This window comes from Daucus carota, chromosome 5, assembly GCF_001625215.2.
Source record: "Daucus carota subsp. sativus chromosome 5, DH1 v3.0, whole genome shotgun sequence".
NCBI classification, from domain to species: domain Eukaryota; kingdom Viridiplantae; phylum Streptophyta; class Magnoliopsida; order Apiales; family Apiaceae; genus Daucus; species Daucus carota.
The window spans coordinates 27657104-27801282 of NC_030385.2; the positions used below are offsets into that span (position 1 = coordinate 27657104).

General features: G+C 34.3%; 12 protein-coding genes and 1 pseudogene across 14 annotated transcripts; 6 read left to right on the top strand and 7 right to left on the bottom strand.

Annotated features, from left to right (window-relative positions):
- Positions 1-22220: 22220 nt before the first annotated feature.
- On the top strand, positions 22221-25652 carry LOC108219677 (mitogen-activated protein kinase homolog NTF3). Its single transcript, XM_017393173.2, has 3 exons — positions 22221-22472; positions 23059-23485; positions 24679-25652. The coding sequence occupies exons 2-3, from the start codon at positions 23063-23065 to the stop codon at positions 25369-25371; spliced, it is 1116 nt and encodes a 371-aa protein (XP_017248662.1). The 5' UTR covers positions 22221-22472; positions 23059-23062; the 3' UTR covers positions 25372-25652.
- A 10611-nt stretch (positions 25653-36263) lies between these two features.
- On the top strand, positions 36264-37444 carry LOC108219965 (bZIP transcription factor 44). Its single transcript, XM_017393575.2, has one exon. The coding sequence runs from the start codon at positions 36811-36813 to the stop codon at positions 37294-37296; it is 486 nt and encodes a 161-aa protein (XP_017249064.1). The 5' UTR covers positions 36264-36810; the 3' UTR covers positions 37297-37444.
- Positions 37445-48926: 11482 nt separating this feature from the next.
- Positions 48927-51233, bottom strand: LOC108222048 (peroxidase 9). Its single transcript, XM_017395936.2, has 4 exons — positions 50144-51233; positions 49870-50061; positions 49634-49799; positions 48927-49544 (listed from the first exon to the last, which is right to left on the bottom strand). The coding sequence occupies exons 1-4, from the start codon at positions 50411-50413 to the stop codon at positions 49132-49134; spliced, it is 1041 nt and encodes a 346-aa protein (XP_017251425.1). The 5' UTR covers positions 50414-51233; the 3' UTR covers positions 48927-49131.
- Positions 51234-52171: 938 nt separating this feature from the next.
- On the bottom strand, positions 52172-58689 carry LOC108223745 (uncharacterized). Its single transcript, XM_017398146.2, has 13 exons — positions 58254-58689; positions 57634-57776; positions 57298-57414; positions 56454-56568; positions 56241-56378; positions 55831-55926; positions 55634-55747; positions 54950-55018; positions 54750-54820; positions 54580-54673; positions 53607-53735; positions 53152-53241; positions 52172-52616 (listed from the first exon to the last, which is right to left on the bottom strand). The coding sequence occupies exons 1-13, from the start codon at positions 58575-58577 to the stop codon at positions 52524-52526; spliced, it is 1593 nt and encodes a 530-aa protein (XP_017253635.1). The 5' UTR covers positions 58578-58689; the 3' UTR covers positions 52172-52523.
- A 1631-nt stretch (positions 58690-60320) lies between these two features.
- On the bottom strand, positions 60321-63576 carry LOC108223746 (cytokinin dehydrogenase 5). The gene is made up of 5 exons (XM_017398147.1): positions 62898-63576; positions 62702-62829; positions 62319-62597; positions 61470-61732; positions 60321-60725 (listed from the first exon to the last, which is right to left on the bottom strand). Exons 1-5 carry the CDS (start codon positions 63469-63471, stop codon positions 60401-60403), a joined length of 1569 nt encoding a protein of 522 aa, XP_017253636.1. The 5' UTR covers positions 63472-63576; the 3' UTR covers positions 60321-60400.
- Positions 63577-66217: 2641 nt separating this feature from the next.
- Positions 66218-69415, bottom strand: LOC108222313 (thioredoxin H1). Its single transcript, XM_017396231.2, has 3 exons — positions 69254-69415; positions 66677-66799; positions 66218-66547 (listed from the first exon to the last, which is right to left on the bottom strand). Exons 1-3 carry the CDS (start codon positions 69335-69337, stop codon positions 66389-66391), a joined length of 366 nt encoding a protein of 121 aa, XP_017251720.1. The 5' UTR covers positions 69338-69415; the 3' UTR covers positions 66218-66388.
- Positions 69416-71148: 1733 nt separating this feature from the next.
- Positions 71149-75960, bottom strand: LOC108223106 (low-temperature-induced cysteine proteinase). The gene is made up of 5 exons (XM_017397190.2): positions 75402-75960; positions 73466-73701; positions 73110-73250; positions 72563-72994; positions 71149-71413 (listed from the first exon to the last, which is right to left on the bottom strand). Exons 1-5 carry the CDS (start codon positions 75829-75831, stop codon positions 71315-71317), a joined length of 1338 nt encoding a protein of 445 aa, XP_017252679.1. The 5' UTR covers positions 75832-75960; the 3' UTR covers positions 71149-71314.
- A 913-nt stretch (positions 75961-76873) lies between these two features.
- LOC108223105 (probable GTP-binding protein OBGC2) lies at positions 76874-85301 on the top strand. 3 transcript variants are annotated; one of them, XM_017397188.2, is made up of 10 exons: positions 76874-77117; positions 78407-78882; positions 79217-79308; positions 79554-79637; positions 81639-81716; positions 82062-82262; positions 82328-82435; positions 83687-83761; positions 83922-84134; positions 85048-85301. In XM_017397188.2, the coding sequence occupies exons 1-10, from the start codon at positions 77008-77010 to the stop codon at positions 85057-85059; spliced, it is 1449 nt and encodes a 482-aa protein (XP_017252677.1). In that variant the 5' UTR covers positions 76874-77007; the 3' UTR covers positions 85060-85301. The 3 variants fall into 3 exon arrangements, with proteins under 3 accessions (XP_017252677.1, XP_017252676.1, XP_017252675.1); XM_017397187.2 differs by having other exon boundaries at positions 78410-78882; positions 83922-84145; XM_017397186.2 differs by having other exon boundaries at positions 76875-77117; positions 83922-84145.
- Positions 85302-86119: 818 nt separating this feature from the next.
- Positions 86120-88237, bottom strand: LOC108220607 (protein WALLS ARE THIN 1-like). The gene is made up of 6 exons (XM_017394414.2): positions 87849-88237; positions 87700-87762; positions 87503-87619; positions 86972-87383; positions 86659-86810; positions 86120-86433 (listed from the first exon to the last, which is right to left on the bottom strand). The coding sequence occupies exons 1-6, from the start codon at positions 88091-88093 to the stop codon at positions 86250-86252; spliced, it is 1173 nt and encodes a 390-aa protein (XP_017249903.1). The 5' UTR covers positions 88094-88237; the 3' UTR covers positions 86120-86249.
- Positions 88238-101587: 13350 nt separating this feature from the next.
- Positions 101588-106858, top strand: LOC108221476 (DEAD-box ATP-dependent RNA helicase 24-like; annotated as a pseudogene).
- A 2330-nt stretch (positions 106859-109188) lies between these two features.
- On the top strand, positions 109189-111722 carry LOC108219867 (cysteine proteinase 15A). Its single transcript, XM_017393418.2, has 4 exons — positions 109189-109774; positions 109872-109991; positions 110618-110855; positions 111047-111722. The coding sequence occupies exons 1-4, from the start codon at positions 109316-109318 to the stop codon at positions 111325-111327; spliced, it is 1098 nt and encodes a 365-aa protein (XP_017248907.1). The 5' UTR covers positions 109189-109315; the 3' UTR covers positions 111328-111722.
- Positions 111723-112216: 494 nt separating this feature from the next.
- Positions 112217-113038, top strand: LOC108221475 (uncharacterized). Its single transcript, XM_017395350.1, has one exon. It carries the CDS (start codon positions 112217-112219, stop codon positions 113036-113038), a length of 822 nt encoding a protein of 273 aa, XP_017250839.1.
- Positions 113039-118063: 5025 nt separating this feature from the next.
- Positions 118064-119828, bottom strand: LOC108222126 (protein SHI RELATED SEQUENCE 1). The gene is made up of 2 exons (XM_017396031.2): positions 118758-119828; positions 118064-118618 (listed from the first exon to the last, which is right to left on the bottom strand). The coding sequence occupies exons 1-2, from the start codon at positions 119401-119403 to the stop codon at positions 118266-118268; spliced, it is 999 nt and encodes a 332-aa protein (XP_017251520.1). The 5' UTR covers positions 119404-119828; the 3' UTR covers positions 118064-118265.
- Between the last annotated feature and the right edge of the window lie 24351 nt (positions 119829-144179).

Sequence of the window (144179 nt, forward strand, 5' to 3'; positions counted from 1 at the left end):
GTTAGAGAAGCTTACAATGTTTTAAGTTCACCTAATATTACTTCCTGTTATGCAGAAACCTAGAGATTGGGGATTACAAGGGTTATGTTAGCTTTGTTTTCGGTTGCTGTTGTGTCCTCCTAATGTTAATGTTTTTTTACTTGTTTAATGCAGTGCCCAATGAGACAGAAATTGTGCAAAAGATTCTTCACTTGGCCGGAAAGGCTTTTAAGGATTTTAAGGAAAAGCTCGAAGCTCACGAGGAACAATATAGAAAAATTCAGGTTACCAACAACCTCCAACTTAATGAGAAGGTGCAAGAGGTGGATGAAAAAAACTATGAATTATAGATCCTAGGGGTTAAACTCGAGGTCAAAGAAAATGAGGTAAACTGCTAAGGGCGATGAGACGGATAGGCTCAGGAAAGGAGTAATAGCAGCCGAGGCAAAATGGTACAGGGAGGGAAAAAATGAAATTATCATGACAGCAAAATAAGTTGGTTTCATCAACAAGATGTACCTGCCTTTCTCTTACAATCCAACTGAAAATACTCAATGATTATTATATTACTTGTAACAAGTTCTCACTTCCATTTGTATTCGGATGCAATACACCATCAACCTTAATTATTTATATAAGATTTTATATGTATTTGTAAGCTTCCGGAGATGATAAGACACAAAATCTACTACTTGAACAAGCTACAAATACAAGAGGTGGTTCAAAGTAGCAGAGAGTAGCACCGATAACACAGGGTCTATATTAATATACAGGATTTGATTCCTCTTCGACGATCATATCGTGTCCAAAGCACCCTTGGTATATTAAATTGTATATAATATAGCATTGATATATAGTGATCAGGCATTAATATGTATGGAAAAAAAATTGAAAGTAACCATCATTGTCAATGGAACAGGCCATACGCGTCTAGCCTATAATACATGTGGAGATGGAGCAAAAGAAACATCATTAGTCTTACTGATGTTGTCAAATATTAAATTTGAATTGTTGCTTGGTCAGGCTAGTATTTCGATGATGTCAAAATAGATAAAGCAGACGGAGTCTTTTCTAGCTAAGGCTGCTTTCCCTGAAAATGCTAATTAAACTCCTTCCCCTAATATCAAAATAGATAAAAATGTCATTCAACAGAAGCAAAATTTGTTGGTGACGCTGCAAGAAAGGCCTCCAAGAAAAGGAAAGTCATTCTTCATCCCTGTCAAAGTTGTCCGAGCTTGTCGGAAGAGCAGAAGCATCAAAATTTGCTGAAGGCACGCGTAAAGTCATTGAGGAGGTTTCTCATTGTATTTACAAGATCATGTCCAATACATTGGGCGGTGTACAACAGATGGTAAGTGTTTTGCCTACACGTTAGGTCACACAACTTGTACTAGATCAGGAGCTGGCCAAGCTTGACACTGCAACTTTTCCGGACCCATGCCAGGTGCTATTGAGGACTCATTACATACGTGCAGATAGATGAGTAATTGAGGACTTATTACAGACGTGCAATTTTTCAGACCCCGGCCACGAGGATGACAAGGTCATTGTAGAGGTACATTACTTATTTGTCCATTGTGCTATTTATTTGCTCGAGAATTTATTCTGAATGATTGTTTAGTTAATTTGTTAAATAAGTATCATGTATGTTTAGGTTTTGCTCCGTAGTTATTCTATTTTTATAATCTTTAATGACTTATTCTCTAAACTTTATTTTGTAATCTCGTGTTGATATAACAACCTAGTCAGCCAGCGGGAAACCCAAAAGAAACTGCTGTGGAGGAGACAAGTGAGATTGAAGGAGTTTGACCCCGATACCCATTTATTCCCCTTACAAGTTTAGAAAAGTGAGGCCCATATACTGTGTTGGTTGTTAGAATTGACATTTTGCTACTGCACTTGATATTTTAGATCAGTGATGATGTCAAAAATTAACTTTTATATTTTTGGTTGATGGATTTTGATAAAAGTGGTCGTAACTCTCTATATTTTGGTAATGACTTGAATATTTTTTTTATTCAGCTAAAGGTAATGGTTATTTGGCTTAATATTTACATTTGTGTCTTTATATGTGGATATTAGTTAATTTGTACTTTGATTTAAAGCAATTGTTATTAGGTTTATACATGTTGGCTAGAAATCTGCATAGATTGTACTTTTTTAAATATGGTATAATAAATTCAATCATGAAATAAAATAGGTAAAATAATTTTGACCATTTATTTTCAACCAATTAAATTCGACCGAAAAAATTCGATATAATATTATGAGCGGGAAAATATAAATTTTCGGAATCATAGGCATTCAAATTGTTTTGGCAGAATTAAAATAAAGCCTCTTGGCTTCGCCAAGGAACCCCATCTCTCAAAAAATTCAAAAACCTTCTTTCTCAGTTGATCGATCTTTGATTCTATACATGCAAATCCATTTATATGATATGAGTTCTAATCCTCTCCCGTTATCATGATGGCATCCTCCGTTACAACGACGGTCATACTCACGTCCTCTCCGTCGATCACTACATCTCTTTCTCAGGTTGTTGATTCGATTTTAAAGACTTAATTCTTTGGATTCGGTAAGTTTATTCACTCAATATCATATGTAATCAAGATATTCCTGTCTCTTTGAATAGGTACGTTTTTTCTCGAATATCTTGTTGTTGTGATATATATATATAGGCTCATGATCAAATAGAAATCACTCTTAAAATAAAAACTAGAAACCAATACAAGTTAGTGACATTCTTAGTACAATTTAGTGATATTCTTTTTAGGATTTAGTGATCTGTGTTGCAGGAATTAGTGAAAACTTGCAGAAACTGCCCAAAAACTCCAGATTTGTTCGAGATCTCCAGATCTGTTGATGTTTTTGATTCAGATGGTGGTGACGGTGGTGGAGATGGTGGAGGTGAAGGTGGAGATGGACGAAGGATGATTGTACCGGAGGTCTGGGCGGCTTGAAGTAGGGGGTCGGAGCGTTGCCGGAATAGTGGCGGCTCCGCTGCGTTTTGAAGTTAAGCCGAGGTGGAGAAAGAAGTATGAACGGGGTTGAAGGAGGTTGAAGCAGCGACCAAGATGGGTCTGGTGAAGATGGAGGTCGAGATTGTGTTGTTAGAGAAATAATGGAGGTGGAGATGGAGGTGGTGGTTATGGAGGGGGCGGGCTACATAAAGGTGGTGGTGGTGGTTATGGAGGTGGTGGCAGTGGCGAATGTGGAGGTGGGGTTGGTGAAGATGGAAGTGGAGATGGGGTTATTTAAGAATTTAGTGGTATTTGTTTTAGGATTTAGTGATATTCTAGCTTGGTTTTTAGTTTGTAGAATAAGGAGGTCTCTATGGAGTAAGACTATATATATATATATATATATATATATATATATATATATATATATATATATATATATATATATATATATATATATAGTGGGTAACTAGTTACGTAACTGGTAACTAAGTAACTTCTAATCTTAACCATTAGATATTACATGCAGATGAGTTATGTTGGTACGCCAAGCAGAGGAGCCGTGCCACAGTTACCACGTCTAACCTAATTACTCCGGTCACTGGAGTAATCCATATCATAATCTATTTAATTTTATCAGATTCGGATCAGATCGGATCAGGAGTCAGATATTTTACAAGTCAATCCATATCCGGTTCATTCGAATCATGGATAATCGGATCGGATCTCCGATCCACTAAAATTTACGGAATATATTTATTCACCGTGGACAATGTTTTAACCTTCCATAAAGAAAAAAAGTGATATTTTCTAGCTATATTATTAATTAATAAGTTTTAACATAACAAGCACAAAAAAGAACTAATAAAGCAGTAAAGTAAAGTCTGCAATTTTATGTTATTAAAAAAATGTAACTGAAAATTTTTTTTGGTTGTTCCTATAAAACCTTTACCATATAATGTATCAAGTGAATAGAAAAATAATAAATAAGTTGCTTAATATTTTTGGAGGAAGCAAATTATGATCTGCTCCTCTATTCAATAAGGATTAAAATCAATAAATATGTCCTAAATACAGAACTAGGTGATTGAGGAGGTGTTAAGTGAAAGAGTTTCACTTATGTTTTATACTCACTCTACAGTGTCTCTCATAACTGGAAAAGTGTTACAGAAAAAGTGTAATAAAGTGCTAAAAAAGAATACAACAAAAAAACTTAAATTATATAATAAATAAATTACAGATTTTGTGCAAAAATATAAAATCAACATATAAAAACACAAAATCGATAGATCACACAATAATACATAACATTAAAATTAAGTTTTATATAATTTTCTTATTTAACACTACATTTTTTTGTTCAATCGTATATATTTTAATTTGAAAAAAACTGTACATATGTTTTTTATTTTGTAACTTTTGCATTTTCATTTTTTTTTCTTTGACTTGTTTATATTTGTATATCCTATAATTATCGCTACAACATCTGGATATCCCTTATTTTTTATATTTTTAAATATAATTTGTTTTTAATATTTTTATTGCTCAGTATATTATGAAAATATCTTTTTTATGTTCTATTTTTCTTGTTCTTTATTTCTTAATATTTATAATTTTCTTCTTTAATTTATATTATATTCTTTTAGTGATGGTACATTCTTTTCTAAATATTTGTATGTTTTGTATTTTCTTATATTATATTTAATGATATTAACAATAAATACATAACACAACTATAAAATATACAGAATACAAATAATTTAAATAAATTACAGAACCTGTATATAAATAAAATATAGAACACATGAAACAAATTACTGAACAAGTATATAAATAAAATACAGAACATGTATATAAACAAAATACAGAACATGTGAGACAAATTACAGAATATGTATATAAATAAAATACAGAACACATGACATAATTTATAGAACAAGTATATAAATGAAATACAGAACACATGAAACTTTTTGAATATTGAAATAGATAATATAAAATAACAAAAAACTAAATATAAAATATAAATTACAAAACATGAGAAGAAAATTTACAAAACATGTACACAAAAAAATTACATAATAGGCAACACAAATTACAGAACTAAGTAAATGTATTAAAATTTTGTATTCAGATATTAAAATTTCAACATTATTTATTAGGTATTTTATTAAATTATTAGTTTTCCAACTTTTGAAAATAAATTAATTTATCGTTATATTCTTCTTACTAGAAGAAATGATATCAGTTTTATGATTGAATATTCAAACAGAAGAATACTTAAAATTCTTTATAATCTAGTAATTATAAAAAAAAATAGATAAGGATTTTAAAAAATTAATACATATTTAAATTTTTTGTTTTCACATCTATCTAACCTAATGATAATAAAAAATAATTTGATCTAGAGGAGGAAATAAAAAAGCCATTGACGGGGGTAATAATTTTATTTAGAAAATAAAATGCTATAATTAAAAGTTTGAGTAGCAGTTACATTCCACATTCCTGCTTTCACGCTTGCATGTTTTGTTTCTCTATGTCTACACATACAAAAAGTAACCGCGCTTTTAAAATCCAACGCTCCACACCGAGTTACTCAGTTACTCACATAAATTAGTTCCTCAATGAACTATACCCTATATTATATAGAAAAACTCAGTTACTCACATAAATTAGTTCCTCAATGAACTATACCCTATATATATATATACAAAAGTTTTATGGAGACTGATTTTTGTGGAGGCTTTAGAGACTTAATAACAACCATCCATTTCTTATCCATCGAAGGGCTGCAGATATTTGTCCTCCACATTCGTTTTCTCTCCCTATCCTGACCTGCACTTCTAAATCAGTGAAGAACAAGCAGAACTTCTAAATCCTGCATAACGTATAATAATAATTCCATAATATTGGTGTTCAATCACCGAAATCCTAACAAATAAAAATAATAATTGCATACAAAACAAAGATGTAGTTGGACATTGCTAAAATTAGAACTAAACTCATTGTCATTGTCCTGCAACGAATTGAAGATATATCACAAATATGCGAGACAAATTATTAATATTACATTACTAGAAATGATGGACAAAAATAGTGTAAATTATAAAAATAGTTTTGAATTAAATCTAAAACAAGAAATGCAGGACAAAAATATTAATAATACATTACTAGAAATGCAGGACAAGAATAGTGTAAATTATTCTTACAAACTTACAAACTTTATGTGTTCAACACATATATAATTTGAGTTCAACATATTTTTAACATGTTTTGTTGAACATCGATTAAAATTTTGTTGGATAAGTACATAAACTAATTTTTCTACGTAAGAACTAAGTTAAACGTATTATATAACTAATATATATGTTTCTAGACCCTACCCAAACCCCAGAGTTATAGTTTAAGCATCTTTATGGATATATTCAACATAATGATAATTAGTGTTCTACACCCGATGTTAAACCCTAGTTACAAATGTGTTGAATGCACGATTAATATATGCGTTATTTTTAAAAAATTGTGATGTTTTTTAAAGAAATTTTAACATGAATACTTTTGATTGCTAAGGATTAACATGATGGGAGAATATGAATGTATGTGATGTTTTATTTGATCATATCCCTATATATATATATGAATGTATGTCATGGCACCTGAGTTTGGTGGTGCCACAAAAATCAATTCTTACCGTATTATGCTAGAAAATATGATAAATTTTGAATTAAGTATTTATTTAATAAAGTTAATAATGTTAAAAAATTAAAAATTATCTACGTAAATGATATCAAATATTTTTCGTGAAAAGCATGTATAATTTCTTATAAACATATATAAAAAACCGAGATTTTATTACTAGATTTAAAAGTATTTGGATGACTCGTTATCTCCCGACCACCATTCACATAGAATAGTATTACATTTGTACTTTAGAGGGTAAATACGTCTTTTCAAACACCCTAAATTTTGCATATATAACCAACTTGTTGTTCATGGTGCCCAACCCCTAAATTGCCTAGTTTCAGTCTAGCAGCCGTCTGTCTCAATCTCAAAGTCTATATAATCACGATCTTGAATCGCCCGTGTCTCTCACCTCAATATTATGTATATATGGTCTAATTTAATTTCTACTTGTATCTGATTCAAATTGTAAGTATATCTCATCTATGTCAAATTCTACGTATATCAGGTCTCAATCTGAGTGTGTCAATCTCAATATCTAGTTACATATCTCCAAGTAATTTTTCACTTTATATTCATGTTATTTTCGTTTTTCATTATAATCTATCGTATTTTTATTGTTTCATTTGTTTCAATACTGGTTAAGTTTGGTTCCGGACTATTCAGTAGTTCCCCAAATCGACTATCAAATCTGTAAGTATGAGCTAAATCTTAATCAATTTCTAATATCCAACATTTCTCAAAATAAAATTTTAAATTTAATTCTTTAAGATTGGCCCATATCATTTTCCACCCATTTCTTATTTTTTTTTTGAAATCAAGGTAGAAGTTTAGAATTCTTCGCATCGAACATTGAATATTGGTTGCTATCTTTATTTATTAGTTCATGATTTGTATTATTATTATTATTATTATTATTATTATTATTATTATTATTATTATTATTATTATTATTATTATTATTATTATTATTTCCCTTCTTTTTAATAAAAAAGAAAATGAAATTATTTTGAAAGCGAATCTCGAACATGAATATTTCCTTATTTGTTCAGGAACCACGATCGAACCACTTTTCGATTTGAAAACCGAATAGTGGGGTTCGTTGTCGGTTTTGATGATTCTTGGTCAAAACTCCCTTATTCGGTGCCGAAAATGTCTAGGAGGGGAGTCCCTCGTTAGTTTTTATAGATAGCGCCAAAACCATCTCTGTTTGGTGCATATAAGCTGAACATGAGATGTTTTTCTCTAGTCATGTTTTCTATCGGGTATTTTTCTGAATTCTGTTCAGCTCAAAGCTCGAATAAGGTGTTCGTTCTTGTATTCGTCTTTCCTAAAGGATGCAATACATGAATTTGTGTGGTTTTGGACCTGAACAAGAATCTTATTTTTTTAATATGAACTTATTTTTACATTCGTCGACTGGTAATTATTTTTATAATCATCATTGACGACGAACTCGAAAAGGGATCTATTTTACAGAATTCGTGGAGTGTTTTCTAGATCCTTTGAGGGGATAATATTAACATCCTGCCCCTAAATTCTTCAATTATTTCAAAGCCAATCTAATCACTGGTAAAAGCAAAAATACACTTTCATTTTTGCCTCTATAAAAGGTGTAAAGAGGTCTCATTTCCTCTCTTCTTACTTCTTTCATTCTTCAAGCGTTCTATGTTCCTCTGTTCTCAAATCTTTTGATGGTTTTTATGGAAACCTTCTTTTTATCTCTCTCCCTCAAGATGGCTGACTCCAATTCTTCCAGTGAGATTAATATTCCTATTTACGACAATGGAAAGTAAATGAAAGTGGTCAAGGATCCTCGCCTTACTCTGGCAAAGAAATTCATTGTCCATGTGAGTGTAGTAAACATTCACAACATTTTTGATGAGTTTGGCAATGCATTCCTACACATGCTTTGTTGTGAAGCGACCAACATCCCTTCCAAGTATAACCAGTAGCTAGCAGATCTCCAAGCCAACTTGTTTAAGATTAGTTGCAGCGATAGCCAACGAAGGGGCCTGCAATCCCAAGTCACGGTTTCTTTACATCCATAAGGAACCCTCTATACAGGCTTCAGGTTTCAACCTCCTTGTTCATTTATCATCTTCTGGCGGAGGCTAGAGTTTTCCCCACCCAGCTCATGCCCAACAGTAGTTGGAGGTTCATATTTTGCTACCTTTTTCAATATAGCGAAAACCACTTAGCTCCTATTATTGTCGTGTTTCATTATCTGTTCAAATTGTTGAACATCTCTAACCATAATTGTGGGTATATATCACCCACCGTAGTTTGGAAATCTCTTGCTTTCACCCCGAGTACCTCTCTAGACTATTCTTAAATAGAAGAAATAGTGGTATTGGGTCGAGGTCGAGGGGGGTGATTGGAATTAATTTTTAGAGCCAACTTTCTTCACGCTATCAATAAAAATACCCAATGTATCAACCTAGCAGTGGATGAGAAAAATGCAATTAAAGTTCATACAAGGGACTGTGGCCATTTTTGTGCAGGCCTATCTCAGAACTTTTTTTCAAAGGCTTATTTTAAGCCTTTTGGGGCCTGTAGGCATGACTTCTTATTTCTTCCATCATTCTTCCTTTTTCTTATTTTATGTTTTAAATGTTTCTTATTGTTTTTCTTAGCCATGGTAGCTCTGGGCAAGATATTTGCTCAAAAGGAGGCTGGTGCAGTAAAGGGTGCTATGGCGATAAAGCCAAGGAGGGTAGAACATCCTCCAAACCTTTAGTGGTTGAGAATGAGAAAGGAGTTCCCTTCTTTTTGAAAAAAAAATGTCTACACAATTTGATAAGACGCCCTTTGATCCAAGAAGGGGTCCAAATGGTCCAAGTTTGCCACCTCTCCAAGAGATCACCGAGGAATTATCAAAACTTCTGATGATTCTCATATTGAGTTCTAGGGAACTCACGCCATTGCATAAATATGTGTCCTTGTTTTTTAACTCGGTTACTTTCTTCATTTCTTACCTTTGACTTGTTCAATTTTCCTCTCTTTTGTTTCTTTCAAGCAAATGTCTCTCTATAGTAGCTTTGCATAATCTTAGTTATTGGAGAATGCCAAATAGAAGAGGAGCTGCAAAAATCTCAACATGCATGGATGTTGAGTTTCGGGAGATTTGCTCGGGATAGCTCATTGCCATCATGTTGCCATATCTTCTTCTTCTTTTGCTCAGAGGGTGGTAACATATTTTATTCAAGTTACTTCTAGCCTTCTGGAAAATAAGGTGGAAGCTGCTCGGCCATGAATTCCACAAAGGTAACCTTAAAAAGTTTCAAGTCACGATTTTCTTCCTCCTCTTAAGATCCATCTCTTGGGAAAAAATGATAAGTACTTGTAAAGTGCATTATAGATATCTTAATTGTAATTGATACAACCTAACAAGGCTTTCCTCTAACTCTGATTTCCTGGATTCGTATTCCTTTTAAGCCAAATGACATGCTCATAGCTTGCCAATTAATTTATCAAGTTTTCCTTGGACATACCATTAGGTTGATTCAAGGTAAAAGATCTCCAAAATATTCTTCGATGTTCTCTTCTTTTTATAGTCTCCACACCTTTTTGTATGTAGTGTCTACTAAATGTTGAAGTTCATGCAAGCCCATCGATCAAACTATAACGCAATATATTTTAAAAGGCAACAACATTTCAATAATTATATATTTATGATTTCAACGATCTATAGGGCGAGTAATTCTTCTACATATGTGTGGATGCCGATTATATTTGAAATATTGATAAATGTATGCATTTATAGGTGATCTCTAAAACTATATATGTTTTACAAGTAGAACATTATAAAATATGTTATTTTATAGGTGACATGTTATTCTGTTTGCACACTAACTATGTTGTTTCTGATGTCCAACAAATTAGTTGTCTCCGTATAATATTTTATAATATGTATGTGTGTATATATATGTGTGTGTGTATGTGTGTGTGTCTATATATATATATATATATATATATATATATATATATATATATATATATATATATATATATTAACTCCAGTCACTCCATTTATACCAAGGGTGCTTTGGTTACCACAAGATATGATCCAAAAGAGGAGTCAATTCCAATATATAAATATAGACCTACATATGTTACTACTGGTACTCTCCATTACTCTAAATCACCTCTTGTATCTGCACCTTGTTGAGGTGATAGCTTTTTTTGTCTTATCGTCTCCAGAAGCTTACGAATACATATAAATTCTTATATTAATAAATTAATAAAGTTCATGGTGTATGCCCAATGGAACCAAAATAAAAAATAATTAGAGAAAACTAAATGACTACATGCATGCAGAACTAAAGACTATAGTAATCTAAAAATATGGATGTCATTGTCACTAGAAATCTGCAATTCTCCCACATAATATATTGCATCAAAATACAAATGGCACTAAGAACTTGCTAGAAGTAATAAAAAATCACTAAGTATTTTCGGTAGGATTGTAAGCGGAAGAAAGGAGCAACTTGTGGTTGAAACCAACTTGTTTTGCCTTCGTGATAATTTTATGCATGTCCTGTACCATTTTACCTCAGCACCTATTGCTCGTTCCCTAAGCCTATCCATCTCATCATCTTTAGAAAGTAACTCTTTTTCTTTGACCTCGGGCTGATCCCCTAGGATCTCCAATTCATAGTTCTTTTCTTCCACCTCTTGCACCTTCTCATTATGCTGGTGGTTGGTGGTCTCTTGAATTTTCCTATATTGTTCATCTTGAGCTTTGAGCTTTTCCCTAAACTGCTTAAAAGCCTTTTCATCCAAGTGAAGATTCTTTTGCACAATTTCTGCCTCATTGGGCACTACATTAAACAAGTAAAAACAACATAACATTAAAATGGCGAAATAGTAATAGGCAGCAAAGCTAAAATAACCACTATAATCCCAAATATATAGTTTACTACCCATCAACCATGTAATATTAAGTGAACTTAAAAAAATTGTTAGCTTCTACCATACCTTCAATATGAATTTAGTTTGAGAATCCATATTCACAAAATTTGATGTGGTCAAGCAACGTTATAATGGCTCCCACCATCTTCAGCCTGAGCATCTTTTCTTGTTTGCTGGTGACTGGATTGACCTCCAGCATGATAACTCTATCCTATATCATTTTTTTTTTTTGGTTTTCACAGCACTTCTGTAAGGACTATTTTCAAAGCATTTGTGAAATTCTCTAGACATCATTTCAGGTACAGAGGAGGCAAGACTTCAAACCTCCACCAACTCTTGCCAAGTGCAGTTTCAGTCTGGTGATAATGTTTACCACCTTCAAACTACACTTGGAAAGAGTTGGTGGAAGGGTTATGTCTTGCCCCTCTGTACCTGAAATGGTGTTCGGAGAATTTTGCAAATGCTTTGAAAACAGTCCTTACAGAAGTGCTTTGAAATCCAAAAAGAATCATATGATATAGGATGAAGTTATCATGGTGGAGGTCAATCCAGTCACCAGCAAACAAAGACAGGTGCTCAGGATGAAGATGGTGGGAGCCATTACAACGTTGCATGACGACATCAAAATATTATGGATATGGATAAAAAGCTAAAATATATATTGGAGGTATGTTAGAGAAGCTTACAATGTTTTAAGTTCACCTAATATTACTTCATGTTAGGCAGGAACCTAGAGATTGGGGATTACAAGGGTTATGTTAGCTTTGTTTTCGGTTGCTGTTGCGTCCTCCTAATGTTAATGTTTTTTTTTACTTGTTCAGTGCCCAATGAGACAGAAATTGTGCAAAAGATTCTTCACTTGGCCGGAAAGGCTTTTAAGGATTTTAAGGAAAAGCTCGAAGCTCACGAGGAACAATATAGAAAAATTCAGGTTACCACCAACCTCCAACTTAATGAGAAGGTGCAAGAGGTGGATGAAAAAAACTATGAATTATAGATCCTAGGGGTTAAACTCGAGGTCAAAGAAAATGAGGTAAACTGCTAAGGGCGATGAGACGGATAGGCTCAGGAAAGGAGTAATAGCAGCCGAGGCAAAATGGTACAGGCAGGGAAAAAATGAAATTATCATGACAGCAAAATAAGTTGGTTTCATCAACAAGATGTACCTGCCTTTCTCTTACAATCCAACTGAAAATACTCAATGATTATTATATTACTTGTAACAAGTTCTCACTTCCATTTGTATTCGGATGCAATACACCATCAACCTTAATTATTTATATAAGAATTTATATGTATTTGTAAGCTTCCGGAGATGATAAGACACAAAATCTACTACTTGAACAAGCTACAAATACAAGAGGTGATTCAAAGTAGCAGAGAGTAGTTCAAAGTAGCAGAGAGTAGCACCGGTAACACAGGGTCTATATTAATATACAGGATTTGATTCCTCTTCGACGATCATATCGTGTCCAAAGCACCCTTGGTATATTAAATTATATATAATATAGCATTGATATATAGTGATCAGGCATTAATATGTATGGAAAAAAATAGAAAGTAACCATCATTGTCAATGGAACAGGCCATACGCGTCTAGCCTATAATACATGTGGAGATGGAGCAAAAGAAACATCATTAGTCTTACTGATGTTGTCAAATATTAAATTTGAATTGTTGCTTGGTCAGGCTAGTATTTTGATGATGTCAAATATTAAGTTTGATGCCTATATGCTACATTGCAAGAGAAAATCAGCAGACGGAGTCTTTTCTAGCTAAGGCTGCTTTCCCTGAAAATGCTAATTAAACTCCTTCCCCTAATATCAAAATAGATAAAAATGCCATTCAACAGAAGCAAGATTTGTTGGTGACGCTGCAAGAAAGGCCTCCAAGAAAAGGAAAGTCATTCTTCATCCCTGTCAAAGTTGTCTGAGCTTGTCGGAAGAGCAGAAGCATCAAAATTTGCTGAAGGCACGCGTAAAGTCGTTGAGGAGGTTTCTCATTGTATTTACACGATCATGTCCAATACATTGGGCGGTGTACAACAGATGGTAAGTGTTTTGCCTACACGTGAGGTCACACAACTTGTACTAGATCGGGAGCTGGCCAAGCTTGACACTGCAACTTTTCCGGACCCATGCCATGAGCTATTGAGGACTCATTACATACGTGCAGATAGATGAGTTATTGAGGACTTATTACAGACGTGCAATTTTTCAGACCCCGGCCAGGAGGATGACAAGGTCATTGTAGAGGTACATTACTTATTTGTCCATTGTGCTATTTATTTGCTCGAGAATTTATTCTGAATGATTGTTTAGTTAATTTGTTAAATAAGTATCATGTATGTTTAGGTTTTGCTCCGTAGTTATTCTATTTTTATAATCTTTAATGACTTATTCTCTAAACTTTATTTTGTAATCTCATGTTGATATAACAGCCTAGTCAGCCAGCGGGAAAGCCAAAAGAAACTGCTGTGGAGGAGACAAGTGAGATTGAAGGAGTTTGACCCCATACCCATTTATTCCCCTTACAAGTTTAGAAAAGTGAGGCCCATATACTGTGTTGGTTGTTAGAATTGACATTTTGCTAGTGCCCTTGATATTTTAGATGAGTGATGATGTCAAAAATTAACTTTTATATTTTTGGTTGATGGATTTTGATAAAAGTGGTCGTAACTCTCTATATTTTGGTAATGACTTGAATATTTTTTTTATTTAGCTAAAGGTAATGGTTATTTGGCTTAATATTTACATTTGTGTCTTTATATGTGGATATTAGTTAATTTGTACTTTGATTTAAAGCAATTGTTATTAGGTTTATACATGTTGGCTAGAAATCTGCATAGATTGTACTTTTTTAAATATGGTATAATAAATTCAATCATGAAATAAAATAGGTAAAATAATTTTGACCATTTATTTTCAACCAATTAAATTCGACCGAAAAAATTCGATATAATATTATGAGCGGGAAAATATAAATTTTCGGAATCATAGGCATTCAAATTGTTTTGGCAGAATTAAAATAAAGCCTCTTGGCTTCGCCAAGGAACCCCATCTCTCAAAAAATTCAAAAACCTTCTTTCTCAGTTGATCGATCTTTGATTCTATACATGCAAATGCATTTATATGATATGAGTTCTAATCCTCTCCCGTTATCATGATGGCATCCTCCGTTACAACGACGGTCATACTCACGTCCTCTCCGTCGATCACTACATCTCTTTCTCAGGTTGTTGATTCGATTTTAAAGACTTAATACTTTGGATTCGGTAAGTTTATTCACTCAATATCATATGTAATCAAGATATTCCTGTCTCTTTGAATAGGTACGTTTTTTCTCGAATATCTTGTTGTTGTGATCAAAGATAATTATTGTCCAATTTGTTTGTTTTGTATATTTTACGATAGCATATCTACTTCATAGATATCTTTTTATATTTTTGCTCTTCTGATTTTAAGGTTGTGTAAAATATTTAGGTGATCGAAATCTTGGATTTGTATCTGATTTGTTAATTTTGTTTGGATTACTGTGTAGATCAGGTCGAGTTTGTAACCCTTTTCCGAATTTTTCTGACAAGCTTTTGTCTTTGCCGTAATTTTGTTATGGTTGGCCGTAATATTATTTTGAAATCAGATCCATTGTAGAGTTCGATAAGTGTTCTTGGTGTTCTTGATTGTGTGGGTTGTTAAGTGTGTGCTTGATCTTCTATATTAATAGTTTTAATTTTGTAACATGGTTTTAGGTGCATGTAACATTTTATTTTATTTATGTCATTGTTTTTATATAATACATGTATTTTTAAATCGGAAAAGAATCTAATTTGGTATGTTTAGCATTAGATTGTGCTAATTTATCATTTAATTTGATGTTTCATATTGCATGTGCTAATATTATGGCTAATTTGTGATATTTCAAATTTCTTACAGGTTAAATACTCTTTATGAATATTTATTATCTTTTATGAGAGTCATCATTGATGACTTTATTGTGCCTTTAATGGCTTTTAGTACCTTTTTGGTTGTCATTTTATGGCTTGTGTTACCATTGTGATGGTCATTATATATGATATATATATATATATATATATATATATATATATATATATATATATAGAGAGAGAGAGAGAGAGAGTGAGTGGAGATCTATGGGGTACTAGATTGTGTGAGAAATTGGAGTCCCTGAGATCTACCATTAGATTTTAAAAGATCCTGTGGCTGAGATTAAATGATTTAAAATGCTGCATCATCAGTTTTAATTAATTTTAAACGCTAATTCAAAACCATATCCCACATGATCCGCTCAAAACTGCTCCCATTATCATCAGCGCTTGAATTTCGCAGAGATCAAACCGAGGTGCGGGACTCGACGGACTTAATTCAACAACTCAGTTCTTCGCTGTAGGACGATTTTAGGTGACGAAATCATCAGTTCAGGTAGGCAACATCAATTAACCAGATGGGATAAGGGTTGTGCAAGATGCTGGAAATATATTTCGAGATGAGTTCAGGTATGGCCACACTTTTTCGATTAGGTTCTGCTTTTGAATTGCATATCGCATAAGTGAGTCATCGGTGACCGGAATTTGTGTCCCTCAGTTGTTGTGTTTGATGGGTTATCCTTCAATTATTTTTTCGTGTTATGGGTCGTCATCTCGTCTAATTAAGTCTTTCAAAATCACTCATCTCTATAATTGTTGTGCACTTGATATTAAGTTATGGGACATCGCAAGCATTTAAGAATGAGTAGTGGTATTGGGGAGAATATGCAGGACATGGTGTTGTAAATTGGGTATTGTTTTCTTTGAGTAAACATATTCTATTTGCATTGAGTGGCTGTGTTCTGCATGTGATTCGCCGGTAGTTTGTAAATATGTAGATTTAGTAATGTGGGTTTTGGTTTGGGTGTTATGCCGGACGTGGTGTTGTCCTGCAATTGCTCGGTTTTAACAATGACTAATCGCTTGTTATTTGTGGGGGTTGTTTTAGAAATAGTAATTCGTGTGTTTTTATACTCGGCATGTTGCAACTAAATGACTTCTTTCTTGGATCATGACTATTACATTGTTTATAATCCAAAAGCATCATGTGGTTTATTTTAGCAGTTTGTGTTTTATATCCTGAAGCTGTGTCCTATGTGATACTGCAATTGGTTTGTAGTTTTCGGAATGAAAATTGCCTCTCTTATTGTGTCCTACATCTTGGTACGAGGTTATGATTCTGGGTTCTTCACTGAGTTTCTAGTTTAGTGCCATTATTGTGTCGAGTCTGGGTTGAGTTTTTTAACTTTTTCTTTCAGTTCGATTGCTTTGAGTTTGCTCGCGATTGCCATAGTAGTTGGGTTTATATGTGTTCATGTTCCGAGTCATTGTCCTTGCTTCCCTGAGTTTATACAGCTGAGTTCTATTTACGGGTTTTCATTCTACTTTGTCGAGTTCTGCGCTGTGATACTATTGTTCTTACTTTTTTGTTGTTGGGTTCTGCGCTGTGATACTATTTTGATGGCGTAGACTTTTTTTTCGAACAAAGTTTCCTATTAATCATGCGTCCTGCAAGTATGTGGGTTACTTTTGTGCCTTCTTATTTATTATTCTTTCTTTTTTGTTGTTGGGTTCTGCGTTGTGATCCTGGTGATGCTGCATTTGATTTTTTCCAAGGTCGGAAGATTGCAAATGATAAGTTGTACTGCAAATGTGTATTATGTTAATTTGTCCTGCAACTTTGTATTTTGTTGAGTTCGGCACTGTGATACTATTTTGATGCTGCAGACAAGTTTTTTTTAAAACAAACTTTCCTATCAAGCATGACCTTCAAGTATGTGATCATTTTTGTCGGAAGTTGCGAACTAATTGATAATGGACCTGGCATTTATCTTTGTGAAGGTAGCTTGCAAATGTTAGGGTGTCCTGCAAATTTTTATTAGGAGAGTATCTATATATTTTGGTTGATTAGTTATGAACTTTTAGACTAATTATAGCCTGAAGTATGTGTACTAAGCGCTACTGCAAGTCTGTGTTTTTGTTGGAAACGACGATTACAACTACAAGTATGTGTATTTTTGGGAACGACGATTGCGAGACGTTTTGTTGTTGAGTTATGCACTCTGTTAATAGGAACTGCCGCAACATCCCGTTCGTAACTTTTGGCCTGCAAGTGAATTTCATTTGAAGTTTTGATTAAGTTAAAAAAAAATGTCTCGCACTTGGTTCCTTGATGACCTGTGGATTTTATGTAATTGGGTCATCTTTGGTATCTACAAAGTTTGTTGTGTAGTTCTGCACAATGATTACGCATTTTGTTTCTATTTTGTTTAGTATCTTGTGTCCCCCAAGATTGTAACAGACTAGTTCTTGTTATTTTTAAATGAACTTTGGTGTTTTTTATGTGTCTTGCAAAGTGTGTAAATAGCTTTTCTGCCTCATGTGCTAGTTTGTAATATGATAGTATTTTTTTAAACGGAGTGTATAACAAGCTTTTCTGCCTCTCGTGCTTAGGTCGACGGAGAAGCAGTAGACTAATCAATAGCCCGTGGGTGTACAATTGGACAAAGAAGAAACCAGAATACATAAGCATTGATGATGACGACCATAGTTGCAGGGCTCCCGGAATTGTGTCAGGTGGTACTTTGCTAAGGAAAAAAGTAAGTGGACTGTTAGTGGACTGCAACTAATAGTCCGTTAGGTGTCCTTAGATCTCTGTGCAAGATGGTCGGAGAACAAAAGAAGATGGGCAGGGCCAAACAAGATGGTGCAGTTTAGAACTAAAAAGTTGTGTCAATAGTTATGTGATCAATCATGTTATTGGTTCCACGACACTGGTTTGATTTAGTTTCTTTGACTGTATTGATTGGTTTTATTTATTGTAAAACTTATTTAGTGGTGACAAATCGAATTGCCGCCATGGGTTTTTTGGTTCCACTTTACAGTTTTTTATGAACAACTAGTTGGTTGAGGTGTTAGGATTTTCAGGAGTTGTAGCTTAAATGGCTTAAATTTAATATATATTCATTTTGTAGCTGATTTCTGTGATGCAGATTGCTGAACGTGTTTTATGTCTCGCCAACTTAATATTTTAGAATAAGAAATGCAAGACTAAGCCGCAAACTCGATGTATTTTATGACAAAAGAATTTAGTTATTATGTTCCTCAGCATAAAAGCATAGATAAAACTAGCATATATTGTCTACTACAATCTGGGAAGGACAACAGAAGAAGAAAACTAAGAAAAAAACAATGCAGGCACTAAAAAGCTATGGCAAGAAGACATTACTTCTTAGAAGGATGCATGAGAAAAAAGGTCACATAATCAATCACCATTATTCAATTTTGAAAAGGAAGCATTAGAGAAAAGGTCACAGCATAATAATATCTTGAAAAGTGCAAAAATCTAAAACTTTTACAAGTGCAAAATCAACTGACTATTATCGTTTCTACTAACTATGTTCATTCGACTTCTTCAAAGTGGGGCACGTCCTAGCATTATGTCCCTCCGTTTTGTTACAAATGCTGCACGTGGGTTGTCCCTTAGATTGAATTGAAATCTTGAGGGGAGGAGCATTGGAATATACAGCTGCGAATTCATTATCATTCTCTACTTCATAGTCCTCAGAAATTTGGGTACCTTCCTCAACAAGATCACTATAAGAATGTTCACATTCTGAACTCTCAATATGAGGTACATCTTGTACACCTTCACAGACGACAAAAAACAAAATTAAATCGAACTGCTAAAAAATTGAGCAAATACATTACATCAAACACGAAGAACAAAAGTAACAAACAAATGCAATGTTTCTGATAACAAACATAAACACACGCGCAAAGCCAAAATACTAAACATATAAAAACGGTTCTGCACTCCAAAATCATTCAGATAATTCTATCCTATACACCCATTGAACTAAAACATGAGTTCATATTATTTGTTCAGAAAAGCATGTCTCGCGCAAAACAGATATATGAACGATATGCATCCCGTACTACATACACCTCTGCTTTCCACAAACTCTTACAAAAACAATGTTTACAGCTCGGCACTATCCTTATTATACAACACAAAACACATACATTTTTAACTCGTACTGCAATTGCTAGTACTGCACAAACCAAACACCTAAAAATACATACTACGGAATATGCTTGAAAACAGTGAATTCAGATGTAGGACTTACTTGCAACACCATTCAAATTAGACATCGCCATTCAGATCAGATAATGAACTGGAACAAGAATTTTTAATATGGACGATGAGAAAAGATGATCATGCAGAACAAACCCAACAACTGTACTCCTAGAAAATTGATTTAGTTGTAACTGCCGGTTTGATTGAGGCTTGATCACGTACAGATGTGGAGGCTGAAAGTAAACGCGCGTGATAGAGGAAAAACCTATTAAACTTTATTTTTAATAAAAAAACTGGTATAATAACAGCCATTGGATGCAGTTTAGATGGAGGGTCCAGATTGGGACTCCAAGGACTCCAATCAACATGGGATCCCAAATAACTTTCCTATATATATATATATATATATATATATATATATATATATATATATATATGTTTTAATGTTTTAATGTCTATTATGTTATTACTCGATTAAATATTTGAATTTTATGAGTCTAACCAAAGGATTTTCCTTTGGTTAGATTTCTTTTGTTAGTTTTAATTTTATTTTTTTATTATTTTATTTGTACTCTATTAAATATGTACGCTCTTTTCTTTTTTGTTTTCATTAGATTTATTATTTTTTTACATTAATTAAATTTATATATATATATATATATAACATATATGATTTTCTTGTATATTGATTTATGTTTTGTTTGTTTCTTTTTTCAGGATACTTTGGAGCGAGCTTTCCTTGTGGGTATTCTTTTCTAATTCATTTAAGCTTTATTGTCTAAACGTCCGGAGTTATGCTCGCATGACTTTCGGTTAGATGATAAACTTTCTTGAAAGAAAGAAATCCCGGATGCAGTTTATTGTATTTCGATACAATTCATTTACGAATATGTAGACCTGACAAAAAAAAAAATTGTTTTGGCTACAGCTGAAACTTTCGGCCATAATTTATGACAATTAAATTCGGCTTTGACCGAAAAAAGTAGTCAAACATAGTCAGTCGAAAAAGTGTCGTCGAAGTTAAATAAGTTTGACTGGATAAAGCGGTTAAAATTATCTTTTTTAGATAATGAATATTCAAAAATAGTTTTTTAACCAGTTTTCGGCGGTCGAAAATAGTCATTTTTCCTATAGTGGGTTATACTGCTCTTTAGACGGTTGAAAACATAATATTAACATATAAAATGACTTGAATTTTATTTTTTTACTTATTATTTAAAAATCTCTAGCATATATATATTTATTTTTGTATGAAGTGTCTACTAAAAAGCAAGAGTATAATAGTTGTCATTGAAAAGGTATGTCTATAGAGCACAACTAGAGTCTAATAAAGGATTGTTTGATATTTTTAAGAAATAATCCTGATCTCGTAATTGGAGATCCTGGTATGAGAGTGCAAACTAGAAGTGCTACACAAAATGAATGTCTCTTTCACAGCTTCCTATCTAGAAAGAATCAAAAAAAGTTAAAAATGCACTTAAAGATTCTGACCGGGTAACAACAATGCAAGAAGAACTAAATGAGTTTGAAAAAAATGAAATTTGGAATCTAGGCCTATACCAAAGATCAGATCAATTTTAGGCACAAAATGAGTTCATGAATCTGTTTCTAAGAGAAAGAGGAGCAAGAGACAAGCAAAATCTCAAAATCAGAAACCAGACAACAAGAAAATCAAAATTAAAGAACCTATAGGTCAAGAATCAAGATACATGTACTTCAATTCTGATACTCAGAATTACTAATGAGTTGCTAGTTACTAATAAACATACGAATCATAATAATACTCCTGATCCTAATATTGATCTCCCGATTGCTCTTGGTATATTCATTTCTGATGCATATGTGAAAAGGCTAAAGTTGATGAAGAAGAAAGAGAGTTTTTGAAGATTGTTGAAGAAAATCAAAGTGTTTATTCTAGAATGGAGTTATAAGATCAAATTTCAAGATATGGGATAATCCTCCTGATGAAATTTATGAACTTCCTATGAGTCATGATCCTGATGAAGCAGCAAAAAAGAAAAAAAATCATTATTTACGTTAATTTTCGTTGTGAGACTTCTATAAAATATATAATTTTATAATATATTTTTATAAAAAATAATGAATAAAAAATTGACATTTAAATTTTTATTAAAATAATTAAAAAAATTTATAAAACTATATTTAGTCTTAAAATACGTGCAAACAGTAAATAATCTTAAAATACGTGCAAACAGTAAATAACTCTCAGTGGTTAAGAGTTTATCCTCCGTCGTCCCAGGTCTTGGGTTCGACCCTTGCTCACCCCGAGAGTTTCGTAGAATAGATACTCATTTGTAAGGCTATAAGCCATATTTGTCAAAATAAAAAAATAAAAAAAAAAAAAAGGGTGGAATTCTCACGAGTGAGTCGGAACCTCTCCTATGTGAATGTAAGTTAGATACAGTTAAAGAGGTAATAATGAGAAGATAACGAATCCACAGCTTTGCTTTGTCTGTCCGTCAGAGATCCACCTTCTCCTCTTTTTCTGTTTTCTTTAGTTTAACCCCTCTTCCTTTTTAAAGATAAAAATATAATAATAATTATACATAAATTCCAAAAGTAAAATATAGAGTAATAATTAAAATCATCATAAGTGAAGTACATATCAATTCAGACCCAATACATGTCGGGCTGATCTGATGCCTTGAAAACTTTCCATTCAGACATTGCATACTCATTAATCACATACTCAACACTCAATTATACACACACACAGTCATGTATGCATATGATATCTTTTGTGATCTTTAATATCAACAAACAACCAGCTGCAGGCAAATTGGCTAAGAATTTGGTATGGGATTTGACTTTTCATTCTTTATCCTTGTTTTTTTCTAATTGAATTTTTATCTGTGAATTTATGTTTTCACTGCTATTTAATTATATGTCTGTGCTAATATATTGTTCTTGAAGTTCATATGTTATGCAATCCATTTAAGTGGTCACATAGGTGAATTATGTTGTGGGGATTTTTTTTTTGGAATTTAATTTTCTTATGTAAATGTTGCTGCTCTAATTTTTTATTTTTATTTTTGGGCACATTAAAATCAGTTAATTTTAAGGTTCAGTTGTTCAAATGATAATGGGGGGATGTGATAACCAGATATTTTGCACTTTCAACACAACGTTCAGTAAATTATCTTAGAAATAAGAACACAAAGTGCAAAAAACTAGCAACATAGACTAAAGCACAAAACTTTTTGGTTATTTGGTTCCATTTTGAACTTACTTCTAGTTTAAGCTGAGTCCCGTGTATAAATCTTGTTTATTGATCACAATTCTATTCCTAACTATGGAGATAAGATTTATGCCTTAGTTCAGAAAAGGTTTTGTCTTTTTAATAAATCAAAATTGTCTTATGTGTTTACTGTGATATCCAGAGAAATGGCAACTCCGGTGGAGCCTCCGAATGGGATCAGAGTCCAAGGAAAGCATTACTTTATGATGTGGCAAGCTTTGTTTGAAATTGACACTAAATATGTTCCTGTCAAGCCTATTGGTAGAGGAGCTTACGGCATCGTATGCTCTTCGATTAACAGAGAAAGTAATGAGAAGGTAGCAATAAAGAAGATTCATAATGCCTTTGATAACCGTGTTGATGCTTTAAGGACACTGCGTGAAATAAAGCTCCTGCGCCATCTGAGACATGAAAATGTAATAGCTTTAAAAGATGTTATGATGCCTACCCAAAGGAGAACTTTTAAGGACGTTTACTTGGTTTATGAGCTTATGGATACGGACTTGCATCAGATTATCAAGTCGTCTCAAGCACTTTCAAATGATCATTGCCAATATTTTCTATATCAGGTATTTCAACCATACAGTTCAATTGTTTGGTGAATTATAAAACATCAGTCATGTTCATGTGATTTGTCCTTAAATTCAATTTTAGTGATCTAAGTGACAGAAAAATTGAGGGTTGATATTTCAATTTTGTGGTGCTACAAGCTGCAGCATCAACCAGTGACCAGTGTTTTCGTACTATATTGGAAACATGATATGTAGCACTTTGTTTAAATATTTATCCCCTAGATCGACCCCTGCTTTCATAAGAGTTATGCTGTTATTAAAAACATGAATGAAACTGGTTTATTCCTTCTTTATCTAGGGTTTGTTGTATGAACCTCTAGTAGGCTTCAAATTTTTCCTAGCCAACTGAATCCTAAAAGGAAAGATAACAAAATAATAAATCTGTTGTAATCCCTCAATGTTTGCATCACCATGATGTGAGTTGTGTCATATGTTAGGCATTGATAGTCAAAATGCAATGGTTTGTAAGTGTCTCATCTTAGTGAGTCGTGCCATATGAAATGGTTTGCTATAAATCTATAATTCAGGTATTGCCAAGGGGAGTAGGGAACATTTCTTTACCATATGTGCAAGCTCTTCTCTTAAATCTACCAGGCTTTAAGAGGATTTAGATGTACATGCTTGAGGCGTGAAACATTTTAAATATTTACAAAATTGCTCCAAGGCCTCAACTATCTGCACTCAGCTAAACCTTAGTACAACTTGTGTTCTTTGTTGTTATGTTCTGACAATCTACCTGTCGGGTTCCTATAAATGAAACTATATCTTTCGTGTTATAAAATAAAAAAACAAATGAAAATGAAGCTATTGACTATGAGTCTATGACACTTACTCTTTTAACTCGAATATTATTTGTTAACCCCTAATAGGCTCCAATTATTTTTTAATCCAGTTGATTTTTAGAAGAAATGCTGCATTATATCATATCTTTAGAAACCCCAGAATGTTTGCAGGACCACATTCTTGTAAGTTGTGTAGTATGTGATACTTTCATGGTCAAAACGCAATGGTTGGCGGTGCAGATATATGTCCACTATAATGCATTTATTGTCAAGTCAAGTAAAGATTGGTTTCTCTCATATATGTGCATATCTGTCTCTTCTTCGGTTGCTGAGACTTCATAGCATTCAGGAGTATTTGTATTGTACATGCTTTAGAGTTGAGACTAACTAACTTAAACTTCTATGCAGTTGCTCCGAGGTCTCAAGTATCTGCATTCAGCTAATATTCTTCATCGTGACCTTAAGCCTGGCAACCTACTTATAAATGCAAATTGTGACCTAAAAATCTGTGACTTTGGTCTCGCCCGTACTAGTAGTGGAAAGGGTCAATTTATGACAGAGTATGTTGTTACGCGCTGGTATAGGGCACCAGAGCTACTCCTTTGCTGCGATAACTATGGGACATCCATCGACGTGTGGTCTGTTGGGTGCATATTTGCAGAGCTTCTCGGGCGCAAACCCCTATTTCCTGGTACAGAGTGTCTTAACCAACTCAAACTGATAATCAACATTCTTGGCAGCCAGAGTGAAAACGATATTGAATTCATTGACAATCGAAAGGCTAGAAATTTCATAAAGTCACTTCCATATTCCCTTGGAACCCCATTTCCCGACCTGTATCCCCATGCCCATCCATTAGCAATTGATCTACTCCAGAAGATGCTTGTTTTCGACCCTGCAAAGAGAATTAGTGTAACTGATGCACTACAACACCCTTACATGTCTTCTTTGTATGATCCTAACTGTAATCCTCCAGCCCAAGTTCCGATTGATCTTGACATAGACGAGGATTTAAGAGAAGATATGATAAGGGAGATGATGTGGTTTGAAATGCTTCACTACCATCCTGAAGCTGTTGCATCCAGTATGGGAGTAAATTGATAACCTTATAATTTGTCTTTTTGCAGAGCTCTTTCTTAAGGTTTGTGGACATTAGATTTCCCTTTGATATGATTTTGTCACTTTTTCCCATCCTAATAATCACTAGAATAATGCAGTAGCAGTTTGTGCTGTGACGCATAGGATTGCTAAAACATTGTTTCCATGAGCTTCAACTTTCCATGACAAATGCTCTTTAAATTGTGTATATATATTTCATGTTGTAATTTTGAACAATTTTGCCCCTGCAACTTATCTATGAATTTGCAGAACAGGTTGGATGATATTATACTTCCCCAGGTTATACAATTTTTGAAAACAATGAAATTTAATGATACAGTATCAAATTGATGAGATGAATAGTAATGGATTAATGGAAGTACAAAATGAACTGTCATATAAAACTTTGTGAATTTGCAGTCTGCAGGTTGACACTTAGAAACCACCTGTTTCTGTAGAGTCATCCTTGCGAGCTCCAGATCATGAAAGAGAATTCATTACTCGGCTTTGAGAAATATTGCCCAGCCTATATGTTCTGCGTCCTATGTCAGGGACCTATTAACCAACATACAGCTTTCTGCCTGGATCAGGATTATAACAAAATATTAGTACGTCCTCGTTCAGCACTTGAGAAGCGTTCTGGCCACTGGATGAGAAATGGGTGTTGGTCAAGGAGTCCCTGGCATATGTATGCCAGGGACCAGGACCCATATGTTCAATAATAGACTCTTCCACTGAAGGTTCTTGAATATCACGAGCGAGGTATCCGGCATTGCTAGACCCCTTGGTTCATCTGAGTACCATGTCTTCTTAGTTCCCCATCTGTTTATATTTCAATCCTCGCTTTGAGTATCATCAGCTTTCTCTTCCAGTAGTACAAAAGAACTCATAAATTGAGTATTGATAGTTGCTAAAAACTCATAAATTGTGTAGCATAGTTGTGGCAGATAGTAAGTGTTGTCAAGCACTCCTTCCGGTCTTCTTTTATAGGGGTGATTTCAAACTTGAATGTTGATTTGGCCACTGAATGAAGAGACGAATATTTAGTGACTTCTAAATTTTATTATAATTTTGAATTTTGAATTTTTTATAATTTTAAAAGTGAAATTGTTAGACCGCACAAACCGCACTGCACCGCACCGCACCGCATTTATGCGGTGTGGTTTACGTGGTTTTTGATTTACGCGGTGCGGTTGTGGTTTGAGTTTTTAACCAAACCGCATATGCGGGTTGGTCTGCGGTTTTAGGTAAAAACCGCACCACCCGCACCGCGAACACCCCTATTCTTTTATATGGCTTTTTGAAGAAAAAAATTGTCCCAATATACAAACTTTTTCAAGACAACTTTTTTCTGTCTACTAAACTGAGAAGGTACCCAGAAAAATTAAATAGTCTCACGCAAGGCATGCCAGTTCTGTGTAAATATAAATGCTTTTAAAATCGGAGAAATATGACAAACGAAATCGTATTGAGAGTTTTTCCAATGAGCATATAATAGCGCAACACCTTGGAGCATCTCCAACCGGGGGTGTTATAGCAACTCCAATGCACCCATTCCTTACCTATATTTGATATACATGGACAAGATTTGAGGGTTGAGAACAAAAAGAGCTCCTCCAACGCAACTCGATATCCCCTATTAATTTTAGGTGAGAGAAAGTTCAATCCCTTATTTGAGGGATGAAAAAGCAACCCCCTATATGCTCCATGTCATCACCAGCTCATATCTCCTCTTATTTTTCTGTTATTTATTAGTGCAATCTTTCTCTCTCCTTGAGTTGTATATATAGATTTCAAATATAAGGAATCAAATAGGGAATGGAGTAAAATAGCTTTTTGATCCCCAATATTTTAGGTAACCATTAATATATAATATTTTAGGGGTTGAAAATAGGGAATTGCATTGGGCTTGCTCTTAACTAAAGTTACTTTAAATGACAAATCATCAAAAATGCTACTCCCTCCGTCCCCTTTTACTTGTCCCTTTTGAAAAAATAACGCATCTTAAGAAAATGTTAGTTGGATATCTTGTTTTCATACATATCCCTAATAAATGCAAGGAATTAGATAGAGTTGTGTATATATATATGCTAGTGAAACATTGGAAGTTGTTACTTTTTGAAAAAACATACAAAAAGTTGCTTTGAAAAGAAAAGTGGACAAGTAATTTGGGACAAATTTTTTTTTCAAAGTGGACATGTAAAAAGGGACGGAGGGAGTATTATTTTATTTTCTCTCTCTTTTGTCAACTTTTATATAAAAATTTGCTCTAATGATTAGCACCCAAAGTTGTCATATGTTTGTACAAGTACAAGTATAACAAGATGGAAAACTATATGTCTTTCGAATTATATATACATTTTTTTTCTATTTTAGAAGGGTGTCAAAAGTTAGCAATTTTGATTGGCACTCCTTCCACTCTAATAGAGAGCCAACAAGAATGTCAGACCACATCATGCCACATGATACTTTAGCACTCTTTTTGCAGCCTATTGGAGTTGCTCTTAGAGAAGTTGCTAATTTTATTCGAGCCGGGCAAAAATTGTTGTCGCCGATGAAAGATTCAAAGCTGATTAATATTCTTATAGCACGAAGCTAATTAATCAGAAGAAAGTTTTTAGAAGGCCTTAACATCGAGTTATCCGGTCGGAGAGCATACACCACACAATTTATAAAGACAAAAAAATTGGCTGTAACAAGTTAAAGCACGGGATGTGTTCCAGTGGATTGAGCAATACCTCTGTCCTACCTAATTATATGCGTGCGTACAATGAAAAGTTTGATGATTGGGTCATGTTGGGTTTAGTTTTAGGTCATGTTGGGTGTAGAGGAGCTGCATGTTGTAGAGCTTTCACTCGGCCATGTTGGCCATTGGAGTTTATTTCTTTCGGTTTGCACTCATCTTCTTTTCTTCATAATCTGGTACGGGTCGTATACATATCGGCAGGCGGGTGGGGACCTTGTGGTTGTGCTGATTTGGGTCACAGGTTACGTTTGTTTTTTGGTGCAAAACTCTGATTTTTGGTCAACATATTTATGTTCAACTCGTTATTATCTGAGTTAGGTCCCATTAAAATTGTTATTATAGATAATAGTAATTTTTAGTTGAAAAATTGTTTGATAAATTTAAAAATATCTTGTTTTTAGAAAAAACATGTCCCCCTTACTGTAAATGTTGTTTTTCAATTTTTACAGAAAACTGTTGTAGATTTCATTATCAACATTCGTCAAAAGTTATTTTTTTTAATATTATAACTCTATATATGTAAATATTAAAAAGAAATTAACAAAATTCTAATCACCCCATTTTTTCTAACAACACTTTGCACAACATTTATTAACTGCAAACAGAATCTTAATGTACAATTTTATTTTTCGTTTAGTTAATGGGTCTTTGGTCAGCTTAATATTCTTTCATAATAAATTTTAAATCCGACTCTACTCGAACAAAGTTTTCCAGAAATTAGAATTTAATGATTCAGATAAATTTATTAAGTTTTTCTAAGCGAAAGTAGATCCTCTAAACGAGCTTTGAACTATCTACATCTCTGGGGTGCCCCTCAGCGGAAGGTCTTGCCTCTTGATCTCTTGTCCCGTGCACATGTACGCAGTACTAGGACGGTTGCCATTTATTGTCTGTGGGAGTGTATCATAGTTTTGTCAAGGACCATTTGGCCCCAAACCTGGGTGTGGGCTGGACATATCTAATGCAATACTTTTGATCGTACACGTGTATTCCCGCGAGATAAAATACAAAAGTGGTAGCAGAAATAGGTAGGAATCGGAATGTATTAATCAGTAATTACCATATCAAACTATCATATGAGTCAAGAATTTTTCAGAATTTTTTTAATAAAATATAGATAGTAAATCAGAGTGTAATCAATAAATTGATATAGTATTTATTAAAAATTAATCGAGAGCTAGTTAAATATTTTCTAATAAATGGAGTATTTCTAAAAAAAACGGCATAAAAATAGTAAATATATGTTCCAGGTGTTACTGGCTAACTCGTGAGATATTTTAATTTGGTAACCAGCTGGAATGGTACTGTTTTTGTCTCCAGCCTCCCTTCTCAACCTCACATCACATGCTGCTGCTCCATCGCTCTTCCTATTCTCTTTCCCACCACCAACTCAATTTCCATACTACTTTCATTTCTATTGATTCAATTTTTGCGGGACGATAATATAAAATTGAGTAAATTTCAAAGGTGTGGCTAGATTTTACACTGATTTTCAAAAATAGCAATAACATGGCTGGAGTTTCACTCCGCGTTTTGAAATTGTGACTCCCGTTAGCGCCGTTAGGATTACGCCGTTAACTTAATTAAAAATGTTATTTCGAAGGGGTAGAAACGTAATAGCAGATAAAAACGCGCTCAGAAGGGTATTAACATTAAGGCGCGCTCAAAACTCCTAATTTCTCAACCGTTATTGTGAGCGAAAGAAAGGAGGCGAGAACCCTAATTTCCAAATCAGTAAACGTAGATCTGAAGTGCTTGTGGCTTTGCGATGGACTGGTATATGCGTACGAGGAGTGAGATGCACCAATACGGAGACGCGGAATGCCCTGATTATTCAGGTAATTAGTTTGATGCCCTAATCTAACTGTGTTGTGTCGATTTGTTGCTTTAAATTGATGTGACAGTAGAATAATGGTAGTGTAGTCCCAAGCTTGTTAGTTTGCCCTAGATCTATATGTTGATTGCTGTTGGTTTATTTGTTTATGTTGATTGCTTTTGAATGGACCCATATGTCTCCATCTTTAAAGCTTTAAATTTTGTTTTTTGATTGTGCCCTAGTTACAAATTGTAGTGGAGGACCCCCATTTAACATTGTTTATCCTTTACTTGTCTACTGCAGAGTCCCCCCCTCTTATTTTACCATAAAAATGTATCATGGGGGACATTTTGAGAATTACAAAAACAAGTTTTTGAGTTATAAAGTTGATTACTTCGATTTCTGCAATGTTGATCTCATGTCTGTTTTTGAAGTAAGGGCAATGGTTAGTATAGCTATTGGTCGTAAATCAGCTGCTTTTGATTTGTACTTTAAATCTCCAAAAGAGAGCATGGAACTGGTTGGTAAGTTAGAAACTGATGCTGAGACAAGGATGATGACTGAATTGATTAGTGAACAAGTTCAATATGTTGAGGTGTCTGTTGTTCTTATTGAACCCTTTTTAGTGGAAGGTTTGCCAATTTCACAACCAGTAGAGAATCTAGATGTTATAGATGTAGATGAAGTTGTGGATGAAAGTGAAACTGATAGCAGTGCTGGTGTAGAAGATGATAGTAGTCAGAATGAAGTAGTGCAACCTCAGGTGAAGAAGTTGAAAGTGAAGAAGCCTGGCAGGAAACCACCTCCAAAGAAGAAGTGTGCTAAGAGGCCAGTGTTTGACTGCACTGTTTAGGGTGAAAATGCTGAGGATGAGGGTGGAAATGAGGGTAGAAGTGAGGGTGGAAATGAGGCTGGCAATGTTCAGGATGAGGCTGGAAATGCTGCAAATGAGGGTGTAGAAGAGGCTGGAAATGCTCATGATGAGGGTACAAATGAGGGTGGGAAACAAAGTGGAGAAGAGGCTGGAAATGCATAGGCTGAGACTGCAAATGAAGGTGCATTTGGTGAGGGTGCCACTGGTGGGACTGAGGTTGGAAATGAGGGTGCTTTTGGTGAGGATTGGGGTGCAGGTGATGAGGATTTTCATGATGATGAGGAGTATGATCTAGAGCCTCCAGTTGGTGGTTATGAGGAGATGTATGAGCCTGGTTTCAATGACATGGATGAGGAGTCAGATGAAGAGGATGATGATTGGTTTCCAGATAGCTCCAATGATGGAAATTCAGACCATGATGAAGAGTTTGATGTTTCTGGTGAAGAGGAAGGTGATGATCAGACAGAGTCTGGCAATGATGACATAGATTTAAATGATGAGTTCCTTGAAAGTGAGGATGAGAAGATGGCTGTGAGTAGTGAAGATGAGGAAGATGGTTCATTTGATGAGTTCAATGAGGATGTTGACATGGCTAGCCCTAGATTCAAATGTGGAATGATTTTCAGTAGTGGTGAGGTCTTGAAAAGGGCAGTGAAAACTCATGCTATAATTGAGAGGAGGCCAGTGATTAGACATCCTAACATGGGGTCCAAGATTCAGTTCATGTGCACCCCTCCATGCAATTGGAAAATCTATGCAAACAAGTGTCAGAGGAGCCATTGCTATCAGATAAGGACATATAGGGGGAGACACACTTGTCAGGCAACATTCCAGCAAAAACAAGTCAATGCTGAGTGGATTGCTTGGAGATATATGGATGACATCAGGCTTAACCCTAAATGAGAAGGGGAGGCTTTTCAAAAAAAGGTGGTTAATGATCTAGGGTGCCAAGAAAACAAATCTATGTGCTACAGAGCCAAAAACATAGCTTTGAAGGCTATAAATAAAACTCATGAGGACTCATATGCACAGATTTGGGACTATGGCAATGAATTGAAAAGAGTGATGCCAGAAAGTACAGTGGCAATTGAGCTTGAAGACATTGAAGCTGGCCAGGAAAGGGGGAGATTTAAGAGGATATACATTGCTCTAGGGCCATTTAAGAGGGGATATAAGGCAGGTTGCAGGCCAGTAATTGGTTTGGATGGCTGTCATCTCAAGGGGCCTTTTGGAGGGCAGCTCCTGACTGTAGGTGGCATGGATCCAGAAGATGGGATGTACCCCATAGCTTGGAGTGTGGTTGATGCAGAAAACACTAACAACTGGTGTTGGTTTTTGAAGTTACTGAAGGTGGATCTAGATATCAACAATGATTTTGCTTGGACATTTATAAGTGACAAACAAAAGGTATGTTTTTTTTCACCTTCAATTATTAATGAGGTAGTTAGGTAGTTAGGTAGTTTTTTATGTATATTGTACTAATGAATTCATTACCTATTGTAGGGCCTAATCAATGCACTTGAGGAATTGTTTCCAAATACAGAACACAGATTCTGTGTTATGCATTTGTATAACAATATGCATAAAGAGCACAAAAGCCTTGGTTTAAGGTCTACTCTGTGGAGTGCTGCAAGATCAACCAGTGCTTTTCATTTTGAAAGAAATATGGAAAAGATGAAAAAGATAATATTTTCTGCTATCTCATGAATTATTGTAACTAGTTGATTTATTTGTTGATTTATTGAAACCAGTTGAGCATTAAATGTTGGGAGTGGCTAAATGACAAACCTAAGGAGCAGTGGAGTAGGTCAGGATTCAAAACCACATGCAAGTCTGACATCTTTGTTAATAACCACTGTGAGGTTTTTAACTCTTCAATTAGAAAGGTGAGGCACCTACCAATCGTAGCAATGCTAAGGTGCATACATTTGGCTGTGATGAAAAGAATTCAGAGGAGAATGACTGAGGGTCAGTCCTGGGATCAATAATTTTGTCCAAATCCAATGAAAAGACTGGAAGAGTAAGTCATGTTCATTATATGTGTATATTTTCACTATTAAATTGCCTTGTAACTAATATTTTTTGGCACAGGGCAAACAAAAAATCAGTGGCCTGCCATGTTACTTGGTCAAGAGGGCCTAGATATCTTGTTCAAACTTCTGCAGGGGGATTTGAGTTGGTAGTTGATATTGTGCAGAGAACTTGTGCCTGCAAAATGTGGCAACTCACCGGAATTCCATGCTTTCATGCTATGGCATGTTTGAATTCTCATGGTTTTAATCCCCAGGACTATGTGCACAGATGTTATTCAGTGAACATGTTTAGAAAGGTAATGCTTTCTGCCTTGTAATCTTGTCATTTTTCTTGTACCATGTTTTCATTTTTTCTTGTAATTTTAGGTGTACTCTCACTATGTGGAGCCAATTAATGGCAAAGAGGAATGGGAGAAAACTACCTACAGTAGTCCATTACCTCCACTAGTAAAACCCACTACTGGTAGGCCAAAGACAAGAAGGAATAAGAAGAATGACATAGGCCCACCTCCAGATGCAACATCTTTGAAAATAAAGAGGACTTCTTTGCAATGCGGTGCCTGCAAAGCATGGGGACATAATAAGAGGACATGCCCTGGAAAGGTAAGTTTTAGAGTTTGTTTACAATTAATATTTTTGTGTTTATCATGTTTACCAAGCATTGCATTTTTATTTTAGAAGCAAGAGGCTACATCTGAGAGGCCAAGTGAAGGTCCAAATGAGGGTCCAACTGAAGGGGAGGCTCAGAATGCCACTGGGGATGCAACTGAGGGAGGGGATGCTTTTGTTGACCAGCAAGAGGGTGGTGAGAATTTTAATGCTGCAGAGTTTGTTCCTGGGGAATCACAGCCCACTGCTGAGATGAATGCCAGCCAGGGAGGTGTTTTCACTGCTCAAGCAACAGCCACAAATCCAGGTGAGGGGTCCAGTGGTGTCAATCTCAAAACATGGCAGAAGAAGAAAAAGACTATCACCACAAGGGCAGAGATTATGAGAGCAAGGAGTACTAGAGAAAGAAAATTGAACAAGAAATATTATGAGTGAAGTTACCTACTGATGGCTACAAACTACTTTTGGTTGTGAACTATTTATGTCAACTTCTTTTGCTTGCTTGGTATTTATGGTGCCAAATTCATAGCTTGTATTTTGGTTGGCTAGTACTGTGTTTATTTTGGTTGGCTAGTATTTTGTATGCCAAAAAATTGTGGCAAGTCTTTTGTGGCAAAATCTGTTGCCAAGTCTTTTGTATGCCAAATATTGTGCCAAAGATTATTGTAAGCAATATTAAGTACTTTCTCTATTTTGCAATGTCAAGTGTTTTCTATGCTATATGTGTTTTGTATGCTATATGTTACTATCAGTTTAAAATCTAATGTCTACATGTATCAGAAACTGCAAACACAGGCTGCCAATTTTGTCCAAAACCAACCATTTTTCATTACATAATTCATTACATTCTAACAACATTTTCAATGCTTCCCAACTGCACAGCCACACCTACCACCATTTACTGCTTGTCACTACCACTTAAAACATACACAACAAACCAAAATAAACACACTACAACTACACGAAACCTCCATTTTCGAGCTTCTCTCTTCTGCACTTCAACAATTTGCCGCTCATAGTTGGATTCCATTCCTCTCATATTCCTCAAAAGGTCTGGAATTACTATTTGTGCTCGACTGCAAAGGGGTCCGTCAACCCATTGGAAAAACCTGCAACCACTGCTACCATCCACACAGTTCTTGAATCTCCGCCCAGCATTGGCGTCGGTCCACGCAACTCTATCAGCTGCCAATTTCCCACAATAGCAAAAACTCATGGCTTACACAAGAAAGAGGAGGAGATCATTCAGGATTAGGCCTTGCTTTTGTTAACCTACACAACTCTTCAAGGGTTAAAATGAAATACAGCCGTTGTATATACACACAGATTATATACACACACAGATTTGACCGTTGCAAATTAAAAAAATCTTGAAATACCCTCCCTCCGTTAGCTCCGTTAGGGTAGACTTAACGGGAGCCACAATTTCAAAACGCGGAGTGAAACTCCGGCCACGTTATTGCTATTTTTGAAGTTCGGCCACAATTTTGAAAATCAGTGTAAAGTTCAGCCACACCTTTGAAATTTACTCAATAAAATTGGAAATACAATTCAATTTTATTTTTAATATCATATATTATACTCTCTCCCTGTGCAGATTCTTTACAATATTTTTTGACACGTGTTTGAAGATTACTATAAAATATAGTTCCATGATATTATTTGAAAAAAATTCTCCCTAATAAAATTTTTACATTTAAATTTTTGTTAAAAAATATTATGAAACTATAGAGTTACGTATAAACAGTGAATGTAAAGAGAATTTGATCGGACAGAGAGAGTACTAACTTTTATGTTGTATTTGGTTGGGATGAATGAAAATGGAAAAAATGGAATGAGATTCAAATTATTATTTAGTTGACTGTATAATAATTTCATTCTTTCCCCGTTCCATTTCTGTCACCCTTAACTAGAGCTCAAACCCTTAAGTTTGTGAAGGAATGCTCCAATCCTTCTCATACATATTTTCTACCCAAATTTTAGGATAATGTTATTTCCAGAGCAAGATTTTTGTTTCCAGAGCAACTTCAATTCTCTCTTCTCCTTGCATCCACATAAATCATACAACTTCAGTACAAATTAAAAAACTACTCTGGATATAACATTTCCCAAATTTTATCATACGAAATTTGTTATCACTCATTTTCTTCAAAGTCCTCCCTCCCATGTTTTTTTTTATTTTTACTCATTTCATTCCATTCCATTCACCCCAAGCAAACATAATATAAAATTCAATTATACAATTGTAACATGCACCTAAGTGAAACGCAACACGACGTACTAATATTTAATTTGTGGAAAAGATAAATAAAAGTTAAGTTGAGCCATATAGACCGACCTTCCATCTAAAATTTCTACCTTTTTAAAAATAGACTCTCGAGTAGAGTCGAATTGATAAAATAAATTTTACAAAAATATAAATTATAAAAGATGAAAACATATGGTTGGGTTTATTTGTTCCCAGTCCTGAGTTTGTTTTATATCGTTTGTATAAAAAATCAAGAAATACATAAAATAAGTTAAGAATATTAATATTTGTTTCATATTTTCTACTTTTTTTCCAAACATTTTAATCACTTATAAGTTTTAACTTGCTTATGTCTACTGCATTTTTTTATTTTAAGTAAAAACACTTATTTTAAACTCATTCAAACGGCCACTGAACCCATCTCATTTAAAAAATTATTGAGAAAAGATACTCAATTAGATTATAAACTAGATTATAAGTTATATTTGTTGCGCAAAAAAAAAAATCTATTGGAGCAATAATTTCATATTACGCATTAATTTCATTCTTTATATTACCTCCCCCGTTCCTCTCACTTTCTAGCCCACCTTTTCTCTTCTATAAATCACATCCCTTCCCCTATCTCCAAAACCTCCTTCATTTTCTCTTCTTTCCTGCGACACCCACAGAGAAACACATACCTAGATTACTAATTTCAATCCCGTTAATCCTCCTTTCTTTCCTTAAGATCCCCCCTCATTTCTCTAATCCATCTGCTCAGTTGATCAAGATTTACAAATATTCACAAGTCCTTGTATTTTGCTTCAAACATATGTATATTTATGCTGCAAATCTTGATGTTTAGCAGTCATGAATGCAGTCATCAGTGAAATACTTCTCTCGGGGTTTACCATAAATTCTTTACTCAGGCGTAGATCCCATCTTGTTCAATCTTTCTCCGTCTCTTTCCTCTACTGGTTCTATGTTTATGATATCTCTTCCTCTTAAGCTTCAAATCTAGTCTTCTATCTTATCATAACTTCAAATCTCACATAGTTATTATTATTTTATTATTATTACTGGTCCTTTTTTATTTTATCGCAACAATACTTTTGAGCCCTCCTCAGGTTAATTAGCATGGCTTCTTCTGGTGGGAATTCATCAGGTTCGAATCAAAAGCTTCAAAACTCAGGGTCCGAAGGGGACCTGATGGACCAGAGAAAACGCAAGCGAATGCAGTCGAATCGCGAATCAGCGAGACGATCCAGGCAGCGCAAACAGAACCATCTCGATGAACTGATGGCCCAGGTAGCCCAGCTCCGAAAAGAGAACAGTCAGATCACCACAACCACCAACATGACCACCCAACAATACGCCAAAGTTGAAGCTGAGAATTCTGTCCTGAGGGCTCAGATGGATGAGCTGAGCCAGAGACTCCAGTCCCTGAACGAGATTCTTGATTACATCAATTCTACAGCAGCAGCCAGTACTTCAGCAGGCTTTGATGGGGCGTTTGAGATGGACCATGTTTTTGGAGCTGATCAGAGTAGTTACATGAATCATAATTCCTGGAATATGATGTACCCTAACCAACCAATCATGGCTGATATGTTTATGTACTAATTATAGTAGTATGTAATGTAAGAAAAATAATGGATGCTATCATGGTAACTTGTAATAAGACATTCAACAACTTGAGTTTGTTGAATGTCACTTTTCTCTTGTATTGATTGATCATGTATGAAATATTATAATAATGTTGTGTTGGTTATTTATGTCTTTGTAAGCTCTAATAATTGAGGTCATGTTCTCTGTATGTGAGTCTTAGAATAATATCTTTTTATGTTTAAGGATTCTTTAATCAGTCAAAAAAAAGTGGCATGGTGGGCTAGTTGGTTTCCTGGTTTACATTGGTGTGGTGGGCGTGGAAGTCTAAATCATCAAAAACAAAATAAAATTTTTAACTAATTTTTCTACGGAAGTCAGTTCCGACCCGATTCCGTACCGGTCCGGGGAATATGCAAGTTGGTTTTCTGGGTGAGGTTTATATGGTGGTGGGGGGTCAGGAACAGAGGATGAGTGCAGGCAAAAATGGTGGTATATGCAAGTTGGGCTCTCAGCTATCAGATTTCTAAAAATTACAGTAATTTGTACTATGCTTTAAAAAAGTTGCTGTACTGGTTTCTAGTGCTTGTGTCGTTCATGTTAAATGTTCACCTATAATATCTGATCTCCTCCTGATTGACCAAGCTAACAAAATCAATTTACTTCGTATATAGTATAGTAGTATACCACCAAAGAGGGACAGAATATATTATATATATGGCATATGGCATTGGACTCACCGACTCTGCATGTGAACAACAGCTAATGACCCATGTTATATTAGCATCTCTAGTACAATTTCACACAAAGTACATCTTTATTGTCGCTCCGAATATTATGTTCAGTTCATGTTATTTAATTTCTTGCTTATATTAGAAAAGGGGTGTTTACATCTTCTATTGGTTCTACTAAAAGACTGATTATTCACTGGTGACCAACATGTTATTTTCTATATGTTCTTTTGACAGGGATGATATGACCAAGAGTAGGGGTGTACACGGTTCGGGTTGGGCGGGTTAAAGAAATTTAACGAGCCAACCCGATTAAATCGGGTTTTCAAATTCTCAACCCAAACCATAAAAATTAAATTCATAAACCAAACCAATTTGTATTACTTCGGTTCGGATTGGTTCGGATCGGTTATATAAAATAATTTCTTTTCCATAATCTAGCAAAACCAAGTTTCGACACATCAAAAGATGAAATTTTAACTGAATGTATTACAACAAGCAGGTGAAATACCCGGTATATACAAAATGAGTTAAGCATTATAACATCTTAAAAAACCTGCACTACTGACCAAAACACTTAAAGCTCGATACCAAGTTAACCTCGATACTAAAAACTTCAGAATTACAACAATAAATTAAAAAATTAAGTTGAACGGAAACAATTAGCAAAACACAACAAATCAACAATTAGCAAAGCACAACAAATCAACAATTAGTTATATGGACTAGGCTAACATATTATGGGTTATTAAGGTGGGATGAATGATTTTTATATGTAATTTAATATTTTTTAATCGGGTTGGGTTGGATCGGTTAAAAAAAACCGAAACCCGTGTCCAACCCAATTAAACCGGGTTACTCATTTTTTAATCCAATTATCAATCGGGTCAAAAAAGTTCGGATTGGTTCGGGTGAAATATGGTCGGTTTGGGTTGGTTCGGTCGGTTTCACCGACCCATATACACCCCTAACCAAGAGGGTGTTTGGCTTTAAGCTAAAAAAATCTGTTAATAAATCAGAAGCTAGCTTAAAGTTAGAATTAAATCAGAAACTGATTTAAAGTAAGAAGTTAGTTTGAGGTATTTTTTTCGGTGGCTAAATTTTTTTGAACTTTTTATTTCATAAAAATTACTCCTAAATTATAAATTACTCATAAATCATTTTTCTTTTTAGTATTATATTTTTAGTAACTCATAAGTCATTTATAAGTCAAAATTGCCCAAACATACATTTTAAACTGTCAGCTTATCAGATAAGTCATGTTAAATCATAAGACATGTTAAGTCAGAAGTCATAAGCTCAGCATATATTTAACAAAATATAAGTGTTATGTCTTACCACTCACGCAGGAGCATGATTTTTATGAATGTGCACCAATATTCAATTGGTCAATATTATACCTATTTGAATGCGAGGCATAGTGATATTGAATATTTTAAAAAGTGTTAGAGGGATGTTGAGCCGTCATCGATTCGGTGCAGTTAAGGGGTAAAATTATAACCAAAATCACAACTCCTCGATTTTTAAAATGAAAACCTCAACTGCAACTAGATTATTGGTTCGGTTTTATTTTAAAATCCTCGATTTCGATTTTTACAGGTTCTTTTTTATTAAACACCCGCATGAATAATAAGTAAATAATATCAAAAGAAATTAGCCCAATTCTAAGATACTAAAAATCTTCATCGTAAGTCAAAAATTAAGCATAAGAGCAATTAATGGGACCGTTTGGGTGAGTTTAAAATAAGTGCTTATTGCTTAAAATAAAAAAGTAAAGTAAAAGTTAGAAGCAAGTTAAGGCTTATAAGTGATAAAAGTGTTTGGGAAATAAGTAGAAACCGTGAGACAAAAGGTAGTATTCGTAGTTTTTTTTAAGTATTTCTTGATTTTTTACACAAACGGTACAAATAAATACTTCTAACTTATAATTCAGAAACCGAGCTTATGAGCCCATCCCAAACACCCACAATTTCTTCCGTGAACATGAAAAGAAAATGAGATCAATGATAATCAGATATAAGTTTTACCTTGGCCAAAAGGTTCAAACATATATCAGTTAGGAGCCGTTTGAATAAAATTAAAAAAATATGCTTTTTATTTAAAGTAAGGAAATAGACTGAGCACGATTGAATAGCCCAGTGGTGGGTTTATCCTCTGTTGATCCGGGACACCCGGGTTCGACTCTGGCTCACCCTGAGATTTATTAGAACAGATACTAAGTTGTAAGGCATATAAGCCTGCATTGTCAAAAAAAAAGAAGTAAGGAAATAGACTAAATGATTAAACTATTTAGGAAAGAAATATGAAAGTCTTAAAAGCCTGCATTGTCAAAAAAAAAAAGTAAGGAAATAGACTAAAAATAAGAAATGAATTAGGATTTATAAATGATTAAACTATTTAGGAAAGAAATATGAAAGTCTTAAAACAAAATTTAGCATTCTGAAGAAGTTATTAATGTTGAAGAATGTAGATGAAATTATTTTTTTATGTTAATATTGGATTAGTTCGGTTCGGCTTTCCCTTGTTCGGTTAATATTGATATGAAGAAAATATCAATTGATATTTTCTACTTAATTCTTTTTCGAATATGAAAAATTAAACCTCTCCAGAATAATATTGCAATATTGCGCAAGTAAAATCATTTCTACATACAAGCTTAGAGGGATATGGATCGCTTAAAAGAATTTACACGATTGAAATCGAGTATCGATTATAGATATGGTCGGATTCAGCTCAAATTCAGAACTACTCGTTCAATATTTGTTTAATTCGTTCTGCTCCAAATTCGAATTAAACTGATTTTAGTTTATTCATATTTCATTTGAGAAATTGACAAAAGAAAAAAGAAAAAATTGGTCAAGTTCGAATATTATATGATTCTGTTCAATTTGAATAAATATCAAATTACTCAATTTCGTATATTTCAATTCAAAATTGTGTATGATAATTAAAGAATTAAGAATACTTGAATAATCGTTTACTATAACTAAAGTACAATCATTTATAAATAGTTTTTACTCTATCCTCCTATTACTTAGATGGGAGATATAGTATAGGCACACGTTTCATTGCTATGTGCAGTATAATTTTATGATTTATTTTAAAAAAAATTCTAAAATAAAAATTTATTATTTAATATTTAGAGGAGAAAAGAAAAGTTTTAAAAAATAAGTTATGAAATTATACATTATATATCACTTAAAATACATGTCAAGTAGTAAAAAAAATCGTAAAGAAATAAGATTAGCATATAAAATAGATTAATACAAATATTTTTCATATTATGTGTATTGTATTAATAATAAACAAAATTACGATTCGAAACTAATTTTTTTTGGTGTGCGTATATATATATATATATATATGAGTGTTTTCAAATTAATTGAAGTACTTTAAATATGAGTGGAAAAATCAGACCCGGTCAAATAATTGGACAGGAAAACGACCCGTAAAATACAAATTTGGGTTAAAAATTTTGAGATTTAGGTTGATTTTAGGTTGGCCAAATTACCAAAAAATGGATCATTTTAGGGTTAAATTTGGGTCGCTCAAAATTGACCGAAAATTATGTATATATAAGATAAAATGTTACCCCTTCTATATGAAAGTATAAATCGTTTGATTTTTTAACACACTTTTAAGTTCTTTGATTTACTCTGATTCATTTTCTCTGTCCTGGCCGGAAATATAGACGGATTCATACTCCCTCCGTATCAAAATACATGTCCATTTTAGAAAAAAAAAATTGTTTCAAAATACTTGTCCACTTCAACTTTCAATGTAAATTTATATTTCCAAAATCAACTGTTCTTCACATATTTCAAATTTATATTTCCTAGATCAATCATACACCACATATTAGGTTCAATTAATGACTTAATACACTTCTTTTTTCTCAAAATCCACTTTTTTTAAACTATGTGATTTTTTGAAAGTGGACATGTAATTTGAAACGAAGGGAGTAGCAGTATTTGGTTCTCTCCTTTTTTCCTGTCAAAAATCGAAGTCTTAAAAATCTGACCGTTCGCCGGTTTAAGTCTTGAAAATCCAAAGGGAACTCATTAATTAGTATTCTAGGTCAAAATCAAATCAAATAATTGGAGAGGTGCAGTCAATTTCATGAATAAATGTATGTGTGCATATATCGCTGTCATAATGTCATGGTTGCAAATGTTTTTCCGTTCTCTACGACAAGAATGCATAAAAAAGGACAAAGTAAACTCAGATTGTTAACGTGGGATTACACGGCAATTCGCAATAATTAAGGTTTTGCTTTAGCTGGTAGGAAATGCAATGTAAAACTAAAAGGCAACGTAAAGTGAAATTTATGATGTAAACTATAAACTCCCAGTTTTTAATAATCAGGGTTATGCTGTTTAATTAGTCGGTGTTATGATATGAGTGGATGACTTTTGATTTTTCCCAAAACTCTTGGCCTTTTGTTTACCCTCCATAATATGTATGACTTTTAACTTTTCATATGACTTGTAACTTACATTTGATGGCCTATATATATAAAGCCATTTGTATGAGTTTGTTATATACTTGAGATGAACAATGTTTCCTCCATCTTTCTCTCTTGTCTTGCTCTCTCAATTTCGTTTCTACATATATTATTATATAACACGTTATCAGCACGAATCGCTTTCACTTTGTTCTTATGTTGCACGTCTCATTTTTTCTCTTCATTCGGATTTTGGTGTAAATTATTATCAAGAGGATCATGGTTGAAAATATCTATAGTTAATCGACGAGACTCATTTCGCTACAAAGATGAAGTCATTCTTTCAATGTAAGAGGACTCACTTTTTGGAGTAACGATTCTTAAACTTAAAAGAATCATAAGATCATTAAACTGTAAGATTTTAAGGTACGGCTCCCTTGACCATTCTTTCTAATTTATAGTTTTATCGAAATGTATATATTTGAGTTAAGCTAGTTTTGCATTTCTCCAAAATTCATACTAAACTTGTTTTACAAATGAATCAAATTTTCTTAGAAATTTCATAATAGTCTCTTAATTTTCCACGACCTTAATTGTCTAGTATGCTTGTGAATTCATCCATATGCATATATTGATGATATGACCTTAGGAGATAAGTACTCTATAGTTATTTATGCCTAGCTTGGTTGATTATATTAATGCTTAATCTTAACATGATTGCGTGTCTATTTATTGATTGATGTGATATTAAAATGTTCTTTTTATATATGATGAACATCTCTCATCTCTCATGTGCATATATTATATTCCCAGTGATCATATTTTATATGCTTTTAATTAGTTACGTTGGATGATCATAGAGTTCTATTAAGTTACCCCCAATTATATGTGAACTTTACATAAATCATGGTGATTGAATCTTGTACTCTTGAAGATATATATGCTTAGTTATTAATGTGCAGAATGTGATGATTCTTAACTTGTGATCTCTTAAATTATTTTATATATGACAAATAGGATATAAGGAAAATTTAGATTATGCATTAGTGATCAATTTAATTTAATAATGAATAAAAAAAAATTATGAGTTATTAGTGACTCTCTAATCTAAAAATTGTAAGTGGTTAGTAGATAATAAGTCATTGTATGTGACCTTTTAATCCAAAGTCCGTCTCCCTCAAGTCATTAGTTACTTTAATATGAGTTTGTATTATATTAAACTCAATTATTATAATAAGATGCAAACGGATTAGTGGAATAACCAATATTTGTATGAGTGAGACAAAAGATTTCAATACCTCTTATTTGAGATAAATCATGTGTGACCTTGTATCTAATTATTGTCAATGAATTCACGATTAATATATGCTACCAAAGTCCTTGCATACTTTTGGTCTGAGTAAAATGTTTTAGATACGTACTTTGGGATTTACGTAAATTATTTCTAACTCTTTTGGATTTGATAATTATCTGAATTTTAGTAAACTGTTTTGGACCTTTTTAAAATTGGATGAAATATTTCGGATTTATGTTCTCGACTTTCTTGGAATATGACTATTTGTCTATAATTCATCATCAAATCTATGAGGTCATCTAAAATTTTGAGATGGTCAAAATACATGTATTATGATTTGGAGGTGATAACTAGTGCATGCACATAAATTTCTTTTATATTAAGTTGTCTTGCTCACATGTTTGAATATATTATGTATTGTGCATGCTTCTAATAACTAATATTTTGAAATCTCTCTATGATATTTTTTTTGTAAATGATAGAATTTCAATACCACTACGTGACTTTAAACTTGTAGTTTATTTACAATTAGTATTTGTGAATGAGATTCTTATCTACTTGAGCTAAATGATGAAGATATTATCGTCAACACCTATTTGACGTAATTTTTAATGGATTGCTTGTAAATAATTGTAACCAGAAGTTGCACATAACAACCAGAAGTTGTCTCTATATAAAAAAAATTTCCTTTATTTTCCATCACACATTTCTGATATATTTAATTTCTGAAGGATGAAGGATGTCAATAGTAAAATTTGATATAGTTAAACACTTGATTACATTCCAGAAGAATGATATATTCAAATTATGAGTTTATCCGAAATGATAAAATATCCCTGAAGGATGGATCAATATAATGAACAATATGATGTTTAGGTTTAATTGAATAAATATATATAACAGTATCCCGAAGATACAATGTTATGAAATTGGGTTGTTAAAATCATGAGCTGATATTGTGACTAGTTGTATTTTATTAAAATTGAATTATGGATATAAAGATTATGTATTGCGACAAATGACACCCATCCATTCCTTAGAATAAATAAGACAATATTAGAAAATCAAAGACCATGTCTGTAGCAATGGTATGATATTACAAATAGTTTTTGATCGTATTCTTACCTTGTGTATTAAAAAAATATTTCCCCTGAATGAGATAAAGATGTCCGATATCAATACCAAATTCTAATATGAGTCATTCAAAGGGGGAGTATTATATAGAATGTCTCATTATATATTCTTCTAAATATAAGGCTCCCGAAGAGCATGTATAAGGCTCCTGAAGAGCATGTATAAGGCTCCTGAAGAGCATGTATAATGCACCTGAAGAGCATGTATAAACCTCTTGAAGAGCATGTATATTTTATCATAAATATTTTACTCTAGAAGAGTATGTATATTATTGATGTAACTATATACTCTCCCAAACAATTGAAGTATATTTTATATAAAATTACTAATATTGATTTTGAAGTAAACCAGAAGTTTACTGATAACTTTATAGTCGGGCATGACCAATTAAGCCATCAATTAATGAAGATGCAAACAGTAATTGAAATTTATATATGAACTTTTGTTGAAGAACCTGCAGATTCTTCTCAGTGATACATATGTTATTTACTTGTGAGGCATAATTAATCACCAGTAAAGTAATAATTGTGATTTTTTAAAAATCTTTCACTATAGTATAATGAGATATTTTATGAAAAATATGATTAATTGATTATATATCAAGTTATTATAACCTCGCCACATTAAGTATGCGAGATTCATTATTTAGAGTATGTGCTTATATAATGCTGGTGAATCTCAAAGTGAGTATTATCTTATCCATGAATATTGTTGAGTATTTTGTATCATTTATTTATTGATTTGCATCATATACAAATTTTCATAATTTCTCCACCAGATAGTAAGATCGATTCCACAATTGAATATATGTTACATATAAGTGCATTTATTTATGACTTGATTTAAATCAGGGGGAGAAAATAAATAGCTGGTGAATATTTTAAGAATGAATTATCATTGCCTCATCTTGATCCTCAAAATGACAAATATGAACCAGAAGTTCATAAGATGATTCATTCATATATCTGATGACTAGAAATAGTGACTATGTCACAAACACCGGCTACATATGCTCCATTGATATTAATATTATAGAAGGACAACCTCAAGATACGACTATGTCTAAAGAACGCCTGAAGCGTGATAGGCAAGTGTGTTCCATATCTTATAAAAAATGATAATAAATATTTGAAAAGGAGCAACGATTGATGATGGCTGGATTGAGAAATCAATAACTCTTGAAATATCTCCAGATGAGATTATAGACATGGCAAGTTAGAGAACAAGTAAAAGTGTCCAGGATTAAGACTAGATTGAAAAGTCAATAACTTTTGAAAGATCTCCGGAAGAAGATGTGACAAATCAGAGAAATATAAAAGTAGTGAAAATATCGACATCTTGATATATTATGTCATGTCCAGAATAAAATGGAACCACAAATCGTATCGACGTCGATATTATTTATAGAGCTTGAGGTTATGAGTAATAATGAGGATCATGAAGCAGAACCCGTTAGAAAATATTGACAAATTTGGCCAAAGAATAAAGGACATAATTGAGGCAATTATAAAGAAATTTATTTGGACTGGTAGTCCTTCCACACCTGAAGTTATGAAAGTAGTGCGCCCTATGAATTATTATCTCTTAAATAGAGAAATTTTTGAAACTGCAGTTCACACACCTAAAGGTGTCAAGTCAGTGGGATATGAATGATTATTTGTGTGAAACAAAATGAAGTTTCAGAATTTATAAATGTAAAACTCAGATTATCGTACAATGACCTTGTATTGGTTATGAAGAGAAATGTATCTTGTGGTGGATATGATTATTTGATTGCTAAATAATCTTAGAATATGTGTATGATTTAATCTAAGTTCTATATATGACCCACTTGACAGTGATTATCCCAGAAGGATCTTAACTGCCAGAAGCAGTATAACAAATTCTCGAGAACATCACTCTCCTCAAATTAAAAGGGGATTTTTGGACCAGTAGTCCGATATAAAATTATTTCCCAAAGTAAATGTTATCATTATATATCGAATTATAGGTGACAACTCATAAAGTCTCTGGCCAGAGCAGATGGATACTAGAATGTGTTTCTAGTTGACATTAAAATGAGTTGCACCTCATAACCAAAATACGTATATGTTGTCTTTTGTGATGAAACTTTTGGTGAATATATTGAAATGAGAATTGTATTCTTCTAAATGGATGATATATTGTTATACGAAAATCCTGGAAGGATTATAAATACATGATAGTACACTGACCTTTATGAATAGTTGATATGAAGAAAGTTTCGGTTCTGAAGTACCGTACTTGACTAAAGTAAAACATGTTTTATTAATTATACATGTCTTAAATTAAGCATATTCTATTTAAACATGTGTGAATTCTCATGTTACATAAGTATAATTTTATTCGATCTGCACTAACATATCTCATAAGGATTTTTAGTTAATATTGCAGGAGCAAAGTGCTTATTTCGATTTTGATAACGAGGGATCTGCAAATTGAATATTTATATAGAGTACATTGGAGATTTTCTTTTGTTGTGAAATAAATTATTGCAGGCAGTATCATGTGCAAGGAAGGGTACATTAAAGATTTGTTCATATGGCACTTCTCACCACTACTTTCAAGAAATCAGTACACAAGATCGGGATGCGCATACTTCAAAACATTTGCTAATTTTATAATCATATCTTGATGAGGGGGAGACATAAATATTGTACAACTCATGTACTCTTTTTCCTTCACTAGGGTTTTTCCCATTGGTTATTTCCTAGTAAGGTTTTAACGAGGCATGATGTTGATACAAGTCATCCAAGGGGGAGTGTTATGATATGAGTGGATGACTTTTGATTTTTCCCAAAACTCTTGGCCTTTTGTTTACCCTCCATAATATGTATGACTTTTAACTTTTCATATGACTTGTAACTTACATTTGATGGCCTATATATATAAAGCCATTTGTATGAGTTTGTTATATACTTGAGATGAACAATGTTTCCTCCATCTTTCTCTCTTGTCTTGCTCTCTCAATTTCGTTTCTACATATATTATTATATAACAGTCGGTTGTTAGTGGGATTAATTAAAAGAAATATGTGTGATTAGTTACGATTAGTATATCAGATGATAATATGCATTGTGTCGAAGCACGATTTGCCGCGAGAACAACATTTACAAATTTCTTTTATCATACAATAGAATATTTGTATTTATAGTGCTGGAGTTTTGCGCGTTAATTTCTGCTTAGTAACGAAATACTCAAAAGCTTCGCTTATCAGATTATATCTCCTATGGTATAGGATGTCAATTTTGTTACCTAATTAATATGTTATTTCTTATATATTATTATAAATTAAATAAGTTACATGATTATAATAAAATAATAATGAATAATATTGGAGAATGCATCTATCCGATTCGACAACCCTTCATCCAATCCTTATTGAAAAGTGAGAACGAAAAATGGAAAAATCTTATGATACTGAAATTTCTCGCCCGTCCTCCTTTTCATTCTCTATCTTGCTCCCCCAATTCTCATGTAAACTATATAAGAAAAAATTATGCATAAATATCGCATAAATTATTAAAAGTAATATAATTTTATATGTACTTTTATTCTCTTTTTGATTTTTATTCTTACATATTATAATATGATTTATTAATGATAATTTTATGTTTATTTTTTAATTATATCATAATTAAATATTGATCATATTCGAGAAATTAATTAATTTTAAATTTTTTTTAATATATTAAAATTAATTTTTTTTTATGTAATATATGATTGAAAAGAAAATATGATTTAATATATATTGCATTTAATATAATAACGAGACATTTATCATTGATCAAATTGGGGGACTTTAATATAAAATTATTTTTGAGCATAGTTGGATAGCTGAAGTGGTTAAGAGTTTATGCTCTGTCGTCCCGGTGGCTATAGCCTATAAGTCATAGATGTAAAAAAAATATTTGTTTAAAATTTATATTTATGTTTATATAATAAAATTATAAAATAATATTGAAATAATCCATACTTAAATTTATATGTTAAAAAAATTGTTTTTATTTTAAAAATAACCACTCCATAGCAGCACAATAAAAACTAGTTTTTCATAGCAAATGAGTGTTACTCCATAATCGACTCAAGTTTTTCTTTTGATCAAATCGATAATCGACTCAAGTTGACACAAGGACACACAATGTTGATTGCAGCAACTTAGACAGGATACATGAAAATAATACCTAATACACCCAAGTAACAACTAGTCCACAGTTCTAAACTGAAACACATCAATTAATTCTGCGACAATTCTTCCTAACTTCACCATTAACACCAGTAAGAGGACTCACATTTCCCATTTTAACCATAGACTTGGCAAACTGATGAAAGAAAAGGACCTCATCCATAGCATAACTCTTCACCAATTCCATTGTCTTGCGGATATTTCCGGTTAGAAGAACTTGATCAGATGTTAAAAGTCCTTTTCCCCACAAAATGAGCTTAAAGTATGTGTTATCAAATCTAACGGGTGACGCCAGGTCCAATGGAGATATGTTGTTGTCACCTCCACTTTTTGGACAAACAGTTTTCAGCCCATTGTAGTATGTTCTTTCTAGTGTTGCATCAGGCTGGTTATTTCCATTTTGGTTGTATAGCCTTTGCTTAAATGTCGCGCAACGTGCCTTTCCAATGGTGTGTCCTCCTGCCACAACATGTGCAATGTTAAGCCATAGTCATGTACAAGTCGAAGGCTGAAGCTGTGTAATCATGTAAATGAGTATATGAACTAACCAGAGAGTGCAACGAGGTCTACTTCACTAAGGCCTTGTCGTTTGAAGGATGTGATGAGGCTCTGGATGGTTGAATTTGGAGCAGGAATGTTGGTGTTTGCGCCACTTAGGCTTGCAGTCCTCGAGTCTTTCCTTCCTAATGGCAGTTCCCAACTTGGTCCACCACTCTGTAAAACGCAATTTGTTAGCTTTCTTTCACAAAAATCTAGTTGCATATGCATTGAACAAGTTGCTTACTAGTACGGTGGAACCACGAGCAGAGAGAGCAAGAATGTCTGCACATGAAACAGTTTGAGGACATGCTTTCTCTAGTTTAGCCTTAATTTCATCAATCACTTTAAATCCTCGGAGGGAATTCTTGTTTGGTCCTGCATTCTTTTCACTGACTATTGCGGAACTATCATCCAACAATACGGATGCATCACAACCCTGCAAAACTTGAAAACTAGTTACAAATTCCAGGACATCAACTTCACAAGCAATAACGTTAAGAGTGTAAAATTATACGTACCTGAACAAAACAGTCGTGGAAGTGAAGCCTAAGAAGAGATGCAGCCATCCGAGGATCATCAGCAATGGCCTTTTTCAGGACAGACATGACAATGTCGTTAGCTTGAGGGCATGTAAACCCGTAATACTCTGGAAAAAGACCAGAAAACGTCCCTCCCCCATGATGACCACCCCAACCAAACCCGAAACCTGGGAAAGCCATGCACAGAGTGGAAGAAAGCAGAGCCATAACTAGAAAGCTACAAAATACTTTAAGTGAAGCCATTCTCATAAGTGATCAAGACTACTGGATAAATATTCAGTGAATGATGAGTTGATGACTATGAAATCTACACTGCAAGACTTATATAGACACCAGCAAGGGATGAAATCAATTAACCACTCCCCTAGTGAACCAAATCCTCCGAAAGAATATATTTTCTTATTACGGTCTAGATAAGACCATGTCAATACTATTACAAGACATGTTTGTCGCAAGTATTCCATTTCAGGAAGGGAGACAGGTAAAGAGAGGGTACCATAAGAGGTTTTGGTTTCAGTTTCAACTGCTCCAAGAACATATATGTTCAGGACCCATGTTACAACTGAGTAATAATTGATCTAGTATGATAAGGTCAATGTGGGAGTCACTATCCACCCTAGCCAAGCGGCAGTACCCAACTTCTAGCCTTCCAGGAAATTTTCTAACAGAGGCACAACTGCCCTTCAACAGAATACGCAACACACATGTTATCTATAGCAGAATTGAAAATGTAGTTCAAGAACTTTTGATACAATGATCAGAGGGCTTCTAGAACACTCAAGAGTAACTGTCTTCTAGAACAGTGAGATATCCAATAATTTCGTGTCACTCGAGTCCCGAAATAATAAAGGAATATGTTCTTACCATATTTCATATCTTATTTCAAATATCCGCTCAAAGCGAAAATAGAAATATATTCTACGTAGAGTTTTATGTGTTTCAGAGATGCATTATCCGAATACACAGCACATTGATGTATAGGAAAATAGGTGCATTATGCAAATACACAGGCCGCATTTTGTATGCTGATTTGATATTTTTGACCACTATTTAGAATTTATCCTTTCAAGTCTCGGACACTCAAATATGAGATCTTTGTAGTTCTGTCAATTAAGGCCTCATTTGATAACACCTTAACCAAACCATTTTAACTGGACGAGTAAAATTGTGTGGTTCAGATTATTTGTTTACTGCATCCCGTGGCTGGACGAAACCAAAAACCTTCTGGACGACTGGATCTTAAAATTGTAGCTTAACCGTTGAGAATACGGACCAGGTGAAATTCCTCTCTTTAGCCTACAGAACGTTGTTTTTCTTATGCATTAAAAATATTGTCATATTATAAAATTTGATATTATATATTTATATTAAAATTTTAAAATTATAATATAATAATAATTATCTATAATAATTCTACAATTAGATGTAGAGCAATATATTGATTTTATATTTTTATTATGATTATTAATATTTTCATTAAGTTTTATTTTAACGGTCCAATGTCACTATAATTAATAGAATATTAGAATATTTATATTTTGAATGCATAAGTTGTAAAAGCATATTATTATTCAATAATGAAAAGAAAATTTACATATATTTTATATGTATTTAAAACAAGATTTGTTTTCAGAAAAGTAGAAGTTTAAAACAAGGTTTAATGACCGTTTCACTTTCGTTCACAAAGTTATGCCACCCAGATTTGTGTCTTCCAGAGAATATAATCCAAATTTATCAAATGACCCCTAATGACCGTTTCACTTTCGTTCAGAAATTCATGCCATTCAGATTTGTTGTCGTCCAGAGAATATCATCCAGATTTATCAAATGACCCCTAAGAGCAGACTACTTTAACATCAGTTTTACAGGGTAAAGTAAAACCGTTTTTCTACCTTGTCTATAATATGATGGAACTAGTCAATGAAGAACAGACAGCAGATAGACGCGTATTTCTTCAACTTTAATACCTTCTTTTTGTGATGAAGTGAAGAGTAATATTGCAAGGTAGGATTTAAAACACTGTCAATATTATTAGCACACATTCAAGTAAGTTACATTGGTATAACACCTAAACCACTGAAACAAAGAAAAGGTTAAAAAACTGTATAACACTTGTAATTACAAATTTCAGAGAAACCTAACTTCCTTGTACTCTTCAAATGTTTGTATTGACTAGTTTAATTGTTACATGATTTTCTATCAATTACATTTGCATGTTATGGACTTTTGAAATTTACATTTAGCCTAGCATATTAGCATCTTCTCTGACGTGACCATACAGAGAGGATGCCATATAAATTTGTTTGTATAAGTAAGGAGATTTCTTCAATGAGGGGATCATCAACAAAGAAATTTGAAACTATTGTACACACATTTGCCTCAATGGGGTTAGAAGCCTTGCAAACCGCAGGGGAACATGTGCCCTGACCAACGTCCCCCTCTCTGTATATTCCTGTAATCGTAAACACATTTATGATCAGCATAATGTAGTATAACAGTAAATTGTTTGGCATTAAAGCAGGTGAAAAATTGTTTGGCAAATCTAAAAGCAGCTTTTCCGAACAGCAACTTTTAGCGCAAAAGTTGCTTTTAAGAAAAGCAGGTCCCTCATGCTTTTGGAAGAGCTGTTTTTCAGCTTTTGCGGGAAGATGTCATAAATTTCAATATCATACCTCACAACCAGCCGGAAGGAGAAAAAAGTAAAACTGACTGCCGTCAACTGTGTAAGGAATCAATGTGGGCACTACAGATTGTATGGATGCAGTTCTACTCTTATTGTTTTGGGCTAAGTTTCACAGGGACTTAACACATATTTTCCGAGTACATGGCATAAAAATTAACCTTATTTAAAACTTTATTTTAGCGCACCTAAATACTTAAATAGCTCAACGAAATCACACAGAAAAGAGTAAAAGGCGTTTACAAACAATCAGATATAAATGTCAATCATATTATTCACCATTAATGAAACGGAACGGAATACTTACAGCTTTCTCAACCATTCCAACCTGATGTATGGTATTAAGGAGTTCACCTTTGTCAAATGGAATCAAAGCTTCGACCCATACCATAGAATCCTATTAAAAACATTTATATAAATTTTAAGCATTTGTTTTAACACGGGAAGAAATAAATTGGCAGGATCCTGGCATCACAGTCATTCAAAAATAAGAAATCAAAAATTATACTCCCTCTGTCCCGTTTTAACTGATGTTTGACTTTCTAGCACGTATATTGAGATGTAAAAAAACAATATCTACACTTAATAAAATAATTCAATTCTTATATCAAATAAAAGTTTAGGTTCTAAACTTTTATTCGATATAAATTTTATAAAAAATTATTATGTTTAGATGTGACTTTTTTAACATCTTAAAATACGTGTAAAAAAGTCAAAAGCAGTTAAAATGGGACGGAGGGAGTATATATCAGTACTGAGCACCTTCAACTTGTCATGTACAGCGTTGCAAAATTCATCCATTCCTTCACCAGTTAATGCAGATATGCATATTGTATCTTCCTTCTTTTTAGCTTCTAACTTGATCCGTTGAGGATCACTAGCTTTGTCAACCTGTCAAACATTGTAACCGTCAAACCATGATTAGCTAGAATCAGCAGTACAACACAGACTCACTGAATATATGTTCCATCACAGAATGGGCAAAAAACAGGAAAAGTGATGTACACTCTCCCTGTACCACTTCAATCCATAATAGTACGACCTATATCCTTGCTAGTCACACACTTCTTAACTCAGACTTTTTTATGATACACCTTTTCTTGGATTGGTTATGATAAAAAGGAATATAAATAATATGAGGATAAACTTGAAAAAGTAACAAGATTCACAATTGCATAGAGAGAACTAAATTAGCAACGTCAGTGCTCGGTAATAAAATGATTCTGAGATCGAGTTGATACCTGGCCATGATTAATCACTGGCAGGGGACAACATAAATGACCAAGGTTGACAATAATCACTACAATTATCAAGTTGAAGGAAACAGGAGGAAGATAAAAAGGCTCAATGCCATCTGTAATTATTCATTCAATAAATATATACAATTCACACTTCGTGTATGAGTAAAATGCATGCAGGGAAACAAAAAAAGAAAATGAAACATACTTCATTGACATGATATGAAACACGTGGATATCAGTTACTTTTCTACAATTATATCACTAATAATCATACTTGCGACTCTGATATGAGAGTAAAAAGGTATAATTCATCACCTATGATCTATGACAACTGAAGTATTACACTTCCATATTTCCTAGTTGACCATTATTTTTGCTTGATAACTTATAAGATATCAATTAAGAGATCCATCATTTTCTCCATCAAAATAACTTTCTTTTAAATAAAAGACTTGCAAGAAATTTACAATTTATTGAGTTGGGTTTTTGTATACCTTGTTCCAGACAATTAATTTCGGAATCGATGCCGTATCTAATTCTGAAAGAACCTTATCCACTGCATCTATCTGTTGCTCCGCCAGAGGATGGCTGGACTTCATAACAGCGGATAATGAGAAAATCATTCAGGAAAATAATAGATCAAATATGATTTTTTTGACTGTACCTAATATCCACGACATGCACCATCAGTGATGACTCTGCAATTTCCTCTAATGTTGCTCGGAATGCAGCAACCTATAAGCATGTGAAGGATCAGATGTGATAATTGAAATATTAAGGGATGTGATTCTTCAGCAATTGAGCAAAAATAAACATTCAAAAACAGAGTATTGACATTAAAGTTTAAAGTGCTAGTATGCTTACAAGTGTAGTTGGCAATTTTTGGATGAATCCAACAGTATCTGTAAGAAGAAATTCTTTCCCATTCTTCATCTGGACAATTAAACAATAAATTACTCGTGTTGCCAACAATAATGATAATAAAGTTACAACTGCAAATCAAACCATGTCCAAGTAGATGTAGTAAATTAAAATGCAAGCTTTATTAAACACACTTACTCAATTGTCGGGATTTTCAAATAATAGTGAATAAACATGAAGACCTTTCGAGCATTGAACTACAGATGAAACTTCATGTGCATGAATATTGTATTCTTTTTGTTTTGTGCCCTTACCTAATGAAAATCTTACATTTAATGCTTACTGGAGACTTGAGGGCGAAAAGAAAAATGCGCTTAAATTAGAAGTAAGAAGATCGTGCATTACACGCTTACTCCAAATTTGGGTAAGGTAAAAAAAAATTCACGTGTTCCAATACAAACACTCATATTCAAGTCATATTATAAAATTATAATATAATATTAGGTACTACTATATTCACCCTTCAAGTTATAGAAAAGTGGAACAGTTGACATTTGTTTTTTACTTGACAAGATACGGTGTAACATATGAAAGTACACTTTCACCAGAAAAATACTCCACCAAATGTTCACATATTTTCACACAGACCAAGAGAATATGCCTATGTGTTTCTTCCATAATACTAACCTGTACTCTTCGTGTAGTCGGATCAAGTGTAGCAAACAGCCGATCCTCCGCGAGAACATTAGCCCCTGTTAGTTGATTTAAAAGTGTACTTTTTCCTGCATTTGTGTAGCCAACCTAAAGATACAAACGAATAAAACAATTCGCAATTTTTCAGCCATCATTTCAATACTGAAAGCACTGAAATACAATTTCCTTACCAAAGATACAACCGGCACAGGTACGGAAACTCGTCTGTTCCGGTACTGCTTTCGATGTTTCCTGACAGATTCTAGCTCTTTCTTAAGGGTACCAATCTATGAACACAATATGATACCAATTGTCTAGTCAATTTCCATATATAAATATATCTTATGGATGATAAATGCTTGGCAGAAAAATAATTACAGAAGCATAAAAAAAGCACATGGTAACGAGTGCATAGATCAGAACAATAGTCTAGATATGGGGTGAGAGTGCAATCTTATACTGAACTTCCCTCGTCCATGCGTTACAAGACAATCTCAGGAGTAACACGAAGTATAATAAACTGGTATGTAAAGTCTCAATTTGGCACAATGTCTATACTAGGGATTTAGATGCTTGATGCATTGTGAAGATGTTTGCTTACTTGAGTACGTAGAATACGCTTGTCCACTTCAATCTGTTTCTCACCCATACCTTTCACCTGTCCACCAGCTTGACGCTCAAGATGCGTCCACATTTTTGTTAGTCGTGGTAATTGGTATTCCATTTGTGCCAATGATACCTGAAGAGATGATAATATTTTTAGGAGAGCCATGCCAAAGGTTAATGAACTTATTTTAAGATCTGATAAAATTGCCTGTAAAGCCGCTTCACGTGTTGCTGCTCGCTGGTCAAAGATATCTAGGATGAGAGCAGTGCGATCACAAACTCTAACATATCCACCAAAGGCCTTTTCCAAATTACGCAACTGTCTGCAGGTGGAATACTCAAATCAGAAATATACTGTGCTTTCATATGATATTGCATTTTCATTACTAGGAGCAGATAGTTTCCTCAGATCGATGACATTTAAAATCAGAAAAGATTCATGCAGGTACCTATAAAATTTAACCAGTACAGAATGGTCTTTAAAAGCATTGGTGCGTTGCAGGTCTGACTAAATGCACTTAGACTGGTAACATGTATAAGCGAGTACTAAACAGTTAAAATTCTCTTGCAAGACAAAAGATGCCAAAGATTCTTCTACAAGCACAGATAGTTACTATATTACCCAAGGAGCAGGAAGAAAAGGGTAACATTTGTATGCACCGGAGAAAAACAATCACTAGAAAAAGCACTGGCATAAAAGGATTATAAAAAATCAGCAAACCTGTTTTGTAAACCTTAGTGGCCGTGACATGGTACAAGTTGCAAAGACAAGAAGCTGGACTAAAGAACACATTGTAATTTAAATGCCTTCAGGTTTTCAATATCCATGATCAACATATATTCTCTGTAATAGTTTTTACATGTTATATTACTAAATTTTATATGAACTGAAGCATTTGGCATTAAGAATCCGGAATGTAAAGATCAAATAAGTTTTACTAGTGATGAATCATGAGATAACTTGTAATAGACAAAAAGTAGCACTAGAGTACTCCGTTTTTAAATGAGGGAAAATAATAAATGAAGCTAGTATCGTGGGAGTCAAAACCGACCCTGGTGAAAGCTCGTCATCAAATATTACAGTCTCAACATCTAGTGCTTGAATTGCAGTCTTGATTTCTGCAACCTTGCCTGATCCAATGTACGTCCTCGAGTTTGGAGTAGAGAGTCTGATAATATGACAAGTAAACAAATTAAGTGAGATGGTTCACCACATTGAAATTACTGGATGAACAGTTTAATAACCAAAATGTGTAAATACAACAGAGATAGTTTAAAGCCTTTAGATTCGGAATCCACATACGACCACTGTAACTAATAAGATATTTATAAAGATCATCCTGAAATGAATTGGGGATCGCTTAATTTGGGATGGAGGAAGCACTAACTTTTGATAGGTGGAATCAACAACCAATAGTCCAGCAGTGTCAGCCAGCTGCGCCAGTTCCTTTAGTGATTCCTCTATACCAAATGCATCGTCCTTGTCACCTTTTTGTGTGACACCAACAAGGTAAGCCTTCTCTTCAAAAACCTGGAGTTTCCATAGCAATGATATAACCTCTACATTAGCAATAGAGGATCCGTGAAGCAGCAGCCTCACAAGTACAATTTTAGGTTGTGATGGTTGAAAGGTTTCATGACACGTTTCTGTAAGGAGCACTTTTTAAGTAACAGCCTTGATAGCTAATGTCCCTAAACATCAGCATGACTTGAACTATATTTGTTAAGTAAATAGTCATAATTCTCATTCCTCCAATCCATCCATACAAATTAGTCCATAAGTGCTTCATTGTCACTTCTACTCATTTTCCAACAATCCTCATCACTAAAAGTTCGCACTCTCAATCTTTGTTAACAATTCTACATTCCGAACACTCTAACCGAAACATTACATTATCACAATATTAATTCATTATTATCCAAAAAGCACCTCAAGACTACAAGCTACCATACAAATTGAATAAAATTCAGCAAAATTAACCAAACATAACAAAAAAAAACAACCAACCTCTCTTCCATTACGCAGCTTAAACCTCGTATCATCATCGTCGTCATCTTTCTTCTTCGAAACTCTCTTCCTCGGAGTGCTCTGTACTTTCTCCTCTTCCGCAACTTGTTCCACCTGTGTAACTAAGGTATCATCCACGACGACTTCAGGGGATAGAATTCCAGCTGCAGCTCCATCCTGTACAGCTCTGATAACGCATCTGTGAGCGGCGTGTTTGCGAAAGGGGAAACTTATGTTAGGGTTTGTATAATTATCAGAATTACAAAGTGACGATGATGAAGATGAAGGAATTAGAATCGATGAATTAAAGAAGCAGGATGTCATTATATATCCAGTGCTTTCTGATCTTTTCTCATTTAATTTCTCACCGTTAAGCCAAGTTTAGCCTACATGTATTTATATGTATATCTTCTTTTCTTGTACGGACCTAGCTATCCACTCCGAAATTAACTAAACTATGAATTATACTCTACATAAAGTGTGTGTTCATAAAAGATTATACTTACGAGCACGATCGGATAGCCCAGTGATTAAGGGTTTATCCTCTGTCGTCCCAGGTCAGGTCATGGGTTCGACTCTGGCTCACCCCGAGAATATCTTCGAACAATACTCACTTTGTAAGGCTATAAGCCATATTAGTCACAAAAAAAAAAAAAGATTATCCTTACTAACCAAAAAAAAAAAAAATTATCCTTTATTTATACAAAACTAATTTTCTTCTTATATATATTGTTTAGATATTTATTTTTCAATATTCTTACCAGGAATAAGATCTTATATTAAGCTCAGTATTGAGCAGCATCGTGATCTTGTATTAGACTTGATCATTATTTCAAAAAAAAAAAAAAAAAGACTTGATCATTATTTATATTATATGATTTCGGTTAATGTTAATGAGTGAAAAGAAATGTAATGAAATTTGAAATATATTATCGTTGAAAGTTTTAGATATATCATCTTTATAACTGATTATCACTAGCTTTCTTATCAAAATTTTCATCGTCCTGCTTCTACAATTTTTCTTTTTATTCTTAATCTTTCCTTTCCATCGTTCTTATCAAAATTTTCATTTCCTCACTGTCATAACACAAGACCAGTGATCAGTATACTAGTTAGCACGCATACTGAAACACAACTTTTAGAAATAGGCAGCAACCCAGTAATCTGCAACGTTTCGGAAATTCTGAACTCTCAGTGCTGTAGTACCAACACTAAGACAAGAGATCCACATTATTTAGGTTAACAAAATGATGAACTTCAACTTTACCAAGGCGACCGCAAGACATATATGTTGATGGTACGATATTGTCCACTTTGGGCCTAGCCCGCACAGCTTGTTTTTCGGCACCTCTCAAAAAACCTCTTACTATTGGAGTTGTTATGGCTGGCTTATATTTTAGCTTTATTTTCCTTCCACAACCGATGTGGGACAACTCCCAACAACAATATATAGTCATCAAAATTTGGAATTACTAAATTACTGAAATTTCCACAAAACTTGTTAACATGGCTAGGGCCTAGCTAGGGCCACTGTTGGATAATCCATCACACTCTTGGTCTGTTGTTTCCACCATTAAGCTTACACTGGACTCTACATAAAAGACCAGTGCTCCATAGTTCACAAAATATTTGTCGTATACATGAAGCTGACAGCCTGAAGTAATTTCTGATATACACAAGGTCGTCGTACATGATACATGTATAGATGTGACGATAAAGCTCCAAGCATGATACAATGGATGGCAGGTGCAGTACCAATAGTAATGGTATAAAAATACAATTAAATTAGCGAATCTGGAATAAACGCATCTTACTCTTTGCATATTCATTTGAGAAGGATAAAGAGTCATTTCAGAACTTATTAGGCTATTACTCACTCCCTTCTGTTATCAAACTTATACCACGACTACTATTACTATTCACCTAAAGTAAGAACTTATTTACAGAGCGTAATGGAATAGCCCAAGTGGTAGGTTCTTGTTTCAAGTGAAAATGAATACTGCTTGTTAGGATACTTAGAGTACTTTTTTATATCTTTAGATATAAGCCAATTTAAATTCTGCCAGAGAAGACAAAACTATATATTCTGATCAACTAATTATAAATTGATGGTCTGTATGTGGACTTTGTATAATTAATTGAAATGTTCATTCATTATAAGAAAAGTTAGGGTAAAATATGCCTTGTCCTGTGGCCAAGATGTGCTTGGGATCAAACTCCATTTTGCGTCGGTAGAACGTGGACCACTTGTCTCCAAAATGTTCAATCCATTCTTTCTGTGTTGTATAGTGAGGTAAGTACTGTTTAATTTTGATTCCATTATCATCGCAGAATTTCAAGATTTGACGGTTCTGATTGTTTAGGTACTCTAACGTTTGAGAGGAGTCCCCATTATCAAGTGCAGATCTGAGAAAAGCAACAAGGTAAAACACTTCATCGTCGGGTGTCACTGCTGAAGTCCTTTTCTCCCACCTGTACACAGAAAGTAAATGTAAGAAAGTTACGTATAATTTCTGAAACATGTGAAGAATATTTCAGTCTTGTGAGGTTCTGCATACCATATTCAGCACCCTGTCCATTTTCTGCATGAACTTTTCTTGCACTTAATAGTCTGTAGTACTATATTTTCCTACTGGAATTAATCACATTACGACATAGTTAACGGTTAACCATCGTTCCTTATAATTAATTATAGGTCCCATCCCCCTTTGATTGCTAGACAGATCTTTCTGCATATGTTGTTTTCACTCAACTTTATATACTAAGAGTCTAAGACCACCACAAATGCATCATATCAATTGCCATCTTGTCTTCCTACCTTCACCAATAATCACCTAGGCTTGCATAATATTTTGAGAGTGTGCATGCAAAAAAAACACGTCGACCTTATGATAAAATCGAACTCTAAAATCCCACTCTGATAATTGACTACGACTGCATTAGCTTTATGATTTGTATAGTTCTAAATAGAGTGCTCATCTCTGTGCTGGTATATAGATCGATCAGTTTTTCAGAAGGCGAATAAAGTTGATGGATCCTATTCTTTAGGACTATTTGTACATTTGAGATATGGAGAATCAGATATACTCTTACTATTAGACTATCTGGAATTCCTAGACCTCGGAAAAGATAGATTTTCTTGGTCACGGTTCTGCAAATACTTCTAGAATTTCAATATAAAAATCAATTAGATGTTTTCTCAATACGAGGACTTACTTGTTTCGGTTAATTGGGTAGATAAGGATGGGTCCTTGAGAGTGGTTACCCAGAATGCCCTTGAACACCCCTTTATCAAACTCTTCAACCCTGGATTTGGGAACAAACAGGTTTAGCCATGGGTGAGGGACCTCCCACAAACCCTGGGACCGTAGTTTCAGTTCCCCTTTATGAACCCTGTCCAAGAAATCCACGTACGGGAGGTCTGTTGTAGAGGTTGTTGCTGGTATATAATGCAATCTCTTGAGCAATGCTTCTATTTCCTGCACAACACCCAAATTACTAATGGAGAAACACTTTATTTTAAATATTGACACTTATCCCTAATATTCTTTTCTGTTTCTATAAACTTCTAATCAGAAAAAAAAAACATCGTAAATAGCAGGCAGTACTACAAAAAAAAGAGATACAAAAGGCCAAACTGAAAACAGTCTATCTCTGCTCGATCAGTTATGTCAGAGACAACGTTGTTCTAATGACATGGCAGGCTTATGGCCACATTAGCTCATATCACATGGCAGGCGTATGACCACATTAGCTCATATGACATGGCAAGCTTATGACCACATTAGCTAATAACCGACCAGTTTTGACGGTCGGTTTTGCCATGTTTTTTTTGTAGTGAGGGGATGGAAGAACAATTATGTGCTAGCTTCGTTATCATATTTAGCAGAATAGTTATCTATACAAAATAGTTTTACATTTAGATTTGGAAAGTAAATTATTAGTTTTTCAATTTATTGGTATGCCAGTACAGTTTATATCTTATTACCTATACAATATACATATTATGGCAAAATGATCACTGGACCAAATTCACACAAATATGTATGTCTATAATATTATTACCTCATCAACACTATTGGCATTGGATTGCTGGTAGTTCTTCGCAATTTCCAGCCTATATAACACACCCCCGTTAGCAACACCGACGAGGGAAGAGACATTGCCAGGTGATGCGAAAGAAGACCTCCAATTATTAATTAGACCAGCATGGTCCACTACAACAGAACCTTCAATATAATCCAACTTCTCTACATCCGGGGATTGCCCATGCAGCGAGATGAGGTACTCTTGGTCTTGGGTAAAAGCCGAGAAGTTTGAATACACCACACGAATCCATCTCACCTGTTTTGTAACTTATAAGTAAAGAGAAAAAGATAAAGATTGCCAGATTGGTATATGCACTAATTAGGAATGGAGAAACAGACAAGACGAAAATAGCTACTTACTCTTTGGGGAGAAGGCTCAAGAGCAATTCTCGCTCTAGTGATGATCCCAAATTGGCCTAATCCACCAAGGACCGCATAGAACAATTCTGAGTTTTGTTTCTCCGAACACGTCTTCAGCTCTCCCTTGCCTATAAACAGATTTGTGAGCAAAAAAAAGATCCTTAAGAAAATTATGATCGAGGGAAAGTACACTGACCTGTGACAACATCAAGCTCGTAAACATTACTAATCTGAGGTCCATGTCGAAAAGCCTGTCCACTAATCCCAGCATTCGACAAGGTACCACCCACAGAAAGATACAAATAATCTGTCCACGACTTCGGTGCAAGTCCATACCCTAGCGTCGAATTAAGCACATTTATCCATAAATCTCCTCCCCATACATCTACGTACTTCAACTTCTCATTGATCCTAGCTGGCTTAGTAGGGGACCCGCTCATCCGAATCACTATCCCGTTTGAGGTCTGCGCCTGTCCGTTAACTGAATGTCCATGGCCTCTAGCCGAGACCGTGAGTCCCTGCGTCGACTCGTAAACTGCCTTAACCAGCCTGGCAATGTCCTCAGCTGAATCAGGGTGGAAAACTGCCAGTGGCTCAGCCTGGCTCTGGCCACCGAAGTCGTGTGAAACGGATGCTAAGTCATGTTGGTCGAAGCTGAGCTTACCCTTGATTCCGAAAGAAGGAATGTTGGTTGGGTCTAGGATTAGGATCAATCCAATTGTCGTAACAAAACCATATAGAGCGAGTGTGAAGAAAAACTCAAGAGCCATCGTTTGTTTGGAATGTAGATTTGGAAGAGTTGATATGAGTTTAGAATAAAGCGTGATTCTAAGGAGTATAAAAGAGCAGAGAATAAAGAGAGAACACAACTTTAATAACAGCGGGCCAAAAAGAAATGGAGTTAATGATGATATTTCGTACTGAAGTCGCAACTCTTGTCAGCTAGCTAAGCTAGCGTGAGGAGTCATGGGACTTACGTATCGGGTTAATAGGCAAAAAAATCACTGAACTCATGGTCAACTTGCAGTTGGGTTATTGAACTCAAAAAGTTTGCAAACGGATCACAGAACTAAATTTAAGTTGCAGTCAACTCACTGAACTAATAAAAACTAGCATTTAGGTCATTGTGCCGTTAAGAATGAGTTGACTTTAACGGAATCCGTTAAAGATAATAATAAAAAATATAAAAAAATTTGAAAAAAATATAAAAATTCAATTTTCTCAAAAAATTCTGAAAACTTAAAAAAAAATCTGAAAATTTTGAAGAAACTTTAAAAAATATGGAATGTTTTTAAAAAATATGAAAAATGTAAAAACTTCGAAAAAAATCTAAAAATTTTGAAAAAAAATTCAAAAATTCAAAAAAATCTGGAAATTCAAAAAATATACCTAAATTTCCGAAGTTAAAAAAAATTCAGACTTTTTCCAAATTTCCAGATTTTTTCGAAGTTTTAAATTTTCAAAATCGAGTTTTTAAAAAAGCGAATTTTTATATTTTTTCAATTTTTATTAACGGATTCCGTTAAAGTCAACTGATACTTAACGGCACAGTGACCTAAATGCAAATTTTTATTAGTTTAGTGAGTTGACTGCAAGTTAAATCCAGTTCTGTGATCCGTTTGCAAACTTTTTGAGTTCAGTGACCCAATTGCAACTTGATCATGAGTTCGGTGATTTTTTTGCCTATTAACCCCTTACGTATCTATAAGGCCGAGTTTACTTGAAGAGAGTTCTTTGGCAAGTTTGCTCAATCTAGCTCATCCTTGTATCCATATCCAAACGGCTAATTTAAGACGTTAGTAAAAATAAACAGCTAATTTTGCTGATATTTATTAGTCAAAATATTGTCTCAATTTATCTGTCTTGTTTGATTTTTTACGGTCAAATTGACCAAACTTTGACGGATAATTAGTAATAATTCTTAGATGATTTTGAAAATCGAGAAAATACATTTTAAAATAGAATAGATGTAGATTCTACTAATATATTTTTTTATAATTATTTTATATATATAAAGTTCAGTCAAAATTTAGTCAATTTGACCATGAAAAGTCAAACAAGACAAATAGATTGGGACGGAGGGAATAGCTAATAGTTATCAAATAAAAATAACTAATTTAATTCGTAAGCCAATAACCACAAATTGTAAAATAGAACCAAAATAACTAACCACAAATTGTCAATTAATAGAACCAAAATAATATTTTGATAGAGCACGATTGGATAGCCCAGTGGTGGGCTTATCCTCTGTTGTCCCGGGACACCCGGGTTCGACTCTGGCTCACCCTGAGAATTATTAGAACAGATACTAATGTGTAAGGCATATAAGCCTGCATTGTCAAAAAAAATAATATTTTGATACGTATACGTGCTCCAAGATTAAATTTTAACATAAATCTGAATATTGGATCGGAAACTCAACACAATCAAATTAAACCGATTTCTATGTGACAAAAAAAAAACGATTTCTAGAACTCTAATAAAGACCGGTTCAAATAGACCACCCGAGTAAAATACGAAAAATAATAATTTTCTTTTCACAAAATGAATTATGGTTTTGTCATTGTGTACGTAGAAGTAGTTTAACAAGCCGAAAAGCTTGTGGTGCTGTGGATACTTGCAAAATTTCAGATTTTTTGCCAATATCTTATGTGGTGAGGATGGTGGTGTTGGGTGTATATGTAACATACAGTTGAATTTTCTCTACTTGTAGGACCTTGGTGGGTTGATTTATGGGCTAGATCTCGCGTAAAAGATGACTAGTCACGTGAATAGGAAGCCCACCTAAAGCTTCTAAATTTATACGAATCTTCGTGACGCAAATTGTTAATCACTGTCTTGCAAGTATGCATTTTTCTAGAGGCATAATATTTGTATTGTTTTGATAATTACTCAAGAGGAAAAACCAATCCAAGCAGACTTAAAAAGTGATAATTATGGATGTAGGTCATAAGAATGTGGCCTGTTCCTCACAAAAGATGCATAAAATTAATGTAGTATAGTAGACTCAATACAATCAGATCCAAGACACACATAGAAACTAACACTTTATTAATGATTTTGACAAACATTGAGTTTGGCCAGAACACACTAATCACATATTGGTTCTATATAATCACGAGACGGATCTAGAATTTAAACTTTGGGGGCATCAAACAAATTTTCAGAAAACACTTATATATTTTTAAATTTTGTAAAAGTACTTCTATAATTTTGCAAAATTTAGAGCGGTGAAAAAATGTAAAAAAAAAAAATTAGGGGGGGAGCCTCTTCCTAGATCCGCCCCTGTATATAATCATAGTCTGGAAACGAAAACGTTGATGAAATTGCAAACAATGCTATCTGAATATGAAACTAGTGATGAACACAACCATCAAGAAGGAAGTTCTGACCTACACAGCATGGAACCTTCCGAGTAAGCTGAAACAGGGTGGGCCTGCAATTTAGTTAGCAGCAACCTAGGTGGTGATATAATGATAACATAAGTTTGAAATAGCAGTCAATTCGCATCAGAGATGACTATCATAGTTTGTAATTTATCTTAAACGGCATAGTTCATACATAAGACATCTTCACAAGATAATCCACACGTCAGGTAACAACCAGAAACTGTCTACATAATCCAATTTCAACCTAATAAGTAGTAATAACCATATTGGGAATATCATTATCCCGACAGATATGTTTTCAGACACTTGCGCTGGAAGGAGCTGTATCAGCAGCATTCTTAAGTATTGCCTGGTGAAGATCTTCTTTCTTTGCACCCACAACCTTGTCCACTAGTTTCCCGTCTTTTACAAAGATAAAAGTTGGCATTGCCTCAATAGACCACTCCTTCGCAACAGTCTATCAGCACAAATTAGTGTCATAAGTAAATGTACTAAATGCACATGTGACATGTGGTTAAATAAGTTAATATTCTTGCATAACAGAAAGGACACTGTCCTTATGAACAGATATGAGATTTTTACTCACCTCCAATTCATCGACATCAACCTTGAGAAATAGGACATTTGGTATCTTCTTAGCAAACTCAGAAAAAACTGGGGCGATGATCCGGCAAGGTCCACACCAAGAAGCAGTGAAATCCACAACCACCTAAAAACAAACTCATGTAGCATGTTAAAATTTCATGAACAATTTTCCAGCTAATCTAAAAAGGAGGTCATGTTCAATCTTGTGAAAAATATCAATATATAAAGGATGTCTTGTGATAGTAATTATTGGTGCCAACAGCAAATAACTAATTCTACGGACATCAGATAAATGAACAAAAGATAAAATCTAATTTTCTAAGATTAAAGATTATAAAGCATGATCAAGAGTGTCATAGCAATAAGAAAAATAGTAGATACGGTGGAAGAAAACAACGTGACAATAGCAGTCTTACAATTAACATGGGGAACTAGGTGAATATTAAGTAAAATTTCTGTGGGGATGACTGAAGTATGACCAGAAGAGGAAAACAATATAAAAGTGTTAGGAGTACTAATCAGGATCTTATAGTATATTCTAACACCCCCCTCCCCCACTGGAAAGTCCATTTTTAGGTTGAAGAGTGGATCACGGACGCCCATCTTTAAGACATCAATTGGTCTACCTGTATAATAGATCATGAGAATATTGAGGTTGGCAGAGAGTTGAATTCGAGACCTCTGCCAACAAAGAGACCTTTCACATACTATGTTAGATTAACAGTTCGCCTAAAATCTCAGAGTACTCATATTCTGACAAAATTAATGGCCTTTGGCCCAATGGTAGAGCTCCCACATACAAATTTAGGACTCATTCTCTACAACGTAATAGTATGTGTTCTGTTTTTGGTATTAAATAAAAATGAAGAACTTGTTCAGTACGTCTTGGTTCTGCAGACCCATTAACTCACGGTAAATCAAAATATTTGTTATGTTGACAAGACTTATCTATCCTTAAGCAATTAGAGTCTTTAACTTATCTGCAGTATAAAAAGTAACATCTATTTTATAAACTTGTAGTTCTATTTTCAGACTCCATACATATTGAATATTGTTCAGTAGAATAAGGAGACATCTGCATACTTCAGATTAGATGCCTTAACTAAAAATATTCATACCCACAAATCACAACTAGATTCGAATGCTGTTAGTTTATCCTTTCAGAGTCTATCAGTCATGTTATCTACCTAATATTTAAATTTTTAAGATCACGGACCCTCTATTGGTGAAATATATCTGGGAAAACATTTCCCACAGAACCATTAATGCATAATCCCAAGAACACATCAAAGGTGCAATTCTCATCACACATATCAGAGACATCGTTTTTGGCAAAAAATGAAGGTAACAATAAAATGTATTACTGTAAAAACACAAATAAATGAACAATTATTGGAAAAGCAGTGTTGTAAAAACCGGGAATTGGACTTAATTGACGAAGACACGGAACAAGGATTAATCGAAGATTAATGATTAATTGAATAATCAGAGATTTGATCAGTTTGGTGAATTACGGAACATGGATTACTCGGTGATTGATCACTGACTTTTAGAATAATGATAAAAACACATATAACTAAAAAAGCATATTTTTCACACTTTAGACCATTTTTCCAAAATCGTGTCAAAGCGGGCCAACACCCACACAATACACCTAGGGCTATTCACAAACCGAGCTGTTCGTGAGCAAGCTCGAGCTCGGCTCGATAAATGCTCAGTTTGGCTCGGTTCTTTAAGAACTCGAGCTCGAACACATAAATGTGTTCATTAAGAAAACGAGCTCTAGCCGAGCTTTTAGTGAGTTCGCTAGAAACTCGGCTCGAGCTCGACTCGAGCTTGTTCGGCTCGAGCTCGACTCGAGCTTGTTCGGCTCGAGTTCGGCTCGTTAAAACTCGAAAAAATGCAATATTTTCATGATATTTTTATAATATATACATGTTATTGAGCTCAGAATTTAACATCTAATACATCTATAAATTTTAGTGATGTAACCAAAGTTTCGGAATAAAATAATTTTATTTGGTTTACTATTTCAAGAGTCAATTAGCGGTTTGACATTATTTTTTTCTGGCTCGGCTCGTCTCGTATTTGTTCGTGAACAAGCTCGTGTTCGGCTCGTTAGTTAACGAGCTCGAGCTCAAACATAAACCGGGGGGGGGGGGGGGGGGGGGGGGGGGGGGGGGGGAGTGTTCCCTAGTCCAGTCACACCATATTGCAAACACAAAGTTATGGTAAAAAAATGGTCGAGTCTGTAATTTAACAAGTCTTCAAATAAAGTCATGGTTGAAAAGAAAAAAAAAAAAGCGCACTAGAGCCACAAGCCTAAATGGCAAATAGTACAGAATGAATGACAAACACCAGTCAACAACCTTAAAGAAAGAAAAGAAACACAGCCCACTCCTCAAAACTTCTAATCACCCGTAAAATAATCAATCATTTTTTCTCATTGTGGGGTAACTAAACAACAACATCTACACATAGATTAAAAGAAAAAATCAATATAATAAAACAAAATAACCTTAACAATACCATTTACAATTTACAGTCATACGAATATCACAAGCATAAAGGGGGTTACCAGTTTATTAGAATCTTTTCCCTTTTGCATAAGTTGGTTCCACTCATCCAAGCTGTGGCAGCTTATCACATGTCCTTCGGCCATTTTTACTCTCCGATAAAAACCCTAATTATCAATTGTCGGACCGATTACTTGTAAGTTAAAAAATATCCTCAGAAACGTTATATAATCCCGTATTTATTGGTATCCACGAGATTATCAAATCATAACAAAATCAGCATCGTTGATTATTTGTTGACCTTTTGATTCCCCATTTAATAGTGGTCGTGAATATATTAATAAAATTTCTTTATTTTTATTTCAGGGACACAATTAAAAACTGAATTGAATATGCTAAATATTGATAAAAATCTAGTTGGTTCATAAACAATTGGTATAGTCTAATAAACTTGGCGATAGGAAAATTTTAATTAGAAGCAGAAACTAAAATTATGAACTTTTTAATCGGTTTATTTATAAACTCTTTCAAGTAAACAATAAAAAAAAATCTCATGTACTTTCACACACAAAATTCAAAATCACATCTACGAATATTTTCATTTTAGTTATATTATATAATAATAAATAATTACTTATATATGAACAATAATATATTGATAACATGTATACTAAAAGTAATCATAATTTTACCAAGTCATTTATGATTATTCAATCAATCTAATTTAGAGCTAGTTTTGTCAATTATATTTGATTCTTAATTTCAAAGAAAAATATTATTTTTAAAATAAAATAAAATTGAAGACAAGTCTACATAGAGCTCATTATTTATTTGCAAACAAGAACAAATCCGGAGGTTTCTATCACGTTTCGGAGATTTTCACCAATTTTCAATAATGAATATCACAAATTTTTACGACGAATATCGCTAAAATGTACCGCTGATATCACTAAATTGCACATCAGAATATCATCGATTTCTGTAAACATATCAGCAATGGGGCGGCAGACGTGGTGATGATGGTGGTGGTGAAATCGGAAACAGTGACATGAGTGACAGTGTTGGTAGAAATATCGGCAGGGATGTGATAGCAGTGGTGGAGGGAGAGAAGAGAGATAGGATTGATGAAATAGATAAGATGGAATTATTGGATAATATAAAATAAGAAATTTTTAGTTTGTATTTAGAATTTATATACATAAGAATAAGAATTCTCCAATTAACCGTTGAGAGGGCGAAGTAAAGAAATCATCATTTAACGGGGGTGTATTCGATTGGGATTTTAATGGATTGTTTTTAGTTTATGGATTTTAATGGATTGTGTGTGATTTTGATTTTGTGCGGATTCTTGATAAAATGTCGCAGAGTTTATAGGATTTAAGCACAATGCTTCAAAATCCCATTGATTTTGATGGGATTTCAAAAAACTTAAAATACACCGAAGAATGCCACAAAATCCATCATTTTATGAAATGCAAAAAAATCCATCAGCATTTGAATACCATCAGATTTTAATGGATTTCAAACAATCCCAATTGAATACCATCGGATTTTAAAGCATAATTTAAAATACCAATTGAATACCACCGGATTTTGCAACATAATTTAAAATACCAATTGAATACCTCAAGATTTTAATGGATTTCAAACAATCCCAATCGAATACCATCGGATTTCATGAATGCAAAAAAATGCTTTAAAATCCTAATCCAATACACCCCTCTAAATTTAAAAATAAGAGCAGGTTCAAAGACCAGAAATAGCAATCACCAATTGACCTAATGCCTATCACTACCGTCCTGTACATGGAAAAAATCCGACGAAATCAGATCTCGGGGAGAATGCCCAGGAGGAGTCAAGTGCAAATTGTATTCCTTGGACACCAATAAAAAACAGTTTTATAAAGAACCTCATCAGAATTTGTGAGAGAGCATAGAAAGGTAACAAAAAATTAAGATAAATCCAACAGAAGTGAAGCTTTCTTCCATATACTGTTAATAATCAGAAGTGAATGTGCACAACAAGTTCTGCTAGGACCAAATGTTTATAACTGTTCATATTGAATATATAAATAGTACAGTCACTTATCTATTTATACTATTAATATTCTATTGGAAGCATCTCTACAGGTCCCAGTCTCCCAGGAGAGGTATCCAGCCACTTAACTTTCCTGAAGATTTTTTATTCTTAAACTCCTTCACCAGTGTGTAATTGCCTGTTTGCTGCAACCATGGTAAATTTTTAGCATCACACAGTAAAGAATATTATTTCTAAATGTAATTACTACTGTAGCAAGGAAATGGTTTCCGTAATGAAGTCTAGTTTTAAAGAAAATGCAATTTATGACGCACGATATTATGCTATGAATTTGTTCCGCGGCATATCTAGGAAATAAGGATGGGAGCGAGGAAGCAAGTACATGAAAGTGGAAAAGCTGTTTAAATATGTAAAGATTAAAGCACAAGGCAATTAAGAGATATTGAAGAGTCTTTAGAATATACTTTAGTCCGTAATTTATCAAGAGTGAGAGGAACTTCGATAGTTCCAGAAAAGAATCCCTCTTTTATCAATTACAGTGGTAAAAAGCAAGACATCCTCAAGTTACAGCCTAATTGATTTATTTAGTCAGTTGTCACTATGATTCAAATTAATCAGAAACTAACCTCATCTTGAATTCTGAAATTATATGGAAAACACGTTTGACCTTATTATATCTTAAAAAATGAACTGTTCTTAAAGGACAGAGCCCAGAGGGAGCCTAAGATAGGGAAAATGCCCTAATTTTGAAAGGACAACTTTAGACTGGCGACAACGAACAAATACAATAGTGTTTCTGCAAATTACCAGAAAAACAGTACAGCGAGATGAGGTGATGGTGTCAGAAAATCAGGGTGCTCCAAATTCGTTTATTATAAACTTTAAGGTAAAAAAAATCTACAAATTCATACAAAAGCCTAGTGAATTTGTATCAATTTTTTAAGAAATAATATTGTGTTTTATGTAAAAATAATAATAAGTAAGATAAATTCCTTTTATATTATATTAGCAAATTATATTCTATGGTTTTATGGTCTAAAGTATGATTGGGCTGCTGCAAATTTAGTTTTGTGGGTGTTTAAGTTCAGTTTATTTAGATCTATGATTACTCGGAAAATTGAGTGTTGACCATGTACATAAAAACTGCTTATTTTAGGTTACTTCAAAATTTTAACTTGATCTTGTCTGTACTTCAAAAGGAACCCCCACCCTCCCTGCAAACTCAAACTTTTACTAGGCAAGAATAAGCAAAATAGAGTCTCAGACAGCCATTCGTGGTATTTTGCGATGAAGCTTATTTAACAGAAGAGATTACTGCTGAAAAAAATACAAACCTTGAGACACATGTTTCTTTTTGTGTCACAGATTGGATAATCTTGAGGGCAGCAGTGACGATGATCATCACAGCATACTGCAGCATTTAACTCGCAACATTTCCATGACAAGCATATCCCAAAAAGGGTCCGTGCACAGCAGCAGGTTTCACCTTCTGAGCAAGAAGTTAATAGACTACATTTTGCAGGACCTGGGGATGGAGAAGGTGGTGGATTCGGGCTTGTCTTGGTTGGATATGATGCCATCATATTTATCCCACAAATACCTTGAGAATTGCCACTGTTGCGTTGCATGTGCATATAGCCATTCATTCCCCACTGCTTTCCCCATGAATTCTTCACAATCCAATAATCAACTCCATTTTCTGAACCATAGCCCACAATTAATACAGCATGATCCAAAGAAGTCGAGCATGGTCCGTTGAATATACCCTATTTTAAGAATCATGAAGACAATGAGAAATCACAAAAGTTTAAAATCATGTTTAACAAGGTCATGACAGACATTTTAGCCATTTGGAACTGAATGCTTCGTTGTTATACAAACCTTTGAGTAAAGCTGAAAATTTCTTTCACTGCCACATATACCTACACTAACAGGCTGAGCTGCCACGGCTGCCAATAGTTCTTTCTCATCATTTTCCCGTACATCAATATAACCGTCGATGGTCACCACATGTTTTTTTAACTGCAGCGACGAAAAATTGGTGAGATAAGAGGGGAGCGAAATTTAACTGCTGGCAACTATTACAAAAATACAACTCTGGGTATATTGTTATTTAAAAAAACATTGTTGGACACTGTCCGTGAATAAGACTGGTACACCAATAATATACAGAAACAGGAGGCATGTAGGGCCGAAAACAAAATTATACAAGCAAACACAAAGAATAAATTGTTTGCCTTGTTTTTGTTGCAAGTTGTGTCCCTACTTTGGTAAGGGTAGTCATCCTCAGTATCAATTCCTTTATTTTTTATAACAAACTGATATGCATAGTCCATAAGTCCACCCTCACAACCGTTATTATATGATCTATCACAGTCAACCAACTCCTGCTCAGACAAGCTAGTAAGAGATCCAGTAACAATTTGATTGATTCCTTCAATTGCTCCAGTTGCTGAGAATGACCAGCATGCACCTAAACAATGAAATAAAACACTTCACCTTTGGAACCTACCCAGATAATGAAATTATTGTATGGTAAAAACAGATATAAATTACATATATGCAGATTACTTAAGCTCGAGGATAAATAGCTACATGTGGTTTCAAATGAAAATGACAATAAGGACTAAGGAGCAAAAGCAAAAGGTTGACTCAGTGACTTAACAGGAAAAAAAGAGTACATAGAACTGTTCGTTACAAATTCAAATTTAATTATAAGATACCCATATGATAGGATGATGCAGCAAATCTAGTTGCTGGAAGTGAGCCATTTATCTAAGGTGTTAGAGTATAACTTAATGGATTACAGTTCATATGTCAAGTAAATAATAGATAAGGAAAGGTTCAAAAGGCTTCCTGGATTTAGAAGACGACTTCAATCTTGGTGCTAAAATATCTAACACAAGAGGGGGCATTTTGAGTACAGAATCTTCTGATATCTTTAGAGAGATCCAATGGACAACTCCACTATATGTGTAATATTTTGTAAAGGCTATGTTTATTTTAAGAGATTATAATCTCCGGAAAATTACCTTAATTTCTCCAAATTTAAATTTCAAGAGTATTATATTGTTTAAGTCACCAACTCATCAAAAATGTTTTCTCCCTAAGGAGTTAGAGTAAGGCCCAACGAAATCACACATATTTAAAACACCCACTCAATCAATCAAATGAGGGGTAAGAGGACTCAAATCCGAGACCACTCCCTAAATCTAACTCTTATACCATGTTATGTAACCAACTCATCTGAAACCTTATACTCCCTCCGTCCCATTTAATTCTATACGTTCACTATTTGGCACGCACTTTAATGCTTCTATAAAATATGGTTCCATAACTTATTTTTTAAGATTTTCTTTTTCTGAATAAAAATTTAATAGTTAAATTTTCATTCACAAAAAAAATTGAAAAATAAGTTATTTAACTATACTTTAGAAGAGCATTAAAGTGTGTGCCGCTCCCCCCGCCTATACAACTCAGGGGGACGGAGGGAGTAATGTTCTAGAAAGGCTCCAACATGATCAAATATTACTTAACACATTATATCTTCTCTCACAAGGTATTATAATCTCATGAAAATGAACTAAAAAGATGATCTAAATGAGGATTCATAAAATTACAATTCTCTATATTTGTGATAAATAAGGTACTAGTCTGGGATAGTAATCCATTATAACAAAATCACGGACTAAAATACAAAGATTCGTGTTCTAAAGTTGATATAAATATCCTCATATGAATGCCCTAATTCAGAGTTCATACTTAAAGTATCTCAGAAATTGAGTATACATTTCAAAGTCAAGATCCAACTTCACTTAACTTCCTCTTTTTGCTTATTAATAGTTTTTCCCGAGAGAGAATCCACTCAAGGTACACTATAGGAGACATTTGATCAATATTTGTTTGAGCTAAAGGCAAGTAAAGGGTGTTTCAGTACATAATAGTCAACCACAAACTATCAACAATAAATCCCAAAAATGTTAAATACACTTGCCTTGTATTGTCCAAGAAAGCTCTGGTCACAGTGTCACACACTGAACCTAGTAGCTTCAAGAATCTTTCTACCATATGTACAAACTACAAACTAACAAATTAAAGCAGAATACAAAATGTATATGAACAAATTAACATCAATTCACAAAAAAAGGCTAATACTTATATAGTAACACATACCACAACTGCCCTGATCTTTAACATTAGTAACTGCCCCCTTATCCCTCCAATCCAGTGAAGTAGGAACATTGGCCACACCGTCAGAACCTTTAGATGATCCACCAAGATTCATTCTAATGAGCCCATTAGCTGACAGGCCCAGCCTAGAAGCCTTAAACTCTTGGTGGGTCAGATCAGCAAAGGCATTATCCACTGACAGAGTGTATAAGAATGATGAATTAGCTGCCATAATATGGTTATTGTTGTGTTGGGTAATATAGAAATAGTTTTCTTCAAAAATCTTGAGTCTATGAAGCTTTTCTTGTTGTGAGGAGTATGTTTTGCCATGGGAGATACACCAGGCTTCAAAGAGATCAGAAGTGGGAGATGAATAGATACAGGGTATACAGAGCAAGAGTGTAGGAACTAAAAATGACCATAGCCGAGTCATTGTCAGAGAGAGATGAGTGCGTGTGTGGGTTTTTTTACTTGTGGATTGGTTTTGCTTTGGATTGTCCTAAAATTGTGGTGAGTTCATCTGGGAGTCGATTTCTTTGATTGGATATTGTATAAAATTCTATGGACTTTTTCACGTGAGTTGCCTAATTACTTAACGGGGGAGACCGGCAGTGAAACAGTAACGCTTACAAATCTTAAAATCTGAAGTGAGAATTAATCCCGGTGTCATTGGGTTGTTTACATTTATTGATTTCGAATCAATCTTATAAAATATAGTTTTATAATATTTTTCTAAATTTTTTTAATAAAAAATTGACATTATGAAATTATAATCTATAAACTTCAAAATACGTGCTCAAAAGTAACATAAAGAACTTGTCGGACGACCTACTAAGTAATGCGATATGATAATTGAATCTAAAATTATTTGATTTTATTAATAAGATATAATATAATAATATGTAATATATGGGTGTAATAATGTTTAGATATCACATCTTTGCTCCAAATATCACTTTATAATGTTATTAGTTTTTCTAGAACATTGTAAGATATAGGTTTATCTCTTTTTTTAATCCAAAATCATAAGAAAACATATGAAAATATTGAAAAATGTAACCTCTTCGTTTAAAATTTGAAATCCAAACCCGTATAACATACACGTGCAAATTATATTACTAGATTACTAATATTTTGGATCCACCTAATATATCCAGAGGATATATTTTAGACATCATTTTCTGAAAATAAGTCTTTTTGATAGATTAATATTCCCTTAGTCCCTCTCAATTATATACATTGGGAGACGGGAGCTCGGCACGTATTCTAATGCTCTCATAAAATATATTTAATAAATAATTTCAATTTTTTCTTTCTGAATAAAAATTTACTATCTAAACTTTTATAAAAAATAAAAAATAAAAAAATTATGAAACAATATTTTATATGCGCCTTAAAATACGTGTCGAGTAATAAAAAAACATATAAAAGTGAGTAATAAATTTTTTGTGTCAAAAAACGGTATATGTGTTTTGGGACGGGTAATCAAGTTTGCACTCCCCCAATTATCCAGAAACTGCTGTTATTTCAGGACACCATCGTCTTTGACAGAACACAAACACATGGGTTGGGTTTAAGAGTCTCACCAGCAAGCTGCAAAACCCAAACAATGTTGTCTCTGGTGTCTTCGTCATCAACACCATCCTCATCTTCTTCACTTTCTCAATTCCACCAAACATGCTTTCTTCCATTCTTACCCCAACGCCTACTCCTTAACAGGTACCTTTATTCACTTCACTCATTACTTTTTTCTCTGTTTATTCTTATTCACACATCTTATTGTACATTAGTTATAACTCTATAGCCTATAGGAGTAAGCTTCATGTTCTAGAGCTTGGTCTCTGCAGACCTTACCTGACCGTTATACCCCTACTCCTTACAAGCTCTTTGACTACCGCCTTTTAGGATTAACGGTTAGAATTATGTTATGCTTGTGTTATTCCACTCGGCTCTATGGATTTCGGACATTATGTTCTTTTTTTTTCTTTGCAACTCCCCGTTCATCATTCTTCCCAATTAATCAGGTACTTCCTTTGGTTGGAAAGAATAGAATCGTATGAGAGGACTTTCATGGAAAATAATGTGAGAGGAGAATTCTTGCTAGGTGCAAGGCATTTTATTCGGTTGTAGAAGGGGCATAATGCTGAATTGCTGATTAATGAGTGTGTACTATGAGGGTTTTTGGGAGGTTAGCTCATAGACACAAAGTCTTTACCCCCAATGTGAGAGTAGAGTATCTTACTTATCTGGTGTTTAAGTTGCATTTGAGGCCCGACTATATATCTCTATACTTTATATGATGGTAACGATATGAAATTATCAAATCCGCAACTTACTATACTGGAATTAAAATTTATTACTTGTAATGAAATTATATTAGTGTTACAAAAATGAGATATTATAATCCCGATAAATTTATCACAATATCATTCTTTCATCTACGATATAATTCTATTAGAAAACTATTATAACTTTTAAATAATCTAGAATTACAGCTTAGATGGATGTTTAACAATATATTTATCATACATAGTAAGTATTATGATTAATAATATGGTATTTCTTCACATTAAATTAGATAAAATAAAATATTTTTATTGAAAGAATAAAAATGAAAATACATTAACATCAATTATTAAAATAAAATAAGAGAAATGATAAAATATTAAAAGCAATCCATGCAGCTTATAAGCTATTATATATATTTTAAACAAACACATTAGTGTATGTAAAATTGTAAACCTTCTACAGAACAGTGTCTATTCATCAGCTTGGAAACAAGACTGATGAGAACTCCATGTTTATGAATTGTGATATTGCTTGGATCCGAACTCTGTTACACACAACTACTTGCGCCTGGCCAGAATGTGACTGCTGACTAACTGTTTTTGGAGAAGTAATATGCTCGACTTTGTAACCTGTTTTAGTTTTTGAATATATACTAACCATACTGCATCTTTATGTTTTGTTGCCAATGTGCCACAAAATACTGGCATCCTATCGAACAGTAGTATTTGGCAGAAAAGCCCTTCTGAGGAATTTCATTTCAGTACAATAAAGTGCAGACTTGCTAGGGTTAAAGACCCTCCTCCACCGAGCCCTGATAATTTGATAAAGGAACCTCACAAGTACTTTGATCAGGTTATGGTCACAGTTCGTGCTGGTGATGGAGGTCATGGTGCAGTTCTTACTATGCCTACCCCAAAAGCTCCTTCCAAATCACATACGAAATATGATAAGGGGAAGACAAGGAAGCGAGTTTCATTCAAACGAGATTTTGATGGTTCACTTATCCTTCCGATGGGTGGTCATGGCGGGGATATTGTAATCTATGTAGATGAGGGCAGGGATACGTTACTTGAGTTCCACAAAAAGAGTCGATTCAGTGCAAAACGTGGAGGGAATGTTGATGCTATGAGTATTTTGACATCTCATCTAAGCAATGGATCTGCTGGCCCATCATTACGTATTCCGGTACCCCCAGGTTGGTATATTACATTGTCAAATTCAGCCTTTTGGGCTTCTTTTATATATGTATAAGTTGTTAACTAGCGCTACTTATTTCAAGTAACAAGTAAGAATTTAAGGAAGCCAAACAGCTTCTTTTATTTGTCATCTTTCAGAATTTTAATTGGTCAAGTATACAAAAGGTGGATAAAACCATACATCTGGATGGTTTGTATTCCCTATTTTCATATTTACAGCTTTTGGTAGATAGTATAATGGAAAAAATATGACGAGTTGATCAGTATTTCTGTTCAGAAGTGCAAAAAACAGTCTAGTTTGATCTGTTTCATGATTATATGTAATATTGACAGGGACGGTTGTAAAACATAAACGAGGGAAGTTTTTGGCTGATCTGGCACGCCCGGGTGATGAAATTCTTGTTGCAAGGGGTGGACAAGGAGGGGTAAACAATCTGTGCTCTCAACTAATATATGTGATTTTCGTCACCTGACAGTTTTATAAGAAACATGTGTCTCTCATGTAGTTCGTTGTATTGTTTATGCAGCATGCTTGCGAAATCGCCAGTATATCAGATAATGGAAACTTAGAATATGAGATAAAGATATAAAGTGAAAAAATTCCTGTACTGTTCATGGAATCAGTATTTGTTAGTATTTTTTGATATTTAACTTTGTTTGATTGTGGCAGATCAGCTTATTGGAAATGCCAGACCACAAAAAAAAGAAAATGATGACTATGACATCAAATGTAATGAGAGATGAAAGTGATAAGGTAAAAGTTGAACTTTTCTGTTATCACTTATCACCCTATGTCAAAAGTTCTATCTAGGGATGGGCATTAATCCCGACCCGCCCGATCCCGAACCGATCCCCGCACCGAATGGTGCGGGGATTCGGGGATTTTTTTGGGTACGGGTCGGGGAACAGGAACGACTTTAAAAAAATATCGGGGATCGGGCCGGGTACGGTTTTTCACATTCCCCCGGCCCGATCCCCGACCCGATTTTCCCCGATTGTCGGCCTGATCCCCGACCCGATTATTATATATATATATATATATATATTATAATTATTTATTAATATGTTTATATACCTCTTTAGGTGCAACTTTAGTCATCACTTGTTTATATATTATATATATTATAATTATATATTTAATATAATTAAACATATTGAAATAAATGTTAATATTTAATTCTATTAAAATAAGTCTTAAAATTAAAAAGGTCATAATTAAATCATTGAAGATAAATTAAAATAATGAGGTATTAATAAGACATATTAAAAACTAATCATAATTATGAATTTAAGTATTTAATTAGAAATTTTGGTTTAAATTAAAAATCCCCGAATCACCGCGGGTATCCCCGAATCCCGATCAGGCCGGGGATGGGGATCGAAAAATAATCCCCGATGGGGATCGGGCCGGGAATGGGGATTGGGTTAGGATTCGGGGATCGGGGCCGCTTCTAGCGATCCCCGACCCGAAGTGACCCGATGGCCATCCCTAGTTCTATCTGATATTCCTGAACTGAATGAATTATCTCACTTACCAAATACCTCTCTGAGCATCTCATCGTTATTTTATATATTTAGTTATATGAACAACTGTAAGTTTATAACATGCCAATGTAGTTATCAGGAATCAATGGTTCCTGAGATAGTTTTTAGTGTATTTTTCTTTGGTTTTATAAGAGAAGTAAGCCTATAGAACAGGCAAGAAAACGAGTAATTTAGCAGTAGAGAGAGAGTTCAGAGAGATAGAGCTCAGAAACGTAGCAAGAGAGATGGATATCAGTTAGAAATTAGTAAAAGAAGAGAGTTTTTAGAGAGTGAGAAGCCCAGAGAGAGTGGTGGAATAACATTCATTTCATATATTCAAAGCATAATAGAAACATACACCTGGACTAACTAATGAAAAGAAGACTATAATGCCCTTACTATTTATATACTTCTACCAGTGCTGTTCTGAACATAAGAAACTTCCCTTTACTACTACTGATAGTCTTATGCTGGCTAATCCTGGCAAGTTACTGCATAGTGCTCCTTGGATGTACCTTCAAATAATAGTGATTATAAACTGAATTTCTGCCATTATCTATGTAATAAAAAATAGTTTTTTGGATATTACTTTTGTCTCAAAGATTGATGCGAGATTTATTAGACTCTGGATAAGGCTAAAGGCAATGTGGTTCCGGCTTATCCAATAAAGCAAAAGAAGGTACTAAGGTGTCATTAAGAAATAAAGAAGTATGTCATCTGAATCAGATCAGCAAGTATCTATGGACTACAGTTCTTACTTCTCTAGATGCATGAAAAATGGTGTTGTGAGACATACTATATTCACGGGGACCTACACTTACAGTACTGGGGGGATAGGCCTCCTCTCAATCCCCAGCCCAAGCTTTATATTTGATATAATTTAGTCAGTGTCCCAGTCTAATTTACAAGTGCCCTTTATTCTGATAATAGGCAAGTGCCTGTAAAAAAAAAAGCTCAGCTCATTAAAATTGTAGTTCATCAGCATAGTTTAGGTTCAAAATATTATGTGTATACAGTATATACGGGCTAATTTTAGTTATGTGAAAATCTAGAAGCTTCTTTAACTGAGTTCTTTGTCTCTTTGAGGTAATTCTGTTTTTCTTTTTATATTTCACTGCTTGTTTCTTTCTTTTTACTATATAATGCTGTCTTTACAATTTTTTGTTAGTTTGTTGTGCCCCCGGTAAAATTTATTCCTGGGTCTACCACTGATACATTATACGAATTGCAGGTTCTACTTCTTGGTCAGCCTGGGGAGGAAGTTAGTTTGCAGTTGATACTAAGAGTAGTAGCTGATGTCGGGCTTGTTGTAAGTCCTTGTGTTATTAATCTCTTAAGCCTATATGCATACAGACAACTTATATTGTTCAGACACTTGTGCAAGCTTCTGTACACCCACAGGAACACTCATTATCTCTAGTTTTGCCCACCTGAACCTCATTAGTTGAACAGTTTTATATTATTGTAGGAGACTTGAAGGGTTGTCTGAAGCATTTGTATTGGTTAAAAACTAGCATGTATATATTTAACCTATCCTCTTTTTTCTATCATATATACTTTAGACTTGTAATCTGCCCGAGCTGGGCGATTTTAATACAATTAAATGTATTGACTTGTTGATTGTTAATAGTTTTTATATGTAATTTCTTTCCAGGGACTTCCAAACGCTGGAAAGTCTACCTTACTGGCAGCCACTACCCTTGCCAAACCTGATATTGCTGATTATCCATTCACAACCTTGATGCCCAATCTTGGACGCCTCGATGGAGACCCTAGTTTAGGTGCAGGAAAATATTCATCTGAAGCAACATTAGCTGATCTGCCTGGTCTTATTGAAGGTGCACATCTGGGAAAGGTATATCAGGTGCTGGCTTTTTTTTGAAACTCCTGTAGCATGCACTTAACCTTGTCTTCTTACAGGGTCTTGGCCGCAATTTCTTGAGGCACCTGAGAAGAACTCGATTATTAGTCCATGTGGTGGATGCTGCTGCAGACGATCCTGTAAACGACTACAGGACTGTTAAAGAAGTATGTATATTTCCATCCATAGAACTTTTACGTAGTTTCTTTGTTTCTAACAGTAATTGCACACTGGTGGTATGTAAATTATTTTTCCTTTTTGCAGTTCAATGGCTGCATTATAAAGAATTGAGCATTTTGGTAGCCAGAAAAATATTATATATTTTTGTAAAAGCACGGACTTCTGTAAGAAATGTCAGACAGAGTTTTGAATTGAGTGTCTATAGCTATAACTTGGTCAAACATTCTTCATCTCTCCTGGAAAACCCTATTAAATGATGGATATGTTCTCTGCCATCTCCATCAGCTTGAACATTCTCAAACCCTATCGAGAGACCTATATACTCATTCCAGCAATTTAATAAATGGTTCTAAAGTCTCAGAGTCCCCAGAATCTTTGTTTTTCCTGTAATCTTGATCATGGATGTCCAATATTATCCTGGTAACTTGAAGCCTACCTTGACTGACATCCACTTGAGTTGTCTACATTTAATACATGACATTGGTCCAAAGAACTTCTCTCTTTCTCCTCTTTCCAACTTCATACAAAGTCTCATGTCTTACTTCCTGAGTTGGCCGCAAAACTTTTGAATCACACACATGTTTCAGCTCATGAGTAATCTATTTCCTTCCCTTGAATTAAACTTATCTGCTTCAGGTTATTTGTATGAGAATTGTCTACATGTCCTAAAACTATCTTACCTGATCTCTAATATCAAATTCCGATAACCCACTGAAATTCGATATAGATTTGACTCCATAGCCAATTGTCACGATCGAACCTTGACAAACCAAGCTATTTTCTTGTTTTAAAACCCAGTTAAATCTGACAACTCCCAACTAAACTAGTTGATCCAGAACTCCCTAGTTTAACTTTTTGAGAAAGGGCAACAAAGTTTATAGTTTTATCACCCTTTTAAGTCTAACAAATTGAGATGTCAAGAAAATTCATGAAATTTTTCACGGACTCCACCATAGTATTGTAGTACTGTTTAGTCCCGCCATAAACTCCATAATCTACAATTTTGATTAATTGATCTGGCTACCACTATAACACTTCTGAATTTTCTTGTCGTGAATACATCATCCCTCTTTCTCTTTGTTCCAGTATGGAATTATGAAGTGTCTAATGTATATAGTATATACTTGCCTGACTGAATAGTATAGGATTTTTTTTTTGTGAAAAATGTATAAGCATTAAGTATCTTTCTTGTGCAGTTGTTGGTTTAAAATATGCTGAAAATATCAACTGGTTTGCAGGAATTGCGTATGTACAATCCTGATTATCTCGAAAGACCTTCCATTGTGGTACTAAATAAGATCGATATTCCTGAGGTTTGTATCTCTATCTTTGCATGCTGGTATTCAACATAGGTTGTGTGGTTTGCTGTATAATTGAAACTGGAACACACTTGGTTTGGTAATTGATGCAATTAGTATGTTTGTTTCAGTGTGAAATTTAACATGGATCCATTAACATTAAACTTTGCTGCAGGCATTTAACAAGCTTCCGTATTTGAAGGAAGAAATAATGAGAATAGGAAGTGATGAGCCAAGTGCTCAAGTTGATTTGAACTCTGAAGATACACTTCAATCACCTTCCTCATCTAATATGGAACAAAAAGATAATCTCTCTTCAGAGATCTCTGAGAAGGCTAGAAGAATCAAAGAAATTGAGGAATATCCCCGTCCAAATGCTGTTGTGGGGGTCAGTGTTTTGTAAGTTTCTAATTTTGTTTTTATATTATAAAAAGAAGACCACATGTGTTTTTCTGCCTGTTGGAAAGTTCTTATAACATTACATGAAATTTTTATATGACATGCATCATTCTGTTCCGGCTTGCCCCAACCCTCAATTGCCGCAGTGACATTTTGTTTAAAGCAAATGAACAGTTGGATTCTTTCCTGATGGGGGATACATTTTACATGATCGTAAGGGGCAAGAAATGATTAGGAATGCTTCAGTATGACGCAGGAAAGCTTGTGTTTTTTGTCACAAAGACTCTGAGAATTATTACCAATAATCAATTGGTAGGAAAAAGGCATTAGGATTATATTGGTACCCATTTAATAGTTAAATATTTGTTAAGCCTAAACTAGAAGTGCAATTCTTCATGTTGTGGGAATGATTGCTACTTTTCTTTTCATATCAGTATCATGCGTTCAAGTTCAGTTTCCACTGAAGTTTGTGCCAAGTTGGTTGTTAACCAAAGCATATTACAAATATAACTTGAATAGGTTTCCAATATTTCAATATAACATATTGAAATTTGGTGATTTGTATACATGAATCTAGTGATTTGTTTTGTTCCCCACGGTTTTCATTATAATATGTTTCAAATTTGAGCAATTGACTACATGTATAATTGTATACTGGGGTCAAACAATCAGTCGACTCATGACCTAGATACCTAGTCACGGGAAGGGGGAAAGGACACACATACGACTTTACCACTAGGCTATCCCTGACCCCAAAATACAGCAGTTCTACACATAAAAAGTAGTTACATATAGACCTGTTTCTTTGTATTGTAATGACTAATGTAAGTGTTATCTGTATGTTGTCCTTGGTATTGTAATGACTAACGTATGTGTTATATTTTTCATGTTGTTACTGGCAGAAAAGGAACTAATATCAATGAAATGCTGAAGGAAATAAGGGCGGCCTTGCGCAAATGTAGTGATCCCAATGAAGTGTTAAACAAGTAGAGCAATATCATGAGAATCATTCATATGTTCGTCTTAGAATATATATCTGTTTGTCCTCTCCCTCTGAGATCTAGCAAATACGAACAGATCAAGGAACACAAATGATATATGTTTAACTATTTATTTTGATTAGATGGCATCAATGGCAGGTCATGCATTTACAATATATTTACAGTCTTTTACCAAGTTTAATCAGCTTGTAATGGATCAACATGAGGATCAAATGTGAAATCATAGAAGAAAGTAAATCTCTAAGACCATGGATGTTTACAGGAGAACGGTTTTATATCTCGTATCAACATGTACCGGAGAGGAAAACGGTTTTATATCTCGTATCAACATGTACCGGAGAGCGGTTTTATATCTCGTATCAACATGTACCGGATTTCGTTTGGCTTATGACTTTAACATGACTTATCTGTAAGCTGGGAGTCTGAAATGTTTGAATAATTTTGACTTATTAATGATTCATGGGTTATTAAAAATATAATAATAACAATAAAAGTAATTTATGGATAATTTTTATTAGGAAAAAAGTTCAAAAAAATGTAAGTCATAGAAAAAAGTAACTCAAACTAACTTCTGACATTGGTTCAATTTTCGTTTGTGACTTATTCTAATGTTAAGATGATTTTGATTTATTACATAGAAACACATTTTTCAGTTTTCGTTTGTGGCTTATCATAACGTTAAGCTAATTTCTGATTTATTTTTAAAATGACTTAAAGTCTAGGTTTTAAGCCCATATAAACAGGCTAGGCTCATATTAATCTTATTCATAGGAAACAAAATAAAATACGATATATGCCGCACTTGTAAAAATAATTTCGTTAAGATTTTTGGCTTCCGTCCAATTTTGGTTCAAATTTGATAAAAAAAAAATAATATAATTGTTGAGCCAAATCCGAGCAATGAAGAGGTTATTCAGACTCGGAGTCTCGGACTCCTTTAGGATCCTAGCTCTCCTAAACGTGAATCTTGACGTGAGTAGAAGAGTTCATCATTACTAAAATCATACACTATATAAATAGTGAAAAGCATATATGGGATTTTGATCCCCAAGCCTGAACTACACACAAGAAGCGCTTAGTTAAAAAGTTATGGTTCCAGGCAGTTAAACATTTTCTGTTGATTGGGAGAGTAGCGGTTGAGCAAGGGAAGCTTTGATGTGGTTTGTGCTTCTGCCATGCTCCGCTTGGGACTGAACTGCGGACTTCTGCATTGCAAATTTCCTTTCTTCATTCTTTCCCCAAAGCACAAGGTACAATCCTGTTATGATCAATACTGCTCCAATTATCCTGCCAGTGAATAATTTGCAAGTTAAGTTGGTTGTAATATAAATCAGTACTGTACTATAGATATGTTCAGAATCAGTTAAAAAATCAAGGGGCTGGGGATTTTTGCATGTGGGTTTGTCTACATGTTGTGTAATAATTGAGATATATAGTATATATTGATCATGATATGCATGCATATGAGTATATATAAAAGAGTATGTGTGACAGATGGAGGAAAGTGCTGACCCTCCCAGATAGAACTCCTCGCCTAACGCGACTGAAGCCATGATAGCGACAACAAGTGTCTGAACAGGTTGATACACCGCCACAAACACCGGGCCTCCCCTATCAATGCACCATATCTGTACAGCGAAGGCGATCCCTGATGCAACAACCCCCTGCGTGTGCAGACATGTAATTACTATCCTTTTAAGTCAAATCAGATCTTGACATGATCCTCTCTATCTGGGGCAGAGGTTTCTTTCTTGTTTTACTTTGATGTAATTACTATATGGAACACATGTATTAATTAAGTGTGAGATAATTAATTAGTTCTTACCGCGTAGAAGACACTGAAAAGCTCCCCTCCAGAATGAATGAGCCAAGCCTGTGGATCCCTCTCCATAAAGCCAGCTATAACAAGAAATTGAATCACACCAAAGAAGCACTGGTAAGAGGTCACCGATAGCCTAGCCGGGTACTTCTTCAGAACCGGGGCTTGCAGGACCAGCCAGCCAGACCATGACAGACAATGCCCAATCAAGAAAATGCAGCCGAGTGTCCAGTTTTTGGGCTTAGCATCTCCAAGCGAAAGTAACAGCGGTGAAACATTGGACCTTTGGAGCGGTGGAGTTGGACTGTAAATGGTTGGGCCTTTGTACAGAGTGATCACCATGGCTCCAGCCACGCAAAACAGTGTTCCTATTACCTTCCCTATGCCATCTTTTCTGTTGAGCCTTACTTGTTCCAGCCTGAGAAATCATGCAAGTACTTTGATCAACTTGTATTCAGTACATATACAATAATACTTTTTGTTTGTCGTAAATGAAGACATCTGTGATCAATTTACTATGTAAGGTAACTTAATTGCCTGAGGATTGCAGCCATGAGGAATGTAATGGCAGGGACAGAGTTCTGTATGGCGGAAGCAAAGGTAGGTGATGTATTGTCCAGCCCGAGCAAGTAAAATCCTTGATTCGCAGTTATTCTGTCATGTAATTTACTTAGTCACTAATGATCATCAATTCATTCAATTATCAGAAAAATAATAATTTGTAGTCTTATTACCCGACGACAGCCAGGAGAAAGAACTGAGTAACAAACGAGAGTGTAAGCGGAGGACGCTCCTTCCTGCATATGTAGATGATAATAAATTGAGAAAGAGGAACATCGGATGGAAGTTAGACGGATAGTAAAAATGGATGAAATTGACGTACTTCTCCAGGAAATAGGCGAAGGGCAAGAGGAGGAGAAAAGCTAGAATGTTACGATACACTGGAAAGACAATCTTGCTGATTCCCATGTTAAGAGCCGCTCTGGAGACAACATGGAAACCAGCATAACCAAACTGCAAGGCCAGCATGGCCACATGAAGCTGGACTTTCTCCGGCACATTGAACCCCATAATTCTCCTGCTATAATTCACCACTCCTCCGGATGATCCACCACCACCATCTGCCATTTTGATGCGTATAATATTACTGTTTTATCACAAATGATCAAGGGATAACTAGCTAGGTATCTCCTCTGGTAATGAGGATTGAAGGGAAGAATTAGGAGGTATAAATAAGACTTGGAAATGCTAGCTAGGTACAAACTAAACTACAAAGGAATAGGCAAGGATGTAAGTGATGAGAAGGGGGGAGAAGAGGAGCCCACATGAAATGAAATGATATTAGAGAGGTTGATTGAGTCTCATTCTTGCCCTTGCTATGTTTTTGGCTGTCCCCCATATTCTCAATCTCATCTTGACTATCAACTACCAAGATATACCCGAATCTCATACCACTCATCACATGTTCTAACAGAGATACTTGATTTTTTTTTATTATTTTTGTATATAATTATTGGTATATGTTGTTACGAGTTTTACATAACAGTCATACAGTAGTCGTTATTAATAGTTTGATGTGGGAATAAAGAATAGGTGTCGATATCAATATTCAAAAGTCCGAATAAATTAGGAGGTGGAAGGTGGGGTTTATGATCATGCGACTGATGAAAGCTCTCTGCTCTCATATATGATGATGATGATAATTGAGTGGGATGGAGTCTTGGAATTCTAGCATTTCAATTCAAATGATAGATTTCAAATGACATGATTTGAGTTGTCATTTCAAATTCTCAGATTTATATTAGTATTTAAATGTGTGGATTTCAAATGAAATCCAAATCCAAATTCTCAAACAGATTATCTGACCAAATCCAGAATTTCAAAACAAATGCAGTTTGCCAAACAGGGCAAAGGCCACTGTTGTAGTTGAAAGACAATCGATAAAAGAATGCACGGGGGATGAAGCCGGGTAGGGCTGTTCACGAACCGAGCCGAGCCGAGTTTTGACCGAACCGAGCCGAGCTTTAATTTTTTTTCTGACGAGTCGAGCCGAGCCGAGCCGAGCTTTTTTATCGAACAAAAATTGTGTTCAAGCTCGGCTCGTTAACTAACGAGCCGAACACGAGCTTGTTCGCGAACAAATACAAGCCGAGCCGAGTCGAGTCGAGTCGAGCCGAGCCAGAAAAAAAATAAAGACAAACCGCTAGTTGACTCTTAAAATAGCTAACCAAATAATTTTAATTTTTTTGAAACTTTGTTTATATCACTAAAATGTATATATGTTAACATCCATACGGTTGGATCGGTAAGAAATATTTTTTAAAAAATTGAAACACTAATTTAGGATTAAACACTAGTTAGCGGTACTAGTTAACCTTCTACTTGACTGTTAAAATAGCAAACCATATAAAATTATTATTTTCTGAAATTTTGGTTACATCACTAAAATATATATATATATATATATATATATATATATATATATATATATATATATAATATAGGATTAAGATCCTAAGAGAACTTTTTTATCGAGAGAACTGAGAGAACTAGCCTATCTATCGTAGATCAGCCATTTTAATCCAATGGCTACTATAATTAGAAGATTTAATAAATTTATATTAACAATTAGTAAAGGGCATTATCGGACATCAATAATAAAAGATCTTTTGGGCAAGTATTGATTTATGACCATATATTGATTAACATAAATAACAAGATATGTAATCTTGATTTCTTTTTTTATATTCTCCGTATCTTAATCCATCAACCATAGCATTTAATTCTTTCAAAAAATAACCCAGAGCATTTAATGTAGATTAATTTGAATTTCAAATTTCAAATTTTCAAAAGATTTACCATTAAGAAAGTATTTAATATTTAATACACCTTATTTTCTCTCAAAGATTCTTTTAAATGTTGTATAAATATTTTGTTTTCTAATTAAGATTCTTTAAAATATTTATAAATATTTAGATACAAAAATATATTGCAAGATCTATTATAGCACACAATCAATTAAGATTCTTTAAAATATTCATTTATATATTTTTCATATTAGGAGTTCTATTAAGTGCTCTTTAAATATAAACTAAGTTAGTATTCAATTTCAATAATAGAATTTTGAGATTCTTTACAAGAATTACATAGATATACTTCCGGTATTAATATTTTTAAGATTACTTATAACGGTTTTTTTGTCAATTTTATAAATAATATTTAACCAATTCTACCATATATCATTCTACACATTTAAGCGAACTTGTTAAAAAATCTCAAAATTTCATATTGATAGAATCCATATCAGAATATTGAATCCTTTGCAAACTAATAACCCAATTATATTTAATACTATATACTAGAGTCTATTATTAAATGTTATTTTTCAAATTGAGAGAAAATAATAAAGCATAAAATTTCTATAAGAATCTTTAAATGTACATCTATTAGAATCTTAACATTTTTTTTTGAAGTAATGAACCTCAACATATTATAATATGTAATAATCTAACTAAATATGTCATAAATATTTTAAGAATCTTTGTACAAAATAAATGATGCTATTGAAAGAAAAGCAAACAGAAGTACGATGTTTATTGAAAAAAAACATAAAATTTTTAATATTTTATTTCTTAAAATTTATTTCAACAAAGTACAAATTTGAAAAAATATATCAACACAATGAAAATATGTGGTAGAATTATATGAAATTTATAAAATATACTTAAGAGAAACTAGTATTGCTTTAAAATTATATTTATTAAAGTATCTAAAAATCTCACCTAATTTTATTTGTTTACATATATAATTTATTTTAAATAATCAATATATTTTAATGACAAATAATTAATAAAATCTAATATTATTAAATTTTACATTTACTATTACTAATTATTATTTCTAGATTTTTTTCCAAAAAAAAAACTCCTTTATTCAAGTATTTATTTTAGAAATAACTTTTGTCGGGAGATTCTTATAAGTGTTTTAAATAAATTAAAATCTTAATTTCTTATATTTTATTTTAATAATGAGAAATCAGTCGGTAATTAGATTTCACAACCTTTATTTTACAGATAAAAAAATAATTATGACAACAATTAGTAGATTCCTTAAGTGAATAATAATTGTATTAAAATTCAATTATTGAAAAAAATATGACGGCAATGAGTAGATTCTCTTAAAAGAATATAATTATAGTAAACTAAGTTATTTAAAACACTTGGGGGAATAAAATAAATCTGTGTATTAAACTAAATACACAAGTATTTATTTTAAAATTATTATTTGTTGGGAGATTCTCTTAAGTGTTTAAAATAAATAAAAATCTTGATTTATTAAATTATATTTTAACAATGAGAAATTCGTTAGTAATAAGATTCCATAAATTTTCTTCTACTGATAAAAATGATAAATATAGTAGTAAATAGTAGATTTTTTTAGTAAATATAATTGTATTAAAATTCAATTAAGTTCTCTAAAATAATCTTCAACATATTTTAAAATTAAGTGTGCTACTAAATTTTATTGAATCTTACTTTAAAATAGTTAATAAATAGTTAATGTTATTGTTTCCAAAAAATAATAATAAATAATTTAGTGTGCTAATAAGATTGAAACAATATTAAAGTGTTCTACTAATTATTTCATTAATTTTTTGAATGATTTTAAATAATAAAATTGCAACTCTTTTCAATGTTCTTTAAAATTTTTGCTTGTGTTCTTTAATATATTCTTACATAATATTCTAATACTTAACTGTTAATAAAATGTACAAAGTGCTCATATAAATCTTAGAATCGTGTAAGGAACACAACTCAGAATCAATGATTTTTAAAATCCTAATATATACAAAATAACAAAATGATTACCTTATTTAGAAGATTTGATTGCTCATGTCTGATATTAAAATCTTTGCATTAACTCGTGAATTAAATGCGCATACATAGTTGTATATAGGTTGTTTTAAATCAGTAAATATATTTTAGTTTATTCACCCAAATACCCTTGTCATATATAAAACCAATTTATTTAAATTAAGATATATCAATGGTCTTAAATAGATCTCTCGGTTCTCTTGATAAGAAGGTTCTCCCTGGAACCTTACTCTATATATATATATATATAAATTATATGTTGAATTCTGAGTTCAATAACATATATAAATTATAAAAAAAACCCCAAAAATATTACATTTTTTCGAGTTTTAACGAGCCGAGCGAGCTCGAGTCGAGCTCGAGCCGAGCTCGAGCCGAACATACTAAAAGCTCGGCTCGAGCTCGTTTACTTAACGAACAATTTTTTGTGTTCGAGCTCGAGCTCGTTAACTTAACGAGCCGAGCCGAACGAGCTCTTAACGAGCCGAGCTCGAGCTTGTTCGCGAACAGCTCGGTTCGTTAAACAGCTCTAAAGCCGGGGGAGGGTCCTGCCTATCCTCCGCCAAAACCCTCTCTTAATTCCACCACCACCTCACATAAACAAAAATTTACTTTGTATTATATGCACTTCGGTGTTCAAATTCAAATGTATTTTACTATGGTTTAAAGAAAAATGAAGTGTTTAAAGAGATTGGCTGAATGTGTTGAGGTAATCTTACTAAACATTTTCTCGTAGTCCTACGCATAGAAGAAACATATCAAGGCGTGTTCACAATCGAGTGCGAAAAGCGCCCACTGAGGCTGGAGGGGTACGAGGATTATGGAGGAACCTAATTAAGTTTGTATGACTAATTATGAATCCCACGTCTATCACAGATGTGATCAGTAGCACACTTTAAAGTGGCATGCTGCTACCCATTAGGTAACAACCCCGCACCACCACCATTCTCCATAATAACGATAAAGATTCCCTTTGTTTCCTTCCTTCTTTTTCGTTAAAAATCAAACTATGCCATGGACCCTACAGGGGCGGACTTGTGAAGGGGCTGCGTTAAAAATCAAAGCATGCAATGGACGCTGCAGGGACGGACTGTGAAAAATCGAAGCATGCAATGGACGCCGCAGGGGCGGACCCGTGAAAGGGCTGCGTTAAAAATCAAAGCATGCAATAGACGCTGTAAGGACGGACCTGTAAAAAATCAAAGCATGGAATGGACGTCGCAGGGACGGACCTGTGAAGGGGCTGCGATATAAATCAAAGCATGCAATGGACGTCGCGGGGGCGGACCTGTGAAGGGGCTGGGGTTGGCTCCAGCCTTAGTTAAAATTCAGTGACCCATTCAACAATTATATATGTCTATTAGTCTAGTCTCAGTGGAAAAAAAATTTCACTCATGTTATATTTATTTTAGCCCACAATTCTGATAATCCAGCCGATATATTAAAACAATCAAAAACACAACTCATATTTTAAACTTATTAAAGACCAATTCACGTGAGAAAGTCACTCAAATTAATAAAAAGCAAATTGTAAAATCCAACTGAACTATTGGAAGTTGGAACACAGAACACGGTTATTGCCTGTTGTTTACTTGCTTTCAAGCCGACGTGAAATAACAAGTGAAAGAGTAGTGCTACATGCACAAAATTGGGTACAGAGAATTTTGCACAAAATGAGATGGCAAGTGAGGTGGGAAGTTTTAATTGGTACTATTAATGCATATACAGGGGGCCCACACATACTCATTATGTGAAAGTTTTTGTACCCAATTTTGTGCATCTAGCGTTTTCCCAAGTGAAATTTGCTTCACTTGCTCTTAAGAATGTGAGTGTTGAATCTCTCCTATTATGATTTTGTCTTATGTTATAGAAAACATTATATTTAAAAAAAATTTGTAATAAAGCAAGTTGCACCGATAAAATCTTATGGAATCCGCACCAAATGTAAAAGGAAGAATGAGAGAATGTGTGACCCGACTTGTATGAAGTGGTCGGGTAGCACCCCAACCAAATGAACAACACAGGGTGTAGCATCCTCGTGTCCGTTGCTTTGGCTCTCATTACCTGCATGCCTGACAGCTCTTCTACATTTTTGTGCACGGCCGAATCTTCTTGCCCCGTTCCTTTCTATTCCGCAGTGAAAACAGTTTTGGACCTAAATTTTGATTTGAATCAGTCTAAATTTAAATTTTTAGATCACTGTTGGAGTGCCCTTAAACTCACAGTTTGCTAGCCTCAAAATTTAAAAATCACAATATCTTTTCCGCGCTTAGCATGTGTCCATGGGCACACACTAGAAAAACCGTATTTCTTATATAGTATTTAATATTTGAACAAGGTGAGCAATGTTCATAATTTTGTAGGCATGGATGATTATGAATCTTTGTCTGGCAGTTAAGATTGGTGTGTATGGAGAAATTTGAAAGGGGGACAGATGCTCTTCCGATCACATTAGCTGCTGCTGACAAGTCACCTTTGCGATGAGAATCATCTCCATGGCACAAAGTGGACACAATCTGCATGAACATTACGACTGACAACTCAAAGATTCAATTCTTTGAATCTCTCTCGTCTGGTGGGCGAAAGAGAAAAGTTGAGAAGATAGGCATCCCTTCCGGCAACGTAAGGTAGCTGTCATGCTCCTCAATCGTTTCTCATACACATATCTACTGGACCATATCTTCCATCTACTTTAAAGTTAATCAAGATAATCTTCCCCTTTTCATGATATTTTCAGATTGCTTCCACTCTCAGATTTTCATTTTAAGAACATAACACCGACAGCATAATTCAAATAAGTTTCAATAAAAAAGGATGAAACATGCTTCTACACCAGTGGGGACGGTATAAACAAGTTGAAGAGAATCAAGGAATCACTTTTTGAATATACCAGACTGGTTAACTACTCCACATGAGGATGACATTGTGTTCACGGATTTGTTTCCAAAAGACTTCATACAAATATAATTGTTTGAGGATGATATTGTCCGTTCCGCGTCGTGTCCACGGATTTGTTTCCGAAAGACTTTATACAAATATAATTGTTTGAGGATGATATTGTTTGTTCTGCACGGATTTGTTTCCAAAAGACTTCAAATATAGTCAAATTGTTTGACTGCCTGTTCTCGCTCGTGTCCAAGCCTATACGGATTTGTTTTCAAAAAAGCTTCATACTAATATAATCGTCATGACTGCCTATATTCAAGACTAATCTTGTTTATGATATGAGACTTGGGTTGACACTCACTCTACAATATATATCGGTGAAATATACAAGTTAGTCAATCCTCTTGAAGTTCATGTGGTGGTTGTGGCCAGTATCCAAGCCATGCTAGAATCTTGCTTATTTCCTCAAGCGCACTGTATTTTAAGGGATTTGGGAAAGATGGTTCCAAATTTCGCAAGATTCCAGCAAGATTCCGATTAAAGAGCGAAGATTCTCCTGTAATAGGCAAGATGTCCCAACTTCAAATAAAGTTAGTTTTTTCAAAAAGAACTCCATTGGAACTTCTACATATATAAAGATCTATTCAAAAATTGACATGCAGTTACATAAGCTTTAGATTCCACTTTTCATACATGAATTAAAAATAGCAGAGCCATAGACATAGAAAGAATCACTTGCCTACACTGTAAAGATCCTTTCATCTAACGTTTTGTAGACTAAAACAAGCATCAGTGATCGTGATCAAGACCAACAAAGCTAGCTAATGAAGTTCACCCCTTTTCGACTAGAGCAATATTTTTTTCCACCATGCAGTTGAAATGATTACAAATAACTATAAGAACTGGATCGAAAGAAAAAGTAATCAGGGCCTCTTCATGTAACTACAGATACAAATTTAAACTTCAAATACAAATTCGCTTATAATTCTTATTCCTCTTTCTTTACTTTTACAAATCTTTTCTGTTCACTTTCAACAAACACCATCAACTACTTGTTGAAATCAGTGATGCTAAACATGTTTTATCCAAATTAATATTCGGATACACTTAATTTCCTGCGATAGGTCAGCATTTAAAGGCCCACTATCCGAAGACACTGATGTCTATCGCCATTGATAGCCACTTAAGTCGCAATAATATAGTCTGAATTATTTTTCAGCCTGTATATCATTTTCATTGATGCAATAGTACAAAACTCATGGCATGCTTTGCAACATACAGTCCATCTACAGAGGTAAGGGCACATAATGAGTTCCATTCAAATATTAAACAATGAATACTAAAATAGCTGAAGCAGAAATAACAAACAAATTTCAAAGAAGATGTCGAGGAAATAATACTCAGATCCAATGTCCAGTACTTACAAACAAGAATTATTGGAACGAATACGAGGAATTTCTATGTGCTAAACACCTAGAGGTCCCAAAACAGTTTTACCAAAGGGTGCATTGAATGATGAAGTGACAGGAGGCCATGTCCATGAATCGGTGCCAAATATTATTCATTGCACCATTTGGTGAAAATTTTGGGACCTCTGTCATTGCTCTTTAGGAATATGATTTAAACAAATAAGTAAGAAAATATTGTAATGAAAAAGATTCAGACAACCAAGAAGTTTTCTTCTGAAATGGTTGTTAGAATTTTTTTGAAAATACGTACTCAATCAGAAACATCATATAACATCTGGAGTACGAAGATGAAATTAACTTTTAATCTGAGTCGGGTAATACAATTGGAAACAACTTATATTTATGGCACCACCAGAGCATATGAGGAGTAAAAAATTATTCGGTATATGTCATGTGTTTGTCTTGGTATAGATCAGCATGAGAGAACAGAATGACAGGAACCTAATGTATGAATAAATGTGAAAAGTGCTTCAGGTTCTTACAAGTATGAAACTGAGCAACACACGGATTTAAAACTCTGCGAGAAAGACAACTTAACTAATTAAACAGATATGCTGTAGCTTTAACAGGAGTAGCAAGTAGCGATCCAGAAGAAAAAGGTGAGAAGAACTACAAGATAAGCACAGAATTGCATCAAAATTATCATCTAATTGAATGAAAGATCAACCCTGGAATATCTTTATACCACTCAAGGTTGGACCACTTTAAAGTTCAATCTCCCATCTAAATTATCCTGACACAAATTCTCTCACTTGATTTATTGGCTATCTACGTTGAAATCCATGACCATGAGAGTGACTATGTCGCCATTACCAGTCCTTTTGAATACACCTTGTGGGAAAAATTGGACCCAAATATGAGGTACCCAGGAACAGAGCTGATGAAAAAGGTTATGGCCTAGTAGACAACTTGCCTAACGATAAGTTTCAGAAGATTGTACAGGAATCTCTAGCCAAAAGTGACACAAAAATCTTAACAGTTGTTAACAAGAGTCGGTTACCATAGATGGCGATCACCGATCAGTAACCTTGTTTAGAGCATCTCCAACCAACCCATCAAAACCCTTAGCTAAAATTCATTAAATCATACTATAAATAAAAATTATAGATAATGTGGGAAATTTGCTCCACTCCAACCACACATAACCCTTGTCTAAAAATATAGTCAACCAATTGATGTTGGCTATATTTGGCCAACCACTAGAGGTATGTAGCAATATCTGTAGCAAGATTTCATATCATTTATTACCATAAGATAATATACATTCTATTTATAACAACTTGAAAGAATAATAACTTACTATTTCTGAAATATAGCCAACCAATATAGTCAATACCATTAAAGCAAAATGGCTTACAGCTTCGACAAATTTTACATAATGTCCAATTTAGCTAACGACTTTTAGTCAACACCGTTGGAGATGCTCTTACATGATAGATTATCTCACCCAAGGTGACAAGATAAAAATTACTTCAGAAGAATATACATATGTTAAGGATACATTGTTGCCTTAACAAGTCACTAAATTTGGTGTTACAACATTGATTAGTTAAGGGAATACACTGTTTGAACTACCAAAGTAATTATTTCAAACAAAAAATGAAGTTTAATAGAATTCCATTCATGACGAGTATTGACTAGTGAGATATGAGTGAAAGAAGTTTCAAGAGAAAGAGTTTTTTCACGGTAATATGCTCATATTGCAATTAGTCTGAGAAAGGGATCAACTAGGTTCATCCTTGAACTATTTGCATCTCAGATAGGAAGATAAAGTCCTTTTTGCCGCATGGTATACACCATATAGTGTAGGTTTTACAGACTGAAAGCAGGAAGTTTAAATTTCTTAAAGAGTTCTAATTTTCTTAAATTCTAAGCAGCATGCTTATAATGTCTATTAACTGAAAAATATGGCTTTTGGTAGTACCATCTAGTTGCTAATTATATTACACAATCATAGTATAATTACTTATGGACATGCCATGACATTGATTAATTAAGAGGACAAGTTTACAGCTCCCATGAAGTGGCAACACATCAACGCAACTGGGTCATGGTTCTAAGTAACAGTTTCATTGACAAAAAAAGGTGTATACACTGGCTCTCAATACAACATGAAGCAATATCATGGGAACAGTAAAACAAAATATTGGAAGAGATCTTGCGTTGCAGACTTGCAGTCCATTATCTTGTGCAGGTCTAATGGGAAAAAAAAGGTCATATTCTATGGAGGCCGAGTGAATTTTGTTTATATTTTTTTGGGTGTGGGAGTGTTTTCCAACAAACGGAAATTTGGGTATACACAAGTGTTCCTAAAGACAAATTGTGAAGCACACATCTATTTAGACTTTGATGGAAGTCGAGCAGATGGTAAAAATGCAGCTTATGAAGTTAAAACAAGTCATCCGGTATCGTGCAATACTTAAGAAGGTAGACCTTCGAATGAGTATAGTGCATCATCTAGAAAAGGAAAACGAAGAACTGAACTAATGGTTAACTGATTATAGATCCTTTAAATAACGTACTCTTGAGACAAAAAGGCCTTTACTGAAAATCCTACCGGTCCCTGGCATACGGCTGCCAGGGACCTGGACCCATTTAACAAAAACAAAAGAATAGAACTTCACCCACCTAAAAACCATGGCCCCTCTCTGCTTCTGCCCACTTTCACCACCGGACATCTCCGTCCACCCACCTCTTTTCTCGCATAGTGCTTCCATTTCCTTCCACCGCGCCAGCCTTTTTCCGTTCAACTCTTCCCCTCCTTTCAATTGGCTGCTTCCTCACCTCCGTTCGCACCTCTTTCTCCACCAATAACAGCCCACCATCGCACTTCTTCTCCCTTCACCAACAAAACATCCGTCACTCCTCTCTCTTAAATATCTCTCCCTCACTTCTTCTTCCTCGTAAACATAAACTCTTTCACTTTCTCTCTTAAATCTCAACAATTTTTAGTTTTTTTCATATATATGCTATTGTGTGAGATTGTCTCTCTCTAGAAATTATTAGACGATGGCGAGCAAACGGAGGAAAGTGAAGATGACGTTAGGGCTGAACACGTGTATGTATGTACCCAAGATGTTAAAGGACACTCCTCCGGCCACCGGAACTCGGTATTCGATGTTTGGTGTTTGTAGATGAAAGGGATATTTCGATGGATTAGAAATACAAGAAAGAATTGAAAATATTTTTGATCGCAAGGGGTTTAGCTTGCCTCAAGTGTTTATTCGGGGGAAGTGCATTTGTGGTGCTGAGAAGATTAAACTACTTCATGAAGATGGTGAATGAGGAGATTAACTGTTTGACCTAATTGAAAATTGATATAAAGTTGAGTGACTAATTTGCTATTGAATCTTATTTCGGGTTTGCCACATCAGCAACAAAGTTGATATTCCGTCTGTTTTTTTAACGAAGCTAACGGCAGAAACCTAATTGAAATGTTTTATTCGTTCAAGTATTTGAATGAAAACTTTTTTGAAACGGTGATTCAAGTGAAAACTTTGGCATATTATAGTAATGATTTAGCTATTTAACCCATATTATTTTCTATCATATGATGCCACCGGAGGTACCCCTGACCCCTCCAACAAAAACTCACATCATGGCTCTGTTTGTTTAAGAGAAGCAGAAGCTGCTTCTGGCTTCCGCTTCTCTTGACCCGTTTGTGTAAAGAAGTAGAAGCACTTTTAGGAAGCTGAGAATGTCAACTTCTCTCTCACAGCTTCTGCTTTTTTTTCCAAACACTTTATTAACTTATTTACTTCTCATTTCTGCTCCACTTCTCTAGTTTAAGCAAGAAGTCACTTCTTTTAAGCTTGCCCAAACGGCTCCTATATCTCTGGAATGCAGCTCTAAAATTGCTGACCCGTTTCCAAAGACTAAAACAAAAATATACTCCCTCCGTCCCCCTCAATTGTTTACATTGGAGGGGGACACGGAGACCAAGATAATGTATGAAAAATTAGTAAAGTTAGGTGAAAAGTGAGTAAAGTGGTGGGACCCATCAATATTTAATTATAGATTTGAGATAGTGGAGGAAAGTAGTGGGTGTAATAGTAGTTTTTATTGTTAAATATGAGATAGTGGGAGAAGATAGTGGGTGTAATGATGAAAAAACTTACTATTTATGGTAACGTAAAGAAAAGATATGAGAGGGACATCCCAAAATAGTAACTGTAAAGAAATGAGAGGGACGGAGGGAGTAGTAGCTAATCAAAAATGAAAGACTTTGAATACATGCATCCACCACAGTCTCTGTCTCTCACACTCAAAAGATAAAAACTAAAGAGCGGATGAGAATCCTTAAGCTGCCCAAAATTTTATAGTTTCAGTACTTCAACACCATCTGCAATATCAAAGAAATGTTTTGATGCCTCGTTCTCAGTCTCTTAGTTTAAGTGAAAGTAATAACTAGGACATATACTTTGACAAGGGATATACTAGTAGAATTCATTGTAGAATATCAATAAATAAAAAAAATTAGTATAACATATTCTCTTCTTTTTTATCAGAAACCATTTCCTCCTCCTCATAACATGTCTTCTTCAAGGACTGCAAAGAGAAGACGATGTCAGAAAATCAAGTACAATATGGTGGTGGACGAAATATTTAATTTGATAATTGCTTCTGACGTTTCTGTAATATATTCTCAAATACTTGCTATAAATGAACAATACGGGTAATCAATTTTGCTTTGAAAATAATTTCATATGAAATAAGTTATTTATGTGAATAATTTTGATAATTTATGTGAACAATTCTTATAATAAATAATTAACCTGTGAAAATTATAAAAATAATATGCAATACAAAGTAAAAATCTAGTCTAAGAAGGGGTAAAGAAAAGTGTGGTAGGCGACCAATTTAATCCAGAATTTTAGTTATTCTACAAAAATTCGAGGAAATACAAAACTATAATAAAATCTAAATAGAAATTTAAAAAAAAATTGAATATTTCTTCTCAAACCAAGGAGGTCTCCCTGACGATGTCAGCTCTGCTAAAGATGCAAGCAATGGAGTTTTTAAATACTCCCTCCGTCCATCTATAGCTCGGACCAGGACTCTCTCAAAATTAGGGTTTTGAGAGTCGACTTCCAAAACTAGCCGTCACTTCTCTATTCTTCACTTTCATCTTCTTCATCCATCAAATCCTTTTCGCTCTCTCATCTTCTTCACTTTTTATCAGTTTTTTGTTTTTCAATAAAATCGAGTGTTGCTTAAACCTCGAAGATTCCAATCGAGTTTTATTCTCGGATCTGTTTCGGATTTGAGCTTGGGCTTGATTGTTTTCTGAATAAATCAGATCTTTTGTAATCAAAGGTCCGATTGTGTTTTCCCGTCTCGCCTTTTGGCGTGTGTTGATTTAGTACCCAATTTTTGGGTGATTCTGCGTTTTTATGTTTGTGGTTGTTAATGATTGGGATGGAGTTTTGGGAGATCTGGCATATCGCATCATTGATACTTTCGGCATGTCTATAGCTGGCTCCCGGCATGTAGATAGCTTGGGTATGCTTGTAACGGTGGCGAACGCATGTGCTCACCTTTCACAAATTATAGTTGTTCATTATTCGAGGACTCTTGATCCTCATTGCTTAGTTTTTACAACTGAGTCGCCTGAACACCTCAACAGCCATGGAACTATTGTGAAGGTCAATTGTGAAGCTACCATTTTCGGGATTGGTGTAGGCTGGATTACTCGAGATATCTATGTTTTCATTTTCAGTTTCATGAATCATTGGATTCAGTGTGTTAAGCAGTCTGGAAACAATGTGACTATTTGTTTAGCTTGTTTTATTGTTTATCAACCTGATTGCATTGTCAGTTGGGGATTTGTCTCGACTAGACTTATTTTAATTTAATGGTATGAATTTGCATTTTGTCAAAAAAAAAATACTCCCTCCGTCCCGTTGGATTGTTAACATCACTTTTTGACACGCTTTTTAAGACCTCTATAAAATATAGTTGCATGAGGTTTTTTTTTATAAAAAAAATTCTGAATAAAAGTTTGATGTTTAAACTTTTATTCAGAAAAAAAATAAATTAAAAAAACATTATAGAACTATACTTTATAAGAGCCTCAAAATGCGTGCAAACAGTGAACGTTAACAACCCGGTGGGACGGAGGGAAAACTAATCTATATATCTATATATATCTATATATAATATATAATATATAATCCTAATTTGTATACAAACAGGATTGCAAAAGACCTCTTTTGCCCTTTTCAGATTTTTTTTCATAACATCCCAAGGGTGTTGTGCGTAAATTCACAGGCATCCTGGAGCCTCCATTGAAAAACGGGTTCCGAACCGTTTGCAAGTACAGCTCTTTCATTCAGCAATTTCTGTAGGATCCGAACATTGGCGGGCGACCCAGAACTTTTTTGAATTTGCTGTTCGGTTGCATCGACCCATAATTTGAGGAGAAGTTTCCTTCATCGACTGCACTTTTCCGAAAACCGCTGATGACTCCTTCTTCTCCTGTGGCTGCGCTTTCTTCTCATTCTGAACCTTGAAAGTAACAGTCGCCATGGATACTGGCTGTTTCGGAATATTTCAGTCATTTTCTCTCCATTTGGATACTCCATTTCAAACTGGGTTATATCACAATTGTTCTAATTCGTTTCTTTTTTTGCATGTTATATATTTCTCTTTTTTGATTTTAGTATCGTTGTTTCTATAATGTGTGTTTGCGTTTCTATGCCTTGATTATTTTGTTTTGTGTCTGGGCAGGAGATGATCTTCAAGGTGGTTGAAAATTCATAGACTTCAGGTATCTCTAATTATCTTACTTATTCAAACAAGTTACATTGTTTCGATTTATATATTATCAAGGTCTCATTGATTCAATTCACGTATATATAAAGTTCATATCTCTCTTTTTTAGCGGGATATTGTAAGTTACATGGTTATTTAGATACAATCTCGGTAGTTCTTTTAGCTAATCATTTTTATTTCTGTATTTTGCAGAATAATGAATGTGAGATAAAGAGAGAATTACCTAGACTTTATATTACTCACGGTTTGTAGACCAGCTGTTCGATTCAATTTCTTATAGAGTTTTCAACTGTGTTTTGATCTTACATATTTATTTTGTTGTAATTTAAATTTTTAGATGCATATATCACAATTGTAATTGCTTCATGTAAGAGAGTTACGGGACATATCTTAGTATTCAAGTTTTAGTGAAGACATGTGTGAGGAAATATTAAAATTTGCTCAATAAAACTTTGTCAAAAGAAAAAAAAAGAGTTAAGTATATATAGTATTCAGACTTTATGTAAGGTTGATACATTTTTTTTTAGTGGCTTTAGGTATGGAAGAAACTTGAAGTGTGAATTTATGGACTTTGTATTTTAACTTAGAAGAAATCACCACCTTGCCGTAGACATAATTCCTCATATATTGTTTTTTTTCTTAGTAGAAATGACATTAGAGGTAGTAAATAAGAGGTGATCGGTATAGATGGACTAAAGAGTGTTTAGACTTTGGACAAAATGAGAACAAAGTTCTGGAGTAGAAATTAGGAACTTTAGTTAATATCCTGACAGATTAGTTCTGTTTATTCTACTATCATGCAAAAGATGCTAAGTGATAACCAAAGACAAGATTAGAAATTAGCAGGACAAAAGGATAAAATATAATATAAACACCTATTTTTATAATGTAATTAGGCAATACCATTTAGAATCATCCAACTCGAAAAACAATTGGCTGTGGAGGTGAGTGCAAATGTTACCCAAGGACTAGCAATGATTCTAAAGGTTCCACTTTTTAGATATAGAAATTTTATTAGAGTGTGAATCTAATCCTCACCGGCTAAAATATGTGTGTGAACATATTTTCATGCACCAACGAACTTTACCTATCATTTGGACATCCTTGGAAGAGAAAAAATGTCTGATATAATTTCTTTGTTTATGCCTGTTTGAGGTGATATATGTGTTTGTGTATAATATATGATTAATGTCCTGCAGAGGCATGGTGGCCCTCAGTTCCCTTAATGTGATGTGATGTCCTAAATTGAACAGGAGTAACATAAGTTGAGTACTGACCTAATTTCAAGAGAACTAAGGCGCAGCCCTCTTAAGTTTCTCTCTTATTTCATTTACTTTACTGTTGTGAATGACAAAGCCAAACATTTTCCTTTACTATTAACAGTATCAAACTGCTCTGCCACTCGGAGCCATAGTAAACTGGCAGTTAACTGTTTCTTTCTGTTTATGAGTTTGGTAGCAAAAGACTGTCATTCACTCCTTATATGTTGCCAGGACAACGGAGACTTTCCTCACGTAATTTATCTTCTGTTGTTGATGATCTCTAGGAGCCTGGCTGGAAGGTGAAATTGCTATGTCTTTATTATGAAATTGCTGGTTTTTGCTGGGAGATTGAATGAGAGGGAACTGGGAGGGTGTGCTCTTATTCTGAGATGTCAGTAATAGTTTGTTGGTTGGTGAAATGGTGATTGAAGATGTTTAATTGGAAGGGTTTGAGGGTAGGGAGTTTAGAAGGAGGTTGAGGTTTAAGAGAATGCCTAAGTTTGTCCATTTATTTCCTATTACATTCACTAGATAAAGGATACATAAGAGCGTGTTTGCTTTCCCCTATAACTGTTCTATAAATGCACACTCGAATTATATGCTAGAAAGCATACAAGTCTGACATTTGGTGTTAAATTATATTTGTATGACTAATGACTTTGACTTTACATGTTCTTGAAACAACTGAGGTACTAAACATTATCTGAGCGGTATTTATTATGATAGATGTAAATTTATTCAACTATTGCCTCTTTAACGAAGCCGGCATCACTTTTTTTTTAAACTGAACATTCTCTGTCTGTGTCTGATATGTTATGTCTGCAGTTTTCGCTTAGATCATGCTGCGTCTCTTCCTTAGTTTCTGGAGAAGGTTTGTTCTTCTTTTTATGACGGGGTTTTTTTTTGGAGTGTAACTTTATTAAAATTCGTACAGTTTCTTTTCAGACAACTGCGTTCAATTTTTTTTGGATTATATATAAACAATTTCAGACCACTTTTAAAGGGCGGGTTTTCATGACTCATGCAACAAAGGCTATCTACAAGCTGCTTTTGACAGATTATGTGAAAGTGAGCAAGGTTTATGTTGAGGACATGTTATTTGATGAACAAGACATTCTTCGTTCAATGGAGATAATTGAGGTATGCACTCTGATCATTACTATCTATTCTTTAAACTGAGGTATGAAATTGGAATCAATGAATATTCCTTTTTTAAGACCTACTACATATTATCATGCTGAAATGGTGAAAAGTGATCATCATATGGAAAAGATTTTGACATCTGCTTATCATTTGAGGATGGAAATACATTTAAAAGGTCAAATAAAAGAGGCCGGGGGTGCATCCAGGTGATGGTTCTGGAGGCAAGGCACGACAAGGTGATGGCAAGGGTAAACCAGGAGCATCCAACGGAATACGTGTGTCTGCAGTATATGGTGGAATGTCTAAACTTGAACAGTTCAAAGAATTGAAAGCAGGATGTGAAATAGTTGTTGCTACTCCAGGGAGGTTGATAGACTTGCTAAAGATGAAGGCTCTGACAATGTCCGAGCATCTTACTTGGTTCTTGATGAGGCTGATTGAATGTTTGACCTTGGATATGAGCCGCAGATTAGGTCAATTTTTGGTCAGATTAGGCCCGATCATCAAACATTACTCTTTTCCGCAACAATGCCTTGGAAAGTTGAGAAGCTTGCAAGAGAAATTCTCACTGATCCAATAAGAGTTACTGTAGGCAAAGTTGGTATGGCCAATGAGGATATTACTCAAGTTGTTCATGTAGTCTCTGCAGATGGTGAGAAGATCCCTTGGCTTCTTAAAAAGCTACCTGGTCTAATTGCTAATGGTGATGTTTTAGTTTTTGCCTCGAAAAAGGTGACAGTAGATATGCTCGAAACACAACTGGCTGAAAAGGGATTTAAAGTTGCGGCTCTTCATGGTGATAAAGATCAGGCATCTCATACAGTACCACTACAAAAGTTCAAATCTGGAGTATACCATGTTCTTATCGCAACAGATGTGGCTAGCTGTGGTCTTGATATCAAATCAATTAAATCAGTGGTAAATTTTGATATTGCAAGAGATATGGACATGCATGTTCATCGTATTAGTAGAACAGGTCGGGCGGGGACAAAGATGGGACTGCTTACACTCTTATCACACAGAAAGAGGCACGGTTTGCTGGCGATCTAGCTAATAGTTTAGTTGCTGCTGGTCAGGACTTGCCCGTGGAGTTGATGGATCTTGCTATGAAGGATGGGAAATTCAGTTCGAAACGTGATGCACGAAAAGCAGGTGGCAAAAGAGCAAAAGGAAGGGGAGGAGGCGGGAGTTGAGGTGTGCGTGGGGTGGACTTTGGTCTGGGTATTGGATATAATGCAGAATCTAAAAGTGCTCCATCGCATGTTGTTCATGGTCGTTCTGCAGCTGTGAACTCACTGAAGACAGGGATGATGGCACCCTTAATGCAGGGTTGAGTAATAGTTCAGTCATGCAAGCTGGCAACAGGGTGTTGCGTGGTTTTGTGTCAGGGTGGTTCTATTGGGAGAGGTATGCATACTCCTCCAGCAAGCAGTCAAGTGAATTCTTCTCCTGTGCAAAGTGGTCAAAAGAAGTTCTAAGGAAAGAGCCAGAGTTTAAATGTAATACTTATTTTTATTGAAAACACTAAAATTATATATTGAAATTACAATTTTTATCATAATTTTTCTTAAATAATATATCAGTACATTCATGTTAATGCACAATAAATATAAGTATTACATTTAAACTCCTGATAACAAAGTCGGACTTTTGTCTTGAATTCTAATTACCAATGTGTCTTTAATATATTTTAATATCATTCAAAAAGTATTTAATTTTTTAACATGATGTAATTTATTAAAAATGTCATTTAAAAACAAATAAAATAAAGAATCGAGATCTCGCCGCAAGGCAAGGCCGAGAAATTATAATAATATATTTTTACTTATTTTAAAACACTAAAATTATATGTTTTAATTACTATTTTTGTCCTAATATTTTATAAATACTACTCCCTCTATCCCATTTTAAGTGTTATGTTTTGACTTTCAATGGTCAAATTGACCAATTTTTGACCAAGTATAAAGAACAAATTCATTATTATTTTAAAAAAACTAAAATTACATTTTATAGTACATTGTATGTACTTTATAATGACATAATATTTTTTACTTTTAAAAATTATATTATATGTGTAAATCTCAGTCAAAATTTAATCAATTTGACCATTCAAAAGTCAGGACACTTAAAATGGGATGGATGAAGTATATCATTGTACATTCACCTTAATGCCTACATGTTTACAAAAATAAATATTATATTTAAACTCCACATAACAAAGTCAGACTTTTGTCTTGAATACTAATACTAATATATCTTTAACATATTTTAATATTATTCAAAATGTATGTAATTTTTTAACATGATGTAATATATTAAAGATGTTATTTTAAAACAAATAAAATAAAGAATCGAGCTCTTACACCGAGGCGAGGCCGATATTATAACATATTTTATTTATTTTTATTGAAAATACTAAAATTATATATTTAACTTACTATTTCTATCATGATATTTCATAAAAAATATTTTCGCGATCATACTGCGGTCAGGTAGGAAGATTGAAGACTATATATATCAAATTTAAGAAAATCAATTGAACAAAATAAGATAATCTAAATCTAAGCAAGAATATACAATCTTCACAAAACAACATAATATTATACCAAAGATAAGGTCCGAGTTTAATGAAGAAGATCGGAAAAAATTAAACACTATACTTCTTACACTCTGATCTATTTCTTACACTCTGTTTTATATATTCAAGAAACTCCTTTTCCCATCTATCTTGGTCACTTGGTGCTTATTTTTAATTGTGTAGCCAGTTGTATCATGCAATTTTATACTAGGATCATATCTTCCTATCCTCGATCAATTCTTATAATCATTCTCATTCAGCTTGCTGCTGCATCACAGTGCACGAAAGGGACTTTATAATACTGATTGACAATTTTAGTTAGGCACTTCTTACTGACACCTTCATCTTCAGGATGCTAACCAAATTAGAACGTGTTTTTCAATGACTTGATAAAGTGATATGTCACACTTTCATGGACTGCATTAGATGGACACAGTTAAGATTAAATTTTGTTTAGATTTTCATTTTCTTCCCACATTGTCTTTAGTTTGTTTCTTGGCTTCAAGTTTGAAGATTATTACTCCAACTGTTTCAAATATCTTATTACGTTGGTCTAATAAATTAACCTTGAGCGCGTTACAACCCGAATCACTTTTCAATCTACGGTAACATGTACTTAGTATCTATACTTAGTAAATAAATGATATAATTTCTTTAATCAAGTTATAATTTTATTTACAACATGTATTTGATAGATTTTAGATGAAATATTAGGTTATAGGTCAAAATATAATAATAGTGGGTTGTACTTCGTACCACTATGAACATACTCCCTCCGTCCCAGTGAATTGTATACAGTTTTCTTTTTGGGACGTCCCATCAATTGTATACATTCCAAAAGTAGTAAACTTTTATAATATAAAATATCATTACACAAACTACTTTCCTCCACTATCTCCATTGTATAATAATATAAATACTATTACACCCACTACTTTCCTCCACTATTTCAAATCTATTATTAAATATAAATGGGTCCCACCACTATACCCATTTTTCATCTAATTTTACTCATTTCTTGCACAATTTTTTGGTCTCCGTGTCCCAGCCATTTGTATACAAATGACTGGGACGGAGGGAGTACTATTTTATTGTATTGGTCATTGATTTTATTACTGAGGTGTTATAATTAAAAATACATTATAATCAATTATTAAAATTTAAAAAATACAAACATTACCCGTGTGCGAAGCACGGGCAAGATTACTAGTTATCCACAAATACAGTTCATATTCCTCTATTTCTTCGATGGATCACCCCATGTAAATGCATACGCCACCCAAGAATCAAAACCCACCTAAACAGAGCCCAATATAAAAACAAAGTCTACGCACCAGATATTCAAATCTAAACTCACTTTCCCAATGCATTACTTGCTAACCATCTCTCTCCTCTCTCTTCTTCTCTCCACCGCCACCGCCACCGCCACCGCCACCGCCACCGCTGATGACCCAATAATCCGGCAAGTCGTCCCCGAACCCGGACAATCCACCCACCTCCTCAACGCCGACCATCATTTCTCACTCTTCAAAACAAAGTACGCCAAATCTTACCGTGATCAGAACGAGCATGATTATAGATTCTCCGTCTTCAAAGCCAATTTGCTACGGGCCAAGCGGAATCAGTTGCTTGATCCTTCTGCCGAGCACGGGGTTACCCAGTTCTCTGATTTGACCCCCCAAGAGTTTCGACAGAGGTATTTGGGATTGAGGGTTCCTAAGTTCTTACAAGAGGCTCAAAAAGCCCCGATTCTCCCCACTGGGAATCTTCCGGAGGATTTTGATTGGCGCGATCACGGCGCTGTCACTGGAGTTAAAAATCAAGTGTGATTTTTGATTAATGATTTAGTGATTACGATTAATTAATAGAATTTTCTGGTGCGGAGATTAATGTATAGGTTATGTGACGTGTGAATTGTAGGGATTATGTGGATCGTGCTGGTCTTTTAGTACAACTGGTGCGTTAGAAGGAGCTCATTTTCTTGCTACGGGGGAGCTTGTTAGCCTCAGCGAGCAGCAGCTTGTTGACTGCGATCACGAGGTTTGTTAATTCAATGTGTGTTTAGAATGCTTAACGATGGCATGTGGTGTATTCTTATCTGATTGATTGGTAGATAGCTATACTGATTACTCTATATGTCTGTTCTTGTTCAACGAAGAATTGGGGTCATGATCGCATTATTCTGTTGGTGTCCTCTCCGGTAGTCAGTGTTTCTTAAGCTTAATTTTGATATATGATCCTGAAATATGATTTAGGAAATTATGATTCTTTACAGCTTAAACAAATTATGCACAAACATGAGCAAAAGTTTATACCTCTTTGGCTTGGACCGAAGCGCAGTTAACATTCCATTGTTGTACACATCATTTAAAATCAGAGATTGAAGCATATGTCAGGACTATTATTTCTAGGGTGATTTCCTGCACACACATTTCTGTCTATACAAGATTATGGTTATAGTGGTGGTGTTATTGTAGATATCTCGGTGATAAGTTGTGTATTGTGTTAAAGTATAGCTTTAGAGATTTTAAAACCTCGTGGAAGAGGCGCCTCAGCTCATGTAGAAGAATAAAGTTTCTTATTACGTTTTTGTTTTACTACAATGGCCTATTTAAAATGAAATTTCTTGATGACCTTCATTTGAATGACCTATGATATCCGTACAGTGTGACCAAGATGGTGATTGTGATGCTGGGTGTAATGGTGGGTTGATGACTAGTGCTTTTGAGTATACAATGAAGGCTGGTGGACTTGAACTTGAAAAAGATTATCCTTACACCGGTAAGGATGGTAAGTGCAAATTTGACAAGCAAAAGGTTGCTGCCTCTGTTGCTAATTACAGTGTGGTGTCCATTGACGAAGATCAAATAGCTGCAAATTTGGTGAAGCATGGACCTCTTGCAGGTATTCTTACCTCTAATGTACAAGTAAATAGAGTATAACTTTGTAGTATTTTAATGTTTAAAGCCTCTTTCGTTTTGGCAAAGAATTTTGCAGAATGATTAAATGATATCTGGGGTATATGAGAGCCAATATCTGGTTTTAAGTGATTCAACTTTCTTTACTCTTTTACTAATCGTTGTACTTGAGTGCAGTTGGCATTAATGCAGCCTGGATGCAGACTTACATTAAGGGAGTTTCTTGCCCATACATCTGTTCAAAGAATCGTTTGGATCATGGTGTGCTTCTTGTTGGGTATGGAGCTGCTGGATATGCTCCCATTCGTCTCAAGAACAAGCCTTACTGGATCATAAAAAATTCATGGGGAGAAAGGTGGGGAGAGGATGGATACTACAAAATCTGCAGAGGACAGAAATATGATACATGCGGGGTGGATTCAATGGTGTCTACAGTAGCAGCATTTCACTCTGATTAAGCAGACATAAACATTATCGAACACATAATATGCGTGGTGGAATCACATGGCAACCACAGCAGCAGGATCTCACTCTGCTTCGGAGTAGTTAACATGTATTATATATGTTGGTTATCGTCATTTCTATGTTGGATTGTCTGAAGTCCTACAGGTTTATACGATCAGTGGCAGTGCTGTGCGCATCTCCGCGAATGATTTCAGTCATGCAATTAAAGTTTCAGTAACTCTAAAGACAATCTATCAATATCAGCAGTTGTGATATGTATAATTGTATATATCCTTGATTCCCAGAGGGTTGGAGACTTGCTTTTCATTTATTCCCTTGAAACTATAGCTTTCCTTTTTCCTACATCTTTTTTATCTAAATAAATTGACAAGTCGAGTGTCACATTGAATCTGATTGTGTAATAAATATGACAAAAACAAAAATAACATACTATAGTGAAGGAATGTGATGGAATTTGATCAACACCCGGAGAAGAGTATACCTTGTGCCCGGTTTAAACCTAGGGCTCACAGCTGAGGTTTCACAAAACACGCAAGATTATGTAAATTATTTTGCACTGAATTCGTCAGGTTTCTATTGGATTAGGGCGATGCAAGTCTATGTACAGACACACCCCCACCGGCCACGTGTTTTTAAATATATCGGTGCTTTCATCCTCACTTAATAATAATCGATCACGAGGGAGGCTTAGCTCTAAAGAACATTTTTGAGTGGAACAATTCTGCCATCCTGTTTCAACTATGGCGTATTATCCAACCTGGAGAGAAGTCGATTTTAGCTCAATGGTTTAACAAAGTTTTGCTAAAAAACAAAGGGTTCTGGACTACACAAATTCCTTATAAATGTTCTTGGGGTATTAGAAAGATTCTCAACTGCAGGGACATGGCTCGTGCTCTTATTCGTTACCACATTGGATCTCCATCTTCTATTAAATTCTGGTTAGATCCATGGGTTAGAAACAAGCCTTTCTGCCACCAGTTCGATGATACTGCCATTGGCCACTTTGGGTCTAATAAGCCTGCTTTGATTCGTGATTTCCAGGAGGAGAGCAGTTGGGTTTTTCCTGTCTCTAATCACATGAGCTCGCAAGAAATTCGTAACCGTATCTCTGAGATTCATATTCTCTCTAGTGACTTCATTACTTGGGATGGTCTACTCAGATGCAAAATTGCAACTGTTTGGAACTCTATTAGACATAAATCTCCCCATGTTCCCTGGTTTGATACGGTGTGGAATTCTTTATCAATCTATAAGTGTTCTTTCACTTTATGGACTGCTTTGAAGGAGCGTTTGCTCACTCGGGATAGAATGCTTCGTTTTCGGATGCAAACTCAGCCGGGCTGTTTACTTTGTAATAATATGGAATCTATTCAACACATCTTCACTGGATGCCCTTACTTTGATCTTATCTGCAGAGCTTGCCCTGTCCCGTTTGCTCGTGACTGGCCTAGCTGGCAAAATGGGAACTTTTTCTCTCCAACTATTGATAAACGGAAGCAAATCATTGGAAGTTTATTCTTAGCAGTGGCTGTGCATTTAGTTTGGAAAGAAAGAAACCTCAGACTTCATAATCCGGGATCCAGCAATGGCACCTTATATGTGATAAAAAATATTTTTTTTATGGTGCGCGAGAAGCTTTTCTCCTGTGACAGATTTAGAAAATGGGTGCATCGAGACCCATCTTTCTTATGTCTTATTTACTAGTTTGCCTTATGCTCAGCTTCAGTTGTAGTTTATGTAGTTTACGTATTGTTCCTAGCTAGTCTTATTTTAGTACTTGTTGTTTAGCTGTTTTCCTATCTTTTCTTTGACTTTGATGCTTGTATCAAGTCCTTTCCGTGGGGTATGCCCCTAGATCTTGTTTCTCCCTGTTTTCTTATAAAAAATTTATTTAGCAAAAAAAAAAAAGATAAACGGCTTGCATATCTCCTATTTACAAGAGATCTAAGTCCAGCCTGCATATCTCCTATTTACAAGAGATCCAAGTCCAGTGTAATTTTAATGGGCCGTGGGCTTAAAATGCAGAAATCTCCTATTTATAGGAGATCCAAATCCAATGTAGTTTTAATGGACCGTGGGCTTAAGATGCAGAAAATCAGCCACGTTTCTAGTAGTTTATCATCATCTGAATGCTATCTAGTAGTTTTTTTATTATGATCTAAATTATTTCTGGGAGCTTCCAGTGGAATTTTAATAGAGCTTCTTGGCCAAAGGGCGAGGTTGACTTGGAGAGCCATCATACGAAGTTCATCATTAGAGCATCTCCAATGGGAAGTGCCAAGAGGGGTGCCAATGCCATGTGGCATGACATGGACCGGCACTCTCGTTGGCACCCCCATTGGAGATGTTGGAGTGCTACTGGGGTGCCAAGTGAGTTGGCTTTGGGGTGCCAAAAGTTGGCAACCCATAAAGTAGGGTGCCAACTTCATTTGTGGTCCCAATAATATATAAAATATAGATGTGTGGTCCCAATAATACATAAAATATTATTTCTCTATTAACAAAGTTGGCATCTTGGAGTGCCAACCATTGGAGTGTAATTTGAAATAAGGGTGCTAAAAATGATTTGGAAGAGTGTGAATATAAAAAATAATATTTTGAGTTATGTGTCAAAATTGGCACCCCTTAAACGGTGCCAACCACTGGAGATGCTCTTAGTATCTTGTAGTGTTTACTACTCCCTCCGTCCCCCTCAATTGTTTACATTGGAGGGGGACACAGAGACTAAGACAATGTATAAAAAATTAGTAAAGTTAGATGAAAGTGGGTAAAGTGGTGGGACTTACCAATATTTAATAATAGATTTGAGATAGTGGAGGAAAGTAGTGGGTGTAATAGTAGTTGTTATTGTTAAATATGAGATAGTAGGGGAAGATATTGGGTGTAATGATGAGAAAAACTTACTAGTAACGTAAAGAATTGAGAGGGACATCCCAAAATAGTAACCGTAAAAAAATGAGATGGACATAAGGAGTATGATCTAAATCGTTTTAGGAGCTTCCAGCAAAATTTTAATAGAACCTCTTGGTCAAAGGGCAAGGTTGACTTGGAAAGCCATCATGCGCAAGGTTCATCTTTAGTCAAGGCTGATGCGCATGCATCAACTAGCAATGTGTTTTCTTGTATAACCAGAAGATATCAGAGGAGGGTCATTAAAGGGCGAGTTCAAGAATACAGACTAGTTAGCTGAGTGCTGAACATTCTGGCAGATGTGATTGGGCGAGGATTATTCTCACACAAGATCTGCTTAAATTGCGAGATGTGTATTTCCTCATTTAGGAGTTGTCGAGGTGAGATTATAGTAGATGATAGCGAAGCCAATATTTGGACATAACACTATATAAACGTAGAATTGTGCTACTTAGCATTGCTTTTACATTTTACAGTTATTAATTGCATGATTTAGAATCTAAAAATATTTGTTTTATATTAATTGCTTGATTTCGAGCAAACAAACGCTTATTTTATCAGCAAATACATATGGACAGACTATAAGGGGCCGTTTACAAACTTATTTTTCAGAAATAAGCTCTCTTTTTTTTCGATAATGAATATGAAATACCTCTTTAACATTTATATCCAAAAAATTATTATAAAATATTTCTTTATTTATTTAGAGATGAATATGTTCTATTATTGTACTAATACTTATGATAGCTAGGTAACATCTGAAAATTTTCAAAGTTAATGTAATTCGTTAACTCTGTGGTCATAATAGGGCTTCTTTGATCCTTATATATGCTAGATTGCCAGTTTGGACTTATGTGATCCCTTATTAATCAAATGAGTGTTGTGACTTGTGAGTATCCAGCTAAATACGAGTAAGGTGGTATTTAAATTTGCTTACGTTGTATCACCACTTAATTTGAGTTTTGAGCCATAGCTATTCGGTAGATCGTACTCAATATTTCCAGCGATAGGAAAAAATAAGTAAGTTAAGAACTTTAGAGATCTAGAGTTCAGTAATGCATGTCAGAAATCTCTAAATCAAATAATTGAAATACGTACCTAGGTAAAATACAGAGAATGAGAGAGGCCTCATGGGGATCGAAGAAAAGAATAATTGCATAAGAAAGCTGAAACTGGACCACAACTGAGCACAACAATGCATGAACTATCACAATTCACAGCAGCTGGGTTAAGCAACATATAAACAAACCAAAGCTAGATTCCCAAGCCCCTCTCGTTGCTACATCAACTCTCGTTGCAGACACTCTCTACTTTAACAGCTCCATGTTTTATATAACATAAAAACAAAAAAAAATAAAAAATAAATAAGCACGACTTCTATCTAACAGGCTGGTAATTAATTAATTAAGTTTATTCAGGTACGGTCACAATTTGTTCAGTAACCTATAGCTTATACTCTATGGCTTAAATTTTGAATATACTGCATGCACTTTCGACTTGTAATGGTAAGAACTTCTCGTCCAAGGCTCTTTTCTGCCAGCTGTTAACGTATTTTGGTGCTTTGTTTCAGCAATCAAATGGTAAGAGGGACAACTAAATTTGAACATATACAGCTCGGTACTATATGAACTCTATATGAGCGACCAGATTTCAACTCACTATATATCCTGCAGTGAAATTTCATGTATTTCCCAATTGGTCACTCTAATTAGTAGGGCTGTTCACGAACCGAGCCGAGAGTTTTGATCGCGCTGAGTCGAGCTTCAATTTTTTTTTCTGACGAGCCGAGCCGAGCTTTTTTATCGAACAAAAATTGTGTTCGAGCTCGAACTCGTTAACTAACGGGCCGAATACGAGCCTATTCGCGGACAAATACGAGCCGAACCAGAAAGAAAATAAGGTCAAACCGCTAGTTGACTCATAAAATAACTAATCAAATCATTTTATTTTTTTTGTACATAATGACATGTGATGGGTTTTAATTGAAATGTGCATGTATTCACATCAAGAACCTCGATTAAAACATTCCACATTACATTATGTACAATTTTTTTATATGCATTTAGCACTACTCAATTTAATTTAGCGAACAATTATATCCAACCCGCCGTTGAAGATGCTATTGTCCACGAGAAACCTTTAAAACTAGGGAAAGAATTTATATCAAGTTGTTCTTCGTTCACATGCACCAAATCTAGTGATTATAGTAGCCTATAAAAGTTACCACCACATATATATATCTATGAGACTATGAACACCTTTATCTTATGATATCTAATCTATGGATGGGGTGTATGGACCTTACCCTATATATGGAGTACATAATTAACTCATCACTGTTGTATCTTAATGTCCACACACACAATTCACAAACGCAACTCTCTGTTTATAATACTCCCATCATCACATCACATGTACATTTATATCCTTGCAGAAGCAATAAAAATTTACAGCCAGTTCATCTGCTTTCCTTTTTTCCATTGTCACATCCATGCAGGTCCACTTCATTGACATTTTTTCCGAGGGAGAAATATACGGAGTAAGTCTAATCTTTAATTAATACTCACATCAAGCGAAAGCCAAAGATATTCCCTGATATGAATGTCTCGGTGCACATACTGTACATTTATCAGTTTATGCATACAAGTTTAAAACTCTGCTGTACGATTATAAAAAAAACATATGGAGGCCCCAACCAGCAAGATTGTCCCAAAATATATAATATACGATTTGCCGTGAACCTCAATTTCTGATTATCTATGTATATTTAGCAGATTAGCTTGTAAAATTTTGATTACCGCAAGTGTTAATCTGCAGTATTGTAACTGAAATCATACTAGCTAATAGATTTTGTTGATTTTTTGATTACCGGAGTGTTGATCTGCAGTATTGTAACTGAAATCATGCTAACTACTCTCTCCGTTTTGAAATATAGGTCGCTCACTTTTTTACACCCACTTCTAAGTCTTTTGACCGCTTAGTTAAAATTGTTATTTTTAAAATTTTCTTTTCTAGAATTATAATATTAATCATATATTTTTATTTCAAAAAGGAAAATAAAAATAATGATTTTTACTATACAGTCAAAGAAATTAGAAGTGCATGTGTCAAAAAATCAAATTAACGACTTATATTTCAAAATAGATCTCTTTGAATTTTTAGACCATTAATTAGCTCGTTTCACCGGAACATATATATATAATCTTATGCTACTCGAGCCTTCGTATCCATATTAAATCATAAAAATAGTGGGAGTAACGGAGAGTCGAACTTCAAACATCCGCCAAATCAAAGCTCTAATATTATGTTCAGATCCAATCCATCTAAAACTTTAAAGTTTAAGATATGAGAAAAATATCCCAAATGAACAATCTTATCCTATATTTCAACTTAGAAGTCCAAAACTTTAGTACTTATTGGTATTGCACGAAAAGCTTGATCAAAAGAACTTCCGGAACCCCTAAATTACACAAGTATAATCAACCTGGTACGATATTCAAAACACGAAAGCCAGCAATCTAATCACATAAATGTCCGGCAACTAAACGGGTGAAGGGGAAAAAGCAGCATTGAGTTGAAAAACCAACTCATAAAGTCGGATTGAAGATCAAATCGAATCCATCAGAACTGAGCTCCATAAATAATGGTGAATCAATGAAGACAACTACTCGCTAATTACTCGTACCCAACTTAATATAAAGCACATATCCAAATGTAGCATACAACTCTCTTTAGGAAAAGCACAATAAAAGACTCCTCGATACCATCACATATTTAACAAATATGGCTAGGGTGTTGAAAGACCAACATTCATGTATAATCAAACAAATATTTTAATTCAAAATCGAATAACAATATTCAAATCTTCCATTGTTCTCTAGGTAGAGCCTCTACCTAGCTAATACTACAACATCATCATCACAAGGAATGAAAACAAGTCATATAATGCATTTTACAACTCCGAGAGATCACAAATGAAAATGTTGTTAGAACAAAATATAGAGAGAAAGGTTACTACTTATTATCTTGGTGGGGGGAAAAATTGTGTACCGGCCATGAAAGCATTGAGTGGAGTTGGATAAACGGAGGAGTCATTAGTCCAAGCTGGTGGATTGTTGCTGGCTGTGGCGGCTCCGGTGGATGCTATTAGGTTAAGTGGCTGTTGAGCACCGGGGAAGCTCTCGCTTGCAATACCATAGTGGGTGCTACTCTGTGGACCTTGATCATACAGAAGGCCTTTGAAGACATGGCCTCCTATGTTCACGGCTGTGTGATAAGCAAACTGCTCATCCGTCTCGTCGACGGAGCTCACTCTCACGCAGCGAAACACTGCCGGAGAATTCACCTCAGCCGGAAAGGCATTCACTTGTAACCCTAAAAATTGGACACAAGGTCATATTTACTTAATTAGGGCACATAAACTTGCCAAACAAACCAAATCCATTATTTAAGCAATACAGTATCGGTTTTTCTATGGTCTGCCCATAAGCACATGCTAAGCACTGAAATTTACCTGATGGGTGGGAGGCCAGAGGATTTTCCCTCGGCCTCTTGGGAGCCTCTCCTCGCATCAAACTCAGCTGCTGATTCTGGTGCTGCTGGTCCTGCAACTGTAATGAATTAGGGGAAGAGCCAAGAATGTTCACCTGCTGTCTCTCTCGGCGTTTCGCAGCAGGAACCCAAGTGCTCTTAACATGTGTTTGACACTGAAACCCTTGGCTCTTGCAACAAGTCCTGCATCTCATGTATATACAATCCTTCTTCGCTTGGTTGCCACAATCTTGGCAACTTATAGTACCACTGCCACTGCTGCTACTCCCTCCTCCATATGGCCTCATCATACCAAACCCTGATGCTCTATTATTATTATTATTATTACCGTTATTAGCCCTATCACTACTATTATACACTAAACTTTGTTCATCCAGCCTATTAGAAGATCCCAAAAGTGAAAGATCCACATGTTGCTGGAGCTGATGAGGTTGTTTTGGCTGGTGATTCAGCTGATAGGATTGTTGCCATAGCTCGAAATTCTTGTCGTAGATCTCGTCGTTTCGAAACAGAAATAAGCTGTTGTTGTTGTTGCTGCTGTTATGGTTATTCTGATCTTCTTGCTCCTGGTCTCTCCCAGCCCCAGCTAGTGTGAAAAATCCAGACATTTTCCTAACAAAGAATCCATAAGGGTAGCTTGGATCTGGAGATTTAATAAATGGGAATTTGCTATTTTTGGGATTTTTTATTTTTCGCAGCTTTTCAGGGACAATATTCAAGATTTGTTAAATAATTTGAATATTTTGTTTTGGGTAGGGCAAGGACATGAGGAAGATGCATATCACTATGTAACAATTAATATCTCTAGCTTTTGCTTACTGGAGGAGAGGACTTTATTTTGCTTGATTTTCTCGAATTTGTTCGAGCATTAAAGTGACTGCACTGCAAACGCCGCCATGGATCCTGCTGCACCCTGCTCTGCAACCTCAATTTAAGACAATCCCCATAGTACAAAGATATATGAATAGTTTAATCTATATTCTTCTGTGTCTCTCTCCCCAACAGCTGGTTGCAGCAGAGATGAAATGTGTGTGATATTCTCTCTCACACACACGCACACTCATACACATTCACTCACCACTTGTTCTACAGTTGTGGGTAATTTCTCATCAACTAGAAACGTATCACAGCCGTTGCATGTCAATCAGACGGTCACTTCCGTTGTTACGTGGCGTTGCTACAGCTTTTGCTTATTTGTCCGTGCACCGGAAAACACGCTCTACTTTTTCTTTCTTCTTTCCATTTTTTCCTTCTGACAATTTTCATATTCAAATAACAATAAATCTTCACGTACATCCTTATACACTACTAACTCACTACCTATAATTTAGGAACAGTTTTAACTTCTGCCCACCTCTACGTCTTCAGAATTTCTTTATCACTTCAAGTCAACTGTAGATTAAAAATACACTTATAAAAACTTTAACCTAAATCTTTTTTTTCTGTTTTATTTATTTACCTTATGATCACATATTTAACTTTTATTATATAACCATTTTATAATTTAGTGAGCCTAATATATCTATAAAATAACTTATATTATGAAATTTGTTTAGATGGGTGATAAAATATTAAATACTATATCATTCATTTATTTATTAAAAAGCTAATTTTATTTACTTTGCCGTGCATTTTATTTTTATTATGTAAATATGATGTTTATTATGATTATATTTTGAAAAAAAATTTATTTCAAAATAAATATTTTTAGCATAATTTGAAATAAAATTTATTTTTATTCATTCAAAAGAATGAATGCAATGTGATATAAAATTATATTAAATTTTTGTATAATCATTTTTGAACATAACTATGTCCACTAAAAATTATATATTTTATAGATATATTGATTTGAGAAATGTTTTTAACACATATTTATATATTATATTATTTTTTTCATAGAAATATAGAAAATATGATTGAGTGTCTTATAACAAAAATAAATAAATTTAAAACTATAAAAAATTGCATTAATAAAGAAATAATGTATACACATAAGTTTTTCATATGAGTTATACTTTTATAGATTGAATGGATAACACAAATATGAAAGCAAAACTGGAAACGTGTGTTCTAATCTGTTCCTAAATTCTGTTCCTAAATTTTAGGTAGTGAGTTAGTAGTGTATAAGGATGTACGCGAAGATTTACTCTTCAAATAAACTACCACATTAATGCAAACGTATCACTATTTTTTTTACTAACAAATAGTATTATAATCGATTCAGAATATTAGTTTTTGAATATATTATAACATATATTTCTAGAAATATATATATATATATATATATATATATAGAGAGAGAGAGAGAGAAAACTCCGTTATCAAGAAAAGCGAGAAACCCTCTTAGATGCCGTTGATTGTAAAATAGAATAATATATTTAATTTAAAATTTAGAAGGGCAATCTTGGACATAATCTTATTTATATATCCGCATATCTTCTATTCTTGGTTGCTGCACAACTCAATAATGTCAACTCAATAATGTCAATCTAATATCAATCAAATTCTACCCGAATCAGAAAATCTAGACAATCTTGGACGGAATCTTATTCAAATATTTGCATATCTTTTATTTGTGATATCTTGCACAACTCAATATCTTTTATTTTTTTCAAAAATCTGCATAAAATACTTAATGGAATCTAGTTATATTTTATTATTATGAATATAAACATCTAAAGTAATTCAATTAGATCTTATACATTTAAAAAATCGAATTCAGTAATTTTATACATTTAAAAAGTATAATGAAATTTTTATTAGGTGTTTTTTTATTTTGCTTGTACTATAAATTTGTTGACAAAAAATATTAATTTAGAAAAAATTTAATTTGATCAATTAAACTTGGAAGGACCAACCCACATCAAGTAACTAAGGAAATATTTTACTGAAAGATTCTTTAAGAGGAAGATCTCGTTAAATATGAAATTAATGTCATTAATTTAATGTATTTTTATGTTACAAAAAGATTTCATATATACTAGATTTGATTGATATCATCAAATATCACAATATAGATCACTATTCTACAAATTTGAGTGAACATCTATCGGAATCTCATAATATTATAATATTTTAATATTTAACTAAGTGTTCACGTGTATTTTAATATTTAATATTTTATTATATTCAACCAAACATTTTAAAGAATCTTCATATAAAAAAATGATATTTTTAATAAAATCATGATCTAATTGTACTTTCTAATATGAAATAAATATTCAGAGTAATGTACAAGTGAACATCTACAAGAATCTCTGCATACTGTTATGAGATAGAAGTAAGTAAAATTATAACTTAAGTCATTGTATACAATTTTTAGTAAATTTGTAATATTAATATTATAATATTAATTAGTAGAATCTTAATTAATTATCACTTAATTAAATAAATTATGTTAATTTAATTTTTTTTATTTAAAAAGAACACATATTATATATGATCAATAAACGGAACACCTAACAACTTCCAATTTAGTTATAATTTTACTTAAATCTATCTATCTCATAATAGTATGTTGAGATTCTAGTAGATGTTCACTTATACATTACTCTAAATATTAATTTCATTATCATTTTTTTCGCTCAATCATTAAAGTAATATTAAATTATTATTTTTATTACAGATTAAAAAGAATAATTAGATTATGATTTTATTAAAGATACCATTTTTTATATGGAGATTCTTAAAAATGTTTGGTTGAATACAACAAAATAATAAAGATTAAAAGACACGTGAACACTTAGTTGAACATGAAAATATCATAATATTATGAGATTCCGATAAATGTTCACTCAAATTTGTAGAATAATATATAGTAGAATAGTTAAATTGATATTTTAATAAATTTATATTATTGTGAAATGTTTGCTCAAATATAATCGAATAATATATAGTCGAATTTTTAAGAGAATCCTCATACAAAATTATAATAATATCTAAAGGAACACTTAAAGAAACCTCCTACGTCAAAAAATTATAGATAAAAATAAATACCTAAATAAAGGTGAATCTTTTGAAATTTAAATTTTGAAATTCAAATTTAAGACACACTAAATGATCTCGCTAATTGATTGAGATACGAATAATATAGAAAAGGAAATCAATTAATTGCATAACTTATTATTTATGTTAGTCAAATAATGTGTATATTTTAAAATTATATCTATCTCATAATAGTATGTTGAGATTCTAGTAGATGTTCACTTATACATTACTCTAAATATTAATTTCATTATCATTTTTTTCGCTCAATCATTAAAGTAATATTAAATTATTATTATTATTATTATTATTATTATTATAGATTAAAAAGAATAATTAGATTATGATTTTATTAAAGATACTCTTTTTTTATATGGAGATTCTTTAAAATGTTTGGTTGAATACAACAAAATAATAAAGATTAAAAGACACGTGAACACTTAGTTGAACATTGAAATATTATAATATTATGAGATTCCGATAAAGGTGAGTCTTTTGAAATTTAAATCATAGATAAAAATAAATACCTAAATAAAGGTGAGTCTTTTGAAATTTAAAATTTGAAATTCAAATTTAAGACACACTAAATGCCTGGCGGATTGATTAGGATACGAATAATATAGAAAAGGAAATCAATTAATTGCATAACTTATTATTTATGTTAGTCAAATAATGTGTATATTTTAAAATTATAATCAGTATATAGAAGTTTGATTGCTGTAGTGTGAATACCAAAGTAAGATTTGGTACAAATCTTTTCAGAGAAGGAAATGTATTGATTATATGCATTAAATACACAGTATTGATTGAATGCATTAAATATAGGTAGAAGATTACCATACTATCCTTATTAATTAGATTTGATTAATTTTTCTGATAAATTACAATTTATAAAATCAACAGTGATTAAGTGGGTTTCTCGATTTTCTTGATAAGCTGGGTTTTCTTAGGATCTTCCTCCTATATATATATACATGTATATATATAAATATATGAATTATTAATGATTTCATATTAATATTGGTTTTATGAATGATATCACTTTAAATTTCTGATTTTAAAATGATACAACTGTGTATTTACATACCCATTAAAAAAACATTTCATCAACTCAAAAGTTGAGTCGCAATTAAGTCGCCTTTGGAAAATCCAGAAATCCGCCGATGAGTTTAAGATTTCGGTCAGGCCTGACAATTTTTGCTTCATTCATACCCAACATCATTCCGATAATCAAAATAAATGACACCTCGATTCCGGCAAAATAAAATACAAAATCAGAAAATCAAACACCAATAATCAACTCAAAAGTTAAGTTGCTAGATTTTGGAAAATCCAGAAACCGCCGATGAGTTTAAGATTCCGATCAACCTAATGATAGCTCAAATCACTCATTCAGCTTGATTTTTGCTTCATTCATACCCAACTTCATTCTGATAATCAAAATAAATGACACCTCGATTCCGGTAAAATCAAATACCAAAATAAGAAAATCAAACACCAAAAAATAGATGGATCTCATCTCAAATTTTGATTTGGTTACTCAAACTCTTAAAAAGGATACCGATAACGCGATTAAAAATATGTTTAATCCTCAAGAACACAAAATTTTAATAATTAAAAAATTATGTATATTTACGAAATACATGAAAAATACAGGTTTCAGTCACTACTAGAAAATATGATTAAATGTGACCGGATAAAAGTGACCGTCACTAAATATTACCGAGCGCGGTCATTTGTATGTCAACTCACTAAACCGTAATACCAAAACCATATTTGACTGAACGTGGTCGCAAAGGTCTTGACATATAAGACCAAATATAGTCACTTTTCAAAGTAACTAAAATCTATCACATTTACCTACTATAGTTGAGACTAATCATGGTCACACTTAAAAAATGACTAAACATAGTCGCATTTTCCCATTCGCACTCAGCGGGAAATTTCCCGCCATATGTAATTTCAAATATTAGAAAATAAGAACTGCCAGAACCAGTCACATTTACTAACGCGACTGAAATAAGTCGTACTAGTATCCTCATCCTTGGGCAGGAAATATTGAAAACATTTTATGAAATTTATAACCAATTTCGGTCACATCTATTGGAAATGCGACTGATCCTGGTCACATATGTTTCCACTGTACACGGTCGCTTTTAGTAGACAGTATGGCCAACAGCATAAGATACCGGAGATGCTCCCTCTATTTGAATAAATTTCTATAAATTTATACATTTATGATTTTAGAAAAAATAAAATACATACAATAATTGCATACATAAATTTCCAAATTAAACAATGAACTTGATCCATCAAATCTTGAATTGAACAATAATTTTAAATTCGAATACACACTAATTGTCTAGAAAATTTGCAACATAATATCATCACTCATCACTATCACTTCTCTCGTCAACACTCATATGATCATCATCATTTAGATCGTCATTATTGTGCTCCGTGAAGTTAACATTTTCATAACTTCGTAAGTCAATGAAGAAATTAGAAGGATTATGAATAACTTATATTTCCGTGTGAATGTTTTCCCTGGAGTGCAAAATCGATAAATTTTCGCACACCGTCTTTGTATTCATCTAATATATTATTTCTTGCATCAAGCCTACGGTGCATCCAATTTTGATTAGATTCCATCTACAATACAAGAAATAGTTCAATAATCATCCCTAAATTAATAACTTGAGATGACTAAATTAATCAAGATATAATTAATACAAGATACAAAGGAGATATTACCTTTTTGGATGCTAAAGAACTGTAGCTTGAACAGAAAAAAGGAAGAGAGAATTTTAAAACAGGAGGCTAATAAAGAAAGAGTGGAAAAGGGGCATAGGGTTTTTAGGCCAATATATTATACTGTATTCCGTAATGACCAGCAATGGTCACAACTAATATTACAGTGTCACTGACTCTGGTCGCAATTACATAACTCAAGTGCAGTTATTGTCACCGCATGCGGTTGTACTAATGCCCCAAAATGAATTATAGGTTTCAGTCGCATTTGCTTTAGTTGTGACTATAACCCGTTGCAATGGGAATTAATATAATTATTAAAAAAATTTATTTTATAAATGAAATTATTTTATCCTAAAATAAATATAATTATAATAATTAAATATCACGGATCAAAATTTTTAATATGTGATATTTTAAATCTTCTAATAATTGATTAGTTGAATAACTCATATTTTGTAAATATTTAAACTTGTAAAGGGTCTTTAGAAATTATATTCGGGTTTGAACTGAATACGAATCATGGAGCGTAGAAGGACTCTATTACTAAAAATAATAATATCATATGTAAATGTATGCGTGTACGTAAGTGTTAATATCCGGGTAGGATCATTTACAAAATATATATCAATTTTATATGTACAAGCTGGTGCGCGGCACAGGCTCATAATTTATAATACTCATTCGTTACATTTTAACTGCTTTTGACTTTTTTACACGTATTTTAAAGTGTTAAGAAAATAACATCAACAATAATATTTATACTTGAAAAAAATTTTAATTCTTATATCAAATAAAATTTTCTAATCTAAAATTTTATTTGATATAAAAATTAAATTTTTTTTGAAGTATAGATATTATTTTTTTATACCTTAATATGTGTGTTAAAAAATCAAACATCAGTCCCATTTTTAAAATGGGATTGAGGGAGTATGTAAATTAAATTATATATATGGATTTTTGTTTTCATTTAAATATTTTATAATATATTTGATTTTAATATATAATTTAAAAAATTTACATAAGAGTTTTTCTTTATTTTGTGATATTTACATAATGGTTTTTTTAATTTAAAAATTAAAATATAATTTATTTGAAACTTTTGAGTAATAAACTAATTATAAAAAAATTCCCAAAACTTATGTAACATTAAATAATAATTTCTCATAAAACATTAAACAAATAATATTACTTTTTATTTTTCAATAGTAAATCAATATCTTACATGTAAAATTATCAATATCCCGCTATTATTCATATCCGGCCTTACTTTTTTATCATATCCCACCTAACACTTTCCATCATGCGCATAACTTGGAAATAACCTAATATTCACTCTCATAGTATCAGTGTATCACACGAAAGAGGCGAAAATTTTAGGGCTTGTTCATGGAAGCTTGGATGGCTACGTTTCACCGTCCTTTCAAGAAGGTACATTCCTTCTGCGTTTTATTTAGGATTCCGTGAGTTTGTATTTTAATTGAATTAGCATGTGGTTGTGGTTTTTGTGATCTGGGTTTTGTGTGTTCTGGGGTTATGTGTTGGGATTTTGTGTGTTAAATTATATTCGGGTTTTGTATATGATTTGGGTTTATGTTTCATTTTGTTTCAGACTGTGGTGCCTGCTGCATTTGCGCACCTTAGCAGCAAAGGAAATCGAGGCAAAGGAGATGGTAAGGGAAAAGTAGTAGAAGAAAATGTTAAGAGAAAAGTGGTAGGAGAAGAAAAGGGATGCTAATGAACAGGTTAAGGAAGCTCTTGAAAATGGAAAGGAGGCAGACCGACTTATGTTCAAGCCCCATTATCTTGAAGAAGATGCATGGAGGGGTTGTTGCGACTACTGGGATTCAACAGGGCATAAGTAAATGTCGGAGATCAACAAGGAGAATCAGACAAAATTGAAGTTCCCGCACGCCAGTGGGGCGAAGCCATTTGAAGAACGACGCCTTGTAAGTCCTGTAAACTCATAAACATGTCACACCTGAAAATTACACTTTCACATTTAAATCTTATCTAAATTCTATGGTCTGTAATTTATTTTCTATATGAATTGTATTCTCTCAACTTGGTATCTTATTTGATAGGCCAAGGAGTTAGAATCGGGCGAGGTTATGTCTGAATTGGAGCTGTTTAATATTGTTTACACAAAGAAGAATGCAGAACTGATGAAAATAAAGGTTTGTTCCGGAGCCCTCCTGCATATTTTAAGTTAAAAAAATATATTCATAGTCACAGTTGTATTTTGATTGATGGTGGAGTGCTAATTATAGATTATGGTGAAAATACAGATTTACATAAACTAGTATATTCTGTTTGTTGACCAGTTTTACATGATTATATATTTGATGAGGTCTATGGTTTGCACAAACAACTTAATCATAGTTTTATCTACTTACAGCTTACAATGTAGGAACTTCTGGCCTATAATAACTACAACTTATGCGAGATTGATATCCGTATTTGTAGGATTAGATGAGAGGCTAATCAGTTAGAATTTTGGGCTACATAATAGATGAGAGAGTAAGTGAAAGCTTTGTCCGTAAATTGCATGGTTAAGGTGATGTGTAATCCAAGTTTTGATTGTTTCAGCTACCAGGCATGATACTTTGTGGTCTGTTTATAATCTTAAATTACAGAAACTAGAAGGAAATAGGTGTAGCTGTGTAGGCCTGTAGCAGGCTTTGTTCTGAATTGTTGTTAATAATGCTTGTGGTCTGTTTAGTAGATGTGCATGATATTGTTTAGTATGTCAAATATGGAAAGTGTGTTGCACCAGAGTGAAACTCTTTTTGGTGTATAATTGAAAAAAACATCTTTAGAACTACGTTTTTGGATATTGAATTTGGGCTTTTGTAGCAGTTGACACACCCCAGTGCCTATAAAATACTTTGTCATGATCAGATGGCATACAAATTGTCACGTTAGCTAATATGTTTGTCTTAATTCTGATGGTTCTAGTAGTAGAAAATATACAACTAACCAGAGTTAGTTATATTATATTTGGGTCTTCGGAAAAAAAAGAGAAATATTGAAAAAATAGTTGTATAGCGTTCCTGAATTGTACTTGACTTCTATAATCTTTTATTGGACCAAAGACTACTATCTTGTGATTGTACTGATTTGAGCTTCCATATTTATATGTGATATATATTATTTCAACATGGTACAGTTTCAACAGTTTAAAGCCTTGGTTGCAAAGAGCTAAGGAAGAGATATTATTTACCGAGTGAATAATACATTCTGTTTACCCAGACTGACGCGAACCAATCCCTAGTTCTACTATGTGCTTACAAATTTTTGCACAAATTTTTTATTTTTTCTGATTATTATTTTTGCTCATTTATCTCGAATAAAATGACCTTTAATTTTGATTCATATATAGGATACCCAGGAGGATGGAACTGAAAATGGACATGATATGGAAGATGATGAAGGAAATGAGAATGGGCAGAACATGGATGATGAAGCAGGAAATATGGATGATGATGGAGGAAACATGGATGGACATTATAGTGATGAAGATGGCAGCTTCAACAACACTCAACTCAGTCCTTAGTTTATGTGAACTTTCTAGTAGTCTATCCCTACGTGGAATTAGAAGTTATGCTTTTGTGAAGTCTAGTAATCCTTATGTGAATTTTACTAAGTACTCTAGTCTCTTTATGTATTAGAAGAATATTTTGGCTTAATGTTGAACTACTTTTGCTTTTGGTATTCAAATATCTCTGTTACTATAAATTATTCTGTTGTTATTAAATTATTCAAATTCTATACAAATTATTTGAGTTCCGTGAAGATGTAGAATAATATTTTGACCAGTTTTGGTCATTTCAGAGTGAATATATGTGACCAAAATTAGTCATTCATGCATTTACAAATTTGATTGGACGTAGTTAATTGTGACCAGGATTGGTTGATATGCATTTGGAAGTGACTGCAAGTACGACTGATTTTGGTCTTATATAGTGTCTCGATTTGACTGTACAGGGTCACAACATTTGTGACTGGAGCTCGTCAGATTGCTAATTTACAGAAACGACTAACTTTAGTCTCATCTATGTTAGGTCCAGATACGATTGTAGAAGGGGGGGTTGAATACAATCGATACAAAATAATCGCGGAAGTGAATCTGATTGAATATAACTTGTTAATCAGATTTATAATTAATTAATATAACAATGTTTGAAGTCGTTATATAATTAAAATGGTTCAGTTTTAATGTCCACTAAAGTTCGTAGAATAAATTCGACAGGGTATATTCTAGATTTAGTGATTAAAACAACCGGGTTATCAAAGCACAGAAAACTGTGGATATAACGATCAAGCAAGTTACGAACAACTTGAAAGCTTTACAAATGCTTTGATTTACAAAGTGATGAACACTTGAAATGAAGAATACTAAGCCATATTTATAGGCAAAGCATTTGTACTTGTAAGACAATTGAAAGACAAGACAATTGTGAGTAGCAAAGACAAAGTGGCAAGGGCAAGACAATTGCAGATTGCCTTGCAAGCACAAGACACAGCAGAAAGACAATTTAATAGCTAGCAAGACAATTCAGAACTCGGTCAGACAATTGTCAATTGCCTTGGCAGGATTTTACTCTCGGCCAGACAATCAAGGATTGTCTTGTAAGCTTCCATTCGGTCAGACAATCCAAGATTGTCTGGGAAGCCACAGACAATGTCTTGCAGGCAATACTTCGGTCAGACAATCAAATTATCTAGCAGGCAAACGCTTCGGTCAGACAATCAACAATTGTCTTGCTGAGCTACATTCGGTCAGACAATTAAGAATTGTCTTGTACGCTTCCTGATTTCTTCGGTAAGACAAAGTCTGATTGTCTTGGCTGTTGCTTCATTCATCCTAGAAACAGATTCGGTAAGACAATCTTGGATTGTCTTACTGAGTTTGTTTTGATGATTAAGGATGTAATTTAAGATATATATTAAATAGAAAATTATCCACTTAATTAAATTAATCATATAAATTCATAAATTAAATTAATTCGTAAGTGAATTAATTTAACAAATAAATTACATAATTAATATAATTATTTATGAAGTGAAATAATAATCTATTAAATATTTAATCACCTATTCTTCAGTAGAACAACTTCCGGTCTTCATTAAATTTTAATAACTTCTTCTTGAATTGTCGAACGAACGAACTATCACTTCTGCTTGACTTCAAATATTTAATTTGAATAACTGATACACAGATGTACTGTCTCGTTCATCTGTATCTAGTTAAATCAAATATTCTCTGTCAAATAAACATTAAGAATTTGATTTGTTCGTCGAGTCTTCGTCTTGTAAGTACTTCTTCATTAAATGGAATCTTCTGATAAAATAAAGTATAGAAACTTTATATCTTCTGAACTCCTAGACGTGCCACAAAAGATTATTTGTGCACTGAGGCTTGAACATATTAATGAACTTCTTTCAGTGGTGTGCAGCAGCATCCTGGAATTTATCTGACATATAATTCCCATAAATCATTTGACGTTCTTCGTACTGATTCCGATGACTTGCTATTTACTGAGCTTTCTTATCTGAGTTGAGTTGTACCTTTTTAAATACAAATAGGCTGAACATATGCCTTTCAATCTCCCCCTATTTGTTTGTTAACATAACATGCAAATTTCCTAGAGGATAACTCAACTAACAGATAAGACAAAGATTTAAACAAAGGAATGTAAATAGCAAAAGTTTATGGCTTGCATTAAACATTAAACCATGATCATAAATAGATTACAAAAGGATGTTCCTTGAACATATCTAACAAATATCCTAATCAATCTATTCACTCAGAACGAGTGACTTCTCCTTCTTCAGCATCTGAACAGTGAATAATTGGAGTAGAAGGCTCATTCTGAGTAGGCTCTCCAGCTGCAGTGGATTCTCCACGCTTCTTTCTTTCACGAGCCAATGAAAGATGATATTGAACTTCTATGTCCACAGGGTCTTCAATGAAATCTGCTGGCTGAGATTGGTTGATATACTTCATCTTTCTGAAGTATTGTTGAATATTCTTCGTTGTGTAGTAGTTCACAATCTCAGTATCAGCATCAGCTTTGGCCTTAGAAGCGAAGCCCTTGGTACGTAGAATTGTAGAAACAAGAACCATCTGACTAACATCATACTTAAGAAGATGTTGGTGGTCCAGGTAGAAGGTTCCAAACTTTCCCTCGTGAATGAACTTGACACAGTATGGATTTCTGACAACTTGTGGACTGTTATGAATTGCACAATCCATAAGTCTGTCACGTAGGAGTTCATTCAGATTTGAGCTGCGTCTGATCTTGTTACGAATCACCCAGATTTCAGTTAGAGATAGAAACTTGAATAACTCAATTGAAACCCTGAATGTTCCGTTTCTCTGAGTAGAAATAATGATCTCCCATTCATTGAGAAGATTCTTGACACCAATAGTTATGTATTCTAACTCGAGAGCAAGAGCACGCATAAACATATCTTCATTAGGGTTAGCCTCTCTCAGGTCATAAATGAAGGATTTGAACTTACCATCATTGAAAGGTTCCCTTTGAGGTCCAGAGAGGATTTGTCTAGCAATATCCCAGCTTTCACCAACTTTCCTGGAGATATCCTCTCTCTTTTCTTTGCACTTAGCATCCCATATCTTTTGTTTCTCCAGCTTGACCAACTCATCAGTTGTCCTCTTCTCATCCACCAGTTTCTGTAGTTCCTGAAGCTTTGCTTTGCTAGCTTCATGTTGAGCTTTAAACATTTTGACCTTTTCCATGTGCTCAGGATCCACAGACTGATCTTCATTGAAAAGAAAGCCTTCCTCGAAACAACCTTCTTCCTCAGCTTCAAAATAAGCAGAATCAAATGCATCATCATCATCAACATCTTCAGGAATGGTGTCATAATCCTGATTAGTGAAGATGTTCTCAATTTCAGGCATTTTGCCTTTAGACTTGTCAACTGCAGAAGAATCCTTCTCACTTGCTCCATCTCCACCCTTATCACTCCTATCAGTATCTCCACCCTTATCACTCCTATCAGCAGCATCAGCATTGCTGTGATCATCTTTGTCATCCTTATCATCCTTATCCTTCTCCCCCTTAGTTGAGGGATCCTCTAGAATAGACTGAGATGTTGACGGATTGATCTTTAAGTGTTGAACAACTTGAGCCAGAGTTTGCTCCAAGTTGTCAAGCTTCGTCAGACAGAGCTCCTGAGTTTTATCAAATTTGTCCATCCTAGAGTGAATACCCTTTACATGATCATCCAACTCCTTTTTCAGAGAAGTAAAGGAGGGATCAACAACTTTCTCTTGCAGAGTCACCAGCTCTCCACTTCTGAATTTGGCATTCTCAGCATTCAACCTTTCTATCTCAGCTTTCAGAGCAGCCATTTGTTCCTGTAGCAGATCTGTGTTGGTGTGTGCACTCACCTCACGAACACTCAAAGACTTTTCACTATCCTCTCGTGCATGTGTTTCGCTCGGTGTTTGCCTGATTTCACTCGTAGTTTTCACACCGTCACCAGAACCTGTATATACAACCATAGTTCCCTGAGGTGGAACTGTAGGAAGTGAAGGAACAAATTTTCCTTCAGATGCCTGTGAAGGCTGATGTACTTGCAGGTTGCCAAGTAGATCCTGATCCAAAAAGAAAGAGTGATCAGAAATTTTTTCATATAACATGTTTTGAAATTCTGTGCTCTCTCTAAGTGAAGAATCAAAAGACACAGGTTCAGTGTTTACTAGCGTGAGTGCTAGTTGTGTGCTTGACTCTTTACAGGATACCGCGGTCGGACGGCCAATTTCAATAAATGCATTCTGTGGAGAGAATGAATCTAGAGACTGTATATTTACCGTTTCAGTGTCCAAATCCTTTTGGGAGGAAATGGATGCAGCTGCAGTTGTCTCTGGTTCTGCCACCCTTTGCTTCTTATGAGACAGAGCTGCGGGATCTCTTAAAAGTGCACTCCCACTCCGTTTCCGGGCAACTTTTCTAACAACAGGGGTTGAAGTAGTGTTGTTTGAAGTGTTTGATGAAGAATCAGTAGTTGAAATGGAAACGTCAGCTTGGATATGAACCTGGGTGTTTTCAGGTTCAATGCTGGGAGTGTGGAAATTAAATCCAATATCACAATCAAAATCTGCAATATCAATATTAAAGGTATCAGTGAGATTAGAAAGTACCTGAGCTACCTGTAAATCAGCCCTGAAGTCCTGTAGGCCTGGATTGATAGCAGAATCAGCAGGCAGTGGCTGAGAGGTTTGTTAGGTCCTATAAACTCACTATATAAAATGATGTAGTGATCACAATCTGTAACACAGTATAACAATATAAGAGATTGAAAACAATAAACTCTTATTCACAAAGCTTGAATGGTTACAAAAACTCTCTCAATGATTTATATTGTATCACTAAGAGCTGCTAGGGTTCTTAACAATGTACTCGATAACTCAACTCATCTAGAGTAACCCTAATCTGTGTTTATATAGACACAGTTACAAAATCAATCTCTGATTTGATATCCTATAAATCAGCTATGAATTCTATCAATCAAAGATTGCTCCAGTTTTCTGTTTAGTTTCCATAGCCAGTAAATCACTCCTCCGCTTCTATCCTTCCTTGAAGTATATCCGCTTCTGAGCTCTTTTCACGTGTAAACTCTGACGAGTCTTGACTATGTAAACTCTGATCAGACTTTATCAAACTCTGTCAGACTTTACTAAACTCTGATCAGCTTCCAGATTAAACTCTGATGATTCATGTTCTAAAACAAACTTTAAGAACATTAGTTATCATCAATTATATCTAACAATCTCCCCCAACTTGTGCATAAATAAGTCATGTGCAAGTTAACAGATAATTGATGATGTCAAAATAGTTAAGTCAAATGCAACAGAGTTTAACTATATAACAGAAAACTTTTAAAACTTACAGAAACTCTACTCCCTAACTTCATAGACACCATGAGCAGTCTTTAAGTATCCTCTGAGGAGTTGTTTTTCTGCTTCTTCAAGAGCTGCTATCATCTGTCTCTTTACATCTCTTAGTTCTGGATTTGAAACTCCAGTTTGATAAATTGCAGCTCTGAGATCATAAATCTTGTTCTTCTTCATGTCCTTATTCAGCATAATGTGGCCTTTGTCAGATTCTTCATTGAAACTCAGAGCACTGACTCCAGCTACTGTCTCTATTTTGGCTGAATTTTTCTTCATCTCAACCAGCTGTCCTTGACTGTTGAAGTATTTTGGAATAAAAGGTCCAGCATTTTTGTTTCCTGTAATACCCATCTTTCTTCTGATTTGATCTTTAAGCAGGTTGGAGATGTGTTGACATGACTTATTTTTCACTTGAAATATGTGTGATACATATCTCAATTCCTCCCAGTGTTTAGCATAGAGATCTGCTTCAAGTACTCTAAACACTGTTCCATCAGACATGAAGTAGATAAGAATATTATCTCCTCTGTCATTCTTCACCAGCTGGACTGAATCAAGTTTGTCCATTTTTTCTTGCAATGCTCCAGTCTTGGGAGCACAGAGAGATGAGGGGTCATCTGGTCTTGATCCTATACTCTGATCAAATTTTTCATATTTGGATCCCAGCCCTCCTTTATCTCTTCCTGCTTTACGATGAGAGATTGGTTGAATTGGTCCCTTTTCAAAGCTTATCTCAGTCATCAGACTAGGCTTTGCAAATCCAGCTAATGGAGTAGTTGTTGGTTTAAACACAGCTTGAGCTTTGTCAGAGGTTGTGTCTTTCTTTGCATCCTTATTAACTTGAGCTATGTCAGAGGTTAATCTTTCTTTTTGTGATTCTGCAACATGAGCTTTGTCAGAGATTGCAGCTTCTGTTTTCTTTTCCTTTACAACTTGATCTTTGTCAGAGGTTGTAGATTTCTTCAGAGTGAATCCTCTCTCAAGATGTTCATCCACTTTGCTTTTGCCTTTAGATGTATACTCATCCTCAGAGTATATCTTTTTGACAGACAAACTCTGATCAGCAACAGTGACTTCCTTAATCAGTATCCCCTTTTCCTTTGGTTTGGCAGTTGATTTTGCAGGCTTCTGGATTTTTCCTGACTGTATTGCTTCAGCATGTTCCTTCTTTAGTTCTTCTTCTTCTGCAGCAATCAACTCCAAATCTAAATTGGCTTCTGGATTTTCTTGTTCAAAAATCAATCTAGCAAGCTCTTCATCAGTCATGGGTTTGTCTGATCCAGTCACTGGTCTTTGCTTAGATCCAGATGTGAAATTATGTGTTGGAGCAGACTTTGTGCTTTGCTTAGACTGTTTCTGACTGTCAGAGTTTGAAACTCTTCCACCAGTCCCTGATTGAAATCTTTTGTGCTTTGTGAAATCATCAACGTCATCATCATCATCATCCTTCTTCTTTCTCTTTAGAGTTTGAGTAGTAGACTTGCATTTGACTTTAGCTACTCTCTCCCCCTTTTTGACATCATCCTCATCAGGAATCAGTATTGATGTGATCAGAGAAAGTGAAGATTGGATGGCTTCAAGCTGCTTGGACATCTTCTCTTGAGTTGATTCAATCATGGTCATCCTCTTGTGTTAGGTCCAGATACGATTGTAGAAGGGGGGGGTTGAATACAATCGTCACAAAATAATCGCGGCGGAATAAATCTGATTGGAATGTAACTTGTTAATCAGATTAAGATTAATTAATATAACAATGTTTTAAGTCGTTATATAATTAATATGGTTCATTTTAATGTCCACTAGTTCGTAGAATAAATTTGACAGAAAGTATTCTAACTCAGCGGAACAAAACAACCGAATGATCAAAGCACAGTAAACTGTGGATTTAACGAATAGCAAGTTTAGCACAACTTGAAAGCTTTACAATACTTTGAACAAGAATAAATGAAGGGGGGAGAGCCATATTTATAGGCAAAACCCTTGAACTAGTAAGACAATGGTGGCAAAGACAATCCCTAGCTTGCTAAGACAATTTGGCACTTTGTCTTGCTATTTTAGAGCTTGTAAGACAATTAAATTAATTGTCTACAACTAGTAAGACAATGAAATCCGTGGGCAAGACAATCTAGGGGTCGGTAAGACAATTGAGAAGTGCGGTAAGACAATCTGGGAGATTGTCTTACTGTTCTACAATCGGCAAGACAATCACAAGGATTGTCTTGCAAGCTACCAAGGCAAGACAATGCAACAATCGGTAAGACAATCTCAGAGATTGTCTTCCCGTGTCAAGGAGGGGGAGAAATGCGGTAAGACAATCTAGGAGATTGTCTTGCCGTGTTGTGAGAGTGCAACAGGCGGTAAGACAATCCTTTGGATTGTCTTACCTTGCTTAAAACAGCAAGACAATCCATTGGATTGTCTTACCTTGCTTGTTTTAGCAAGACAATGCCTTGGATTGTCTTTCCTTTTGATTAAACACTTAGACAATCAACTAGATTGTCTTTCCTTCTTGTTTTTCAACTAGACAATCAAATAGATTGTCTTTCCTTGTGTAATTCAAGTAGACAATCCATTTTCCCTTTAATTAATTAACCAATTAATATTCACTTAATTATTTTAAATGCATAGATTCATAAATTAAATTAATTCGAGATAGAATTAATTTAATAAATAAATTACACATCCAATATAATTATTTTGAGAAGTGAAATAATTAATTAGATAATTAATTATCCTTTTCCTTCTTCAGCAGAGTCTTCAGTCTTCTTTAAACAATTATGATCTTCGACTTGATTGAACGACCACCTTCTCTTGACTCAGAATATTTAACCGGATGAGCTGATACACAAATGTACTGTCTGGTTCATCTGTAACTAGCTGAATTAAATATTCCTTGTCAATTAAACAATTAGGCAGTGGCTTGTTCGTCGATTCTTCGTCTTCTTAGTTCATCTTCATTTGTTGACACAATATGGAATCTTCTGAATAAATAAAGTATTTAGACTTTATACCTTCTGATCTTCTGGACGTGCTACAAAAGATTATTTGTACACTGAGGCTTGATCATATGAATGAACTTCTTCCAGTGGTTTGCAGCAGCATCCTGAAATTCTTCTGACATAAAATCTTCAATAAATCATTTGACGTTCTTCGTACGGATTCCGGATAACAGTACTTGCTATTTACTTGCTTTCTTATCAGAGTTGAGTTGATTCCTCTTAAATACAAATAGGCTTAACATATGCCTTTCAATCTCCCCCTATTTGTTTGTTAACATAACATGCAAATTATCGAGAGGATAACTCAACTAACTGATAAGACAAAGGATTAAACATTGAAAGATAAATAGCAAAAGTTTCTGGTATTCATTAAACATTTACCAGATTCAAACATAATAAGATAGATTACAAAAGGGGTGTTCCTTTGGAACATATATTACAATACCCTATAATCTATAGATCAACTTCTCCTTCTTCAGAATCAGAATTGTGAAGAATAGGAGTTGAAGGTTCTTCCCTGGATGGCTTTTCTGCAGTAGTGGCTTCACCACGTTTCATCCTTTCGTTAGCCAGAGCCAGTTGATGCATAACTTCCAAATCCACAGGGTCCTCCTGAAAGTCAGCAGGCTGAGTCTTTGTGACTTGCTTCATCTTCCTTGTGTATTTAGAAATACCATTCCGAAGACAGTAGTCAGCTATTACATTATCAGCATCAGCCTTTTCTTTCGAAGCGAATCCCTTGGTTCGTAGGAGAGTAGATGCACGAATCAGTTGGTTCACAGGATACTTTGGGAATGCTTCATCATTCAAATACACAGTATTTATGACGTCGTCATTGATGAACTTCAAACAATAAGGTTTCTTGACAATCTGAGGACTATTGAATTCAGCATGTTCCATCAGCTTGTCTCGAAGGAGTTCATTCAAATTAGAGCTTCTTTTAACTTTGTTACGAAGCACCCAGAGCTCAGTTACTTTAAATGACTTTAAGAATTCAACTGAGAGTCTGAATGTCCCGTTCCTCCTGGTATAAATGATAAGCTCCCATTCATCTAGCAAGTTCCTGACAGCAACTGTAATGTACCACAGTTCAAGAGATAGGGCATGCATAAATAAATCCTCATCAGGGTTTACCTCCCTTAGATCATAGATCAAAGACATGAACTTCTTGTCGTCGAAGGGTTCCCTTTGAGGTCCATTGATGATTCTCCGTGCAATATCCCAACTCTTACCAACTTTGTGCTTAATATCAAGATTCTTCTGCACACAGGCAACATCATAGATTTTCTGCTTTTCCTTCTTGATTTCTTCTTCAGTAATCAGCTTGTCTTCTAGGAGCTTCTGAAAGTCCCTGAGCTTTCGCTTCCTAGCTTCATTTTCCATCTTGAACTTTTTCACCAACTCTTCATGTTCAAGATCTACAGCTTCCTCTTCTGTCTGGAACAGATAAGCTTCATCAAATACACCATCTTCTTGATTCTGGCAGTAAGTGGCATCAAACACATCATCATCATCCATTTCCTTAGGAAAGGCATCATAATTGTCTTCCTGTTGATGCATGGGTTGCTTGCCTTTAGACTTTTCAGTTTCTCTGCCAGGTGCAGAATCAGAAGTATTGGTGTTAGTGTTCCCTTTATTGCTTTGATTGGAGCTGTTTCCTTTGTCTTCTCCTCCCTTGTCTCTATTCTCCCCCTTAGTTGAGGGATCCTCTCTGGAGGTTGGATCATCAGACTTGGAGTTACTGAGAAGTTGATCCAGTTTGCTGTCGATTTCATCAAATTTAGACATATAGAGCTCATGGTTGGATCTCATCTCGACAGCTAAACCCTGGATATCAGCTCTAAGCTCATCCCTGTAAGTACTGGATGGCTCCTCCTCTACTTTCTTCTCTAAGGTGACCAGTTGTGCACCTTTCAACCTTTCATTCTCAGCAATTATTCTTGCAAGTTCAGCTTGTAACCTTGCAATCTGTTCCTCAAAAAGAGCTGTGTTAGTGTGTGCACTCACCTCACGTACACTCAAAGCTGTTTCACTAGCCTCTCGTGCATGTGTATCGCTCGGTGTTTGCCTTCCATCACTCGAGTCACTCATAGCTCCAGATGTACCTGTATATACTACCAAAGTTCCCTGAGATGGGTTCAAAGGTAGTGGAGGAACAAATTGTCCTCCGGATGCCATTGACGGCAGATGTACTTGCACATTGCCAAGCAGCTCCTGATCATTAAAGAAAGAATGATCAGCAAATTTTTCATACATAGTATTTTGGTTTTGAAAAACTGTGCTCTCAGAAAGTGTAGTAACCTGTGTATTGGCTTGATTTTGCACTAGAGTGAGTGCTAGATCAGTGCTTGACTCTGTACAGATTACCGTGGCTGGACGGTCAACTTCAATGGGTTCACTCTGTTGAGAGAATGACTCCAGAGACTGTATTGCCATATCAGTGTCCAAGCCCTTTTGAGAAGGCGAGGATGAGGCTGCAGTTGTCTTAGAGGTTTCCACCCTTTGCTTCTTTAGAGAAGACAGAGCTGCGGGTTCAGACACAAAAGCACTCCCACTCCTTTTCCGGGCTACTTTACGAACAGGTTTCGTAGTAGTGATGTTTGTTGTGTTTGGAGAAGAGAGAGTTTGTTGCAAAGAAACATCAGCGGGGATATGAACCTGTGTGTTGTCAGGTTCATTGCTGGCAGGCTGACAAAACAAATCAAAGTTACAACCATAATCAGATATATCAATATTAAAGTTAGATGAGAAGTCAGTAAGTACCTGAGCTACCTGTAAGTTATCTCTGAATTCCTGAAGTCCAGGGTTGACAGCAGATTCTGATGGTAGTGGTTGTGAGGTTGATTGTGTTTGAGGAGAGTATTGTGTTTGAGTGAGGGGTATTAGAGGTTCAGATGAAGATGGGTTATTTTCAAAGAAGTTGTATTGTAGAGGCTCATCTTCAACTGAAGGGAATTCTTGTTATTGGTGGATAGGTGATTGAGTAGGTGATTGTTGAGGTGATGGTTGAGGAGAGTGTTGTTGTTGTGGTTGAAATAACTGTTGCAGGGGTTGTTGTTGTTGCTGGTGAGGTTGTTGTTGTTGCAGGGGTTCAGGTTGAGCCACATTAAACTGAAGAGGTGCAAACGGAGCGTTGAACATCTCTGACATGAATGGAGTGACTACAAGTGGAACAGAAAGGTGCTTCTTAGATTTAGCGAGCTTATTCACCAACTTAGTACTGGCCTTCTTGACCAAAGCTCGTTCACTGTTGAAGTAGAAGTTCTTATCAGCTTCCGTCATCTTGTCATTCAGAAGCAGCATAAGAAACCGAGGGTAGAAGCATTCAACTTTATCATTGTTATCCACTGATCGACTCATCAGTGGTCCCATTTTCCTTAGAATCTCCTTCAGGATTATCTTGCCAAAATCAATTGGACGATTATAAGCAATGCAAAGTCCAAAAACCTGAAGGATGTTGGAGATGTTGTGGAAGTTTCTGCGATCTGTAGGAGAGAACACCTTCGCCAAGGTGTCAAAGAAAATCTCCCACTCAGGCTTCAAATGACCCTTAGACATCTTGGGCAGATTGATATCTCCTTGGTACTGTATGGTCTGAAAGAACTGTACCAACTCTGGTTCCTCAGGAACTTCAGCAAAGTTGCCCCTAGGAAAACCCAAAACACGATTAACATCATCAGATGTAATCAAAATACTCCTTCGGCCGTTCACATCACCAAGCCTTATATCTCCGATCATCCTGTACTCTTCTAGCAGTGTAGAATTCAGCGCGGTTGAGTAGAAGTCGTAGAGTGGCTGTATCTGTAACTCTGCAGATGCGGTGAGGGCAGTACTGGCGATACATTGTTCATTCAGAAATCTCACCCAGTGCTTGAACCGGCTCGGGCAAACCTCAGGATCCAGATAGGCATTGTAATTGGTCTCTTGGATTATAAATTTTCCAGCCATTTGTATAATTATGAAATGAATTAAGCGAGAATTTATCAAATTAAACGATACTTCTCAAATTTCTCGCAAATTTCACTTGATAATTAATTAACAATTAATTAATTAATTAATAATTCGAAATATTGATTTAATCTCGAATTAAAAGTTAATTAACTTAATGTGTGAAAATCAATCCAACTTGAACCAAAACTCCAAAATCAGTTCAAATATCTCCACAAAATCCACAAAATTCGAAACCCTCCAAAAACTCCAAGAACACGAAAGAGGGTTTGAATTAAACTAATCAAAATCCACACCCAAGCTCGGCAAATCTTGATAAACCTCAGACAAACAAATGCTTTAAACACAAGAACTTCGTCCAAATCAGCGATTTTAAACCCCAACTCGCTAAATTAGTTCGTGAATTTCGGTAAAATCGGGCAGCGTTTCGTCTTGTTGAGGCGTTAATGGGAGTAACCAGCAAGTTTATTACACAAAACTTGAAAAACTAGTACGAAATCAGCAAGTTTTTCGAACAAAACTTGAAAAAGCGAGAGAATGTGTGTGTATATGCGTGTGTAAGTGAAGGGGATGAATGAACAGGGGAGTAAGACAATCGAATGTATTGTCTTGGCACTTCAAATCTCGGTAAGACAATCGTATGGATTGTCTTGCCGAGAAACTGAAGAGAGGGGAGTGGAATTCTCGGTAAGACAATCGTAAAGATTGTCTTGCCGAGAGTAGCTTATAAGAGAAGCCACAGAACTCGGTAAGACAATCAATTTGATTGTCTTGCCGAGTTAATTACTCAGCAAAAGAAAAAGAAAATTGAAAATCGGTAAGACAATCGTATGGATTGTCTTGCCGCACGAAGAATAACAGAAAAAGACATTTAAAACGTGAAAAATTCGGTAAGACAATTGAAGTAATTGTCTTGCCGAGTTTTTCTTAATAAAAACAAACGAAAAATATATATAAAAGGTGATTTTTGATTTATTTTTGAAATAAAATGTTTTGCACATTAAATCAAAAATCTAAAATAACAACAATATTAAATATTACACATATATTTTGTAAAATTCAACTTTAATTAAATATAAATACTTATGAACTTAACTTTAATTCATAAAAATGAATTAACTTAAATTCAAATATTTATGCTTAATTAATTTTGAAAAATACAAAATGAATACAAATAATTATCTAAATGCATAGAGAATAATACAGGGAAGTAATCAGGCATTTAGAAAATTACAGATAAATATATAAACATGCATAATTACACAGATAATTATCAAATAATATACAGACAATCATATAATATCTAATAACATACCTATAAATACACAGAAAATTCATAAAATTATATAAAAATATATAAAGCATATTAAAAATATATACAATGAGAATCATGTCATATTTAACATCCCTAGCTCACAAACCAACTTAGAGAAAGTGGATTCATCAAGTGGTTTAGTGAAGATGTCAGCGATTTGATCAGCCGTGGGCACAAAATGTAACACCACTGTACCATTCATGACATGTTCTCGAATAAAATGATACCTGATATCTATGTGCTTGGTTCTGGAATGTTGAACCGGATTGTTGGAAATGGCTATGGCACTTGTGTTGTCACAAAATATTGGAATTTTGTCGACAGAAATCCCATAATCATTCAATTGGTTTCTGATCCACAGTATCTGAGCACAGCAGCTTCCAGCAGCTATGTACTCAGCTTCAGCAGTAGAAGTAGACACTGAATGCTGCTTCTTGCTGTACCAGGAAACCAACCGACGTCCTAGAAATTGACAGCTTCCAGACGTACTTTTCCTATCAATCCTGCATCCTGCATAATCAGAATCTGTATAGCCGGTTAAGTCAAAACCAGTATTCTTAGGGTACCAAATACCTAAACCAGGTGTACCCTTAAGATATCTAAAGATTCTTTTGACGGCTATAAGATGTGATTCTTTAGGATCAGCTTGGAACCTAGCACACAAACATGTTGCAAACATAATATCTGGTCTACTAGCAGTGAGATAGAGTAAAGAGCCAATCATACCTCGATAGCTTGAGATATCAACCTTCTTACCAGATTTATCCTGGTCAAGCTTTGTGGCAGTGGCCATGGGTGTCTTTGCCGGAGAAGAGTCTTCTAGATTTTACTTTCGCAGAAGATCTCTGACATACTTTGACTGGCAAATGAAGATGCCATCTTCCTTTTGGCTTACTTGAAGACCAAGAAAGTAGGACAGCTCACCCATCATACTCATTTCATAATTGCTCTGCATTAACTTAGCAAACCTCTTGCACAAGTTATCGTTAGTAGAACCAAATATAATATCATCAACATATATTTGAACAAATATCATATTATTATCATGCAATTTGTAAAAGAGAGTTTTGTCTATGACACCTCTAGTGAAATTGTTTTCAATTAAAAACTCAGAGAGAGTGTCATACCATGTCCTTGGTGACAGCTTGAGCCCATAGACAGCTTTGAATAAGAAGTAAACAAAATCAGCAAATTCTGGATTTTCAAAGCCAGGGGGCTGTTCCAGATATACTTCTTCTTCCAGCTTTCCATTCAGAAATGCACTTTTCACATCCATCTGATAAACTTTGAAGTTGGAGTGTGCAGCAAATGCAAGGAATATTCTGATGGCTTCAAGACGAGCAACTGGAGCATAGGTTTCATCGTAATCAATTCCTTCTTCTTGAGAATAACCCTTTGCGACCAGTCTGGCTTTGTTTCTTACAACAATGCCATCACCATCTAACTTGTTACGGA

Coding starts and splice junctions, on each gene's coding strand:
- LOC108220607 (XM_017394414.2), bottom strand. CDS start 88,093: ATGGCAGATGGTGGTGGTGGATCATCCGGAGGAGTGGTGAATTATAGC. Junction 87,384..87,502: donor CTCATGGCTGCAATCCTCAG/GCAATTAAGTTA, acceptor ATGATTTCTCAG/GCTGGAACAAGTAAGGCTCA. Junction 86,811..86,971: donor TTTTCAGTGTCTTCTACGCG/GTAAGAACTAAT, acceptor CTGCACACGCAG/GGGGTTGTTGCATCAGGGAT.
- LOC108223106 (XM_017397190.2), bottom strand. CDS start 75,831: ATGACTCGGCTATGGTCATTTTTAGTTCCTACACTCTTGCTCTGTATA. Junction 73,251..73,465: donor CAACTTGCAACAAAAACAAG/GCAAACAATTTA, acceptor TCGTCGCTGCAG/TTAAAAAAACATGTGGTGAC. Junction 72,995..73,109: donor ATTTTCAGCTTTACTCAAAG/GTTTGTATAACA, acceptor TTCTTAAAATAG/GGTATATTCAACGGACCATG.
- LOC108221475 (XM_017395350.1), top strand. CDS start 112,217: ATGGCTCGTGCTCTTATTCGTTACCACATTGGATCTCCATCTTCTATT.
- LOC108219867 (XM_017393418.2), top strand. CDS start 109,316: ATGCATTACTTGCTAACCATCTCTCTCCTCTCTCTTCTTCTCTCCACC. Junction 109,775..109,871: donor TCACTGGAGTTAAAAATCAA/GTGTGATTTTTG, acceptor TGTGAATTGTAG/GGATTATGTGGATCGTGCTG. Junction 110,856..111,046: donor GAAGCATGGACCTCTTGCAG/GTATTCTTACCT, acceptor ACTTGAGTGCAG/TTGGCATTAATGCAGCCTGG.
- LOC108219677 (XM_017393173.2), top strand. CDS start 23,063: ATGGCAACTCCGGTGGAGCCTCCGAATGGGATCAGAGTCCAAGGAAAG. Junction 23,486..24,678: donor GCCAATATTTTCTATATCAG/GTATTTCAACCA, acceptor ACTTCTATGCAG/TTGCTCCGAGGTCTCAAGTA.
- LOC108223745 (XM_017398146.2), bottom strand. CDS start 58,577: ATGACATCCTGCTTCTTTAATTCATCGATTCTAATTCCTTCATCTTCA. Junction 57,415..57,633: donor GTTGATTCCACCTATCAAAA/GTTAGTGCTTCC, acceptor TCATATTATCAG/ACTCTCTACTCCAAACTCGA. Junction 56,379..56,453: donor CACGTGAAGCGGCTTTACAG/GCAATTTTATCA, acceptor TCATCTCTTCAG/GTATCATTGGCACAAATGGA.
- LOC108222048 (XM_017395936.2), bottom strand. CDS start 50,413: ATGAGAATGGCTTCACTTAAAGTATTTTGTAGCTTTCTAGTTATGGCT. Junction 50,062..50,143: donor TCCACGACTGTTTTGTTCAG/GTACGTATAATT, acceptor CAAGTTTTGCAG/GGTTGTGATGCATCCGTATT. Junction 49,800..49,869: donor CTCGTGGTTCCACCGTACTA/GTAAGCAACTTG, acceptor TGCGTTTTACAG/AGTGGTGGACCAAGTTGGGA.
- LOC108223746 (XM_017398147.1), bottom strand. CDS start 63,471: ATGGCTCTTGAGTTTTTCTTCACACTCGCTCTATATGGTTTTGTTACG. Junction 62,830..62,897: donor CGAGCTTGATGTTGTCACAG/GTCAGTGTACTT, acceptor ATCTGTTTATAG/GCAAGGGAGAGCTGAAGACG. Junction 61,733..62,318: donor ATGCCAATAGTGTTGATGAG/GTAATAATATTA, acceptor GGTGTTGTGCAG/GAAATAGAAGCATTGCTCAA.
- LOC108222313 (XM_017396231.2), bottom strand. CDS start 69,337: ATGGCCGAAGGACATGTGATAAGCTGCCACAGCTTGGATGAGTGGAAC. Junction 66,800..69,253: donor GAAAAGATTCTAATAAACTG/GTAACCCCCTTT, acceptor GTTTGTTTTTAG/GTGGTTGTGGATTTCACTGC. Junction 66,548..66,676: donor TTGATGTCGATGAATTGGAG/GTGAGTAAAAAT, acceptor TTGTGCTGATAG/ACTGTTGCGAAGGAGTGGTC.
- LOC108219965 (XM_017393575.2), top strand. CDS start 36,811: ATGGCTTCTTCTGGTGGGAATTCATCAGGTTCGAATCAAAAGCTTCAA.
- LOC108222126 (XM_017396031.2), bottom strand. CDS start 119,403: ATGTCTGGATTTTTCACACTAGCTGGGGCTGGGAGAGACCAGGAGCAA. Junction 118,619..118,757: donor TCTGGCCTCCCACCCATCAG/GTAAATTTCAGT, acceptor TCCAATTTTTAG/GGTTACAAGTGAATGCCTTT.
- LOC108223105 (XM_017397186.2), top strand. CDS start 77,008: ATGTTGTCTCTGGTGTCTTCGTCATCAACACCATCCTCATCTTCTTCA. Junction 78,883..79,216: donor ACGTATTCCGGTACCCCCAG/GTTGGTATATTA, acceptor TAATATTGACAG/GGACGGTTGTAAAACATAAA. Junction 82,263..82,327: donor AAGGTGCACATCTGGGAAAG/GTATATCAGGTG, acceptor GTCTTCTTACAG/GGTCTTGGCCGCAATTTCTT.